Source organism: Mytilus californianus, unplaced genomic scaffold (genome assembly GCF_021869535.1).
Source record: "Mytilus californianus isolate M0D057914Y unplaced genomic scaffold, xbMytCali1.0.p SCAF_8, whole genome shotgun sequence".
NCBI classification, from domain to species: domain Eukaryota; kingdom Metazoa; phylum Mollusca; class Bivalvia; order Mytilida; family Mytilidae; genus Mytilus; species Mytilus californianus.
Window position 1 is genome coordinate 24,073,071 of NW_026262734.1, and position 144,179 is coordinate 24,217,249.

The 144,179-nt window shown below is 31.2% G+C and overlaps 6 protein-coding genes across 9 annotated transcripts in view; 4 read left to right on the plus strand and 2 right to left on the minus strand.

The window, feature by feature from the left end:
* Positions 1-35,178: 35,178 nt before the first annotated feature.
* LOC127712550 (calpain-A-like) lies at positions 35,179-54,894 on the minus strand. Its single transcript, XM_052219049.1, has 12 exons — positions 54,548-54,894; positions 52,064-52,201; positions 51,566-51,706; positions 51,075-51,268; positions 50,212-50,380; positions 49,683-49,763; positions 48,545-48,633; positions 47,111-47,283; positions 46,008-46,124; positions 43,467-43,603; positions 42,823-43,034; positions 35,179-39,774 (listed from the first exon to the last, which is right to left on the minus strand). The coding sequence occupies exons 1-12, from the start codon at positions 54,770-54,772 to the stop codon at positions 39,732-39,734; spliced, it is 1,719 nt and encodes a 572-aa protein (XP_052075009.1). The 5' UTR covers positions 54,773-54,894; the 3' UTR covers positions 35,179-39,731.
* A 2,520-nt stretch (positions 54,895-57,414) lies between these two features.
* LOC127712548 (putative RNA-binding protein EEED8.10) lies at positions 57,415-93,064 on the plus strand. The gene is made up of 20 exons (XM_052219047.1): positions 57,415-57,458; positions 62,431-62,530; positions 64,013-64,107; positions 65,103-65,186; positions 66,681-66,759; positions 67,225-67,480; positions 68,477-68,590; positions 69,341-69,438; positions 70,397-70,437; positions 72,066-72,141; positions 73,092-73,148; positions 74,502-74,612; positions 75,217-75,265; positions 85,719-85,762; positions 86,299-86,378; positions 87,138-87,243; positions 88,963-89,050; positions 89,772-89,915; positions 91,118-91,234; positions 92,479-93,064. Exons 2-20 carry the CDS (start codon positions 62,435-62,437, stop codon positions 92,673-92,675), a joined length of 1,932 nt encoding a protein of 643 aa, XP_052075007.1. The 5' UTR covers positions 57,415-57,458; positions 62,431-62,434; the 3' UTR covers positions 92,676-93,064.
* A 623-nt stretch (positions 93,065-93,687) lies between these two features.
* Positions 93,688-101,518, minus strand: LOC127712563 (uncharacterized). The gene is made up of 4 exons (XM_052219072.1): positions 101,290-101,518; positions 100,946-101,003; positions 97,476-97,581; positions 93,688-96,167 (listed from the first exon to the last, which is right to left on the minus strand). Exons 1-4 carry the CDS (start codon positions 101,340-101,342, stop codon positions 95,896-95,898), a joined length of 489 nt encoding a protein of 162 aa, XP_052075032.1. The 5' UTR covers positions 101,343-101,518; the 3' UTR covers positions 93,688-95,895.
* Positions 101,519-101,743: 225 nt separating this feature from the next.
* On the plus strand, positions 101,744-107,152 carry LOC127712561 (uncharacterized). The gene is made up of 3 exons (XM_052219070.1): positions 101,744-101,926; positions 104,879-104,930; positions 105,970-107,152. Exons 1-3 carry the CDS (start codon positions 101,817-101,819, stop codon positions 106,363-106,365), a joined length of 558 nt encoding a protein of 185 aa, XP_052075030.1. The 5' UTR covers positions 101,744-101,816; the 3' UTR covers positions 106,366-107,152.
* A 2,150-nt stretch (positions 107,153-109,302) lies between these two features.
* On the plus strand, positions 109,303-118,850 carry LOC127711953 (uncharacterized). The gene is made up of 4 exons (XM_052218108.1): positions 109,303-109,310; positions 109,637-109,717; positions 114,871-114,922; positions 118,254-118,850. Exons 1-4 carry the CDS (start codon positions 109,303-109,305, stop codon positions 118,647-118,649), a joined length of 537 nt encoding a protein of 178 aa, XP_052074068.1. The 3' UTR covers positions 118,650-118,850.
* A 2,861-nt stretch (positions 118,851-121,711) lies between these two features.
* The window catches only part of LOC127712547 (A-kinase anchor protein 10, mitochondrial-like), a 24,933-nt gene continuing 2,465 nt past the window's right edge, over positions 121,712-144,179 (plus strand). Inside the window, exons 1-14 of one of the 4 annotated variants that reach the window (XM_052219042.1) lie at positions 121,712-121,856; positions 124,406-124,498; positions 125,766-125,810; positions 126,929-127,582; positions 128,511-128,609; positions 129,738-129,822; positions 131,395-131,518; positions 132,166-132,302; positions 132,954-133,098; positions 133,852-133,960; positions 134,932-135,118; positions 138,937-139,022; positions 140,581-140,618; positions 143,014-144,179. The exon at positions 143,014-144,179 is cut by the window's right edge and continues 2,465 nt beyond it. In XM_052219042.1, coding sequence (XP_052075002.1) covers positions 121,832-121,856; positions 124,406-124,498; positions 125,766-125,810; positions 126,929-127,582; positions 128,511-128,609; positions 129,738-129,822; positions 131,395-131,518; positions 132,166-132,302; positions 132,954-133,098; positions 133,852-133,960; positions 134,932-135,118; positions 138,937-139,022; positions 140,581-140,618; positions 143,014-143,130 — 1,944 coding nt within the window. In that variant the 5' untranslated portion in view covers positions 121,712-121,831 and the 3' untranslated portion in view covers positions 143,131-144,179. Of the gene's footprint in view, positions 121,857-124,405; positions 124,499-125,765; positions 125,811-126,928; positions 127,583-128,510; positions 128,610-129,737; positions 129,823-131,394; positions 131,519-132,165; positions 132,303-132,953; positions 133,099-133,851; positions 133,961-134,931; positions 135,119-138,936; positions 139,023-140,580; positions 140,619-142,653; positions 142,718-142,797; positions 142,897-142,941 lie in introns of those variants that run through there. The other 3 variants (XM_052219045.1, XM_052219044.1, XM_052219046.1) reach the window with 3 other exon arrangements.

Consider the following 144,179-nt stretch of genomic DNA (forward strand, 5'->3'; position numbering starts at 1 on the left):
TTATCATGTTCAACGATGCATTAATAAATCTAAGTTCACAATTAATTGGTTATAGAAATACAAATATAACATAACACGTCTCTCTTTGTATTATCAGGCATCTGAATATCATCCGTAATTTACAAAATTAGACATATTCGAACCTATTTCTAAGTATATATAATAAGTAATAATTATGCTTCTTGCTAAAAATTTCAGTAGCATACTGTATGCTACTGAAATTTTTAGCAAGAAGCATAATTCTAGGCACATCACGATTTACTCGCATAGAGATTTGCGAAAGAAAAAAAACATTTGTAAAGATGTGTAGTAAAACAGATAAAAGCATACTATATTTATAAAACAAAAATGAACAAATTGAATGTAATCATTTTCTTTTCAAATAATCATGTGAAATAGCCTATGATAATCCACAAATAAACAGGAAACCCCTCTATAATTATAAAAATATCTACAATAACATACAAAATAAGAAAAACGGAAAAACTAAAGAATAGGGACAACAAAGAGAATACCGGGATTCCAACCTAAACCGACAAGTTTCTACCTTTAACTTAACTCATTGATCTTAACCATGATAACCTGCCGGCAACCAACTTATACTATAATATTGTCTATTATGTATACATAAAGGTACAAGCCCTAAGTGTCCGTTGTATCGATATGTATCATATGTTCGTTTATATATATAAAATAGACATTTAAATTGCAACCCATTGGTAACCGAGAGGTTTTGTCGATGTGTTGATATCAGTCACACATTAAAAGTGGTTAGACACTGGAAATTTATTTCTAGAATATTTCTAAGTTTTATTGTGTGTTCGACATTCCCGCCAAAATGTTACAGAACAAAAGAAAGCATGCAGAACAAAGAAACTCAAGGTAAGATGATCTGGTAGGGGTGATCCGACTCAGATCACCCCTGTTAAAACAAAGGAGTTGGGATGTAAAGAAAAAGAATCCACGGTAAATGAATAAGCTGACGTCACGACAATGGTTTAATTACATTGAATGTACTTGACCAAATAATTACCATGGGCAATAACTAAATCAATAGTGGGAGTATTTATCAAAATCTCAGATAAATAGAGTTTCAATTATCTGAAACTGTTTCTTTATAGCTAAAAGTATTCTTTGGTACGATACAAATATTGTATAAACAAATTATTTTTCCTGTGAGTGGATTTTAATTATCCATAATTAAGGCATCATATGCCTTTGGATTGAAAATTAGTCAAAGGCATCTTTGGGAGAAGGAGTGTTTATATGTAGAATGGAATACATGTATTCAATAATGACTCATATAATAATAAATAAGAAGCTTTAGTATGAGTGCCAACTCTCCATCCAAGTCACAATGTATAAAAAGTTCACAATTATAGGTACTAACATGATTTAACAAACTTTTCTAAAATTGTCCGTTTTTAAATTTTGAAATTATTAAGAAACTAAGGTTTCAACTCCCTCAGGCAAAGTTGACTTTAAATGAATTTGGCTATTAATTTTAGGTATTTTTGTCATATAGCTCTTCAACGGTTTCGGTACTTATACATCCACGGATTTCAAATGGTTGGCTTTGAGCGTTCCTGATGAAGGTAAATCCAGAAAAGCGCTTCGGACGCATGAAATTATTAAACGTGTTGTTTTCAATTTTTTTCAAAGTACGGCCTTCAACACGGAGCCTTGGCTCACACCGAACAGCAAGCTAAAATAAATCTTGTTTAAGGTTTGTTTCGGTGCAATAGCTAACTCGATATAAGAGCTACCTACTTATTTAACATACTGTGTAACAGTTACCAATAGAACTATATAGCAGACTTACTTTCCTGACAGCTGTTATGGTAAAAATGTGTAAATATTATTGTATGGTATGAGAGACGAAAATATAACACTGAGCTTGAGTGTTCCATTGATTCACTTTTACATCATGGTGTGCATGCGCATACATTGCATACAGAATGCACGCTAAACAATTTGAAGATCTAGTCATCTGAAAAGTTAACGTTCTTCTTAATTCAGCTTTAAACCAACTGCAATTTCAGTAAAATATTTTTTTTTAAACTATTATCGCAGATTTTTTCCTTTCCTGCTAACATTCGAAGTGTATGTCTTAACTTCACTGGATAAATAATTTTATCAATATTTATAAACATTAAATTGACACCTTCTCGGTAAGCAATCTAGTTTTTTTTAAATTATACAACTGAAATCTTCTCCAACATACAGCCGCCAATATTGGAGTGTAGCACCTTATGCATTGCATATCAGCAGATTCAATGTTTTGAGTTGGCTAATATTAACTGAAAATCATTCATTAATATGGTATTATTCAGCATTGTATTTTATTGAACCTTTGATTGTGTTGTCTGTGGTACTGGTATTATAAAGACATGTGGTATTTGATTTTTTTTATGCAGGTATGTCTCTGTACCTGTTCTTGTACTATAGATCGAGGTTATATTTGGGAGGATAAAACACGGATATCAACAGAATTTTTATAATGTTTTCAATAGGTCTTATCCGAGAAAAGTTATCTAATGATGTACTATAACAAATGTCTCCGTATTTTGACCAGCTAATGACCTAAACTGTATAATCTATACCTCTTTCCGTTACAACGATATGGACATTTGAAAATACCAAGAATATGGAAATATTGGACTTTGTACATGGGTTAGCACAACTATTTATTTGCCTGTATCATGTCATCAACAGTAGGTATATTTAAATTCGTGTAATTACTTATAAAATTATAGCAATTTAGACATATTGTTAAAGCATCTGTAATATACTTACGCATCATTGTTACTAGTGACAGATACATAAGGATTCTCAGTGAAAGACAAGTTATTTGTACAAAAATATTAAATTCAACATAATAGTCGTAATTATCTAGCTTTATGTTTTGTCTTTAAATACTGAGAAAACAATATTCAGGCAAAGGAGATATAAGTGATGGAGATATAAAAAAAACAAATTATACAACATAATACAGTAGCTGACAATTTTTTCAAATATCGTTTTAGTCTCCTGTATTTCAAAGTTTTTGTCATTTCCTTTCTGAAAAAAAAATGGGAAAGATAAGTAGAGACTGACAGAATAATAAAGTGGCATTTGCAAAATGAAAAAAATTCCAACATTCAAACAATATATCTTTAGCAATGCAAACCAAACCTCTAAAAAAAATAGAATTGTTATCAAGTCTTCGGAACGGGTAAGCATGTCCTTTGCTCTAGGTGGTACCCCGGTATTCGTTGCCATGAACTGTTGTTTAAGTCAGTAACATACTAAGAGAATAACTAATCTACGAATTCGAATACCGAAAAAAAATCAACCAGTGGCTGAACCGTACATCAATTGATGAATGCTCGTGAATTGTCAGTATTAATGGGTCACGATTAAAATATTTTTCGATATTTGAATTCCTACATGTTTTTATTAATTTTATTACATTGACCTTCAGTGTGAATAAATTAGAAAATGCAATGAACAATATATTCCACCCATTGTTTCTTCGTTCTAATGCAAATTCCGGATATCAATGCACATACTTAAGCGTGATATAGACATCCATCTAACAGAGATTTCCTAGGGAGCTTTCTTGAACTTGTAGTGACATGTGAGCTTTTTTCTCCATATTGAAGACTTAACTGGGACCTTGAGATGAAAGAGAACAATATAAGCGTTTTTACTTTGCCTTGGTGTTTCCGAAAAAAAAAGTTAGATAATAGAAATACCGAACTCCAAGGAAAATTCAAAACGGAAAGTCCCCTATCAAATGGCAAAATCAAAAGCTCGAACACAACAAACGAGTGGAAAACAACTGTCATATTCTTGACTTGGTACAGGCATTTCCTTATGTACAAACTGGTGGATTAAACCTGGTTTTATAGCTAGCTAAACCCCTCACTTGTACAGTCGCATAAAATTCCATTATATTGGCAATAATGTGTAAGCAAAAAGACATAAAAGGTAAAAATGTCAAAAATTGGGATACAGCAGTCAACATTGTGTTATAATCTTAATCACTATAAAAACAAAAAATTATGCCAACAAAGAAAACAAAATGGCATGTAGACACTCTATAGACATCGCACATAAGCAAAAATGAAATACAAGAATACAAAAAATGATCATATCACAATAACACAATGGCGGGATGTATAAATACCGAGCCATGTTAAAAGGATATTACCAAAAATGGACTAGACAGTAAAGGTTTAAAATGTACAAAAACAAATAAAAAGAACACTATAAAACGTAATTAAGATATCAAACAACGTTAGTACCTAGAATCTATACGTCAAGACAATCATGTATTATCTGTGAAGTTGATACGGAATATTTATCAACAAGGTCATGGTATCTTCCGATGAACTTTTTTAGATACAGGACGAGAGTTCTATGACATAACCCTGGTTCATAAACTTTCTGCTTAGACACTGGTGAAGTTTTATAAAGTCTGAGTAGCAACTGCAAGCCCTTGAATACCGAATGAGTTGGGGAAAGGTATATCCCATATGCAGGTGAAGTTGGTATATATATATTGATGCTAAGGTGGGAGGAATTTATTATTTCAAAATTAAAATCGTCTCGTTTGTCATATATTCTGGTACCGAGATGATCACTTATGACAAATTCTAGGTATAAGTCTAAAAATGAGGTGGAGGAAGCCGTGTCTGTTGTGTCTTTAATTTCTACTTCTGGAGGATATACTAAGGATTGTTATTGGAAAGAACATAATTCATATATGCTTAAATCTGAATCAGGAAAGTTTTAAACATAAATATTACACAATAGAAATCCCCTTAAGTGTGTTCTAGAAAAGGAGACAACATCGCCTCAAATAGGTTTCATTGCCAGCATATATTCATTAATATCCGGTGTTCATCAGGCACGAGGAAAGGTGTACAGGATTTCACAAATGACAAAACCAAAACGGAATGTAGTCATCTGGACACAAAATTCTGCAACCGTCAACCAGGTCATGACTCCGGCTGTTAAACGTTTACTTCTATGGCTTCAAACTCCAACCTGACTTAATAAAAATCTTGACTAACAAGCTAATGTCAACTAATTCATGTATTGTCAAGAATGACATCAGTAATTTCGCTTTGCTGATAACAGTAAGCGAGTCAAGATAGAACAGAATATTATTCAGATTGTGTTAAGAATTAATACGACAAAAGTTCACCTGCAAAGAACAATCATATATCAAATGGTACCACCAAAAAACATATTTAAATACAATTTATATTGTGAAACGCTAAATTCTTGATTCTGAACTAACATGATAAATCTTGATAGGGTCATAAGTTGTTCATAGAATGTAAAAATCATTCAAAACACTTAGGTTTTTCTACCCCCGTGCATAAATGGCACGAGACAGATTTTCTCAACATTTTTTAACCCTTTGTATTTAGTTCTCTTAAATTTGTAATTGATTTTGACTTCCAACTAATTTGATTTGATCACACCATGTGTACGCGAGTCTGGCATAATAAAGTAAAAGCCTGCTATCTTTGAACAACTTTTTTTGTTATGACTGCAGATATTTATAATTATGACCAGGATACAACAAATCAATATTTTCTTTGAATTGTTGGTATACTGGAATCGAAATTACTTGTATTCAAAACTTTGTACTACCCCTTTAATTTGAAATGAATGTTTGAAAATCTTTTAAAATTTTACGTCAAGTATTTTTCTTTAAACTTACAAAATGCCTTTTGAAGAAATAAAATATACCGTCATGTCATATATTATACATATTTAATAGATTTATCTCAATACTGTTATTGATTATTTAGTAAATTGATCTTCTATCGTAAAACACATCAAAGATACCAGTCTTAACATTTGTTACGCCATGTGCACGTTTAAGGTATCTACGGGGAACGAAAAAGATGTTGGATAGTATTTAGTCACTGCACAAATAAGCCCGTGCAAGTTTTCAAGAAACGGTATGAAACGATGCTTTATCTGGACCATGAAATTGAAAAACACTAAAGTTGCAGCTTTAACGAAAAGATATGTTACCACATTCAAGTACTTCTATATAATATCTTGTATGATATGAGTTCAGTTTAGCAATGACAAAATTCAGATACCACAGAGTGAAAGAGTTGTCTCCCGTCAAATTAGTAACGAGATCGAAAGTGTGCTCAACGTAAGTGTAAACTAAATGTGACAGTAAAGAAATACTGTCTACGTAAATCTAGCCAAAGGATGCCAAAAATCAATTGATGCAATAAACAGATTCCAGAAACATATGTTTGAGGAATTTTCGGCACGGAGAAGAACATTGAGTTGATAAAGAAAGTCACATAGGATCATGAACAACTCATACAGGTTGCTTGTTCTCGTCTGCAAACCTAAACACACAAACCTAATGTGGAATTATGTAGAGCTCCAGTACAACCGAAGCTTGTTTTACACCTACAAGAGACCACAGAAACAGTATAACCCGTCTTCGCTTTTACTCCAAACGTCGAGTGATAACTGGAGAAGCAGCAAATGTCAATTATTTATGTATTTTGTAAGACCGGACTGGGTATCACGCATCCTGCATTCGAGGCCAGCACGCTACCATTTAGACCGTACGCGGCTTTTACACAAAGAAAGATTTTATGTATTTGAAATGAAACCGCATATCTTGGTCAATGTATATAGGTTGCCATTTATGGACCTCACAATTGCATCTACTGAAACGTAGAATGGGTGACAAACGTTCGGTTTGTTGAAAAAGTACTGTGGTATGCATCGGTTATAACCATTCTCAATTAGTCCTGTGCAATTCCATGTCATCTGATGAAAAAGTTTGACAAAAACACATAGAATGACGAGTTGGTATCGAAATTTCAAATTATTAAGCACTGTCTTTTCAGTTTTAAATCTTGACTCCAACTTTACTTTCCTGGAAAATTGTCCTGGCTGAATCATTTCGTTTTTCTGAGATTATTCTACATCAATTATCAAATGTAAAAAAAAAAACCACGATCCATACAAAATGCAAACATTTATAATATATCTTTATTTCCTGAAGCACTACTTAAAGACACACAAAAATATCCCTTTTTCCACCAATCAGAAGGAAGTGTATATTAACTGACGGATAAAAGAAACTCGATTGCATTTTATTCGAGATCTTTCTATAACTTAGATATAATAGTGAACAGATATACTCCGTTTAAAGAGTAAATAGTCACCTTGCCTTCGGATTAATGAGTACAACCTTTATGAATGGAAAAGCAATACCAATTGCAGACTTGATAGTTGTCTCATTGGCAATCATACCATATCTCCTTATTTTTATATTGAATTTTGTTTCAATACTTCAGTTCAAACATGACAATACAATACAATAAAATCTATTTATTTACGTTTCATCTTTTACAAGTAAATTATATAACACATGTTTGGAAAATACATTTCAATTCAACTTTGACAATAGAGATCATTACCTTCCGAAGCTCATCACTGAGGATTACTGACATGGACACTTGAACATCATTATGGAAAGTATAATGTTATGCTTTAGAGTATGCTACAATCGTGTATGTCCACCACAGGATGACAAAATTAATTGTGTCTATGTGTGTTAGAACTTATTTCTGTTCTCAGTTATAGTCCTATATATATGAGGTCTGGACGGGGTTTCTTTCAATATTTCATTATTCTTCAAAAGTTATATCATTGTTTTCTATTCTTTCTCTTTTTTTGTCCATTATTTTCTATTCTTTATATATTAGCACCCCATTGTTCTCTACTCTTACTGACTATTTTCTCAGTTCTTTATTTTATTTTGCCCTTTTCTGCATTTGTGTCCATTATGCTCTATTCTGTAAACCCCATCCAAACCTTCATATTTACACCATTATCTTTTTCAACAAATTTATTAGAATTCTTCTTTTTATCAGTAATATCATGATCATTAAGAATGCTAATGCTGAATTCAATTTTACAATGTAATTTAAATGTAATCAAGTCTGCAATTCCTCAAAGTAATTTGAAAATATTGTCAATAACATATTTTTCAATGGCACCAATATATTTATTTGACAACAATCAATTACAATAACAAACTTTAATCAGATCACAGCTTAAGTTTGGTTATATATATTCAGATTCAATAGTTTTCTAGTATTAAACTCTCACAACATATAACAACAAAATTGAACAAAATACCGTTATACAGAAATCATGTTCAAAGCAAACAAAATATATGTATTTGTCATTCTAAAAGGAATTATGAAAGATTATGTGAATATACATTTACACAAAAAAAAAATTCATATAACACATGTAAAGAGCAGGTAATGATATGTAATAATATTTCTCCTTGTAAAATGTAATTGTAGATTTTGGCAACACTATAGCAAATATTTTATCATATATATATTTATAAATATACTTCTTTATCAAACAAGTTTAAAAACAAATCATTAAAATAAAGTATGTCAATAAACATGAATTGTCATGTCTTATATTAACCTGACAGATCTCATAAATTTGTGTGATTTAAAAAGAATTAAAAACAAGCGAGTGTGTTCACCGGAATGAAATTTAAAACATTACTTTGTTTTTCGTATACATTGAATATATATATTTTAAGTTTTGAGAGAAATCGGTCAGGAATCTCTAGCAGAAAGGAGAACATGATGACAATTTCAAATGCTTTATAACAAAAAACCCAACCAAGCTTCCAATTGTAATCTTAGTTTAGTTGTGAACACAACACATCTTAGTTTTTATTGCTTTGTGTAGATTGTCACTTTCAAAGAGTATTGTTTTGTATACCACTTAGTAGGTTATATTAAAAAGAGAGTGCACACTCAGTTTGAAATAAAGTTAGCATCCCAGCAAAGCTATTTGATCGAGAGAAAAAGGAAAAAATATACAGAAACCGACACGCTAATTACCCATTTGAGACAACCGTCTGTCTAATGACTGGTTCATCATGTTACAGGTGTCTTATCGTAACTATACAGTTTACAGATAAGTATGCTGTATTATAATGTTCAACGCTAATATAACTCCGTGATACCATCAACTAATAGACGATGGAACTATAATGATTTGTCGTTTCAAAACGCAGTGCATTTACAAGTTGTTCAACAGTCAATCAAAAGGCTAAATAGTTTGAATAATGTCGTAAAAAGTATTTATATTATATCGAACTCCAAGGTTAATTCAAAAAGGATGAAGTCAATAAAACTTGTAATTTAGTACTATTTATAGACTTGATTTCTTTTTAGGGTCAACACTACTGACCCTTATTGTCATTGTGGGTGTAATCAACTCCTTTTACCGATATTTATACAATTTAAATAGAAATTTTGTGAGTTCATATGAATACATAGTTAATTTACTTTTTTCATTAAAATAGATATGGACTCTTATTAGAAGAACATTGAATGTGCATTTGTTATAGGGAAATACCACACTTACATAATGAAACGATATATCTATAATATATACTTCATAGCATTTTAAAACATAATTTTGGAAATTGGTTATATGGATAGTTACCTCATTGGCAATAATATTCATTTAACACATTTAATACAAAGTCTATTTGTATCATTTTGGAAAGATAAAACATTTTGAATACATTATAAATGAACCTAGTAAATTAGTTAATGAATAGTTTACTTGCTTATTAGATCAGTATTTTCATTTGTAATATGTTTTCTGTGATTTTTAATGGATTATTTCAGGCATGAAAATCCATTTTTTCCGGTAAGATTATGCAAAATTTCCTTTTTGGAAGATATTTGTTCATCATCTGAGTTACCACTTTTATTTCCATTAGGAAGGCCTTGACTTGCTACATCCTGTCCATCATAATTACCACTTTTATTTCCATTAGGAAGGCCTTGACTTGCTACATCCTGTCCATCATAATTACCACTTTTATTTCCATTAGGAAGGCCTTGACTTGCTACATCCTGTCCATCATAATTACCACTTTCCGATCTACAACGACAAACAAGCATATTATAGGCTTTGCAGTTCAGTGTTTCTGTTGTTCCGTTGTTTTCCTCTTATAGTTGATGTGTTTCCCTCGGTTTCAGTTTGTAACCCGGATTTGTTTTCTCTTAATCTATATAAGAATTGAATGCTTCTTTTTGTAATTTTAAACAGTTGCAAAAAAGCATCAATTCTAAAATAAAAATTTCAGTTCAGTATAAAGGCAACAGTAGTATAAAGTAAAATCACAAAAATACTGAACTCCAAGGAAAATTCAAAAAGAAAAGTCCCTAATCAAATTGCAAAATCAAAAGCTCAAACACATCAAACGAATGGACAACAACTGTCATATTCCTGACTTGGTACAGGCATTTTCAAGTGTAGAAAATGGTGGATTGAATATAGTTTTATAGCGCTAAACCTCTCACTTGTATGACAGTCGCATCAAATTCCATTATATTTACAACGACTAGAACACACCCGCGAAATCGCGGGCATTTACAGCTTGTAAACTGTTGTAGGATGGATTTTTTTTTGTAAAAGATTTTATGTCTGTAGAATTTCAGAAAAGGTATCAAAAGCCCTCTCCCTTTTTTCCAAAGTCCATTATTTGTTTCCTTTCTGTTAAATTCCATTATTTTCGTGTTTATGGCCTCAGACCACAATTATTCTTCCCCTTTGCTACAATGCATTTTTTTGGTAAAAGTCAAAATAAATTAAAAAATTTGCACCGCTTCAAACATGAAATAAATGTAACTGCTTATAGACCATTATTATTCTAATAAAATATGCTTTTAGGACAATCCATCAGTGCTTTTTCTTTTGAGAGCCCTATTAACATGTCAATGGTAGGATTTGAATCTTGAATAAATGACTAAGGCTAATTTCGACCCTACTTTTATTTTGGCCAAATCACTACTTTCACTTTCAACAATAATTGTTTTCCACATGTTTTACTTATTTCAATATATAGAAGAAGAAGAACATATTTTATTTCCAATTATATATATGCAACTGATATGACCCCTTAAATAGTAAACATTTCAAAGAAAACAGTAGACAGAATATTTAGGAAGCATGACCCTATATAATAGTTGGGAACTATATTCCAAGACCACGAATAAAGGGAATAAATTGTGGTCTGAAGCCTTCTGTATACTATGAACATACGTATATTATAAAAAAAGTGTATTTGCTATTAGCTACCAATCCTAGTTTCTTCTCCACGGCGATCACTGCTATAATTATATAGTCTCTATATATTATAGTAGTATAATCATAGTAAACATGTAGATAAAAGCGAAAATATTTGTTCTCTCTCCGAGTACTTATGAAAATCATGTGCAAGTTTAAAACCGGAAGTCTTATCTATGACTTAAAAGTCGGTCTGATGACGGAAACAATATCCGGACGCCTTTTTTTTCGTTTTTCTCCCAAAATAACTCAATCTGAATAATCATAAGAATGGATAACAAATTCGACAATTCATGGTACATATAAGACACAGAGGCATGATGATTAATTTATTGTGGAAGGAAGAGAAGCGACTCACAAAATGAGGTCTTCTCGTTTAATAGTGTAGATTCGTATACCGCTGTTCAATAGTCATAAATCGATTCAATTGAAACAAATCCTGGTCACGAACCAAAACCGAGGGAAGCACATCAACTATAAGAGGAAAACAACGGAACAACATAAACACTGAACTGCTACAAAAACAAACGCTAACATACATAGAAACGGATGGTGGGTTGAACCTGGTTGTATGGCTTTTATGTATTTTCTAACCATTACAAGAATATTAATATAGAATTGTGTTAGTAATGGTGCAATTATTTGTATTTTCTAACCGGTTTTCTTCTAAATCAAAACTGTAAAAACAAATAAATACTGTGCATATAGTAGTTTTAAACTAAAAATCATATAAATGAACTAGCTGATTAATTATCTTAACTTTTACATACATGTAGAAAATAAAAATAGAATTCAAACCACAAACGATAAGACAGTATATTACGTATTTTCCAGCATTTTCTTTATAAGAAAATGCTCAATTCTCTCTATTACCAAGTGGTGTAGAGAATTTATATTTGATCTGGTCAAAATTGAAATGCATAAGAAAATGATACTCTCAGAATGCTTTACACAATTAGTTTTTGGTTAGACCAAAACGTAATAAGCCTTCACATTAATAACGGCGCACAGTATCCATAAAAAAGTTTACCCTTTACTCAAAATGTCGTCCGCTTCCTGTGTTCTTGTTAGATAAAAATGATCTGAAATATATCAAAACAACAAAGAGATAATTGTATCATGTGAATACTACACAGAAGTTTTCAAAATGAAATTATAAATTATTCTTCATTTAAGGATATGCGCTCCATAGAGAGTCAATTGTAAACAATCAGATCATTACCCATCGCAGCTTCAAGTCTCTTTTTTGGACAGTGGAAGGTCACTACTATGTATTGAATAAAAGCATTCATTTTTTGAATTTTGTAATAGAATATGATAACAATGGCATTAATTACTTTTGAAACATATAAATTTAGATATGACCCATTATGAACTTAAAGATCATTTGAATTAAATTATTCTTACTGGTTCACACTGTCGAAAGATCTTTGAACATTAAGCATAAATAAATAGCTATCGCTATACAGTAATAAACACACATACATCCTGTTAATACTAATAGTTTGCCATTGCACGAGTTCATGCTTTTCTCAAATTGTTTATAAAGTCATTTAGTGTTTCCCAAAAGCATGTTTAGCATGGATAGACGCCGTGCCCATTTTAAATGACGCCATGCCCTTTTTTCACTTCTTTGAGTGACGCCATTGTCTTAAAAAATGAACTCTCTTCCTGTCAAGTTTATGACCTTCATCTAATTAACATTTACAACAGGTGTTATAAAGTTATGATTACAGTTAATCCGCTTATCGCCATCGGATGGGTCACTAATCCATTCATTATTAATTAACCTTATAATTGACCACCATAATAATTTTCCCCAGTAAAATCAGTCAGTTCGCATTTTAATTTCAATATTTTTCAAGGCCAACGACCACGATTTACAGTTCGTTTGTCGTAGTTTCGTCATTTGAACAAAATTGTTTCCCCCGGACAGTTCGCTTTTTAATTTCAATATTTCTAAAACGATCACAATTTGCAGTTCGTTTGTCATAGTTTCGTCAAATGATCGTATTTACGTGATCTTTGGTGTAAAACGTTCAATTTCAATTAAAAAGATAGAACTTTATTCAAAACGTTCAGAAAAGTTTTCACGAGTCAAACAAGTGCTTCCTTTACTGTCTACGATATACTGCGCATGCGTGAAAGTATTCCTATGAATTTATAGACTCTCAAACGTTAAATACGAAATAAATTTAGTTTAAAATAAATAGGAGAGACAAATATAGTTCTTACTAAGCAAATCATATAAAAAAAAGGATAATTTACTGCCTTTTTTTAAAAACGAACCAATCCGTAGATGAATGCGGATTCATTCTGAATTTATTATCTACTTGTCACTTCCCGTTTACATTTCATTTGTAAATCGAAAGTAAACTTGATCAATTCTCGATTAATTTACAAATTACAGTTATTAGAATCGTTCCAAAAAGAATTTGTACAAATCCTTGGTTCCAACTTTATAGAAATGAATTCTAAATATCGATCTAAACGTTTTATAAGGATAATGAGTGTAATAGTCTTACAAAGTTCTACAAGTTCATTTATACTGTGAATCCTGGTTTAAAAAAAGTGGCCCAACTTTTGTTGATCAGAACTGTTCCCTGAAACTAATTGAAGTGAAATTTTGAACTAGATTTTCAGATCTTATATCCTAATCTTCATATTTAAGTGCCACATCAGTCAAATCATTTAATTAATGCCTAGTAAATTTATGCCTTAGTCCTTCAAAGTCTGACAAAGATGTATAGCTAGTAATATACATGCATTCTTGGTCCCTTGCTGTTACCCGGAATAATGTTGATTTTCATCTTTATTTAAAGCTTCATATACAATATTATTTTGAAACAATGCACTTGCTATCTTGAGTTCTAATTCCATCAACAACTGCCAGTCCATACTTTACCAATGCAATATGACAATTTATTGCCTTTCTTGTTTTCAGCATACTGTAGGTGCCATTTTGTTAATTTTCCATACACTGTAGGTGCCCTTTTTATAAATTTTTGCGCGCTCTAGATGTCCTTTTTCAATTAAGTTACCATGCCCTTTTTGTGTGATAGGGGAAACACTATCATTAGTTCTAATCGCTGGGTGTGTATTGATTGGTATTTTTTTTTCTGGAAACCCTTAACTATCCTTTTTTTGAAATTTGCTTTAACAAGCTTTAAGTAACTGTGAATACTCTTATATCGGTACTATTTGTTTCTTTCCTCATTCTTTGGATAGTCTCATTTACCATCATACAAACATCTCCTTTTTCAAAGCAAATATTACAGTCTTCATCTTTAATAAAAGGAGATGAGGAATATACGTCAATACGGTAAGGACGCAAAAAAAAACCTCTACAGCTCAACATACAGTCTTCATAAAAAGACAAATGTCTGTACAATATGTCAAGTTCTATATCGTCCTAGACGAACCAGTTAGCAAAAAAAATTAAACGAGACTATTAAAGATCTGCCATCAACACAAAATTCTCAAAATGTTTAACAACTTGAAATATGACAAAAGACAATCAATAATGACATTTTAATCGACATGGCTTGTTTATATGAATAAAGCAAACCAAATATCAAGGTGGGAGGATATGTGAAGGGACAATACATTTTAAAGTGGACTGACAGTATCGATATTCCGAATTTAAGTTTTCAATCTTTATTTTGATACGATATTTCATTCGCACAATTGCGCCAATGTGTTGTTGTGCTGTGGTCATTTTTTGTTTTCTTGTTTTTCATTTTTACTTATGTGCTTTGTCCATATGCCATTTTGTTTTTCTTTGTTGACATATTTGTTTGTTTTTATAGGGATTAAGATTAAAACACAACGTTGACTTCTGTACCCCTATTTTGACATTTTTACCTATTTTGTCTGCTTGTTTTGTGCACACATTGTGGTCATTATAATGGAATTTTATGCAACTGTCGTACAAGTGACAGGTTTAGCGAGCTATAAAACCAGGTTTAATCCACCCTTTTCTACATAAGAAAATGCCTGTACCAAGTCAGGAATATGACAGTTTTTTTTCCATTCGTTTGATATGTTTGATATGTTTGAGCTTTTGAGTTTGCCATTTGATAAGAGACTTTCCGATTTGAATTTTCCTTGGAGTTCGGTAGTTTTGTTATTTTACTTTTGGTTCGTGTTTATTTGTTATGTGACCTGTTGAAGTCTCTTTGCAATGAAATTGTCTGTCTTTCTTCGATTGATGTTGCATGATTGTGCTTTGGGATTTTTCTGTAAAAGTATATTTTTGTTTTTTCTTTCATGTTTTTGTTCTGGTCCTTGTATTTTTCTATCCTTTTTTTACTTCAATTTTCAACCTCTTGGTATATTCTTATTTTTGATTAGCTATTGCTAACAGATTTGCAAGGATGTTTTATCTACTAACAGATTTGCAAGGATTTTTTTTCATCTACTAACAGCTTTGCCAGAAAAAGCAAAAACAATGTTGCTTTACATCGAATATCTCAATTTAAATGTTTACATGTTACGAACATGATTTATTCCAGTTAAGAACGTTCTCTATTTAATTGACGCTTTGCTATGTGGGGTTGCTAAATAAATAATTTACGTACCTGTACCATTCTTACAAACTTGGAAAGTAAATTCTTTATCGGCATCGTTTGGAGCAATTTCATGTTTGCCTAAAATATTACACATGAAATTCGGACAATATTTTCATTGATAATATTTCAAATGATGAAAAGAAAAATTGTTGTAATTCGACATCAACAAAACAAATTCTGGGACATATTAAGATAAATAGAAAATTGCTAAAATTTTAAGATTCTTTAAGATTTTTGATACAAAAAAATAACAATTCTATACAGAATAAGATGCTCTGGAACGTTTCGACCTTAAAAAATAATTGACGAGTTGTACGCACGCACTCAAAAGGATGAGCTCTTCAAACGGAGGTATCAACTTCTAAGAAGATCATTTTAAAAAGAATGGCGAACGTAGATACAAGTATCTTGTCTTGGGGAGGGATAAATCCTACTTTGTAAAGAATCAATCTGATTCAAACTAAAAATTCTCTGAAACTGACATTATCAAGATGCTTGATTTCTTGATTGACAACATATTTGTTAAGTTTGGAGGACGTGTTTTTCAACAGACTGTCGGAATTCCAATGGGAACCAATTGTGCCCCTCTTCTTGCCGACTTGTGTTTTTATTATTATGAGGCTGACTTCATACAGGAACTTCTTAGGAAGAAAGATAAGAAGTTAGCAATATCCCTTAACTCTACGTTCCGCTATGTAGATGATGTTCTCTCACTAAATAATACAAAATTTGGTGACTATGTTGAACGAATCTATCCCATCGAACTAGAGATAAAGGATACTACAGATACAGTTAAGTCTGCCTCATATCTTGACTTACATCTAGAAATTGACAATGAGGGTCGGTTGAAAACAAAACTTTACGACAAAAGAAATGATTTCAGCTTCCCAATTGTGAACTTTCCATTTCTATGTAGCAATATTCCAGCAGCGCCTGCATACGGAGTATATATCTCCCAATTGATACGATATTCCCGGGCTTGTGTTTCCTATCATGACTTCCTTGATAGAGGATTGCTGCTCACAGGGAAGCTATTAAGCCAAGAGTTCCAAATGGTGAAGTTGAAATCATCCCTTCGTAAGTTTTACGGACGCCATCACGATTTGGTTGACCGTTATGGAATAACCGTTTCACAGATGATATCGGATATGTTCCTTATGTCGTAACTACAATACCCTTCCCTTTTCACGAATGTGACTTACCGAATTAGAATATTTACCGGATTTGTAATAACATAAGCAACACGACGGGTGCCGCATGTGGAGCAGGATCTGCTTACCCTTCCGAAGCACCTGAGATCACCCCCAGTTTTTGGTGGGGTTCGTGTTGCTTAGTCTTTAGTTTTCTATGTTGTGTCATCTGTACTATTATTTGTCTGTTTGTCTTTTTATTTTTGGCCATGGCATTGTCAGTTTGTTTTCGATCTATGAGTTTGACTGTCCCTCTGGTATCTTTCGTCCCCCTTTCTGAAGATTTATAATGTAATGACATATTACGTTCGCATACAAAATGGAATGCATGTAGTTCAGCTGAAAGTATTATGTGGTATGGGGTAGGCCCGGTACGAAAACAATATAATGATAGTAAACGAAACAATCATTAACATTTCGTAACATTTCTAAATGTAAGATGATACAAGGTATCTTTTGTTACTCATCAGAAGTACATGTTCGTTTGGTACATATCAAATTAAGGAAAATGTTATCATTTTTATTTTCTACAAAGATTATAAATCAGAATGTCTTATCTAGCGTATACGAAATAGCTGAAGATCTAGTTAGGAAATAGTTGAAATGTATGTATATATAGACATAATCTAAAGACATTGTTCTTCTTGAGGTTTCACACTTTCGTTGTGAACAATGAAATTGAATAGCAAATGAGATATTGACATTATCTTAAACTTTAAAAAAATTATTATATGATCTAATATCAAGATTTAAATTACACATGCAAACTTATATTTTAGACTTGTACATGAAACTAGTTTCATGGCTTGATGTTGTAAAATATATAGCAAATGGCACATACTATGTTCCTCTATGTGATCTGAAAATTGTAAACCTTCGAGATTTTTTTTATCAATTGATATTCGTTAACAATATCTTTTATTTTAAATCTGTATTTATCAGAAAAATTTTTTGATTGAACAAATTCATGTAACTTCGAAAAGAAAATTGTATGTAACTTAACAAAACACTTCTATCGATTAATCTACTATTGTGTAATCTTACCCCCGTGTGTTTCACATGGCGAAAAGTTTAAAACCACCCTTGAGCTGCAGGACAAAACATTAGCGAAGGCAAATACCATTTCTCCTTTAAGTAAAATGTATTGAAGGAAGTATTTTGCTCTTTCTACCCTTGGCAGCTCCCCTTTTGTTGCTATACATTTTTCAAGGACTGCTTTTGGAATGGTTTTCCCTTTAAACGTCTCCTCCATAAGATCAGTATCAATTTCATCGACAATATTTTTTAAATCGTTGATGATAGTCGTTCTGTAACATTCTAGAAAATATTTTAGTAGACGATTAAGAGGAAGAAAATACCTTACCATCTATGTGTGTAGAAGTATAATTGGAAATGTATTTAAATGAGAGAATATCATATTTGTTTTTTTTTTAATTATTGGGAAATTGGTATGAATTGCAAATGTATTATCAGAAGGCAACTGCATTAGTAAAATTTATATAAGAAATTCCTTTCTGACCCATCTTTTTGATTCAACCACAATAAAAATCATGTGTGAACACCTTTGCGTATATCAAACAAGAAAACTAAAAGCCCGTACGTTTCTGTATTCTGCCTAAAGTACTTCACAAAGTTAATAATCCGGTTAGACCAATACTTTCTACTGCAGTAATTCGACAGTAAAAATACCAGAATATATCAACTTCCTTTTAAGATTACACGTAATAAACCTAGCATCCTACATAAAGGAATGAAAAAGACAATATGTTACCGGTGACACTTGCATAAAAAGGTATCAAATAGTATATATATATATCTTTATTCTGTCAAACCTTTGCAATTACAATGGTATACAGACACTTTACGTGAAGGAAAGTGTGTTTCAAGAAATATTTCAAGACGTATATGATTGTTAAAGCCATTCCGTAAGATGATGTTCCCAGCAGTGGCAAATATACACCTCCTCCGGAATAACAGTATCTTTATATAGTATATTATCCTCTGTACAAAAATCTTTGAGAATTCACCACATTCGTACTTAACTCTTCTCTAACTATTATCCATGTTCATTTAACAATTTCAAGAGGCAAATCAATCCTCTCATTATGGTTGCTAATTCAACAGGCTTGTTCAAATAATTTCGGATATCGCTGACTACTGTATATTCAAAGCCGTGATAACGACTCCATATATAATGAAAAATTAGTTTGTTTTGGTAGAATTTACAAATAGGGATTTGGAGTGCTATCAATATTATCCCCATTTTGCACCATGAATTTGTACAGAAACAAATATTTGGTCACTTCATAGATAGCACTCCCATGCCATTTTTTTTTACACCAAACATATTGCATCAAATAATTTTAATCATTTAACCTAAAGAATGCAAAATCCAAACATCCGATTTCCCTTGTTCACAATCTCCATTCAAATCAAGTCTCGCTTTCAATGTTATTCCAGAGATCTTGACATCGTGAACAAAGATAAACGAAGGGAGTTTTACGTCCAAGGCCAATAACATCAAATTATCAAGTTCATCAACTAGCGATAATTGTAGATTAATATGGATGTTTTTTAATGGAGCAGAATAGACAATGATATGCATTCATACATCGCTCAAATCCACACTAAGGTGAGAAATAGATATATTCTATCGTTCAACCAATGCGTGATGGTAAACTTATCGTATCGGTCATTAAATTTCCTTCAATAACCGGTGTAACCAGTAACTAACGCTTATGTCTTGTACGATTGTTTGTTTTAAATTTAAAGCACACCATGCAGTTATTTGATATGGAGGTGTTATCGTAAGCATTACGAATGACAGGCTGATATACTTTGTGTTGCGTATTATTAATTTATACATTAATGACATTTATGAGGCACAAGTAACCAAGCAGAATATATTTCAATGAATAAACGGGTCGTAGAGCACAATTCATTTAACATATTTGCTTTTTTACTATGCTTTTTTCATACCTGCACAAATCATTTTTTCAAGTCGATTTGCCATTGTATCGTTTCCAAATTCTTGCAGCAAAGATATAAAGGTAGCCCATACTTTGTCGGTTTCATCTTTTATAAGATCCAATAGGATATCAGTTGGTTGACGATCTTTCATTTCAAATACTTCAGTTTCTGGAACCATTTTTTGAAAAATTTGGGCAGCATTTTTCAATTCTCCGTTAATGAAATATCTGTTGATTTGTAAAACTTGTGTTTTACCGAATTCAAACTTTTTTCCTGAAAAGATTTTGGTAAATATATATATTTCTGCAAAATGAGCTAATATATTGGGTTTTTTTTCCCTGTGTTTTGGCAGGCTACTTGGAGAACTTAAAGAACTTGAACAAAACAGAAAAGCCTGTACTGAAGTTTATAGCGAACAATTTTATTATAGTATTTTCATACTTTTTTTTCAAGTTTTTATGTTTGTTTTCCATCTGTGTACACGAATAGTAAAACACAACAACAGGAAACGTGCCATTTATGAAAAAGTTTGTTTCCATCTGTGTTCACGAATAGAAAAATACTACACCAGGAAAAGTGTCAGTAATTAAAAATGGACGGAAAATACGGATATGATTTTATAGAAATTTCTGTTATAATCATTAGAAACCATTATCATGAATCTCTCTCATATGAATATGACAGTGGTTATCTATTCTTTTGATGTGTTTGAGCTTTTGATTTTGCCATTTGATTAGGGACTTTCTTTTTTGAATTTTCCTCGGAGTTCAGTATTTTTGTGATTTTGCTTTTTTATACATAGATCTGATGTCTTGTCCGGGTTTTTGTTTTACTTTTGGTCCTTGGAACTAATTGTTCACATGCGCATCTGGTGCAGCAAAATTTGGAACCGTTATTGTTGTAATTAAGAATGATGCAAATAGATATTTTGTAATTTAACTTTATGTTTATCTTATTTCAAATAAATAGTTGTCATTGTAAATGCGACTTTTCTTTACATATTAACATGTGTAGACTCGATGGGATGTAGCGCTTTACATATAGTATAGACACTTCAATGTTCAATACTGATATTGACTTTTAAATGTTTTATCTTTTAATTGTTCATGTTGTTGTGTGTGTTTGTTTATTGCTTTATTGATAATTAGCACAGTAACACATATACTAATGATAAAACAAGTTAGGGTTTCAACACCATATTATCATAATTTATATAAGTACAACTACAATGTATATTAATTCAAAATGAAAATGAATATAGCGGGTATGTTTTAACTAAACTTAGATACTTTCACAATAGTATACTCTGACTTTTCGAATAATTATTAGAGAAACCAGTTTATAAAATTAAGAAGATGTGGTATGATTGCCCTTGAGAAGACAAAATGACATATAAGTTAACAGCTATAGGTCACCGTACAGCCTTCTTCATTGAGCAAAATCCATAACCCATAGTCAGCTATAAGGCCCCGAAATGACAAATATAAAACAATTCAAAAGAGAAAACGAACGGTCTGATTTATGTACAAAGCAATGAACGAAAAACAAATATGATATACAGCAAAAAACGAACGTTATCAAGATTCGAAAGTTAAATTTTAAAATTTTAAAATCGTCGGCCAGCCAATCATTTTTAAGCATGAAAATCTAATGTGGATAAATGTTATTATAATCGTAGTATCGAGATATAACTGTAACAGAAAGTGCAGATTAGTGTTTCATGTTTAATACATTGTCCCTTCGCCATTCCGTTGTTAAATGCATGGTATTGTAATGTTAAATACTAGTACCTTTTCCATCTTTGAGAGGTAAACTGTATGCATTCTTCCTAATTACTACTCTTATGATCTGTCCATGTTTTAATGTCTCTTTCACGTTTTCCAAGGCCAAACACTTTTTAACATAAAGCAGACAGTTTTCTGCATCACAAAGTTCTTGGTAAAACGGTTTCTTGGAATGGAGAAAGATGTGTATGCATCCTTGCTGAGTATCAAAAACGTCGAATTCGAATTTACTTTCACTTAATTTAACACTTAATACGTCTTCTGAGTTCTCATTCATTTGGTTAGTTGACTCCTCTACGTTACTGTTTATTGTGAATGAATGCATATGATCGGAAATGTCGGAAGGTTCTGTGTGTCCAAGGTTGAAATCTTAAATAAAACATATTTAAAGTTTTATTTGAAAAACAATACTAGAAAACGAGATTTTCCAATAGGTAGTCGAGCTGCGTAGCAATTTACCAAATATGTTACTGTAGTAATTGAAAGGACGAAGTAAACTGCATTGCATTTAGATATTCTTTCATAAGTTACGAAAGATTGTAAGCGTTTGAACCCCCAAATAACATAATACAAATATAACGTTATAGACAGCAACTTCACAAATAACCAAAAGAAACAGAATGGCAATTTAAAAGAATCTTTAGAATGAAAATAGCACATTATAAATTTCGAACGTCCGAAGCGCTATTCTGGGTTTACGTACACCGGGAACGCTCAAACTCAAAGCCAGGGATGAATAGTAAGTAAAAACGTTACGAAATATATGACATAATTGCTTACATCCACTTCATTTGAACTTTTGTGGATAGTTGTCTCATTGGCAATCATACCACATCTCCTTATTTTCATATAAAAAGAAAAGTAAAATTTATGTAAGGTCAAAATCAGAGAGGATCATAAGTGAATTGTTGCAAGTCAATTTTTCTCGACTGAATTGTTTTACATTTGTCATTTCGGGGTCTTTTAAAGCTATCTTTACGGTATGGGTGTTGCTCATTGTTGAAGCTATACGGTGACTTATAGTTGTTAACTTCTATGTCATTGGGTCTCATACCACATGACATAGAAGTATTTTCAACTTAAAATTTACCTACTAACAATTGCTCAAAAGTCAACCAATCAGGGCGATCTAACTTGTTTTGTTTATTCTAATTTGACAATTTGGCATGAGTATTCTTACCACTGTCATGCTTACCTGCAGTCTTCATTTGCTCAATAGTTTTAAAGGTGTGCTCCTGAAGAACCTTGTTTAATATTGGCATCATTTCGTCTGTCACGTTTTGTAGTAAAATGTTGCGACATGTTCTTGCTTTATCTTTCGGGGTTGTTTGTTGTATCATCCGAGCTTTTTGGGCATCGCTGATTAGGTTTGCTTTATGAAGTGACATGACAAACCTTCTGGTCACGTCTAGAAAGTATTTGAAGTACTTGTTAACACCTGGATGCTGCAATGGTGATTTGTTGCCTGTAAAGACATTCATGACATAACAAAAATTCTGAAATATACAATACACATTTGATTAGATTTTTAGTGGTTCATCTGAAGGCTATTCATTGATTTATTATCTTTAATTTCTAAATTTCTTATTTCTAAGAAAATCCGCTTTCAATGAAAAGTTATACAATACTTGTCAATGAAATAACAATTATTAGATCGAGTGAGTCTGAAGCGCTTTACTGAATTTACCTTTATCAGGAACACTCAAATCTAAACATTTGAACACTCGCAATGCATAAATACGTAGAAACTTTAGGAGCTACATGACCAAAAGGGACCAAAACAAATCTGAATAATATACACCTGGACTTTCACAACCTAAATGCATCTGATGAATTATCAGACCTTAAACTATAAAATTTTCATTCTTTGAGCAAACTTATTACCATATCTGCTTTATCTGTTCTTTTCAACAGCAAAGAAAGGCTATTTTGTGATAATTGGCGGAACTTTCATATTGTTCAATAAAGTACACAACACATTTTGCAAATTTAAAAAATTTACTTGTGGCCGATATTGTTGTTTTGTAAATAAAAATCATCATCATACAAAACCTTCTAAATGCATAGTTCAAATGTTTGATACTTAGATTTAAAACCATATATATATGTTTTCGCTGAAGTCATTTTTTGTGTATCCTTCTATGCAAACAATTATGTATACGGATTTTGATAGACGGCATATTAAACCATAAATTCCACAGAAAACTATTTAAACTGTTTTTTTTAGTATGAAATTATGTTTATATGTTAGGTACCTGAACTTATGATATTTCAACTGGCTTCCATAAAGATAGGCAAATGTGTGTACTTTTGAAGTAAGTTGCTGAGACTATTTAAAAACAGATAATATACTTGCCTTCCGCCATCTTGCAATAAATATGTCTTTTGTATTGATATTGCACAGAAAATGTAAAACACTTCAAATCAGGTACCGCAGCACATCTGGTAAAATCTAAAGAAGACCGTGACATCAATATAAAATGTGTCCATTTAAGATAATTTCGGTTTTGATATTTTGAGTGTTATTAATTGAATCAAAATCGTGGTCAAAATACAATCGGCTATAATTGCAATCGTTATACTAAAGTATCACACACAATATCGTTCAATACTAAAAATAACAGATTTTGAATAATATATAAAAATGCTTATCTCATACCTCTTCAATAAATACAAATTTAGGTACTATTAATAAAAGTGCATACATATTGAGAAATACTTTGATTTTGTTCAAACTCATGATAACAAAGGTCATCTATTCCTAGCTTTAGGTATGACATAAAATATCCATGATACGTTCTTTTTCTATAACTAATCTGTTCATAAAATTTTAAACTACTCGAAACAGTTAGATTTTTTCTATCCCAGCACAAATGGTCTAAGCCATAATTAATACATCTTGGGTATTTTGATTTCAATACTCGTATGTAGACGAAAATCGAGACTGGCTAAATAAATTACAAGCATCTTATATTTGATGAGTTTTTACAACCACTCTGTCAATGGCGCTGCTGGTGGACGTTTCACTCCCGTGGATATCACCAGCCTAGCAGTCACCACTTCTGTGTTGACATTGAAAAAATCAATGAGAAGTTCATATTTTGTAAATTAGCTGTTTATATAATTTTGATTTAATCGAAACATTAAGGTCTTGTTTACCCATAGGCATATATGGCTTTATCTGTATTTGTCGCAACTGTTCGGAAATTTTGGTTTTCAGTGCTATTAAAAAAAAAATGAAAATAATACTGAATAAATTGTATGCGTCCGAAACGCTTTTCTTTTTCCTTACCTTCATCAGGAACGCTCAAAACCAAAAATTTAAAAGCAAAGGATGTATAAGAACCGAAACATATGAAGAGCCACATGCCCAAAAGGAACATAAAACTAATAGCCAGCTCCACCTAAGGTCAGCTTGGAGTTTGAACTTTAGTTTCTTAATTATTTATAAATTTATAAACGAACAGTTAACGAAAAGATTGTCTATTATTCGTATTAGATTTGGCATTCAAACTGTTCTGATTCTAGCGACACTATGCGCATGAAGACGAAACGCGTTTCTGGATAAGTATTGTATCTTTGGTTAGTTTTAGCACTGAATTATCTTATATACAAGGCATATGTTTTTACATGTTATGGATTTCAGCATATTCAAACATCGCTATCTACTGTTGATACAAAATATAGTCTCACCAAGGCTAAGTTTACAACTGAAAGTAAAAAGATGAAATGTTCGATTAAATGTTTAACCTTAAATATTTTTTTTCATTTTATCTATCAACAAAATATCATGCAAACTTTGATCGACCTTTTTAATCACAAATACTCTATTTTGATAAACTGTGTATTGTTTTAAATAGTGGGTAATTTTATCAGCAAAATGGTAGTGTAAACACACTTTCAGTGTTCATAATGTACGTTTAGTAACGAATATAGATTTTTTCAAATTATAAAAATTAACGATCCGAAAATAAAACTTCGGGTATAAATTCTGCCATCAAATTATTGAATAGTATTGTTCAAATGTTCTTTGTATCTTACTAGTAAAATCTCCTAAAGTGTTAGTAATAAGAGGTTTTATTTACCTCCAATTTTCTATTATCACATATGCATAAAAGAAATAGTTTAAGAAAAAGGTACAGCCAATTCCCCCTGTAATCTATTCCCTTACAGAGTAAAAAAAGGTTAAAAATTAAATTATAAAGTGTTTATAAAATATATTTACACATACTTTGACAACTTTACATGTTTTAATAAAATCAAAAGGCTATTAAGCGGTTCATACTACTGTTTAGACAATTTAAAGCATAATGTAATTAATAAATGTTTTTCTATAATTTTGTACTAAAGGGGAAAAAATTATTTGATTTGTATCTGAAAAGCAATGTCTTTTTTCATAATGTTGGTGAGGGTTAAGAATATTAAATGTAGTCAAGTGTCGGGGTTAGAAATTATACATGACAGATTGATTACGAATTTGGTGATGTCTTAAATTTGGATAAGAGTCAATTAATATTCGACCAATGCGTGATGCTTAATCACTTGATATATAACTTATCAACGTATTTCATATGAATAACACGATGGTGTCACATGTGGAGCAGGATCTGCTAGCCTTTTTTGATATTGATGAAACCTTATTTAGTCGAAAAATGCTTGCTGAGGATATGTATAAAAGAATATTACCTCAGTCCTAGGAGATATATTCGAATTTTGTGTTCGTTTTCAGTTTTAAGTTTCCTATATTGTATCATGTATACTGTTGTTTGTTTTTTGTTATCTTTTTTTGTTTTTTGCCATGGCGTTGTCAGTTTGTCATCGACGTATGTGTTTGAATATCCCTTTGGTATCTTCCGTCTCTCCTTTAGACATGTGTTTAAAGATGAGTCATATTATTGTTAGAACCCAAAAGTGCACACCAGAAGCTGTTAAATTTTGAACTTTAGTAAAGTGTTGAAGGCTTTTTGAAAATGGCTCTAGTTTGAAGTATATTCAGGCTAAATATTTCGTACTCTCTCCTGAAATATAGATCACATTTCAATGTAATGTTTGTTACATATAACTTGTTCGTTACTAACCTTTAAGGGAGCATCTGACTGAAATGATTCACGTTGGGTAGTTCATGAGGAAGTGATAATTTTGATTAAACTATTTGTATTAAAAATGAGTTTAAATGACGTAATCATTAGTAAATAGAAAGAACAAATAATTAATTGAAAATGATAACATGATATCATGATTTTAGATAAAGGTCTGAATGACATATATGAAAATACTTTTATAGATTATTTGCAAATATTAACAAACTATTATATATAGATGTGTACATCCGATTCTTTTCTTTACGTTCGAATAATTTGGTTTACATAATCATCTGGAAACCGTTACTTTATCAGTAAATGCTACAGATGTTCATTGACAAGGGTAACATATCAGTAAAAAGTGATGTGGTGTTTATTTTAATGACAAGGCATTCCACCGATGCAGTAAAAAAAGTCTTCAAAAAATAAATACTCTAAATTTCCTCTATTCTGAACTTGATTCTGTTAATAATCTTCCACCTCAGTAGTCAGCACTTTCGGTACTGACATGATTTATAACAAAAGTTTCTAAAATTGTCCGTTTATAAATTTTGAAATTATAAAGAAACTTAGATTTCAACTCCCTCAGGCGAAGCTGACCTTAGATAGATTTGGCTATTTTTTGGGGGGATGGGGCGTTATATAGTTCTTCAACTGTGTCGGTTCTTATAATCCTTGGCTTTAAAATATTCGGCTTTGAGTGTTCCTGGTGAAGGTAACTCTAGAAAAGCGCTTCGGACGCATGAAATTTATATTGTGTTCTTTTCATTTTTTCCAACAATGTGAAAATTCAAAAAAGTGTTCAGCAACAAATAACAAGCGCTCTTACACTCGTTAAAGAACTTAGTATCAAATATTTTGACAAACTTATATTGATAGAAGTTTTACTCATATCTGGAAATTCTTTTAAAGTCTTGGGAAGGCTTTGTCAATTTGACTCTTTTCACGGTAATGAGTGTTACTACTATTCATATTATACTTCTACATAATCTTATCAAGGAGTAATACCACCAAATCATAGTAGGTCACATCCGGTTTCATACGCAAGTATTTCTTTAAGAAATATACAGTAATAAGTAAATGAAATGTTTTTGAAGCAGTAACAACAAATTATTTACTGAAGGGGAACAGTTTTATGTCCTTCTTTGGAACGCGGCGTTAATTTAAGTTTTAGGAAAGGACTTATTGAAACCTCCACGGAGTCAGTAAACTTTTATATAACTAGTTCATTCAGCTTGAACACTTCAATTACTCATCTATTATCACATTTCTAACATAAATATGTGAAAGTTACCCAAAAAATTTTGATTTATTAGCCTAAAAAGTAAGCATTTTGAGGGAATGAGAGGTTAAAATGGACCATAAAGGACCTTATGATCAAGACACAGAGGTACATTAGTAGTTTTCATCATCGTAGAGTCATGTTGTGCATCATATTCAACTGTTTTTATGCAGATGAGATATATACTTGATCATTTATTGGTGATATTATTGATCCACACTATATTCTATCATGATGCGGCGTGATTTGGATTTTTCGAAGAAATTTTGCTCAAATCGCTGCAGATATCATCTTGCGATATATTAAATTTCTCTCAAACTATTGAATTGATATGACAAAACTTGACGGTAATGCTTGAAATTAACAGTATTTCACAGAGAATTAATCACATTTAGTTTATTCAACAAAAATATCTTCTTTCAAACAAACGAAAATGTACATGTGATAAAACACCTTAGTTTTCAATAAATCTGAGTACAACATTATCTGTTGTAGTCATTATAATTCATTTTTGATTATTACATCTTACAACATACACTAAATGCAAAGGCAAACAAATTATAAAAGCTATTGGTTTTATTTTCATATATCATTTATGTTCATTTAGGACAAAAGTATAAAGTCAGGTGATTGGTATTACGATGGAGACAAACTTATCACCTCTTATCACATATTTTTTTAATGTTTAACAAGGAGTTACAGGTTTTTGCTAAACTTCATACAGACCCAACACGTGATGCATTTTTCCACAATACCTGCAGATATTTGGACGTTACAAACTCAAAAAGTTAAGAGTTTTTTTATAATACACAAATGATTTTTTTCCACCATAACTTACTCTGGATAACTACAACATTGATGGTAATCATTGTCATTGTTTAGACCTGATATCAAAATGTGTCATGTTAATCTCAATACAAAAATTAATAACAAAAGGGATGCTTTCTTTTTTCCTATTGTATTTTGTTTTCTTGGTGATAGTGTTTTGTTTACTTCTTCTTAGTTAATGATATATGTAGAGACATTTCAGGCTTCAATGAACATAATGTTACAGGAATCTATTTCGTTTTGTTCAAAAGACTTATTTACAAGGGTTGGCATTTTATTGTTGTTTTATTGTGTTCTCCTGTTCGTTTATGACGGTTGTTGTATGAAATCTACACCATAAATTATTCGCCAATTTTCCCGTGCACAGCGAAGGATTCCGTATCAGAACTTTGAGGTTTCTTTCAGGAGAAGAGACTGTCATACAAGTGAGAGGTTTAGCTAGCTATAAAACCAGGTTTAATCCACCATTTTCTACATAAGGAAATGCCTGTATCAAGTCAGGAATATGACAGTTGTTTTCCATTCGTTTTATGTGTTTGAGCTTTTGATTTTGCCATTTGATAAGGGACTTTCCGATTTGAATTTTCCTTGGAGTTCGGTATTTTTGTTATTTTACTTTTTAATTGTGTAATTGTTTATTATTATTTTGTTTGTACTTATGGTTTCGCTATGTAGTATATATCATTATTGAAGAGTTAAGAACTTTTTTTTAGTATATGTTCTTTTATATACATATGTGTCTTTTGTTCTTACACTAATCGATAATGAAATATGGAGGATTGCGGTCTTAAAATCTACTCTAACCCCAACAAAGGTTCACCGAACCGAGCACCTCGTTTTTGTGTAACGTTAAATGTTAATATTATTGTTGTTTAAGAAATTTGTTGTTGGGGACGTTGAATTATTTTTCATCTTGTCTAGTCTCGGGATGATTGAACCTAGACATATTTTATAGACACTTTATATAGCTGTTTGTTATAGATCTTTTGGTAACCACTCTATCAGTATGTGTCAATTTTTTTGTGTCGATTGGTATCTGGTTTGTTGACATACGCCGTTCATGTCTTTCTATTCATAGAAAAATATGTACTGCTGTTCTGTTGGCTGTTATGTATATATAGTATACCTTTTTCTTGTTTACAAATTAATATTATTTATCACCAATCAATTTTGGTTATGAAGATGTCCGTCTTTCGCAGTCTTGGGCTTTTTTTAACTTTTCTCTTATTCTTTTTATTGCTAATTAGTCTTTGCACGACCTTTTCAATGGATAAATTCCGGTTTTCAGCAATTGGAGTAAAATCTCCCCCGAAATGTCAGGGATATTTGCAATCGTTGGTTTCAGAGCAACTTTTCACTATCATTTGAATGAGCAATTTGGCACTATAAAAGTTTAAGCATCTTTTTTTAATATATGTTTCAAATCAGAAATCTGTTCTACAGTTGGTTTTAAGTTCTAGAATCAAAAAAGTAATGTGCCTTAAAACTACTCTTTGTGAACTTTTTATTACACTGAGGATCGGAAATAAAGCCGACAGACATATAAGTAAGAGATTTGAAGTCTAAAACATGTACAACTACGTTATCTCCCCTCGGAATACCTGCACCAAATAAACCATGAAAAATCGGTCTCATATTGTTCTTGTAGTTGTTGTTTATTTGTTTTACCCTTGTGAATACTATTCTTCAAAAAATGTTGGACTGCGGTAATAACATAATGTCTTCTTCGTATTCCTTTAGTCTCGACATATCTACAATAAATTGCTATTGTATTTGGGTCATTTTCTCTTTCAATACTAACATTAAGAATAATCGGGCTGTATTATATAAATATTCCGCATTTTAGTTTTATGTATGAGATTACAGTTATGATGTGAAATCTAATCGTCATGCATTTACAGATAAAATAACACAAACACTTTCAAATTTGATAAAAATTTGATGACAATAAAGACAGGCTTTGATGTGTGGCACATGTGACATTTTGTAGTTGTTACTGCGTAATGTTATATATATAAATTACAGATAATGTAATAATCTTATCTGGAATATGTCAGCACTGAATACCGTACATAAACATAATGATTCAAATCCAAATTCTTTATTACCTTGAACTTTACAATTCATTGATGTCAAAATAGAATTTCAAATTAAACAAGTAATCAGACAAAACAAAAATTTCAGGTTATAATAATAATTATCAACATATACGTTATTTTTTTGTTACTTTCCTTATATTAATTTACATCTGATTTTATCTACGGTTCTTTTTTCAAAACTGTTTTTTTTTAATTAATGTTTAAGACCAATAATATTTGAACGATAGAATCATTCTTTTTTCATATGCAATATTACCCGACCAACAAAAAAGGGTTCGGACGATACAACATATTCAAGAATATCAGTATGTTTTTGAATAAAATCACTTGTATCATCAACAGCTTCCATGTATACATATTCATTGCTGTATTTTTTTCTAACAGTAGTTTACTACAGAGTCCAGTGCTCTTACAAATACACTGCAGATTAGAAATACAAGTTCTATTTAATGAAAAATTTTCAAACTTTAAACAATGCTAAATAATGCGAATGTTTATAACTTATATATACTGAAAGATTTCCTTAATACGGAAACTTACACACCGAAGGGCAATAAATATTTGCAAAATATGGATTTTCTAGCTTTGCTGTCTTCCAAAACACAAACAATAGATGCATCTAACAATGTTTTTTTCTTATTTATTTTAAACGGAAATGTATAGTGTACAACCAAACAAGCCAAAAAATTGATAGTGTATAAGAAATCTAGACTTATTGTCAAAAGATTTGTAACTCCAAGTTGAATATGTTCTATAGTCTCCGAAGTTCGTGTTGTCCACAGTGAAATAATTTATCAGATATACTTTTGTATGTCCAGTTTCTAAATTAAATGTACGCGTCTATACTAGTCGTTTAATTACTTAAACTCATATTACTCAAAGAATTCAATTTGGCAAACAAACAAAAATATACAAGTGACCGGCTAATATTTGTTTTGAATGTCAAGAATCATCCGTTTGACTATATGATATTTAGTAAATATGAACATCATACAAAATGCACAGTATAACGGTAAAAATAGACAGCAGTAGTTTACAGATATTAAAATCTCGTAAATCCAGTTTGTTTTTAATGAAATGATTCAGCATGATTTAAAGACATCTTTGAAAATTGATAGCGTGCTGTTTTCATTGTTGACATCACACAGCTTCATGATTTACCATACGTTGATGAATCTCCAAACGAAGCAGGTGTTTCGACAGGAAAACATCTCCTGTAAACATCTCCTGTATCGATTTCACTATCGGCAATGCGCATCCAGACTCAGAAAAATGTTTCACAATATTAAGCCATCTGTTGAGCGAGATGTCCTTAAACTATACATCAAGCCATTTAAGGTTGATATGTTTAACCATATTGTCTATCTACTTACAACATGACATAAAGTTATCAAGAGTTATTCAGAACATTTTTTCATATTCAACATTCGATAAAAAATAATAAAATGTCATGCATTTCAGATTGAAATCGACCGTATGTATCTTTGCGACTGATCTTGATAAGATAGAAATTGATTAAGTTGTAATAATTAACGTAGCATTTACAATACCTTTAAACTCTTCATTACTATTAGTCATTTCTTCATTTAATATTGAATATCGCTTACTAATCTAGAAGAGTAATTAACAGTAGTATCGTCGTCATACAAATCAGGCATAGAATTTTCAGTCATTTGTATATCATTTCTGTATAAAAGCAATAACAAAGGATAAAAAATACTTCCCTGTAGCATATCTAAATAATAATAAAGTCTTGTAGATGATTCCATAATGTTTTTTTTTTAAATCTTTTGGAGATCACTCATTTCAATAAGACGTAACCCATTTTACTGATAAGGAATCAAATTGTAAGATTTTAGTTTAGTTTTCAAAATGTAATGATCAACTAGATTAAATGTTTTAATCCAGTACAGTTTTCATTATCGATTTCTTTCCATATCCCATCCACATTTCTTTAAGTAAGAGCTGCCAAACACGATTTTTTAGATCAAAAGGCAACCGAATGTCTTATATTTTTTTCTCAAGAGCAAGACCGTATTCTGCGGAGCAGTTTTAGCAATATTTTCATAGCAAGTTAATTCTCCTCTGTTTTTATTGTTTGTTGTTTGTGGTGCTAGTATATTTCTGTTTCACCTTGCAATTGCTGGCCCAGAATTGTCATATTTATGTTTGATATATTCAATTATTTCTGATTTTATCAGATGGAAAGGTTTTAGGATTAGGATTTTCTGCAAATAAAAGGGATTATTGGATTATTTTCATTATTCGCTTTGTCACCACATTTATAATTATTGCAATTATTAGTAAAAGCTAAATGTAAATGGTTTTCGTCGAAAACAGTTAAATTTTGTTCCGTTTGATATAGATGCAACCATTGCTTGTTTCCTCGCGTCTCGATTTTCTTCTGGTCCTGTTCCATTGGTGTTTCGACAGTTGTGTAAATGTTTCTTCTTCGTGATTACCTGTTTATAGCATGGTCGTTCATTCGGTGTCATTTTCGAATTCAAGTCCTTAAAAAAGTGGTCTTACCATAACTTTTCTCTTTATTCTTCAGATTTAAGAAAAGACAAATCATGAATAAGCAACACAATACTCCAGCTGAACAAGTTTTGTTGGGAAATTAAGTTCTCATTCAACAAAGATATGTTCCAGTCCTCCTCTTTATTTTGCATGTTGCAGATTATCAATAGATGTACGAAAACGTTCATGCAATGAACGCTGTCAATATCCCATTTTCTGTATAGTCTCATAGTAAAAGTTTCGACACATAAAGGATACTAGTATAATTCAGTGTCTTGTATTTTAAAACTTTTAGTATAAATAAAGTATACTTGTATCATATATAGAATACTAGTCATGAATATTTTCACTCTCAGATAAAAGGGTTATCTTTTTCAATATTTTAGAAGGGTTGTGGTAATATTTTGATTAAATTTTACATACTCGGAGACTTCATTTTTGAAATGAGATTGCTTTCAAGCCAACTAATGACCTATACTACTGGTATAATTTTCAAGGCTCACGCTGCAACCGGTTTATGCTTTAGAATGTTACAAATGATTTGATTAAGGCGATATAGTTAACCGATGTTCAAATCTGTAAATATATAAGGAAGAGACATTTAAAGGTAAAAAAACTTAGGGAATCGCTTGAACTCCAAATGGAGCAAAATTTGGTGAGTCGACAGGATCAGCATCTTATGGTTTGCATTCATCACCAGCCATGCGAATTGACACTCAATCAAAATATCACAACCTGGATTATGACAGAAAGTATCTCTCTTTAAGAACTCATAATTCTTATTTAATTTTTGTTTATTTCACTAACAGCCAATTATAAAGAAATTGACAAAAAATAATTAACAAAAATACCGAACTCCAAGGAAAATTCAAATCGGAAAGTCCCTTATCAAATGGCAAAATCAAAAGCTCAAACACATCAAACGAATGGAAAACAACTGTCATATTCCTGACTTGGTACAGGCATTTCCTGATGTAGAAAATTGTGGATTAAACCTGGTTTTATAACTAGCTAAACCTCTCACTTGTATGACAGACGCATAAAATTCCAAAAGGGAATAAATTAACGTCTCTCACTCCATTTGAAATAGTATTATGAAAATTGGTATGTAATTATCACTATCAGTGATTTCTGTGCCAAAGGTTAAAGAATTTTGATATTTTAACAGAAACCAAGTACGTATACTTGTATTTCAAGTTATGACGTAACCAGTGAGGTATTGTAAATTATTTGGTGTAAGAAGCTGATACTTGAATCATTGCTTACGTACATGGAATGTACAACATTTTAACAGATGGTGTTGAATTTTTATATGGCCCCTGAGGCATAGTATTTCAAATTGTAAAAGTTTAAAAGATTATGCCTCAGGGGCCATACAAAAATTCAACATCATAACTCTCTGCATAACACTTTCCACTTAACATTAAAATCAAAATAGCTTTTTCGAAAGAATCATAAGTTAGTGCCAGCTATCAAAAATATATGGAATATCTTTTTTTCTGAAATGAGAAACCTAAGTGCAGTTCAATTTTGGATCAAAAGTACTGACATTACAGAAAACAATGGTAATCTTTTCCCCTAGAGTTACCAAGATTTTTGATAAAATTGTATATGAAATCTTGTAATTTCATAAAACATTCCCAATTCTGATGCCACTTTCAATGGACTGTAAAAAGATAATAACTAATGATATAAGATGTCTTTAATAAATATATATATGTATAAAATCCATGTAGTAAAACATGAAGCAGGAATGTAAAAAACAATAAATAACATGTACAAAACATTATCATTTACTATCAAGAATTTTAGGACGGAAAAAAACATACAATAATGTAGATATATAATATACATTTAGAAATTAAAGCATGTGTTTACTGTTGACATCTGGAAATATAGAATACAAGAATGCAGAAAGGAGTTATTTAAAATTAGTCACTTAAATGGTTTTACTAGTACAAAACATATCATGTTATGCAATTTTTGGATTAATAAAAAAACTACAATAATTCTTTTATCTACAATATGCACTTTCCATTTTAACTAAAAAAGGGCATTTTCAGACAAACCCAGTACCTACAAATCCATGAAAAATAGTATTGTAGAAAAATTGTGTATTTGTCAGATACAAAATACTATATGCAAATGTGAAAACAAATACTTGAAAGCATACCATAAACAAAAAATAAAAATTCCCCTTCAAAAAAGTTATTGCCTAAAATTTCAAATTCTTCTGGAATGGTTAAAACTATCAGTTTTCATCCTTATGAAGTGCATTATTTTCTACTTATGAATATATTAGAGATTTCTTTATTTTCCTATTGTAGAGGAATTCTACTTTTTTATACAAATTAGTGTATTATTCTGTATGAAATATGTATATATTACTGTTTTATAAGTACACAAAAGAGCTATTCCAAAACTATTTCAAAAGTCTCAGTAACTCTGTAAAAAGACAAAATCTTAAAGACCAAAGGGTCTTCAAATAACCTCGCATTTTTGTTTCGTAAAAGCAGTTATAATTTTTGTAGATATGAATAAAAATGCATGGGATATAATACAGCAAACTTCAACGGCACAAAAAACCAAATGACAACTAGAGGTCAAAATATGGTCTTAATCATTAGATAGTTGTCCTTATAATATAAAGATTTAACCGAAAGTAGTTACAGATATTCAAATCTAGTCATTTAATTATGAAGAGACAAATCAAGGTAACAAACAGACACTGAGGGAAATGCATGAACTCCATAAGGAGAGAGACCAGGTGCCTCAGTAGGGTAACTGTCATATGCTATGCATAGTTATAAATTGCTAAAAGTCTCAAAAAAGTGTGAATATATCAAAGTGAGTAATTGATTTTTTCAGGAATATCAGATTAATATTAACCTACTTAACCTAAAAGCATATTCTCCAAAATATCATTTCCTTTGTGTATTCATCTTCTATAGAAATTGTTATCATAGATATTTTCTCAATTGAATTATCTCCAGTTGTTTCAAAATAAAAGGTTTAATGAAATGCTTTAAAAGTAACAAACTTTAAAAGTACACCTATTCTAAATCAAATTAGCTAGCATCCTTTCTCCAGTTGTTTAAAAAGAAATGGTTTAATACAATGCTTTTATAGCAACAAACTTTAAAGTACACCTACTCCAAATAAAATTAGCTAGCATCCATTCTAAATGTAAATTAAAATTTTAATTAATGGCATTTTCTACGGGCGCTTAGTTTTATTTCAGCTATATATATAAATTACATAAATATGGAGTTTATCTCCTTTACAGACACAAATTCTCATATAAAAACATAAAAATTTATCAATATGATATTTCACAGATTCTTCATCAAGCAAACACAGAATATTATATTCCATACACAGATTGTCTTTCAATGAGAACAACATGATAACTGTTTAACTTAATATAATCTAAAATATAATTTATTCTAAACTAATATTATCTAAAATATAATTTATACAATTATACAAGTACACAATACTCTTAAAATTCAATTAATCACTAACTCTAGATCTCTTATATAAAGATATTGCACGAAAGCCTTCAATTTAAAGGCACTTTAAGACAGTCAATCAAATAAGAATAAAACAATTTCCACTGATAAAGACTGAAATATTTATACAGTGATCAGCTGAAGTGAACCAACACCATACTTTCATAACATTTTGTAGAGAGGGAAAATAATAATTTTCAAGATTTACATTCAGCAGGAAATCATTGACTACATTAGACTAACTGTAATTTAGCAACAAAAAAAGACAAAAAAAATCCCATACTTCAATAATAGACATAGAGATTTATTGTCAAAAGGCAAAATTGAAAAAATAGTTTTCTGAACAAAAGCATGAATTTGATTTTATGGGACAATGAATAAAAATATGGAAAAACTATATGTATTTACTAGAAAAATTTCTATACATTGTCTGGTATAATTAAGTTTGAGCATATTTTTTTTAGTACTGAATATCTACTTGCATTATTTTCTATCTGCAATAAATAATAATTAAGGCACAATTACACACATTAATTATTACATTGCTTCATTTCTTTACAACGAAAATAACACTTAATACATTTTGTGTGTACAAAGAGCTTTTCTGGATATACCTTCATTAGGAAAATTGAAACCAAAAAATATACAAATGTTTCTTTAAAGCTGATAATAGAAGCTCATTTTTTAAGTATTGAAAGTGATATAGAGTTGAATCTCGTTGTGTCTAACTTGGTTGTGTCAAAAAACTATGATGAGCAGAGGTTATTTGTCAGTCTCAAAAGAGTTCCAGTTTGTTCAATGAATTTCTAACTCTGATGAGTCGAACTCTGTTGATTCAAAATCTCCGTTAACTCTAAGTGTATTTAGGGGTCCCTTTGAAGAAGAATAAAAGAACAAAGTTCCAATGGGTATTTTTTTTTTTTTTTCATCTTTAAAACAATTTATAAATAAAAAGCATGCAGGGGACAAAACAGTTTTTTTTATTGTATACTAAATATTTCAAACAGCCCTTCAAGGGCATTACTTATAGTATACTATAAAAGTTATATAAAAAATTGTACCCTTGAGAGCGCTAACAAGGCCATTTTCCATAAATTTAATATTTCCAAGGGTCATAACTCTTTTAAAAAAAGTCGATCATCCAACATTATACAACTTGTCTGAAATATTGCTGATATTAACCTATAGTATAAGTTTTATAAAAATCTGGCAAGAATTGTACCCCTGAGAGCACTAACGAGGCCATTTTCCATAAATTTAATATTTCCAAGGGTCATAATTCTTTTAAAAAAGGTCGATCAGCCACCATTATAGAACTTGTCCAAGATATTGCTGATATTAACCTATTGTATAAGTTTTATCAAAATCAGGCAAGACTTGTACCTGTGAGAGCGCTAACAAGACCGGACAGACGGACTCCCGGTATTTCCATGTCCCCCGCAACACGTTACGCAGGGGAAAATAAACATAAATTTACAACGATGAGTCAAAATTCGAAGTAGAAAGAAAAAGAATTTCAGTTCGAAATATTGTATGTTTTTATTGTGCATCAAATAAGTTTCCTTGTCAGTTCTAGGTCAATCAATTTGTTTGCATAACAATCAGATTGGTATGTTACACTTATTGTTTGCCAACATATTTTGATTAACATAGGAACTATATGCAAGTGCACTTTATAGATATGAATGGATTGCTTTCACTTCAAAACTAGTTTATTTTTTCATTTAAGCACAAATCACATGAGAAATGTTGGTGATATAATGATGATTCCTACTTTCTACAAGTCATTTACACACTTCCTATGGTTTTATTATATGCCTTTCATCAAGAAGTCTGTCCAATCATATAAAATCTGGAGTAGTGACATAGTGTCAGATTGACTTGGTTTAAAAAATTGAAAACAACACGTTTAATAATTTTATGCGTCCAAAGCGCTTTTCTGGATTTACGTTCATCAGGAACGCTCAATGCCAAAATTGTTAAGGGTCATTTTTATCATATTTCCATTAAATTATTATTAATTTAATGTCAAAATCTATAATAAGTACTGGCTACAGAATTGAACAAAAAACAATAATTCATCCAAGACAGTAACCCAACAACACAAAACAAAAGGCATCTAGAGGTCAGCATATGATCTTCAACAATAGACAAACAAGGAATCAGAGCTTTGCATGTGGGAGTCATATTACTTAATTTGAAATAACTTCCCAAATTTTGTAACAGCAAATTTTAACAGTAAAGAGATATACCTAAACATACAAAAATTTAAGTCAAAAATGAAGATTTGTTTACAATAAAAACAAGAAGTTCAGACCCATTGGTTTTCAATAATATTTTTGATATTAATAATATATATTTTAACATGGTGCTTTTGGTAAAACCAGAGCAGGTAACAGGGCATTCAAAAACTACATAATGTAAATGCAGAATTATTGCTAGGTTTTTATTAATGCCTATAATGCAACTGGGTGAGTATCGCAATAATAAGAACTTGTATTCTGATATCTGACAGATATATCTGTATGCAGCTTTCCCCAAATTACAATAATTAATCTTACATTTTCGTCTATCCTTCAAAAGTCATAATAATAAATGTATCCAATAATTTCTGTATTTTCAGTAAGTCAGTAGCATATTTAGCATGAGACAGTATTGAGTAAGTATATTAGTAACAGGTAAATGCTACTAAAGCTATAAAATTTTTGATATCTAAAGCATGTTATCTTCAACTGTTGATGCTGTTCTCTATAACTGCATCTGGTAATGGCCTGAGTAAAAAAATATATGCATATTATAGTTTATATAATAAAATATTCTACAAGTATGATTACATTTTATAAGATAAGCCATGCAAACACTAAGATGTTAGATAAACACACTTCTGATTGGTCAAAGTTATATGTCAAATTAACCCTGGCAGATGGACAGGTTCAATTTAATCATTGAGGCATTGAGTACCTTAAAGGAAACTTAATACTGACTTAAGTAAGTCATTGAGTCATGAAAATAAGGCCAATGATGCCTGACATATGCCAGAGAGAAAATTCAGTTCAGAAGGGATTGTCTAGCTCTTCTGTCTTCCATCAGGCTAACCTTTATATAATCGATTAAAGCTATCAGTTGCTGCCAACTTTCCCAGACTATCATACCAATGTCTCGAAACCTGTGCAATCTGCCACAAGGAAGACAAAAAAAAGAAAAGATTCTTGATTGTAGAAAAACCAACAAAACCTGGAGGACCTTAAAGGAAAAGGAAAAACCTTGTCTGAAGGAGTAGGTCAAAACTGTACTGATATTTTGCCATTGCACAAGGTCATGTGTTTCTCAGACTGTTTAGATATCTTTACACTAAATCTGTTGGATGTGTACTGATTGATACTTTTGTCTGGAGAACATAATTTATTTATAAATTGTAATTTGCTTTGAACCAGGGCTTCCAAAAATTTTTTGAGCGAGCCGGACATTTTAGGTCATATCCCAATTTTAATCCCTTAAGACTTAGTATCAAAAGTCAACTATAGTAATCAGTTGGCCATCATATAACCAATGATTGACATTAAAAGGATATTAAACTTTACTTTGATATAAATTCGATGTTCTGACGTAAACTGTTAAATTGGCAGTGCATCATTCGAGTGTGGAACATCAGCATACTAATATCTGCCTTAGACTCTTTATTTGTGCAAAATAACGTTGTCAAAAACTTTACTTTCGTTTTTAAAAAGCACATTTTCCTAATACAGGATGTTGACTTGACAATGGTAAAACACAGGCCAGAGACAGATACGTAAAATCCGTGTAAGTTTACAAAGCACGATTGAGTTTAAGTAGCTCTTTCCACGTTATTTCTTCAAGAAAATACTGGAAATGAACGTTAGATAAAGGTATCAATAATAATTTTAGCATTTTTGAAGAATAAGGATGCATAATTAAATTTCCCACATACTCACACATGTACTAGTTCAAACAACATGGTTCTGACAATTTTCGTTTAAAACCTTTTTAAAATTTTCATCAAATCATATTTATAAACATATTTCTGATAATTTCAATCTTTTTGGCTAAATTAATTAGATGCAAACCACTGAAATGTAAGAATATAACTTTGAATAGACCGATCAATGTCCCGTACAAAATAGTTTACCTGTCGCCTGAACAGGTAAATTTCAGCTGTCCGACAACTAATTAACCTTGATTAAAATGAGAAGGTATTGAAGTAGGGTTTGTTTTGATAGTACTTATTCATCATGTCACTTTTATGACCTGAAATGTGTGGCTGTTTAAGGCAAAAGGTCATGTCAAAAAGATCGCATAAACTTCCATTTTTTTTTTAATTATGTTAAAATGACCATCTCTTAAGAAAGCCTTGAACTCTAAAGGTAGATGTCCGTTTCATGCTTTTCCAAGTCGGACAATGTCCGGTAAATTTATAAATGTTCGGAATATATGACAGTTTTGGAAGCCATGTTTTTGAACTAGCTTTCAGCTTACTGTGAGCACTCTTATTTTGGTGCTTTCTTTCTATTGTTTTTATGTTAGTTGTTTTTGTTCCTCATTTTGATCTTTTGAGTTAAGCCAATTGCGACTGATTTTTACAGTTTGTTCTTATGTTGTGCTGCTGCACCACTGTCCCAGGTTAGGTGGAGGGTTGAGCACTCACAAACATGTTTAACCCTCCACATTCTTTGTGTGCCTGTCCCAGGTCAGAAGCCTGTGGTTCAGTGGTTGTCGTTAGTTCATGTCTGTCATGTTTGTTTTTTTTTAAATTGTTTTGTTATATATTGGGCGGTTGGTTTTTTTGTTTCACATTTTTCATGTTAGGTTTTTCTGTGGCCGACTGTACCCCGGTATGTTATGGATTTTTATCATTGTTGCAGGCCATACGATTGCCTATAGTTGCTTACACCCTCTTCATTTGAACTCTGGTGGATAGTTGTCTCATTGGCAATCATACCACATCTCCTCATTTTTATAGGAAACCTTAATTTAAAGTGGACCAGTAATGATGCTACAGTTTTATCAACAGAATTAATTGGACACTGATATCCTTAACAATGACACATTACTTTCATTGCATTTATTGTGAGATTTTACCATGTAAATAAAAGAACAGAGTTCCAATGTCCCCAGCGTTGCACATATTTTATATTTCCAAGGGGCATTACTCTTTTAAAAAAAGTCGATTGTCCACCATTATAGAACTTGTCTGAGATATTGCTGATATTGATCTATAGTATAAGTTTTATAAAAATCTGGCAAGAATTGTACCTGTGAGAGAGCTAACAAGACCGGACGAGCGCACACACGGACAGAAGGATTCCCGGTATTTCCATGTCCCCTGCAGCGCGATACGCGAGGGACAAACATTTTAATGTAAAACAACAAAAGACAGTTCACAAAACACAACATAAAAAACTATAGACTGAGCAACATGAACCACACCAAAAAAAAGGTGGACAACTCAGGTGCTCCGGAAGGGTAAGCACCATTCAAGTTGTTTATGTAAGTACCAATTTGTTGTTTAGTTTCATTGGAGGAATGTGGTCACGACAGTTGGAACATATCTGTTATTATATGTATTTTATTTCTAGTTTTAGTGTAATATTTTCACATATCACTGAGTAATATTAATGTACTCAGGTAGAACAAGATATAATATGAAGAATTATTTCAGTAAGGAGTGTGCAAAAATAATAGATTTTATTGTACTTTTTTCCCATGTAATTACAAGTTATCTTAGCACTCTGATATTACCTCACATTACAATACCTTGCAGAAGCACTAAAAATTATTGTGCACCATGGCCTATAACTTACCCTTTCAATGTGAACTTTTTCTCACCAAAAACCCGTAACATAAAGCAGGCAGTTTCGTTTGATATGTATGTGGAAGGTATAATAACATAGTGTCCAGGTTCTAGTTGAAACCTCTGACTAACTTCTCTATAGTTTATATACACACCAGACCTTCCACAGTCATGGTGATATCGAAAATGTCTTGTATCAAGTCTTCTCTTTGGATTGTCTGTCTACAATGGTAAATATTGTATAATATTGTTATAACTTAAATATTTGAAATACATATTTATAAACAGATTGTAACAAATAACATTTTTAAGGAAATTTAATAAACTTGTCCAAAGGATTTACTATGAATTCCTTATTTTTCATGAGGGCACTTATTTTCATTGATTTCACGTGTAAAGGTTAACCCAAAAGTTCAGTGTTCAATATAATACAATTTATCTATAGGCTTGTATGCTGAATTTTAATAACCACAATCAAGTACATGCATCTACAAGAATACAATTTTCCCTCAATTCAAAAACATTTGTAAACCAGAAATAAATGAATCAACAGTTTTCATATTCAAGCTGTGATGCTAAAAATGAGTTTAACTTGATCAATTCATTTCAAGGAACTGACTTATTAAAGCATTTTATTTTTTATAGTACCAATACCTTATATAAGACAAAGCCAATCTGCAGACTCTTGACTTTAACATTTCTGTTTGAGCGACGATGTTCCTGCATTAAGGCTATGACTACACTACATGTGCCCTCGGAATCAGGATCATCTTTTTGTGGGTTAAAATTATCTATAAAACATAAAATTTCTTAATTCTAAACTAAAAATTAAACTAAGAAACGATATAATTGAGATACACAACAAAATCTTATGAAAAATAAACTGGTAAAGCTGAAGTTCTTTGATGTAGATTTCCTTGTTTTTTATTCAAAGTTATTTCCTTTGTATACCAAGAGTTGCTAGAAAGCAGATACTTTTTGATTACATTGTTTGAACAAAGAATCAATTTTTAAATGGCCTTATATGATATTAAAGTTTGTATAAATGATGTAAACATCTGCAAATCTGCTATAAAATTTAAATAAAAATACCTGCATAACTTCAAGTTGTTTTGTAGTTTTTTAGGAGAGATTGTAGTTGTTTTAATTTTTTTTTTTTTTAAATCATTTTATTTTGTTTCTGGTATGTTTTTGTTTTAGGAGTAATACAACCTTTTTTTCCCCTATAAGTCTTTGTTAAATTGGCACTTTTCAAAAAAATGTGCAGAATTTATCTTTGTTTCAAATAAAGAAATACTTGGCATGAGTAAAGTTTTATCCTGTCCAGAACTACAGACAAAATTTCACATAACATTTCATTGCATATAAGATAATAACCATCACTGCAAGTTAACCAATCAAATTTCACCCCTTTTTTTCCTGTTTACAAGCTTTTAGTTACCATGTAACCTCAAGTTTCCAAATTTATCTTATAGGAACACAAAATAAAACAAGCATTCTGAGAGTATTGCATTGCAATACATAGTCCCCTACCGGTTAAAAATTCATTGTACTGGAACAAAATGCTATCCTGATGTATAACTTGTCATGGTGTAAACTATATACCAATTATCAAATCAATATCTTCAAGCATGACGAAAAAAAAGGGTGAAAAACTGATTATATGAGTGAATTTTCTAAGTCCAAGGACCATAACTCTGCACAAAATCATCAGACCGAAACAAAATTCGAACTTGATCTGTAACTTGTCATGATTAAACAATACACCAAATATCAAATCAATATCTTCAAGCATGAAGAAAAAAAGTGTGGAAAACTGATTTGCCGGACTGACGGATAGACAGATGGACAGAGTGCAAACCTAAAGCCCCCTTTGAATTGTCGGTAGGGAACTAAAAAGAATGGTGCTTTGAAAAACTCAAGATATATGTTTATGACTCAGATTTTTTTTACTGCAATGAAATGTATGATTAATTTCATACAACTGTCAAATTCAAGGGAATATTTTTTTCAACCCTTTTTCTTATCATACAGGATGTGATCTACTATGATTTCGTGGTATTACACCTTTAGTTTAACTTGGATTTTCACTTATTAGTTGAGTTTTTGTTTGTTTATGCTTGCTTATGGCTATGGTTTCTTATGCATGTTTATGCTTTTGTTGTAGATGAAGGGTTGGTTTTTGTCTTTATATATCTTGCTGGAAAAAAATATTGAATTTATGATATTACACAAGAGAATAACTTTTATGATTGGATGAATGCCCTTGTAAAATTGTAGGGTAGAAACTTGGTCACTGGTGGATATTTGTCCCACTGGCAATCATACCTCATTTCCTTATTTTTACTGTTGAATTTATGATATTACATATGGATGAGTGCCCTTGTAAAATTGTAGGGTAGAAAGAATACTATACATTGGGAAGGACATATTCTTTCAATAATACATCCTTTGTACATGAAAACAGTAAATAAACATTATAATAAAACTGGGTTTTACTCATTGTTGAAGTCCACAGAGAACTATAGTTGTTAATTTTTGTGTCATTTGCTCTCTTGTGGAGAATTGTCTCATTTGCAACTATACCACATCTTCTTATTTTTATTTTAAGTGAATATGAAACTTTTTTTTTAAAACAATGACTTTGCAGTGAACCACTGACCATGAACATAACCTGAAACCTTTGCTCCCTACTGAAAACTACAATGTTTACAAAAGCATTCACCAATAATTGTGCATGTACAGACTATTGATATTTTAAAATTTGAATTGAAAAAGAAAAAGGTTAATGTAAAATAAGTGGCTTAGAAAAGTTAGAACATTCTACCCTACAATTTTACAAGGGCACTCATCCAATCATAAAAGTTATTTTCTTGTGTAATATCATAAATTCAACAGTAAAAATAAGGAAATGAGGTATGATTGCCAGTGGGACAAATATCCACCATAGACCAAACGACGTCGATGTAAGCAACTATAGGTCACAGTACCACCTTCAACAATAATCAAAACCCATATCGTAAACTAATACAGTTCCAACCTGACAAAATGTGAAACAACTCAAATGAGAAAACCAACGTCCTGGCCTGATAAGCTTTTTCTAACTGATGCATGCCTTGTCTACTTCTTTATTGTCGATATGACTTTACATCTTGATCCTTATTTAAGTTGAAACAAGCAAATAAATATTTTTACCTGGTTCATGTAGTGTAAGAACAAATTGTGGATTAGTAGCAAAATCAAAAAGGTTATTCCGTGAACCTCCAGCACTTTTACCAGCAAGCCAGTCTCCCTTCACTACTTCTACATGACCTACAATAGAAATAGTATATTCTGACATAGCATGAATAAAAAGAGATACCTGTATGAATTGACTTGTTACTGAAAACTTGAAATAACTTATCAGGAAAATTGTTTACTATGGTGATAATTTACTTACACTGAATGTACTTGACCTAATAATTACCATGGCTCATAACTAATTCAATAGTGGGAGTATTATCTGAAACTCTTTCTAGAGCTAAAATTACAATGTATGCCTTAGAATGATAGTAATATTGAATCAACAAATTATCTTTCCCTCGTGTTGAGCTTACCTATATTTATTTAAGGAGACATATGCCTTGGGATTGAAAACTTTTCAGAGGCACTGATTGGAGAAGGAGTGTTTATATGTGGAATGTAATACATGTATTCAATATGGACTCATGTAAAAATCTCAAGTCTATTTTTAATGATTGTTTCCATGGCAATAACTTGATATAAGTCAAATCAGATAAAGTAATTTGTTTAACATTGATGTAAATAAATACCTACTATCACAACTGAGCCCTGGTTTATTGTCATAATTATCACTGATTGATTGTTGGTTACTATATGTCTAGTGGCAAATGCTAAGAATGTTACATTAAAGTAACAACCTCAAGTAAGATTAGTAAAACCTAATTGGGTTAGCCTCTTTAAATAAAGGATATCATCATTATCATTAATATCTGAAATATACTATAAATTCATTATTATTCGAGGGTACAGTTGAACCATGAATTTTAAATGTAAAACTAATTACAAATTTTCTATAAGCTTATATGCACATTTTGGCAAAATCAAGAAATCAAACATCCACGAAAATTCAAGTTTTCATCAATCCATGAAAATAAATGAATCCACAGTATTTTATATAATTGGATAATCCTTAAACTCAATTCAGACCTATTTCTTATCTACAAATCACAATGATACGTAGATCCCTAATATTCCATAGGACACATTGATAAATATAAATGACAATTGTAATTTACCAGCAGAATCAACTTCCTCATCATCCTCAAAATCCGGACCAGTGAGACATATCGTTACTTCCTGGAACTGTTTACAGAAATCTCTGTATGACATCCAGAATTCACCATCGTCCTTTGATTGAAGGCCAATCTCTTGTTTAATATCCTCATTCACTAAATTCCAGTTTATATCACTAAAAAATCAACAAAAAAGATATCATAAATTAATATCAAATATCATCCCCTTTTTACGAATAAATGAAATTACTGTGAAAGTGCTTTTATTCATGGGTATCAATTTTTCATGGATTGAGCAAAAGTTACATATTCATGGCGACGTAAATTCAGGGATTCTAGTTTTCTGAAAAAAAACTTTGGGTGAGGAATTTTAACCCATCAGAAATGAAGATTCTTGAAAATAATCATATGGTTTTCATTTTTACTTACTTGTTCGTCATTCATTTCTGACAACATTAATTAATTTTTTAATAAAATAATTGCTTTCAGAAATAAGCTGATTCATCTCTGAAAACAAATTGTCTCGATTCAAGGAAATTGCAAAGTAAACATTTTAATTGTTGCACATATGTAATCAGAAGTGGTGACACTATAATTAACCATCGAATGATCAACAGATTATAAATGATCATTAAAGGTGTTAATTGGGCCAAAAACATGTCATTTAACAAAAGGTTGCATAAAAAATGCTACAAATATACTTTGAATTAATAATTAAAAAGCAAGCCCAATATGAAATTATTGTTTTTTTTTCGTGAGAGAGTTATGAGGAGATAAAATGAACACTTCATCATCATATATCATCACCGGAAGTTTGACTTTCATCTTTCAAAACTAATTTTTCATGAGAATTAAAAGATTAAAAGTCGTACAACTAAATAACATGTCTGAAGTTGTACATGCTACACTGGTATAACGCCACTGCATATAGTTCATAGTGCGTTTGCTGAATATTTTCTCTAGGTTATATGCCTGTATCCATGTTGTCAAACCAACAGGGGATCTTTTCATGTCTTGATTTGGAAAACAGTTGTTATATTTCCTTGGACACTTAAATTTGTGGATAAAGCCATTCATGAAAACCAAGAAAATTGGTACATCACGAATAAAAGTACTTTCACAATATGTAAATTGCAATCTCCTTACACAAGGCGTCAAATCTGTGTCTTTATTCTAACCACACTGTGTGGCACGTGACTGCATACTTATACATCCCATATGCCAAATTAATGCACTCTCAGCATGGGTCTTATTTTTGGATGAAAGAATTTCTTACTTCTTTATCCCAGTCATCCTTACCCTAAAAGCAGATGGTGTGAAACCAAGCATACCCTATTATTTTCTATACTTGAAATTGTTTATTTTTCACTCAAGTAAAAAATAAAAAAATAGTGAAATTGAATAGATTTGTTTTCTTTCAAATGAAAAGATTCATACTTATCACTCCACGATCCTTTCCACTCGTTATTATCTCCCCATGGATTACGTATCCTCACCATTTTCTCTTCCCCTCGTTGGTGTTTGATCTAACGAAATAAAATCATACAAAGCTATCAAATCAATCACTGATTCTATAACATTATTACAAAGTCATTAAATAAATGTGAAGAAAGTGTTTTGCCTTATCAGATCAAATTTATAATGTTGTTTCTGATTGTTTTGTTTTCATAAATGGTAATATCCCTACCAACAGCTGTGGCTACCTTCCTGCAAAAATATAAAATACTTAACTCCAAGGAAATTTCAAAACAGAAAGTCCCTTATCAAATGGCAAAATCAAAAGCTCAAACACATCAAACGAATGGAAAACAACTGTCATATTCCTGACTTGGAACAGGCATTTCCTTATGTAGAAAATGGTGGATTAAACCTGGTTATATAGCTAGCTAATCATGCCAATAGTTGACTGCTTTCAAATAATGGTGGATACTTAACTTCCTTGTTTAAGTTATTGGTTATCCTGTTGGTTTCTGGACTGTGTAGGTGTTTTTTCTATTGTGTTTCAGTTTGATGACATATAGTCAAATAGGCAAAAGGGGAGGTTCCTGGTCACTGTGATTTTTGATAGTGTGCTGAATTTTTTGCAATTCATGTTATCCCTTTTTATGAATTTAGCAATCAAAATTTATCATTCTAAAAAAGACAACAGGTCAATTTAAGAAATAAATATCTAACTTTCTATCTAATCTTAGTTATTTGAAACCTTTAAGTTTTTAATAAACTCTCTGAATATTAAGATGACGAAATGCATTTCTAAAATCATAACTTTAGTATACTGTAATCCATTTAAATGATCTTTTTTATGTTACAATTCAACTTAACAAAAACATGCTTTCATTCTTCCATGTGTATTATTTATGTACTTATTGTGTATCATTATTGCATTGTTTTAATGTAATAAAAAATTTCTTCCAGTAAAACTACAATATATAAAAATTGGCATATCAGTTAAAAAGACTCTAGTATGGTAATTTGAATGCATTTGTGCAAAAAGTATCAAATGAATAAAAAACAAGTATGAAACTGTTTAACATACTGTGTAGCAGTCACCATTAGAACTATACAGAAGACTTACTTTTCTGACAGCTGTTATGGTATATGCATGTCCAGACACTAGTCCATTAGGATCAGCTTTATTACTAAATCTCCAGTCTCCCTGAAATAGTTCAATCAATAAAGTTAATTGCATTAACACAGAAGCAAGTAAAAATATGTGTATATAGGACACAATGCCAGGTGCCAACTGTCACATGTTGCACTGCTTTTGCTTTCAATTAATATGGACTGGGCCATACTTAGCTTTCTAAACAACTTCAATGCGTTTTTTTAATATATGATTGAGAGGGAAAAGGCAATGAGTAGAGATTAACTTTGTATAGATTGTCAGTCTGCATTAAGTTTATACAGCTACTTTTTTATTTAAACATAACTTCTTGCCAATGAAAACAGACAATTTATTTATTTATCAATATCAATATATACAATAATATGCACTGCTAGCTGTTATAAAACTGAAACCTACGTATAAATTGCTCAGTAAGCTTTACAGTGGTAATGTATATATTTAAATCAAATGACCCTACACAACTTCAACAATTACTCACCTTTCTTGAGCAGGTAATAAAAGCACCAGATGACCTTGCCCTTTCTATCAGTCTATAAAGCTGAGGGTCTTTATTTTGTATAATGTGTCTCTCTGCCAAACCTCCTGTTAAATCAACCAGAGCATCCATTGTCTGACCCCCTTCTATAGCCTCATAAGATCCATGTAACCTGTAAAAGAATGATAAAAGTTTACAGTTCATTTACAGATTGTAAAATCAGGGGCCAGTGCAAGTATATCAACCCCAAACCCCCAAAAAAATAAATAATCAAAATTATGAGATAAAACAAAGATTTTTTCATCAATTTGTGCTTGAAAACAACAAAGCTAGATAATATCATAGTATCAATTTCCCTCTCCCTTAAAAACAGTCCTGGACTGGATTGGACAAACATTCTTAAATTTAAGTGTCATTCAAATATACGCTAAACCTCAATTAAAATTTATTAACCATAATTTTGTTGCACAAAGCTTTGTCAAAGTTAAGAAACACTAAAAGGTAACTTAAATTTAAAAGTGGCAAAAGGGTAATTTCAAATATTCAAATAGTGATCAAATATGGAAGATATGCTGCTTTGGGCAATCTTGCTGATAATAGAAGGCCACCAAGAAGGAACAAAGAAAGGTTATTTACCTTAAATGATTAACTTATTAGTACATTTATCTATTTAAATAATGTTAAATGTAAATGACTTTGTGCAACTAAGTCCTGGACCCAAATATTTTTTTCCCTCCCAAACTGCAAATGGACATTAAAAAGCATATCAAGTGTTTGTCTGATATATATGCCTGTATTCCAGCATTACAATTTCTGCTATACATTTTACCATTGTAGGATATAATCTTGCCTTCATTACTACTCACTTTGCATATGCCTTTTCTACAAAGGCTACCCAGAATTCACAAGGATCTGTACACTTGCCATAGATCAGTTTACCGTCAGCAGTGGGTAACAAATCATCTATGTAGACGTCTTCCCACTGTCCAAACCTCCAAAATCTAAAATTAAGGCTTCCTTTGTAACCCTCACCAGATAATGACTGGTCACTTGGCACAATCTAAACAAAAACAATTATATTCTAATATAGTGTCTTCCATTATTTCATAATCTTCAAATCTTGATTTATAAGAACAACTCTCTGAAAGAAAACCCAGAGATGACAAAAATAGCACATATAAAAAAAAAAGTTAAAAGCTTGAACCATTTTATTGTCACTAAAAACGTTAAACAAATCAGCATTTTCTGTTCAAATGTAACTGCAGTTACTTGTCTATAAATATAATCCCAATCTTTCCAAAACAAAAATGAATATTGTAATTTGCAGAAATAGGAACAGGTTAAAATTAATAATTACTTTTTTCATAAAACATTCTCTCTGAGACACAGCAGCACAAGCTGACAGGAACCAACAATCTCCCAAAATTCCCTGTTTTATATCATCCCTAGTAGCACCATCTGAAATAAGTTGTGGTGACTGCCACTCTTCAACAAGATCCTATAGGAAATAAAGACATTAAGTTAAATATATTTATAGCACAGGAAAAGTTCTTTACTTTACAATCATGATAATACTGGTATAACATATTAACAAAAACCCAAGAAAAAAGTACAATACTAATGGTTGTTGTAAGTATCAGTGATTCCCTTCAGTATTTTTCAATTGATCATAGAGGGATCTATATCACTAAAGAATAATGCACAACTTACTTGTAAAATACTAATGATTGTTGTGAGAATCAACGATTACCTTCGGTATTTTCCATGTGATCATAGAGGGATCTTTATCAATAAAGAATAATTTACTACTAGTACTAGTACAATACTAATGATTGTTGTGAGTATCAGTGGGTACCTTTGGTCTTTTCCATGTGATCATAGAGGAATCTTTATCACTAAAGAATAATGCTGCAGCGTCTGCTGGGAAGTCTGTGTCAGTAAAAAGTTTCTCATCTTCAAGTGATCCAAGAATTTTCTTTATTTTCTCTTGAGTCTAAAATCAAAATAGTTTAGATAAATAATCAGGAAAGTAATGCATCTCATTTTGTCATGCCTGTTCACTGTGTAGCATCACCATTGGATATAGGTACCTCCGAAGTGGTGGAAAAAACAAAATGTGAAGTCAGGTAAGGTCAAATTGTTTTTATTTTTATTATATTCTACATTTTGCTGACAAGTAAAGTTTTGTGATAGTGATTCCTAATAATGTAGCTACTATTTAGGACTGATTATGATCCTTTATTGGCTTTCTCTCTCTTCAAATTGTCAGAATCGGATAGGTAGGTTCAACAAAGCATGTGAAGAGTTCATACTAGATAAAAACACATTTATCCTTCAACTATTCATTTGACGTTTTCGTAGAACAAAGGTATATCACAATTAAGCTTGAACAACACTGTTTTTCCAAACAAACTATTTTTTACACATAGAAATTCGTGTAAATAAAGCGAATATACTGTACAGTCAATTGTTGTTTACTGTATGGTGATTAGAATAGGTACTTTTTACTATTATTGTTTCTTTGCTTGGGGGTACCTATTTCCGTTGGTGATGCTACACTGTGCTGTTGGGGAAATTTAAATGAAAACCTTTTGGTGTGCATCAGAAAAACCCATCTGATTTTATACAAAAAATTCTAAAGGGTTTCAGGTTCCATAAAACCCTTTGTCTTGCCTGTGATGCGTGCTGCCAGTGTTAAAGTGAAATTTTGTTTGCCAAAAATTTCCATTAATCAGTAAAATACGGAAAATAAAACAAATTGAAATTTTTTCATCAGAAGCTATTTCTTGATCCTGAAGTCTATCTATCAGTAAAATACTGAAAAAGAGTGAAATAAAAATATTTTCAAAAGTTTGCTTCACACAATTTCTCTTAATCATAAAAAAAGCTTCTGTCAAAATTTCATTAAATTCTAAAAAAAAAAAAAGACAAAGTTATTAGTGTCCAAAAAAATGTAACCCTAGACTTTATAGATCATTCTAGATGTTAACAGCCAAAAAGCATCATATAAAAAAAAGAAGATGTGGTATGATTTCTCTGGAGACCAAATGACACAGAAGTTAGCAACTAATAATAGGTAAGTTCCTTTTTAAGTTAAATGAAAAAAATGTATATTTTCAAACCTTTTCAACTAGTCAATCAACATAAATAATAAATAATTATACTATATACTGCATAATTATCCTTACTCATACACCTTATATTATCATTATTTATATATCCCATTCTGGAAAAAATACAGTCACTTAGACAACTTCCTGTGTGTGTCAAGTGTCCCATAAACAAAGGTCATCAGTAAAGATCGAGGGAGAAAAAAGTTTTCAAAGTGAACATTTAAAATTTTAAAAGGTGATGATCCAACTTTTTGAAACACAAAATAAAGTCATAAAAATGCTTAGTTTGAAGTGCTTACAATGGTTTAAATATGTCTCTTTGTAAAGTTTTATGCATAATACATTGTTAAAAGAGGGCTTCAAACATGTCAGATAGCTTAAACGGTTTTGTGACTGACATATTGAAAAAGTTGTGTAATTTCAGAACTAACAATATAAATTTTACATTAAATAAAAAAATATTATATTTCGATATGAAATCTAAATCTAAATATTTAAAATATCAAAAACAATATTTTAATGTCTCCTATAATCAAATGAAAATTATATATTTGAATATATGCATCAAAGACACAATTTTTGATAATCCACATTTGCTATTGTTCATATAATTCATTAATATTTATGAATTACATGTCAAATATACATACATCATTTGTACATAAATATTTTTTTTAATTAGGGCCAGATCAACTTTAAATGTGGCCTGAATCGATTTGAGCCCAAACGACTTTAGATACATCCACTTGGGGCCAGATAGACATGTAGACACAAACTTTATATTGGATCCTAGTAGTTTTATTTGTGCTTGTGGTTGCAAGTGTAAATGTACTGATGCTTGCTACACTATAGAATACATAACCAGGAAGCTATGCTTTGCTCTACACAGACTAGAAACTCGTATTTATAATCAAAGGCCTTCCGCCTGACAAACAAAAGGGTCTTTAATAGTAACCAACACTAATCCCACGAGGCGTACTTAGTATGTCTTTTTAGGTTTTAAACATTTTTATTCAACATTGTGCGAAGTGCTCCTTTGAAGGAGGGATTTTCTATAACAGAACAGAAAACATGAAAGCATCACTTTTATCCCTTATAAGTATTTGACATATAGGGCCAAATTGACTTTAAATATTGGTCTTGGGACGGATCGAATGGGGGCAGAACAAGTTAGGCCGGATCATCTTAATGACATGAAACCCGTCTCATTAGCCTACAGCATTTACCGTGATACCAAGTCGTCCATCTCTGTACTCTTCTTCAGGAAATTCAATATATGGCGACTCGTCTGATTTTTTAGTCAACAGTGAGGAGTCATTGGGCTCTATTCCCAGACTGTTGATTCCAGTAGCTGCTCGTCTTACTGGAACGTGTCCATTTGCTCTTATGCTTATCTGTGGTGCAGAGAGGGACCTTTTAGGCTTTGTATGTTTACTTGGACTTGATCCCATGTTATCGATTTCATTTCAACTTAGTTTAGACTTTGGATTGTTTAAAAACTATCATAGGATCATTTGCATCACATTGTTTACATCTGTGAAGTTGTTTCCACAATAATTAAATGTTGCGGTTAACCGAAGTTTCTCCTGAATTGTTCCGTCGAGGATTTTTTTTTAGATATCACTATAACCATTTAAAAACTAAAATATCAAAGCACCACAACGGATTAATAAAAATATAAGTAGGTAAGTAAGTAAAACTTTATTTGGATTCGGCGTATTTAACAAACACATTAAACATAAGCTATAATGAGCTTTTCACCGAATATTTCATTCATCATAAAAATTTTATATTTTATCAAAAAAACAAACATCTTTTTATTTTAAATGAAAACATTCTTTTGGTATTAACCATGTTTATTTTGTAAATATATTGTTATACAAGAATACTGGTACAATACTGGAATATAATATTGGAACAAAATTTTTATTCCGGCATTGTCGACAATACTGGTATTCCCGGCAGTATTGTGGTCGCCAAGTTCAAGTGATCACTTGAACTTGGCGACCACAATACTGGAATAAACACAAACAACATTTTCCAAAAGACCAAAACAGTGAAAAAGTATATTTTAACAAAACGCATTTGACTAGCAGGTCGAACAACAAATGTTCTTAAACCCTGCTGACTGCCATTGGCGATTGCCAAATAAACGGATCACCGATGTAATAAATTGATCTTAATTATAAATTTAATACTAAACAGAAAACAATAAACTTGCGGAAAAGATGGTATACCGCAAACAAAAGGTGTAAAGTTTTTCAAGTGTACACCATATCCGGATTTCGACAATTAATGTCTCTTCAGTGATGTTAGGAATCGAAACGGTATTTGGAAGGTCATATAATTTACCTCAATTTAGGATAGACTCTTGAAATTTGAGTCGAAATAGGATGAACGGATCATATAAATCCGAAGGAAATTTAATACAAGCCCGAACGAAAAAAATATAAACATGTCTAAATTGAAAACAACGTTCAAACATATATATATACTCTATAGATATTTTGACAATAACGGTAGCAATTAAAACTAGCACCATTAAATCATATTTCAACCTTTCATTTATTTTGGTTTGAATCAGACAGATACTATTAAAACACATGTGTTATAGTAGTCTAAGATTAAGAGTAGAGATTGACTATTTGGGTCGGTTGATGCAAAGATTTAAAACATGGATGATTTCAGCTTCCCAATTGTTACCTTCCCTTGTCTATGTACCAACATTCAAGCAGCGCTTGCATCTATGGAGTATATATATCTCCCAGTTGATATATTTTCCAGAGCTTGAATTACCAATATGATTTCCTCGATAAAGGGTGGGTGCTCACAAGGATGCTATCTAACCAAGGGTTCAAAGTGGTATTTTAAGTAATCCCTTTGAAAGTTTTACGGACACCATCTCAAGTTGATTGACCGTCATGGAATACATGATCTTCCAATTGGTACTTTGACGCCACAAAACAAATATCTTAACGTCAAAATATCATATGACGCATTTCCCCTTAAATGACGACAGGTCAATCCGCGGGTAGTGCATTTACAAAAATCGAAATTGGAATCTCTTGTATATCTTTGTCGAGGGTGGTAAAGGGTTATTTTCGTGCAACGTGTTTTGCCATTTTTTTTTCACGTGCAGCCGTGAAAAAGGTTCGTTATTCACCGTGTTTCGTGAAATCGGTAAAAAGATCAACGTGCAAGAATTTTTTTTTATTGTTCGTTCATCGTGAAATGGCAATTTTATTTCGCATTCTTCCGTGCAGATACCCCCTTTACGCCCCTCTTTGTCATAGAGAACGAATATGTTCCAATTGTCATGAGTAACAACAATTCCGTTAGTAAGTGGGTAATTAGTAATTTCTTTATTTTCCAGAGGTTAACACAGTTAGCATAAAACTAATTCTGTGACCCTCTGACAAATTATAAAAAGATAAATACAATATACACATTCACATATAACAATAGAAAATATAAAACACATTGTATATACTATTTTCTCGTTTTATCCTTTTCCTGACATTATTTGACGGATGCAACTAGCCTGAGAAGTAGGATCTGCCTACTTCTATGGGCACATGAAATAACACACAGTTTTAAAAGTTGGCCAGTTAGTACGGGTTGCACAGTCTTTAGTCTTTCCATTATGATGTAATGTTTTGTGGACTTGTCTGTCTTTTTATCGTCTTTTCATTTTTTTCCATGACGTTGTCAGTTCTCATCGATTTGTGAGCTTTGGTATCAGCCACCTCCTTTAATCTGTTAATAGTGTTATTACTTTATATTCTGACAGTTGAGAGCATAGCCATTCTGTTTTCCATGCTTTTATTAAGTCATCTATGGCTTTATTTTCATATTATCTCTATTTCAAGCAGCTACCATAATTAAGATAAGCAATATGATATTTTTTGTATGTTTTATTTATCTATTTGTTTTGAAATGGTAAAACCAGTTGTAAAGTTGTTGTAGATTGTTGTCTGTTGCGCAGATATATTTTTTTTTAATCTTGGGAATTTTTTTATAATTCTACAGAGCTATATTCTGTTCAGAACGTACGGTTATCCGTTGTTGGGTTGGTTTTTATTTTGAAGCGACAGCTTCCGGTATATAGCAGACGAATTTCCTGGAACGTCGCCGCAGGTTTGTAGCCGTCTTTGTCCTGTTATGACTTTTCCACAAATGTCCTGCAACTGGAAACAAGAACACAAGTGTTCGCTAACTTCATAGGTGACATATTTCTCAATGCACTTATCTTTAAATCGGACATTCTGGTCTAAAAAGTCTGCCACTATTTGAAATTGTGTTCTACTGTAGTCTCCTCGCTGTTAACGTTTATGACCCCTTCTGTAGGCCTGTGTATTACAAAATTCCAAATTGCAAATTATATTATCAAAGAAGCAAAAATACTGAATAGAATATATGTGCCATTTTGTACATAAATCAAATGAAAACGTCGTTCACAGCCATCATATTGATCATGTTGATTGTTTCATTGCATTTAAAGAAAATGGGGATTTAGTGGCAAATAAAGTCAAGATTTTACAGAAGATTTACAGACTTTATTACAGAGATTTTTCTAATAAAATTTTAAACATATACATAACTAACTTGTTTTTCAATGCTGTGCTAGCTAGTGTTTATTGTTTGCAAAAAGTCATAAACAACCTTTACAATCTAAAAAATCTTGTGTTGAGTTTGTAACAGGAGGGGTCAGTGTTGCCACCTCCCAGGAAGTGTAGTGGCCACTACTTTGTCCCTATTCGATCATCGGGATACCTGATATCAGATTTTGGCTGAACAGAGACATAAATCATTTTAAATCAAATAGAACTCAACAATTTATTTACAAATGTACAACATTCAATTTAAATAAAACATAGTGTTAGTCATCATGGTCATGTTAGTCAAATGAAATAAACTAAGAATAGTATTTCAAAAGTTAAGTTCAAAAATGAAACTTAGGTTGATAGTAATAGTTCACAAACGAAATGAAAAAGAAACCTATTTCAAGTAAAATGAAATCAAACAAGTTATGTACAAAAAGTAAATGCAATTGTATATAATTACATTACATGTATGTGTTATTTTGATTGGCTAACAGTAATTTCGCATCATTCTGAAATTAACCTTCATTTCAAAATGAAATGTAACATTCATGATGACACGAGTTTCCACAATAAAGTGCACAGGTAAATAAAAGAATAACTTGATAGAAATCGTGTTTTCATGATCCTTAAGCAATAAAATATAATTATAAGTATTGAATGTTTCTTTTAGTAATTTTATAGGGTTGTAAAAGCGTTGATAGTGCGCACATTTTAGAAATGAAGCGCTTCTGTGCTTCATACAAAATGTACTTCCTTCAACACTTTTACACCCCAATAAATTTACGAAAAGAAGCATTCAATTCTTAATTGAAATTCAGATTTTGAATTTGTTGGGGTTGTTTAGGAAGTTGTCTGATTCCTTGAAATGTGTCCTTAATGAATACTGTTAATTACCTAAATCTTAAATATTTGATATATATAATAATAAAAAAAATATCCACTAATAATTTATTGTTAATTTTTTATCTTTATGTTTATAAGTTATAGTAATTGCAGAAAAATGTACAAAGACATGTGCTTCCCTTCATTTGTCCCCAACTCTCTGTACATAATATATTCCCTGTCCATTTCACAGAGATAAATGGAAAACAGATGGCACATTACATAATTTCTATCACTGGCTCAGCTTTCTAATTGATGAGGAAGAGACTGCACATGGAAATAGTTTTTGTGTATACCTAATTAGATAAAGATACTTGATATTAAACAAAATTTAACTGCAACAAATGAGGCAAATCTAAAATTAAAATATTGTCTTAAATACTGAAAGTGAATTATGTATTTACATCTAGGCACTTTATATATATATTAACATGATTAATATATATATATATATATTAGTCCATATAAATAGCAACACATAACATGCAAATCTATTTAAATGTGGATTAATCAGTAAAAAGATTAATTAAATTACACAATTTAAATTATAAATTGCCTAACAACAGTCAGGGGTACTACTTGTACAAGTAATTTTTATTAATGAAGAAGTAAATATTAATATACTTATATAAGTAAATTTGTAGGATACTTATACAAGTGTATTTTATTTACTTGTATAGGTAAAATAAAATTGGGCTTAGTCATGTTAGTTATGTCCCTTAGACATTCAGATTTGTTTTACTTGTATAAGTAAAAAAGTCATCCTATCTTCTTTTCTTGAATTCTTAGGACTTCTTTGCACTAAAAGAATTTTTAATTGTCTGTCCTTTGCAGATGTCTTTACTAATCATTTAAGTGTAATTTCATGGACAATGAAAATCTCATTTGTCTGTTATCTTCAGAACACTGCTCATTTACAAGCCCCCAAGGAGCAATTTTTGAAGGCCTTGCGCAAATACCTGAGATCTTTGTGCAATCAGTTTCTTTGTTGAATAAATGAGATGAAACATTGGACTCTAATAAAAAATTATGAGCTAACACGAGAAAAATTGTTAAAGGAATGTTTTTACATCTCAAAACTTGAGAATTTTTGTGGGATTGTAAAAAAAAATTACTTATACAAGTAAATTTTTGAGAAAATTAAGGGGAGACTATTCAAACATTATAATTAACTTATATAAGTATATTTTATTTACTTCTTCAAGTAAATAAAGATTACTTGTACAAGTAGTACTCCTGACTGAACAATGCTATTACTTAACACACTATTTAGTATGTAAATATTAAAAAGTAACCATTGCAGGGATTATAATTGGTTATATTTTTTTTTAAATTCATGATTGAATATATATGCATCTCTGTTGAATAATGTTGGAATTTATGGTGGAATAAATACTGGTTTTATTGCCCAGATTATCACCACCCTCCCATCACTTGATTAAAGAATACTTCAATAATGATATATTTTTCATTTGAAACAAAAAGAAATTTTTTTTTAAGAACAATTTCTGCTTCATAAATTTGAACAAAATTTTCTAAGTTCAATTTCCTCCTAAGAAACTTGAACAAAATCTAAATTCATCTCTAGAGTAACAGAAATCCTGTTAACTCAACAGGAAAATAGTAAACATTTCGCCTATGGTTTATGATACTTAAGACAGATTTTTTTCTACATTCCATGTCGCCTTAATTCTGTCTGAAAGTCTTTATTTTTAAGTGGATATTGCGCCTCTATCCTGCTAATTTTAAGCGGCATCCTCATAATATTTTCAGTTAATGATACTTAAGACAGATTTTTTTCCATATTCCATGTCGCCTTAATTCTGTTTGAAAGTCTTAATTTTTAAGTGGATTGTGCCTCTATCCTGCTAATTTTAAGCGGAATCCACCTAATATTTTCATATGGGATACTTCACATTGTGTTTTAGAATTTAGTAAATCGTACCAAAGGCAAAATAAAGCCAATATAGTTGCGGTTAAATAACTCGAGTGGAATCAAAGTCACTAAGGTTCATGTGGTCCCTTTGGCTAAAATGGCTGCGTTTTCACCCCAATATTTACTCTGAGCACAGACTAACCTGTGCATCTGGAAAAGTTTCAAGGCATAGCAATAGATAAATAGATAAATAAAATTCAAATGCATTTTATGTTTTAGAAAATTTAAAACTTAACTGGATTTTGCTGTGGACTTTTTTTTCGTCCATGCAGAAGATGATTAAATTAACAAACAGTTGAGTTTCACTTGATACATGTAGGTACACAGTTTAAATCACTAATTATTGTCAGGTATCTATTGTCCTTCTATTGTTCATGTCAATCAATACAGTTCACTTCAATTATTACCTGTGGGGAAGTTCTCAAACCTCTTTCCCAACTTTGTTTATTTTGGCATCTTCTGGAGGAATGAAAAAAAGTGCACTGCAAAATCTGGTTAAGTTTTTAATTTTCTAAAAGAGAAAATATGTTTGAATTTTATTTATCTAGAGCATGCTATGCCTTAAAATTTTTCCAGATACTCAGGTTTGTCTGTACTCAGAATAATTTCTGAGGTGAAAATGCAGCCATTTTAGCTAAAGGGTCCACATGAACCTTAAGGTTTCCTGCAAGCTGTAGTCTAATTTAAACTTAGTTTAAAGTGTATTAGAGAAGGATGGCAATGTTACACTGACGTCTCATATATACACGTGGAGAGTGAACATCTCCTCACCAGAGCAACTCCTGATCATTAGTTTTGATTAATTTGAATAAAAACTTATTACTTCCAAAGATGTATGTAATGAAATGGTATTGAAGAAAATTTGAATGCATAAATAATCATAAAATATATATAAAGGGAGTTGAAATCTGAATTTGTTTATAGTTACATTAATAAAGCTACTTTGTATTTTAGCATGTCTAGATCAATTAAGTAAACATTAAATAAACATTTAATTAATGAAATACTAATTTGGAACTATTAAAGCGAGACCATCAAAAGCCAATTCATTACAAGTCACTAAAGTCGAGTGCACCCTTGAAGGTGTACTTGAATACGTCCATATTTGTACTAGTTTTAACTAATATCTTCATTCAAAAACTTGTTTTAGGGAAATCATTGCTAGCACTGCATGCAGTAATACCCTATCTGTTAAGTACAGAATTGTCAAACATAAGAGTGCAAGGGGTAATACTGTCGATTTTTTTTTTATAAAATTCCCATATGTTTAGCATTGAAGCAACAAAAGGGTACATTATCCTTAAGGGAGCAAAAATTTTGTCCTGCTTTTTTTTTTAATTGTAATTTCTGTCTTGCCTTTTTATTTTTTACTCTATTCAGTCCTGCCTTTTTTTTTACTAGTTTATCCTGCCTTTTTTTACACAAATTGTCATCCTGCCTTTTTTTTTACCAAGTTGCTCATCCTGCCTTTTTTTTTACTCAAAACTCCTGTCCTGCCTATTTTTTTCAAATTTCTTCCTACCCCCCCCCCCCCTCCCCCCCCCCCCCTCCCCATAAAAATCAAATGGTAGCTCCCTAAGGTGATAAACCTTAAAGTCCCATTATGAACTATAAATGACAAAATGTATGATTTGGATAAATCATTTATATTAACATATTTTATTTATTGTGTTTTATTTTTCTTTAGAGCTATGCAAGAAGAAGACAATAATGTTGACAAAGAGGACCAGGTTGATGACAGATTTAATTTAAGTAGAAAGATATTTGTTGGAAACATAAGTTACAGGGTTAGTTATATTTATTTATAAATGTGTATCACTTACACTAGACATGCTAGATATTGAAGGAAATGGTATTTTCTAAAAAGATTTATCTTCTATGGTTAGGATTAATCTTTAGGATCCAGCTGATTGATCATCAGTAGGCCGATACTTTCAGTAATGAGCTTATTCCTGCATCCATTCCTGTGTGGGTATGTTTGTTAATCACCCCCGTGAATGCAACTCCTCTGAAACTGTTTGACAGAAATCTCTAACATTTGGTAGGGTTGTCTGCCATCATGTGTACATGGACACATAGATTCCGCCTTTGGCAAAACCATGAAATAAAATATCCATGAAAATGCAAGTTTCCCTCAATCCAGGAAAATTGGCACCTACAAAAACAAATGAATCTAATGTAAGTAAGAACAACTGATCTTCACACCAAAAATACTGACAAACACCAGTTTCTCTGAAGAGTTGTCACCCAAATACTGCTCCATGAGTATTCTTTACAGTCAAGCCATCCTCCCGTACTTGATAAATCTGCTCCTCAGAATCCAAATGTATCTACTGTTTGGTACAACCAAGAAAGCAACTAAAATCAAGAGAATGCAAAAACAAAAAAATTACAGATGCATTTTCATAGAAAGAAAACGACTGAAAGAACCTCCTAGTGTACAAAGATATAAAGTTCCAAAAATAATTACTGGTATGAATATAATCATGTAATATACAATAGAGAATGGAAAAGGGGAATGTGTGAAAGAAAGAGGCAGCAATCCGACTAAAGAGCAGAAAACAGTATATATGATCGAAACTGTACAAACTAGCTTTCGGCTAGGCAATGAAACGTTTTCTAGAAATAGTTTATTTTAACTTTATGCCAAAGTAAAAGAAGATAATTATCATATTTTTACAGGATGTTTAAATTCATAACAAAACTTTATCCTTATTATCTAAAATTTCCCTATCATCTTTTTGTGTTATTATTATTTTCTATCTCATGCTATTGATCTGAGTTAGATGTTTTTTTGGCAGTTGATAGAAAGAGGATGTCATAATGTCAAGAGTTAGATGGGTTTTTGGCAGTCGATAGATAGAGGATGTCATAATGTCAAGAGTTAGATGGGTTTTTGGCAGTCAATAGAAAGAGGATGTCATAATGTCAAGAGTTAGATGGGTTTTTGGCAGTCAATAGAAAGATGATGTCATAATGTCAAGAGTTAGATGGATATTTGGCAGTCAATAGAAAGAGGATGTCATAATGTCAAGAGTTAGATGGGTTTTTGGCAGTCAATAGAAAGAGGATGTCATAATGTCAAGAGCCATTCATCATTGGTATTACCTGGGATAAAAGAAATAAAACAATTATTTCTGTTTTATTAAACTTGTTAGCCTTTCTAGAGAGAATGATGAGAAAATGTATCTCATTTAAACCAAGGATGTATATTAGTTATACGTCCTTGTTTAAACAAAAAAATTTTATAATCTATAAATCTGTTACAGGTAACACAAAAGAGATTGACAAAGTTTTTCTCCAAATTTGGTAAAGTGGATTATTGTTACATGGTTAAAGACCATATACGGAAACGACCTAAAGGGTAAGTTGTGAAACAGTGTACTGGAGTATTTGAGATTGCATTGTATTGTACACTTCAGTGTTATCTCTCTTTATACTCTCATTCAAAATACATTTCACAGTGGTTCTTTGAGAAATCAAACTGGACATTTGGTCCAGTAAACCATTCTTCTTAACTGTACCAGACTTTTTTTTTACAGGACATTAACACATATGATTTGGACAAAATTAAAAATTTTACTAGTCATTTCGTCCAGTTATGCATATATCACTTAACTGGACCAAGCCAATTTTTACTGGTCTTTGTCCCATGTCTGGCGACCTTGGGAATGACTGATTTCATAGAATTTATCGGATAACCAAAGGCTACATGTATGTCCAAAATCACATGAGCACAATAACCTTCAGTATTTTAACCAAAACTTGTTATTTCTATGCTTCACTTACTGCATAGGGTGGTACTAGAAGTAAAATAAATGCAAGATTTTATATTTATCACTATTTTCTGAAGTTTTGCTTTGAACTTTCTGTATGATAATTATTCTTCTCCATCAACTGAGAATGAATTTTCTTATGTGAATAGAGTTAGAATTAATTTTCTTATGTGAGTAGAGTGAGAATGAATTTTCTCATGTGAGTAGAGTGAGAATGAATTGTCTCGTGTGAATAGAGTGAGAACACAATGACGTTATGAGCCAACATCAATGACGTCTCCGAGAAAGAATATGATAAACAAATGATCTATGATCTTTCAACTTCAAAGTTTATCAACTACATCTCATCTGAAGGCTTGGCTCTATTGCCCTACGATGAGATTCCAGCCAAGAAAATCCCTCATATTTTAAAAAAACAATAGACACTTTTTATAAGTATTGTTTCATAGTGATGTAAAGAAAGCATTAGTAAGAATCACATTTGTAATGGTGCTGTCCTTAGTTCATTAAGAATGTTCTGCAGTCTTAATGGTAATTGCTAAATTAAAGAGATACATTAAAATCTGTGTTTATTTAATTACAGAATAGCATTTGTAACATTTAGTTCTACAAAAGATCTTAAGATTGCATTGAATGCCTCAGAAGAGCAGTTAACTTTGGATGGAAGGTAATTTTTGCAGGGATGATATTCATATTAGGATTTATTGCAATGTGGAAATCTTTAAAAATTCCACGGGGGCCTTACATTTTAACATAAACTTCACAAGAAATTGTAATAAATCAGTATTAACACGTGACAAAATTTACCAAACTGCCAAAAACCAATCCCTTTGGGATGTCAAGCAGGCTGGTATTCAAGGAACTATTTTGCAGCACTACAGTAGGCATAAAAGAAATGTTAAATTACAATATTCTTTGATACAGGATTATTATTATTAAGTAATTCTTTCCATGTTGTTTTTTAATGTCTCTAATACTGATATTTAAAACAAAATTAATTGTGTATCCTTCTCTAAACCATTATTTTTAGACTGATTGAATTACATTTATCATGTTTATAATAAGGAGGGGTGTAATAATAACTTAACTAATTAAGCTCTTCCATATGTACATGTGTGTGTCTAGTGTCAATATAACGGTGGTTTTTTAAATATCTTAATGTTATTTGTCCATTAAAAGCATGGTGTTATGAATGGTTAAGTCTCTTTTAAAGGAGAATTGGCCCAAATCCCAAATGTATTTCAAATTATCTCTAGTTTGCAGAATCAAATGTTGAATCTATGTAATTTAATAAAACATTAAATTTTTGGTTTGAAATAGACCCTTTTCAATGTCATACAGCCATAGAATTTACAAAAATTTCAGCAAAATAGCTAAATTACTCAAAATTTTGACTATTTGATTTTCACGTGCTCACAAATACCATAGAGCACAACCTTTGCCTCAAAAGTTAATTACTCAGTAAGTATATTTTGTGCAAATCTATCCACTAACAAACAAACAACTTTTTGGCGACCCTTGTGCTGTTTGTTAATTCAGTCAAAATATTTTTGAAATTAACATAATTTTCCTAAATTAAAAAAAAAAATCCCTTATGACATAACAGACAAATTGTGTTCGCCAAGACTGGGAAATATTCACATTTTCTTGGCCTTTCTTTTGAAGCTTAAAGAATTGGATTAATGTTGAGTTGTATACAAATTTTTATTTTCAGTATAAAATTAACAGGGCTAAACTTGCTATATAAGTCCCAAACATTAATGTATTTCTCCTTTATTCACATCTTGTCTAGACAACAGACTTCAGACAATTTAATGCTTGATGTAAGGTATATATAGACATACGTTATTGAATTATACCCCAATATCTCCTTTTATTTATGCTGCGTTTTTAAAGACAGCATTCATATCATTTTTGGTTTTGTTTTATTGTTTTCTTGCTGTCTCAAAGACTTCTTATACTTCTTGTCTTATATTAGTGAAAAAGGAATAATATGATATATTATGTTCATATTATCAGTATTATTTAACAAGTAAAAACAGCAATCAATAATCAGTTAAAATATCAAACTTTAGTTTTTTGAGAATGCAAAATTAATCACATAAAATTTTTGTTACAGACACATTGATGCATCAAATTGCATGCTATTTTGTATTTGCAGGTTGATGAGAGTGTTGTGTGCTGAAGAGTCCAGCAGAGTAAAACACAGGGAAGGAACTGTCTGGGATAGTCCAAGTCTAGTAAGTTTCTGATTTTTGTTAGGTCAACTTTTCCAAAGGGTCAAGTGAGCTTTTCTCATTAGTCCTTGTTATTTGTTAACTTTTACAAAAATCTTCTCTTCTGAAAGTACTGTTTCAATTGGAACCGAACTTGGTCACAATCATCCTTAGGGTACTTAGTTAAAAAAAAAGTATGTGTGATGATCCCCCCTGCCAACTAACATGGCTGCTAATGGGTAGTCAAAGTCTACTGAAAGTCGTTAAACACCTATGTGTATCTTAAAAAAACTACTTTCCAACATTGTAGACTATAATATAGTTCATGACGAAATTATCTTTTTTAATGATGTTGTATTGCTGATAATTATTTTCTGTTTACAGTTTCTCACTATCTTCTGTTGATTTGTTCTAATTTTTAGCATGGCAGCCACAAAAATGTTGCCAAAACAACAAGTACTGATAAAAATTCATCTGTTTTATTTTCAGGCGGAAAATGTTGAAAAATTGGCCGTCAGTGATGATTTTGCAGATCACAATGACAATAAAGAAACATCAGAATGTCTCTCTGAATGTCATATAAATAAACTTTGTGATGACACTCTGATATTGATCATGTCTATGTTACCATGGAGACAAAGAATGTGTTTAGAAAGAGTATGTAAAAGGTGGCTGATTTTAGCACAGAGGTCCTGGCATAAACAAGGCTCCATACATTTTCAGTCTGTGTTCAAAAGATTTGACGGTAAGCATAATAATGGGGTTTTTTTTCAGAATATATCTATATTTTCCCTTTAACTGAAAAAATTATTTGGTTGTTTTAGGTTTATGGTTGTAAAAACAAATTTTGTTGTTTATCTTAGGTGTTTTTTTTGGAATGCAAAGTTTACCATTATTAGATTGAAATATAAATAAAAACAGATAGATGTGGGGCAAACATCAATGAGACAGTTATCCAACAACACAAACAATTCATAAGATGTGTTTAATTTTTATACCCCAGCCATCCAGTAGCCAGGGCAGTTGTTGTTAACTATGTACATCCTTCTGTCATTGTGAATCCATCTATTGTCCAGATATATTTTAGTTTTATTGAAACCAGTTGCTTGATTTTTTTAAACAGAGAACAAAAGTGTTGACATTTGTGTTCATGTATTTCAGCAAAAAACATAAGAACAAAATAACAAAAAACATAAGAACAAAATAACAAAAAACATAAGAACAAACAAGGCAATAATGAAATATTCCGTAGTAGAAAGATGTGGTTTATTTTTTTAATTTTAGGTTCGACAGATACCAAGTTGTGTTCTGTAGTATTCACTATTCAGATGTGGTTTCTTTATGTTTAACAGATTCCAAGTTTTGTTCAGCATGTTCAGTTCTAGTGTTTTACCATACCATGTCAAGACAACATCCGGTATTAGAAAAATGTGGTTTTTAAAAACAAAAGTAAAGTTTCTGATTGCGTGATTTTGTATTATTAATTCTAAAACAGATTTGAGTATGCTGATGTTGCACAGTGTGAATTGTGCACTGTCAATGTAACAGTTTACATCAGAACATCAAATTTATATCAAAAGTTTGAAGTTTAATATTGTTTTTGTGTCAATCATTGTTATGATTTCCAAATTATTGAATTTTTCTACTAATTAGTCTTACAGGATTACATTCGAAATAAAAAAATGTATTGCTGGCTCAAATATTTTCAGGAAGCACTGAGTTAGATGTGGTTTATTTTTAGGTTTAACAGATACCAAGCTGTGTTCAGTCCTTGTAAGATGTGGAGTATATTTAAGAACACTGGATATGTCAGCATCACCAAGACTTCTCACAGACATGTCCATGGACATTATAGGTGAAACACTATATCTATACAACATTTGTTTGTGCATACCTTGCAAACAAAGCTATTAATGTCAAACTTGTTATTATAAATTATGTCAGTGTTGTTAATGTAATTTGAGTCAATAATAAGAGATATGATAAGCCTATGGCTATACTTTAGCTTTCAATATTATTTGATATTAAAATTAGAAATTTCCAAACTTTTGCAAAGAATTTCATAAGATTGCACAAAAGCCTTCTATAAATATTTTAATAGCAAAAAAGAGCAAAACTATGAATAGAAAATATTCAAAATTTTGATGAGAAAATTGATTAACCTGTATTTATTTCTAACCGTAAGAAGTAAAAGGCAAATTTTTCAAAATAGAGCAGACTATTAAAATGAACATATTTTTTTCATTCATTTTCGTCAGCTGAATAGACAAAAGCAAATATTTATAATGGAATATACATGAATGGCCAATTAAATTTCCTTAATTTCCCTACACTCAAATAATGTACCAATTCTTTTGGTATGTAATATATAAAATATTATGGTCTTATTTTTATAGATGAAAAATGTCATTATATCTTTTTTTACATTTTTGAAACCATTTGATGGTATCTAGTTTTATGACATCTTCAACAACATCAAAAATAATGTAATTATATTCCCTGTTATATTGTGACATATAAATTTGGAATCTATAAATGAAGTGATAAATGAGTAGAAATTTAAAGAATTTAACATATTTGTATGTTTTCTTTTTATGCAATACAGCTGAACATTGTCCTAATCTGGAGGTCGTAGATTTATCTGGTATGGCTGTTACTGATATATCCCTAAGATCACTGGCACACAAGTGTATAAAGTTAAAGGTAAGATTGTGTAAACAAACTAATAAGTAGTGATTTATTTACATGATGGTTGTGAGTAGATAAATAACATAAATATAAATCGTTGTGGATGTGTCAAAACTGTATCTTCTCTTTTTAAAGTGCATCAAGAAAGTTAGCAAATCACTTAAGTAAATCAACACTTAGTCACTAAAGCAATACTTTTATCGCCGGAGGACATTTTAGCGCAAGATTTTTAACCCACTTTTGCGAAAAGTGAACTCAACAATGTGAACCGATTAATCCTCCTCTAAAATGGGCTATCGAGCATACATGTGAACAGATAAATCCTCCTCTAAAATGGGCTAGCGAGCATACATGTGAACAGATAAATCCTCCTCTAAAATGGGCTATCGAGCATACATGTGAACAGATAAATCCTCCTCTAAAATGGGCTATTGAGCATACATGTGAACAGATAAATCCTCCTCTAAAATGGGCTATTGAACATACATGTGAATGGATTATTCCTCCTCTAAAATGGGCTATTGAACATACATGTGAATGGATTATTCCTCCTCTAAAATGGGCTATTGAACATACATGTGAACGGATTAATCCTCCTCTAAAATGGGCTATCATGTCTGAGCTAACATGTTCCCTAGTAGTTCAAAATTTTTCGCTAAAATGTCCTGTGGCCACTTGTATACCTGGAAGCTTTATTGTTATTAGTCAGAGAGTAAAATATCTAAGTTGGCTGGCAATCTAAAAATCATAATATCAGAAATTTATTTAAAGCAAAAGATTTTTGGGTATATAACAAATCTGTTATCATATTAGCAATTATATAAAGTCATGTCTTTAGCTTTTACGAAAAAGTCTAACTGAAAAAAATATAAAATAAAAAATCATCATTAAAAATACTTCATACCAAATACAATATTCCACTATAGAACTTTTAGCAATTAACAATTACTTTTTCTTTTCTTTTTATTTATAGTCTGTTTGCCTACAGAGATGTTTTCATGTCAGTGATAAAGGGTGAGTACGATAAATATGTCAATACAGTTACAAAACAAGGTCAAGGATTGTTGACAGAAATTCTTAAATGGTTTTGTAAACGTTTTAATAGGGCATACAGTGTACTAAAATATAAATCTTTTGTTCAATTAAAACATATAAGCCCATTTTTTCATAATATAGATGATAACATTACTAATATATTAGAATTATTTGTAGTTTCTGTGTTCTTATAAAGGCTAATTCAGACATTGATTATAGATGCATTGAAAATGTTATAAATGTAAAATACAGGGCTTCCAAAATTATTTTTAGCCAGCCGGACATTTTATATATTATCCCGATTTTAATCCCTTAAGACTAAATAAATAAAAGGCAATTATGGTACTCAGTTGCCGAGTTGGCCATCCCAATGATTGACATTAAAAAAAAAAACGATATTAAACTTTCTTTGATTCAAATTCGAAGTTCTTACGTAAACTATTTAATTGGCAGTGCATCATTCGAAGTGTGCAACATCAGCGTACTTATATCTGCTTAGACTCTTTATTTGTGCAAAATAACGTTGTCAAAAACTTTACTTTCGTTTTTTAAATCTAAACCGGATGTTATCTTGACAATGGTAAAACATGGACCAGAGACGGATACGTAAATTCCATGTACGTTTGCAAAGCATGAATGAGTGTAAGTAGCTCATTCTATGTTATTTCTTCAAGAAAATATTCGAAATAAACGTGAGATAAAGGTATCAATGACAATTTAAGCATTTTTTGAAGAAATTAGGATGCATAATTAAATTTCACACCTGCGCACATGCGCACACGTGTACTAGTTCAAACAGAGACATGTCTCTGGTTCAAACAACGTGGTTATGACGATTTTTCATTTTCACCTTTTTAATTTTTTCATCAAATCATATTTGTAAACGTATTTCTGATAATTTAAATCTTTTTAACTAAATTAATTAGATGCAAACCGCTGAAATGTAAGAAAATAACTTTGAATAGACCGATCAATGTCCGGTTCAAAATAGTTTACCTGTCACCTGAACAGGTAAATTTCAGCTGTTCGACAACTAATTAGCCTTGATTAAAATGAGAAGGTATTAAAGTAGGGGTTGTTTTGATAGTACTTAATGATCATGTCACTTTTATGACCGGAAATGTGGCTGTTAAAGGCAAAAGGTTGGGTCAAAAAGATCGCGAATTATGTTAAAATGACCGTCTCTTAAGACTTAAGCCTTGAAAACTAAAAAGTAGATGTCCGTTTCATGCTTTGCCCAGCCGGACTTTTACCGGACATTATACAAATGTCCGGAATATATGACCGTTTTGGAAGCCTTGGTAAAATACCTTGTTTTATTTTCAGTTCAAAATTTAGAAAATTAGTTAATGTAGTGCATACATTTATCACAAAGATATTTTGACAATAGATCTGACTGTTATGTATTAGAAAAAAGAGGAGAATGAAAAACAGACAACACCCTTGGCCAAAAGATTAAAGACTAACAGACACACAAAAGTCTATAAAACACTGCAGAATAAATTAGATAATGAACAGCACAAACTCCACCAAAAACCTACTAAATAAACGTGCTCCAGAAGGGTCAAAATTAATAGGAAAATAAAATGCTTGATATCTTGTTTCAGTCTACAGTGGTTGTTTGAAAATTGTAAGCAGATAGAAAATGTCAATTTGCAAGGCAACAATAATATCTCTGGTAATGTAAGTAATACATAACAACTCTGGTATGTATTGTAGTACAAGTAATACTGTAAAAGTAAATATTTTTAGCCGGCTATCATTATTCGCAATTTCAATTCATTAACCTTTCGACTTTGGGTTAAATCCAAGAAATGGCATCCTTAGCATAAAAATTGTTGATTTGTACAAGAAATTTGCCAGGGGGTGTATTTTCCTGCATTTTACATGATAGCAAAATGAGCGAAATGAATCCCTGCACATAAATTATTACGTTTTCTGTTCTTATAGTGTTTTGCTTTGGAAACAACAGCCTACTAAAATTCTATATACCCCGGTATACATAAATATTTAGGGCAGAATTGCAAGTCCGAAGTAAATTTTTATCTTAAATCACTTTTGAGATTTCAATGGTATGCCATAAAGGACAAGGATGCTGTACTTATTATCAACAATAACTATTTCTGTCAGTTTAACTCTACAAACAGAATGCAATGCCAATGAATCAAAGAATGATAATGAAACAAAACAGGTAACTACAACAAATAATAAAATGTCGATAAAGTGAATGGAAGTCTACCCTGGGAAGGATAGTTTTCAACTTATCTTACATGGGCTAAACAGCTACATACACAGCACGCTTATCTTCCTTTTAAAATTACTGTATTTGTCCTATTAGAATCAAAATATTTCATGCAAGCTATAGGTTTCTTGTCATTTTCTCATGGCCATGTTTGTGCTCTAATCAGTAAGCTTCAAATATTTGTATACCTCAGGTCAGTTTGTTTATTCACAACATATTCAGACTGTGGGCCATTTAAAGTCTGTTATTCAATGTTAGTGTTCCTATCTTTGCAGACCAGATGACCTCTGTAGGACATTTTTTGCTGAACTTGTGTTGTTGGTTTACTGTCTCATTGCTAGTTTCCTTACAGTTTCTGTTAATGACATGACTTTCCTAATTTTGATTACAGTGTTTTCAGAAGATTGGTGATGAATGTAAAGTGTTAAACCTAGCAGACTGCAGCAAGGTAATCATGCATGACACTTAAGGTATTCAACTTTGTTATCAGAATTTTCCATAAATAATAATTAATCTGACAGAATTTTAGGGTTTGGCTCCAAACATTTCAATATTCACAAAATAATTGAATTACTATTTCACTTTAAAAATTTCAGGAATATTTCACAGTATTTCATTCAACCTTTAACATTGTCCTTAGTTCTTCTGGAAATTAAAAAAAGTCAACTTTGCTACCTATCCTTGTAGTTCTAAAGAATACTTTGTGTGATTCTTTTTTTTGCTCCTGACATCAGATGTTATTGCATTAGAATTCATGATATTGATTTCATGTTTATGTAAAATACATTTAAAATTGGGAAGTCATTCAGTGATTTCATAAGAAAATACATAACCCCAAATCAGCATTTCTTTTTCCACAATTTTTTTATTAAGTTTCTTTCTATGGTCTTCTTTTCCGCAATAATAATGATTATGCTCAATAGTCATGATAGTAATTTATAACAATTGCTGTACTTTTCAACAATTTTTGACCTCATCTGCACATGTAAGCCAGGTAAATGTTGTATTGTACATATATTGAAAAAAATAAAGTACATTTCTACTAAAATATATGCAGGCTAATTATTGGTTAAGAAATCATTTGTATATAATACACAACAAAGTTTATAAAATTCTTGGAAACATCTAAACACCAAAATATTGAATTTTCAACAAATTTCAGTAGACTTTTTCAAGCACACATACCTAGAATCCAATGAAATGAATTTAGATAAAATGCAAATGTAACGGTGATCTGCAGTAGTTAAAAATCCTTCCCCTTTGGTCTGGTGGATAGTTCTATCATTGGTGATCACACCACATCTGCTTATTTAATATTTACTAAATTTTTTGAAGGATCAGATAACCACTATATATGTACATTCATGATATGTATAATTATAAATTATGTACATGTATATCTTTCCTCAATGAAAACGATTAGTAATTGACCAGGTGAACTGCAGGAAAAAAGTATGTACTTCTTTTTAGATACGTAATAAACTTTTTTGCGGAAAGATGAAACTGCAAGTTTACAAAATACGGACTCCAGCCATTAATTCAACGAAGGGATATAAGGGAACATAATATAAAAATAAGAAGCTGTGGTAAAATTGCCAATGAGACAACTTTCCACAAGAAACCAAATGACACAGAAATTAACAACTATAGGTCACCGTACAGCCTTCAACAATGAGCAAAACCCATTTGCGTATCAAATCTTAGGATCAATTGAATATATCAACTTGTTCTGTGTAGTCTTACAAAATTAAAAGTCAAAAGAAGAACTTTGATCCATTGTGATAATGTTATTTTGTTTTAGTTGACAGACACTGGAGTTATGAAAATATGTCGCCATTGTAAACAGCTGAGAGAATTGTCAATCAGTAATTGTCAATTACTCACCAATAAAAGTTTGGAGAAAATTTCTGAGGTAAGATCTGTAATATATAGAACTAGTTTAGAAAGAAGTATATATTAGTAAGTGTAAGAACAGATAAAAAGAAGATTTTGCCCCAAAAAAATCTTGTTAATATTACAAACATGAAATTAAGTAGGATTTGTCAATCAGATTTACATTTACAACTTTTCAATTTGATGAGAAGATAGCTTTTATTTATCAGTTTTATGTAAATACATACCGGTAAAAGATTAAACATAATTGTCATATTTGGAATCTTGTCCTGAATATGCATGAAATATTTGCCACTGGACATAAAGCAACCAAAAATCAATTTATAAGGAATCAGCTTGAAGTTAATTTCTCTGAATGTATTTTTTCTCTTCTGAGTTTAGACTGGCACTAAAACATGTGTAGGGACTGAATTTGTCTTTGTAGCACTCAACCCTCCCCCTTTTAATCTTGAACAAAAAAATAAAAAAAGTCTTTTCATCTTGAAAAGTCAGTATAGTAGAAAAAAGACCATATAAATATGTAAATGTTCAATAATTTCATTTCAATGAAATTGTTTTTTAGCTAAATGAAAAGAATTCCTGTCAAAATGCTCTTAGTATAATCACAATTATTTTTATTACAGAGTTTGACAAATATAGCCACCATCTACATAGAAAAGACATTTGCCAATGGTATGTATATATATAAATGAAGTGATTGAAAAATCTTGCAACAATATGATTCCCCCAGCATTTGTTGTTTTCACTATTAACGTATGGTTTTTCAAAATGAAGAAAGTATTTCTGACCAATTTTGTCACTTAGATTTGTAAAATAAAAGAAACCATACAAAAATGATTAGCAAGACAAGATCAACAAAAAAGAGATCTTAGACATGACTTAATGCCTTTGATGTTATAAATGCACACATAAATGACACAGGCTCTGTAGAGACTCTAGTTCATATCAATATCTGTTGTTTTTAATGTACAAATAAATCATAACTTAAATACAAATTGAATTGCATATATGTTTATTCAATATGTTTGAAATTGTTAGATTTTGAAACCAGTGAAAGTAGACCAATCTCCAACGTACATATCTTTTTCCATCCCATGAGTTTTTATGTAGACTTTATCATTTGCTGCTAATTGTAATACAACACTTTGTGTTGTAGCAATCTTCTCTGTAGTCACTCCTCTAGCTCCCGTATGATTGTTTGCAATTGTTTTACCATTGTGCTGGATGACAGTAAAGAAGTAACTGTTTGCTAGAGTAAGTGTTGTCCACGAAAAGAAGTAAAGACCTTCATAAGGGGCGACAAAGTGTCCTTTAGAAGGATTATATCCACTGCCAGTATTAGTGACAACTATATCATAGACCACTATTCCCTTTAAATTTTGTATGTTCTTGGAATTTTTAGCTAGAAATCCAACCATTTCATGACTGCCTAAAAAATGAAAAAGATTCAATGTTAAACAATCTATAAAATTCATTGCTTAATCATACTGGTATGTAAGTTCCCATGTCCATAACGGGGTACGCTCGACAATCTGATGCCCCTTTAGTCCGACAGTTCAATAGTCTTGATGTTCGATAGTCTGACAGTTCAATAGTCCGACAGTTCTATAGACCGACAGTTCGATAATCTGACAGGGTGCCACATTATTATACAAGTCGAGGGCATAAATATTCCTGTATTCATCCATCCGTCACACTTAGGGTGTTAATTCTGTTCTTTAAACCCATCTAAATTTCTCTCGGCTATTTATCTTCTCATTCGCCACTATGATCTACTAAGCATAAAATATACCAACAATAAGCAGGTGTCAATGTGCTCAACCAAACATAAAGTATACATTTTTACTTGAACTTCTGCAATCTTTAAAACTATTTGTACCTTCAAAGAAAAGGACTGGGCCAATTTTCCCCGTATTTTGTTCATAAACATACTAATGGAGTTCGATAATTGAGATAGACATTCGAAAGTTGATCAAACATGTAATGTATTGTTTTTTTAATTATTAAACAGTGTTTTTTAAATAAAAATAGAACCAAATGCTGATACTTTAAATTACCATAAACTGCATACAATCACAAAAAAACTGTCAACAATACATTTATAAATATTGATCACACCAACTCGGAACCTATACTGAAAACCTCTCATCTTTTTGTTATGGCTACGTTGTCTTAACGAACTCAGCTGAGCGTAATAAACCTAAAATTACGAATAATTTTCTGCATTAAATCTTCATAAAGGTTTCATTGTTTCCCTATGACTTTCCCACCTAACTAAGCAAAATACATACACTATTTGTGATGTATTCTCCTTTTATTCAGAACTTCAAAATCCAAACAATACTTCTTCATGGTTGTAAAAATTCTTCATGTTGAAGAATTGGTCATTTAAGGGAATTTTAAATTTGTCATTTGAATTTACTTGTAGTCAGAATACCAGGGGAAATGGTCTTTATGTATTTTCACAAAAACAAAAGTTCTTAAATTCTTTCAGTTTTTTTTTTTTTTTTAAATATATAATATTAGACATTCGTCAGTTTTGAAACCTCATAGCTGACAAAATTGCTGACGTCAGTATAGTGATTTGACAATATAAACAGACGGACAGAGATTAAACAAAATGCATGAATTTCACACTTTTCACGTGTGTAATGAAACCAGGAATCTGACGGTTAGGTTTGTCATTTATTGTAATATATAGGTATTGTTGCTTCATTTATTTTCATGGACACCAAGGGGCCTCGGTGGCCGAGTGGTCTAAGTAGTTACTACTGTAATCACTAGCCAGTCAACACTGAGGTTGTGAGTTCGAACCCCGCTCGTGCGGGTGCACTCGACTCCAATCTTAATTGATTAGGATTGTCTGTTTTCCTATAGAAGGTCGGTGGTTTTCTCCGAGCACTCCGGCTTCCTTCACCAATAAAAACTGGCCGCCACGAAATAGCCCAATAGCGGTTCTAAAAAGTGGCGTTAAAACACCAAAAATCAAAAATCAAATCATGGACACCAATTTTTATAGATGAATGACATTAACCATAAAATTTCATTTTTAATGCACCCACCTAACATACGGCTAAATCATATACCATTCGAAAGCATATCATCTGTACTATCTTTTTTGCCCGGTCGTCAAATATTTGTATGGTGCAGCTTCCGTCAAATCACGATGAAAGGTCAAAGACAGGCAATTTCTAATTTTACATGAATCAGCGTTTTTGCATATTCTGTCTTCTGAATTATAATATTTTGTATGGAATTGTGAAAATCTGTTAGAACAGATGTTAATAGCCTCTTATAAAAAGCATTTTGAAATATTAATGTCGGATTTTTAATAAATAGCGCCGTTTCCAGAATTTCCAGTGAAAATGATAAGAATGCGTGAAAACCAAAATTTGTGTCTGTGATTCAATTGTTGTTCACCATAAAACCAAATAACATATTTTATTTAGTGTGTTTAGAATGTTTTGGACATCATCAAATTACTGCAATTACGCTTCTTGTTAATTAAACGGCCAATTATAACAACCAATGCAGTTGCCCAAAATACCACCATCTGCAAAAAGCTGTTCTATGTTAAACCTTTTTAGCTGTTCTATGTTAAACAAATTGTATGTAGTCAATATTAGGTTGAAAAACACAAATCTTAAAAGTGCAAAAAGGTTTAAGGATATAATACAAAAGAAATTCATGCTTTTAGGGGAAAGTTTAGGAGCGAAACTTTGATATTTCAATATTTATATGTTTTCTTGGTTGTGTATACTGCGTCTTGCATTGACTAAAAAAGTGAAAGCTATTATAAGCTAGCCATTAAAAATGTTCTTCATACCTGGCCGAAGTATTTAATCCTATCAAACTACGTAATTTCTTGTATATCAATTGAGACATGTTGCAATTATATTCACTTACATTACACTTCCTGAATAGTTAACATATTAGTTCATTGTAATATAAAGATGATTGATTGATTGTTGGTGTTTAACGCAATTTTCAGCACATTTGGCTACTAAAGTATTTTGCGGCGATCAGTTTCATTGATGGGGCCCACGGAGTGCCCAAGGAACCACCAACCTTTGGCAGGAAAACTGGCAATCCCCGTCATAATAAATACATTTAATTTAGTTATCTTTATTCGTATCAAGGACGAAATTACTGTGTAGGTGTCACAACAAAAAATCTACCAATCAGCATCAATAGTCTTTTGTAAAAGTAGGCAACCTCTTACAAAACCAAGCAGTTTTGATATTACCGGTAATGTTTACTTCAGCTACATGTTACTACTAAATTTGCTTAATAGAAACTGATATATAAATGCATTTGAACCATTTTCATTACAAATTTAATTGGCCATGGTTTTGCATTAAAATTTCAATGTAGATGTGCCACATAATATTTTCTTTTAAGGCATTCAGAAAAAACAGAATGCTATTTTAGTAGATCATCTGTCAAGCATTGATTGAACATTGGCATATTAAAGATAGTACATGTACATTAAGAATATAAATGGTGAAAATGAAGTTATTTTATTCTAAAATATTTATAAAATTGTGAGAAATGAAAATTGTGGTTGAATTTATCCAGTTTTTAACTGGTTTTATGTCATCTAAACTCAAATTTCTTTTGTGCATATTTATTTTCCACTAAGCCCTCTGTTGTTGATCTGACATCAACTTTTGGTGATGTTCTCACTTTATTTTTATATTTTTTTCGTTTGGGTTTCTAATGGTGCTTAGATTTCACAACAATAATAAGTGATATGAGTTGACATGGATAAAAAAAAAACGTACAAAATGGTATGTACAAGTGTAAAAAACATGGTTAAAACAATCTGACTTAAATTCAGATCAATCACGACTCGCCTACTAATGTATCATATGAGGATAACAAAATAAGAGATCTACATTTTAATTAGATGGGGGTTAATTTTATGAGATAGCTTAAAAGCAGGTATGTTATGGTAAATTTGAAGTGCTCTATTTAATTTTTTTTTTTTTTAACTCTATTTGAATATTTGTATTATGAAAAAAAATCCCTTTATGTACAGTTGTTTTACTGTTTTCTTATATCTTGCACCAATATCTGAGTTTTAAGTTCTGTTGTCTTTTATTCGCTCAGCTTTGAACTATCTGATTGTCTTTTCTTTGGTTGAAAGATGGAAGAAAATAACAAGGAGGCAGTCTCAAACCACAGTCGAAGAAAAACAGATGACAGCATGACCAAGGCGAAAAAGTAGACAAACACAGACATACACCACTCCTTAAAACACTTCATCGAAATGTACGAACACTTCCTAAACCCGGTGGTGATCGCAGTCGCTTAGTAATGGTATTCAATCTTCCACAATATTAATTTTCATTCATATTTGATAAAACAACTAATAATGTTTTTAATAATGGGCTAACATTAAAAGGAATTTACCGGATTTGTTATTGAAAAGCGCATAGTACAAACAGTTTTCATTCAAATATTGAACGAGAATAAACTTCGTCACATGTCTTTGGACATCAGAAAACTAATTTTTACTAAATATACCTTTTTTGTTCCTTAAAGTTTTTCCATTACCCTTTTTTCAAATATGGTTAATCATTTTCTGCCGATATTGACAATATTATCTAGCCAAAAAAAAGCAAAATGATTCCTATTTACAGAATGTGTTTGTTTAGGGAAACAGCAAAAGTTTCATTAGAAGGCTGCATCCTGACCTATATCATATTAATTGCAGTTTAAAATGATGAAAAAATTCCCTTCGCCTATAAACGATAAATCTATTCTATTTTTGACATATTAATATGCAAACCTCAGGAAATATTCAGCTTTTATTGCAATTTTATCATTTTTGGAAGTTTTTTTCAAGAAATGCAATTTTCTGTAAATTTTGCGCAATCAACATTTTAGTTTGCATTTGATTTTGAATTATGGTATTTTGTTTTATGAGGTTCAGATAATTTTTAGAAAAAAAATATCGTACTAGTACCAGAAAAGGGCATTTTGTTTAATTCTAGCAAAATTTAGGAATGCTCAGTTTTGACCTTTGACCTTGATTTAGCTAAAATTGCACTGTACGAATTATTGAAACAGAAAGTACAGTTAATAAGCTTTCGAATGATATATTATATAGCCATATGTTAGATGGGTGCATTAAAGTCGTTAACTAAGTGTCTTTTTGAAACCTGTCACTCGCTTATTATGGAGCGAGGAAAAAATTTCATTTTTATATGCCCGTTTACGGGACTTATTATAGTATACCATTGACCGTCCGTCCGTCCGTCGTCAACATGTCGGACATTAACTCAAAAAAGCTTTAACCAATATGCATGAAACTTTGGTGAATTGTTTATATCTATTGACATGAGCTCCCTTTCGTTTTTTATAAATTTCAGATTTACCGTTTCCGAGTTTTGGGGTTTTATTCATAAAAAAAGGGGGGATTTTCCAGTTTTTTGACAATAACTCAAGAATGCTTTCACCAACTTGCAAGAAATTTTGATGAATTGTTTATATCTATTGACATGAGCTCCCTTTTGGATTTTTATAAATTTTAGATTTTACGTTTCCAAGTAACAGGTTTTTATTCATAAAAAAAGGGGGATTTTCCAGTTTTCGGACAATAACTAAAAAATGCTTTCAGCAGTTCTCATGAAACCTTGGTGAATTGTTTATATCTGTTGATGTAAATTCCCTTTAGAATTTTATAAATTTTAGATTTTACATTTCTGAGTTATGGGGTTTTATTCATTAAAAAAGGGGGGATTTCCAGTTTTTGGACAATAACTCAAAAATGCTTTCAGCAGTTCTCATGAAACTTTGGTGAATTATTTATAGCTATTGATGTAATCTCCCTATGATTTTCATAAATTTCAAATTTGACATTGAGAAGAAATTGAACTTTATTTGTTCATAGTCTGACAACAGATTTACTAAGTAGTGCACAACAGCACAGTGTATTGGACAACAGCAAGAAATCTTTAATTGAATATAAATTCAATTCATATAACCAATTTCAAGTTCTTTGACAACATTTATTCAGAAACCTATAGTATGTCAAATATTTAATTACAATCCAAATTCAGACCTGTATCAAGCTTGAATATTGTGTCCATTTTTGCCCCAACTGTTCAGGGTTGGATCTCTGCGGGCGTATCCAGCTGCACTCAGCAAAGCACTTAATTGTGGATACTTGGATTTTGTGTTTTGAACCAATTCTCAGACATCTTACAAACTAAAGGAAATTGTATTTATTTTTATAACTTGGATTCATGGTAACCACCTTTAACCACAAAAATTAATAGCCATAAATAATAATGAATGCTTATGCAGTATCCAGAACCATATTCAAAATGAAAATCAAATATTTGTAATGATTGAAGAAATAATTGGAGCCATTAGTTATTAAGTTTATTTTTGACAAAATTTCAATGATCTGAAGTAAGTAAATCAAAAGACTCCTTTTGATATTTTCCAAAGAAATTTTTAAAGTTTGATTTTCTAAATAATCATGTTGTCAATTATAGTCTGGATGCCTTGAGTTGTTTGTGTTGGCATTAAGTATCATTTTGGTATTTTGCTATAACATAGATTTTCACTCAATAGTTTTAACCATTTTTATAAATTTTAATTTGAGGCAAATGTTACTCGTGACAGCAGACAAATTAAAGCCCAAATAAGTTGCTTTTTAAAATAGTAGCACTTGTATTTAGATATAATAACATTACATGTATGTTTCATTATAATACATTATTTTGATTGGCTAACAGCAATCTCGCGTCATTCTGAAATTAACCTTCATTTCAAAATGAAATGTAACATTCATGATGACACGAGCTTCCACAATAAAGTGCACAGGTAAATAAAAGAAAAACTTGATAGAAATCGTGTTTTCGTGATCTTGGCAAAAAAATGTAATTATAAGTATTGAATACTTCTTTTAGTAATTTCATAGGGTTTTAAAAGTGTTGACCATGTGAACATTTTTAGAATGAAGCGCATCCGCGCTTCATACAAAATGTACTTCGGTCAACTCTTTTACACCCCAATAAATTTATAAAAACAAGCATTCAATTCTTAAATAAAACTACTTACTCTTATCTTTCGATCCACATTCACATCTTCCGTCGGAACTCTCAACCAACTTTAGTTGATATTGAATACTTTTCCAAAGATTGGTATTTTTAGAACATTGCTTGTGAGCAGTGACTATTGTGAGTAAGGCTATCCAAGTGATTATTTTGAACTGACTGAAAACAAAAAATATATATTGTTTTTTCTTTCTAAAGATGACATGTCAGCTTGATCTATCATGATCTATATGAAATATTGTACAATGATTTTTGAAATGTTATCTAATTTAGAGGTAATTTTATGTAGACAGGGACCTGAAAAAAATTACCCTTACTCAAAAAGTATAGCATTTTCCTGTTAAATGTATAATTTATTTTTTAAAGTGTCTGAGTGCTTTAAACAGTCAGTTAATTACTAAAAACCTGTAACATGTAGTGAAAGATTATCCTAAAAGTATAGTTGTTTTAGGGCAGTGTATAATAATTGATTTAGTTGTTCCCTCTAAACAAAGTTTACTACCCACCAAATACAATTTTTTCTTTTCTAAAGTTCAAATGTTTTAAACTTAAAAACAACAAATTAAAATCCTCAAAAACCTGCAATGTTTTGGCAAACCACATATTAAATTGATTTCAACAATAAAATTACTTCAACAGTATATGTATATAAAGTACATAATTATTTATGGTAAATGTAGGGCAAACATGTAGGAAATTGTGACAGCAATAGTTTTACTATCTGATTAGAAATGATTAGAAAAAGAAATTCACGTCATACCAGAAATGAAAAAAATCTACATTGCTGACTATTTCCTATAAGTATTTTCAACAATTTATAATGATAAATGTTCTTACCTCATGGATACTTTTAGGTTATGTTAATGGTTGAATACAGGTTTTGAAACTGTTTTGTCAATTCTGACCTTTTCATATAATTTTTATATGTTGCCATGTAATATGAAACCTCTGTTGATACATGCCAAATTTGCATTAGTGATATTCAATACTTTTATGGAGTTCCCTTGTCCAATTCTTGGAAATTGTCATATTTTTCAGATTTTGGAAAAACCTGTTTTATTATTACTGGATTATGAGCTCTTACTCATGAGAAATGCTAATAAGTGAAATAATGGGGGTAAACTATAAGTTATATGGTTCGCTACTGACCCCCTACGGATCCATAGAGGGTTAGTAAAATGCATAGGGGTGAGGCCGAAGGCGGAATCCCCTGTGGATTTTATTCACCCTCTATGGTCTGTAGGGGGTCAGTAGTGAACCGTATAACGAATTTATCGCACGCGAGACTTTTTCTGCAGCGTTTTGTAGAAAAATAAACAATGAAATACAACAACATCAATAGATGATGTCACCATTAACAGTAGACGTGATGTCATGAACCCACTATGAAATTTACTAACCCCCTACGGATCCATAGGGGTCACCACGTGACGGCGTTAAACCAATCACAACGTAATAATTTACCTGTGGTGCGATAAATGTTCATAAGAGCTGAACTGCCTCCCTATCATAATTAAATATATGACATAGTGGTACTACAACAAATCAATGTATCAAACTGCTTCAAATTTCAAATAGAATGGACTCAACTTGTCAGAGATAAACATAAGACAATAAATCCAAGAAATAACAAGAGACAAAAAGTAATTACCTACAATGTAAGTGTGCTCACAGATACTAAAAGCTAATTCAGACTGATAAATAGTGTTTGCCTGTACAAGGATATTGTTGAGTTTAGCTTCAAATGGATCAATTGTAACAAAACAAGGTAAGGCGTGACCTTGTGTTATACCAAAATCTTACTATAGCGTTACATCCAGGTGGCGACTACATTAACATGTTGTGTAAATGCTAAATACTTTAGAAGGTTTAAAACGTAAACCTTATCCTTAAATGCTTCATGGTCTGGACTGACACATGTCAGCTGACCATGACCTCATTTTTATGGTTCAATGACTTTGTAAAATTTGCATCCAGTTTTCGTGATTAGGTCAGTTTTTCAGGAACAAGATTAACTGGGCCATGATATTTGGTCTATAGATACTTCTTTGAAGGGTGATGTTTGTCTGACTTATGTTGCTTATCCTTGAACTCATTTTACCAGGAATAACTTTGAAAAGTCTGGTTAATGTCCTTGATTACATATAAGTTAGTTGCTTAGTAACTGTAAGTTATAGCTCACCTATATTTGTTCTAACTTTCCTCTGTACATAGATGTCTGACAAATGTTGCATAACCTTGACCTCATTTGATTCATGTTCAGTTTTCATGATTAGGTCTGTTCTCTGTAACTATAAGTGATACCTCAACTATATTTGGTCTGTATATTCCAGTGTACATGAGTGTCAGACATATTTAATTAAGATTGGAGTTGAACCTACCTGTAATGTGTGGGGTTCAATCTCACAACCTCATGAGTGTTGACAGGCTAGTGATACTGAGATGAATTACGTACTTAAACCACTTGGTTATCCAGGCCCAAAGATCCAGTTTAGCGACAGCATATCTTTAGAGCCTAATGTTAAAGTGAAATATTTTTAATCTGAAACATTGTAATTTATATATTAAAAGTTGATAATAGTTTTGATTGAAAACTTTTAATTCATCTCAATCTAGTTGTTCATATTTAGTTTTCAAAATAAGGTTATTTTGGAGCAGTGTGTTCATGTATAAACAAGGCCAACTCACACACAAAATGAAAAAAAGTCCTTCTGACTATATGTTTAGTCGTTCCTTAAAATGGTAGATCATGAATAGTAGAATATAGTATGCTAAGAATGTAGTATACTATACGGTTTGGGTTTATCTCATTGTTAAAGGCCATACAGTGACCTAAATAATTGCTTCCACGTCATTGGGCTCTGATGGATAGTTGTTCATTGGGCATCGTTCCTCCTTATTTTTTAGAAGTTTTTTCCCACAGAAGACAATCTTTCATGTACGTATAATTCAAGTTGTCATTTCCACAGTACATAATGCACATTTGAAGCAGGTAATGGTTCCAGGCATGTGATTTTCTTTGGTTGAATGATAATTAACATTTGTTCTTTCAGTATCAAAGGATGGACTGATGAAGATTGCCAAACTTTCTAAATTGGTAGGTATAGTCTAGAAATAGAAATTCATTTCTAATTTTACTTTTATTGTAAAACTTCATGGTAGTATTTTTGTGTGATGGCTTTGACATGGTTTCAGCAGTTTAGAAGAAATTTGTATTCATTAATGACATTGATAAAGCACCTTATCCCTTATTTTCATAAGACAGACTCTTCAATCTAATTCCAACCTTTTTAAAGGCACTTAATATCATTCTTAATTGTATTTATCATTTGTAAGACATTAAATGTACAAGTTTATGTGAAGAACTGATTTCTTTTTTTCTGACACCTGTTTATAAAAAACCAGCCATACTGTGCAATAACCACGGTGAAAACCAAATGATACCATTTTGGTAGGCACACCTCATGTTTCTGGAATAGCCTTTATCAGGAAAACTAAAGTGTGGAGAGCCAAAAATATTTGAAATATTAATACCAAATTGTCCTAATCAGAACAGCGGTCTAAAATTAAAAAAAATGATGCCTGGAAAATTAACAAATTTCCAGTAGTGAATTGTATTTTATTTTATTACAGAGAGATGTACACATGTCACAGAATTTAACAGTCAATGATGACTTACTATCAGCCATAGCCATCGGATGTCCATTTCTAGAGTAAGTTTGGGAAATACAATAATCATCATGAAGGGCACTTAAAAACATATAAATTAGAAGCCATTTGAAATTATTAAGGAACAGAATGTCTCACTTGTATCTTGTGGTACCATTTTTTTCCATATTTTAATATACTGTGGATTCATTTATATTCCTGGGTATCAGTTTTCGTGGAATGAGGTACACTTGCGTTTTCGTGGATATTTAATTTCGTGGTTTTGGCAATTACTGCATACATTGCCTATAGAAAATTTGTAATTTGTTGAACATTTGAATTCATGGTTCACCTGTACCCACGAAACCCACAAAAATTGGTATCCCACGAATAATAATGAATCTACAGTAGGTTTCAGGAGATTATATTTCTAGTAAACAAACAGATTACCGGTATATTTTTTCTGCAAAAAAGGAAATAGATGTGGAGCAGGTAATTAAAATTCCTAAGTTAAAGGGAAACATTTATTTCAGTATGTTAGATATCAGATAAAGATACTAAATTGAGTTATTTACTTTATATTTCGGAACATCATTGAATACCAGTTGCTGCAACAGAGATCATATGAAAGTTTTAATATTTTGCACTAAATTCAACATTGGAGTATAAGATTGTGCAATAGAGATGTGACAAGCTTGGGGGTATAAGACTTTTGGATTCTTTCTAAATCTAAGTTTAGGTTAAAACATTGAATGTTAATAGCTGTTTGCATTGCAGTTGTGTGAATGTTTTGTTATTTTTTTCTCATCTCACATTTATTTAAGAACATTGGATATCAGCTGTTGTCATAGAGATGTAACTGGAGTAGGCATGAAGGCTTTGGGGTTCTGTTCTAATCTTACATCATTAGACATTAGTTATCTTTACAAGGTAAGTATATCATATATATACCAAATTTTGTCACTGTATATGTCACATGAAGTTTTTTTATCATGGCTGACCAAGATTTATCATCAGTTACTGTAAACCAACTTATTTTCGTGAGCTATTTATTTTTCGCGTCTTACGCGAGTAGAAAATAACGTGAATATAAATCGTCACAAAGGACAAGGTACGATAAGCCACCGTTTTGGCCCCCACCCCTATTTTCTTATTTTTCAAATTTTTTTTTGGAAAGCTACTTATCATGTCAAAATATTCCCTGAGGTTTGAAGTTTGTTTGGATGAACTTCAAAACCATTAATTTCAGCAACTGGGTGAGGTGAGGGGGTAAACTTTCCGTTATTATTCAGATACTGTAATTATTATTCACTTAGGAGGTGTTCCGTACAACGATTTTTTAGTATTTAAATGCCTGCGCCAACGTCACCCAGGAATTTTTTTATTACAATGTCATTATGACTGTTTTTGCTGTCTAGATTGCCATAATTTTCTCCGGGTCATGTAGGTGCACGCTATTAAATTTTTAGAAACACAGGCCAAAAATCGTAATTTTTCCTACTTTTGGTGTTTTTGATGCCCTTTCACCCCCCTCACCTCACCTAGTTGCTGAAATTAATGGTTTTGAAGTTCATCCAAACAAACTTCAAACCTAAGGAAATATTTCCACATAATAAGTAGCTTTCCAAAACAAAATTTGAAAAATGAGAAAATAGGGGGTCCAAAACGGGGGCTTATCGTACCTTGTCCTTTGTAAAACTTGGATCTTTCCTCATTTAACTACATCAAGCAAATTTGAAAATCACAAATTAAAATCGCCGCAAAATGGGATAGTAAGGGCCAAACGCGAAATAATGTATCCGCAAAAATAAGTTGGTTAACAGTATTGTTTGATATGATATATATATATATATATAACTCACTGTTGTACAGACTGAGGGTAATGTGTTTAATGTACATTAAGATTTGATTAACGAATATAGTTAGATATAGGTTTTATGATGAAAGTTGATTAAAATAAGAGAGTTAACGTTGCATGTACTAATTTGAACATAAGGAGATTCAACAACTAAAATAGTCTTTTATTCAAAAGCAATACAGCTTTTAGAACTTATTTTACAAATATAATTAGAAATACCTTAAAAGGATCACTGGAGTTACCAAAAATATTGGTCAGTACTTCAGACCACATCAACACCGGACTCCTTTTAAAAAATAAGAAATACAACAAAAAATTACAAACAACAATGAACAATTTGGTCTCTTGCGGAGAGTTGTCTCATTGGTAATCATACCACATCTTCTTTTTTTTATAACACATGGTCCAGATAGTTTGACTTTGTACTATTTTCCAGTATGTTCATTTTGACCAGGCCCAGTTTGATGGTTTTACATCTTACAAAGTTTATTCAAATTATTTTGTAAAGGATTCCACTCAAACTGGTGCTAGGGACAGTCTTAAACTTGCAGTGAAATGAGAGTATTTTTGCTCCTTGTTGAAGGCCTCTCTGTGACTTTGAGATGAAAAACAGCAATAAAAGTGCTGTTCTTTTGATTTTTGTGTGCTTTTTGCTGTGCATGTACTGATTTTGTGTCATGGATGTATACCCCATATCCTTTGTTTTTCTATTAAACTAAGTCTTCAATACTTTTAATTTCCATCAATATCTAAATTTCTCTTCATGATAAATATTACTGTTTGTCTTGTAGGTAGATGATGAAAGTATACAAGTTTTATCTAGAAATGGTAGACTGAAATCTCTGACTGCCCGTGCCTGTTCTGGGCTGACAGACAGTGGTAAGTATCGAAGTTATGCAACAATAAAGTATTTGAATTTAAATTTGAATGGTAATTTCATTGATGTTTTATTAAAGATTTCTGAGATATGGAATGAAACACAAAAAAAAACAATAATTAGAAGTATCGAAATATTATTGATATTTCTAGTTTTGACCTGCATTCACCTACATATTTGTTTTGGTCTTTTGTTAAAAAGTTGTTATAATCAAACCACATCTCTTTATTTTTAATGCTGATAAACCAAATGTAAACACTGTGCATGGTATAGATTGATGGATGAAGAAGGGTAAACTAATATGACCTTGCCACATTCCAGGCAAAGCATCAATTGAATGGAATGTTTTATTTCACTCGTCATTCAATTGAAACACTGCGTATAATGGAGGAATACCATTATTCTTGGTAATTGATTACTATTGAAATATTCACAAAAAAAATAGCTCAGGCAGACGCAATTATTGCTGTTGATTTGTTGTATTGAGAGTCTAAACCAATACATTACATAGTATAATATGATTAAATGCCATTGTATAATTACACACTTGCTTGGCAGAATAAATTAACATCTCACAAACTATGGTATTGGTTTTTCTCCTTGTTGAAGGTCGTACGATGCACTATAATTGTGTACTACCACTTCATTTTAGCTCTGGTGGATAGTTGTCTCATTGGCAATCATACCAATTCCTCTCAGTTTTATGTGTGTTATATTTTTCAGCATTTGAAGATCTTGCATGCCTTTGTCCTAACTTGGAGTCCTTGGATGTTAGTGGGTGTCTGGACATAACTAATCATACAGTCACTTCTTTTCTCCAGTCACCAGTTTCTGATCAGGAGAGGAAATTAATGCTTTGTATTGGAGGTAAGTCCAATTCAATAGATAATGTGAAACTTGAATGAATTTAAACGATGATCAGGAAATGATAAAGAATGCAAACCTTCATCATCATGCTTCAATTCAACTGTTTGTATATCCTGAAACACTTATCCTGTATAAAAATAAGAAGATTTGGTACGATTGCCAATGAGACAAGTTTATTTATGCAATAAATCCTTGTATTTGGAATATTATTTGAATGTTTATCTTAAAGGGGCATTAGCTAGGATTTAGACAAAAATTTAAAATATAATTTGTTTTTGTTTCAAGTATTAGTGATAGCGGAATTTTGAAATAATATTTCGTTATAGGCAGTCAGTTTGGTCCAAATTTATCAAATTAAGCTAAAAAAGATTGCTGATGTATTATTGACTTCCAAGACAATAATTTGACCTCTTTGAATCTGTATTCATGTAATGTTCAATTTAACCCCTTAGCTGGAGATGGGTTACCCATGTTCTAGGCGTGTTCAGCTATTTAAAGGAAAAGCATATCAACATCAAAAGTGAAACAAGGATCACTTCATTTGAACTTTGGTGGATAGTTGTCTCATTGGCAATCATACCACATCTCCTTATTTTTATATGAACCATTTGGTTGACTGATTCGATCCAAGAAAAATTATTCTTATGCAGATAAAAATGATGATTAACTTGTTTTTCAACCTTTAACGTGAAATCAAACAGATTTAGAAAAATCCAATTGCATGTTCTCACCATCTATTTATATTCCTATTTATGTTTATATCGGGTTATATGACCGTCTGAGGTCATCTCGATGGTTAATTAGATGATGTCTAGATAAAATTACACACAAAATGCTGATACATATTATGGTCCATGCATTGTTTATTGTTTATTTTAGACTTTTTTGTAATTTGGATATACGTTTTAGTATGTTATAAATCAAATATAAGAATTTAAGTCAAATTGTGAAAATGAATTTGACAGCTAATGCCCCTTAAAGGATAATCTGAAAGAGAGGGAAAGATACCAAAGGGATATTCAAACTCACTCGAAAACAAACTGACAATTTCATGGCAAAAAACAAAAAAAAACCAAAAGACAAACAGCAGTATACAAAACACAACATAGAAAACAAAAGACTGAGCAACACAAATCCTACCAAAAACCCAGGGAAAGTTTATATTTAAAGCAAACATACTAATAATTATCATCTATTTGTAGGTACAAGTGTTGTAGAAGAGGATCTTGATTTGAATCATTCATATATAACATTCTGTGTTCATGACTTATCTCAGAACTACCTCAGAGCTGATACAGGAATTATTCTTCCTGATCCAGGTAAGGATTGTTTTTCTACATGACTTATCCTGGAAGAACCTCTCAGCTTATAGAGGAATATTTTTTTTCTGAAGTAGGTAAAACTTGTATTTCTTCTTGTTATATAAATGAATAATCTCTGAACTGATAGAGGAAATATTAGTCCCCTACCGACGAAGTCGAAGGGGACTTTAGGTTTACACTCCGTCCGTCTGTCTGTCTGTCTGTCCATTCGTCAGTCCGGCAAATCAGTTTTCCAAACTTTTTTTCTTCGTGCTTGAAGATATTGATTTGATATTTGGTGTATTGTTTTATCATGACAAGTTACAGATCAAGTTCGAATTTTGTTACGGCCTGATGATTTTGTGCAGAGTTATGGTCCTTGGACTTAGAAAATTCACTCAAATAATCAGTTTTCCTCACTTTTTTTCGTCATGCTTGAAGATATTGATTTGATAATTGGTATATAGTTTTATCATGACAAGTTACATATATATCAAGTTCGAATTTTGTTTTGGTCTGATGATTTTGTGCAGAGTAATGGTCCTTGGACTTAGAAAATTCACTTAAATAATCAGTTTTCCACACTTTTTTCATCATGCTTGAAGATATTGACTTGATATTTGTTATACAGTTTACACCATGACAAGTTATAGATCAAATTAGCATTTTGTTCCAGTACAATGAATTTTTAACTGGTAGGGGACTATGTATTGCCATGCAATACTCTCAGAATGCTTCTTTCTGAAGAAGGTAAGACTTGAATTTCTTTATGATCTATCTTGGAATAACCTCTATGCTGGTAAAGAAATTATTCTTTCTGAACAAGGTAAGGCTTGTATTTCTCCATTAGTCAATACCTATCTAGGAATCTCCTAAGATGCTAGAGCTGATAGAGAAATTACCAATATTCTTCCTAAACAAGGTTAGACTTGTATTTTCCCATGATCTATCCAGGAATAACCTCACAGCTGATAAAGGAATTATTTTTCTTGAACAAGGTTAGATTTGTACTTCTCAATGATCTATCCAGGAATTAACCTCACAGCTGAAAGAGGAATTATCCTTCCTTTACCATGTAACACTTGAATGTGTTGTCCGTGCACATTTTATTTATCTTTGTGTTTAAAGGTGCTGTCTTTTGTCTCCTCACTCTTATATTTTACTGTATGCAGATTTGTATTCTATTTCATTTTGTAGAAGTAGGGAAAGTATTTAGATTAGAATTGGTTACACAAAATGATTTTTTAAACTTTATTTCACAGAGCCAGATACAGACTCAGAAGATGATGACAACAGTGAAACTAAACCAGTATCTGTATCAGTGGTTGCTGCTGGTGCTGAAATGGGCAATGATATGGACAATGGATGGGAGGAGTCAGAATATAACATGTACTATAATGATGATGATCTTCTGTATGGAGATGATCCCTTAGAAATGGAACGGTTTGAGTTTTCATGAATGGAGATGAAATGGTTCGAGATTTCATGAATGGAGTTTGTGGCCAAAAAACACAAATGGAATAATTGCATCCAGACAAGATGCTAGAATGGACTCCAAAAGATTAAGTGAAAATTGAAGACAGTATATTTCTTAAATCAAAATTTAATGCAGTTTCTGTAGATATTTCATCTGTAATTGAAATTTGAAATCAATTTATGTAAGACAGTATGTAGAAACCAGTGAGTTCGACAGATAGTAAAATCATGTATGTACCATATAGTCACAACTACTGGTGAAGAATTCAGAGCTATTTAAAATATTATCAAAATGACTGCAGCACTGGTTAAAATTCCACAACAGGGAAACTGTGTCATCATCAATACATAATCATTAAACCTTGAAAATGAGAGAGTTGTAGTTAATATCTGAAGATCTTTTGAATCTCTTCAAATAAATATGCAGACAAGTTAGCTGAAATTTCAAGTCTCATGTCCAAGTCTGAAGAGTACCAATGTCTGTGCATGTTAAAGAACCGTTGCAACAACTGAGATTGATGGAAACTCATTCAAAGCCAAATTTATTATCAGACCTAACATGTCCTCATCCTTTTACTGCACTTCAAATTTCCCTTTCTTCAAGCTTTTATTCTCCTTTATAGAACATTTATTGTATAATTATTTAAGATTCCAATAGTCCATTAAATACTGGTCATTGGACATTATGCATCATGCACAGTCATTTGCTTGCCAACCTTTACAAAACACAAAGCCTAGTAAAAAATTTAATTATTTGATCAAAACCGATTTGCTTTGTTTTAACTATATAACTGGAAAATGAAAGAGGTCATGGTCATTTGAAAATTGTTCACAAATTCACATTATTCTGTGAATGTCATAGCTGATCAGATGTTGGAAATACTGGAATTCAGAAATAAATTTGATGTGTGAGCCAAGGATGAACGTCCCAACCATTAAACCAATTAATGGTCCAACTGCAACAGATTTAGGGACAAGAAAAAATAAAAACTAGATTTTCTAAACTGGTTTATTTCAGGATTAAAATTGTACAAAGAATCAAAAATGATTTAACAAATAAATATAAATATGTAACAAAAGCTTCTAAAGTTAAATCTAATCAACTTATATTCCCCATCCCCTCAAACTCATGGTTGCTATTGTGACCATATTAAATTAACCTTTTTTAAGTTTTAATTGGAATTATTTCAATAGCTTAGAATGTTTTGACACTTGCAATAGTGTTGAGCTATCGAAAAATAAAACTTCTGGCATGATATTCTATGATCCATCAATTAATAATCAATTAACATAAAAATAGTTCTAATTTCTGTTTCAAGATGTATGCCTCTCTTTAAAATCTTTTAAGTAGTACATGTATACAGACTTTTCTTACTAACTAGCTAGTACGTCCTTATACAACTAAGGCATTGATATCTAGATTCCCCCAAAAAAGTCAAAAATTAATTTAATTTGGTCCAAATAAGTTTTATCACATTCATTCTCCTATCACCAGGACAAAGACAAAAGAAAGACATAAAAAATAAAGACATAGTTAATATAAAAAGCAAAGTTTTATATAGATAGAGGTATACAAAATAGCATGTTTCAATTATTCAAGGACACTTGCAGGGGGTATTCATGTTGTAAATATTTTGCAAGTACTTTTTTAATTGGCCTTTAATAATTAAGAAATTTGTTAATATTCTACACCATGGTTTTATAACAGTAACTTCTCTTTAATGTACAATACTTGCTACAAGTCATGCTGGCTGTTATATTTAAGAATTTTGCAACAAATTCTTCCAACATCTGCCAAAATAACTTGATTTTTAAAAGAAATAAACAGAAAATATTAAGAGGTTTGTGTTATTGTTGCAAAATACCAGAAAATACATATTCTTTGTTTTCCTTGATATAAGCAATCAAATTTTTAGCATAGCTTGCATCACTCAATTTGTATAGGTTTGGATAAAATATCTTGTTTAACATTAAAAATAAAGGAGAATTTAAGAGTGAAAAAAAGTAATATTTATTTGTTTATAAAAATGGCACTACAAAATATGAAACTTTTTAAAGCTTTTTGAGACGAAAAATAAAATGTTTCGAAAAATGTAAAGATAATGAGGACATTGTTCCATGTAATTATGTGATATACTTAATATCGAAAATCACAATTATCAAACAATAAAAACTCCAGGTGAGTTTGTCCCCAGATTTTATCTCTACCTTTGTACAATAAATATCATAAAGCAATGAAACTGTTCACTGAGAGGGTGTACACTCTCAAAATTTATCTCTTGTGTATTATAAATATAAACTGTGAAGATCTAACACTCACTAAGTGATTCCAAACTGTGAAAAGACTGTGACATTACACTTCTCTTCAATGTCAAGTAAATTATGCATGAACAAACGAAGGTTACATAAGAATAAATAAAAAATATAATCTACAAGCCAGCTGGATGCCTTCACAGAAATTGAGGCTACATGCACAATATATAATGCACATACAGGGTTAATAGATACATGGTTAAAAGTTGTACAAAGTAGAACTCATTATAAAATAAAGATGTATGTGAAGAAAACAAAAACTGTTGTATATAAAAATATATGCTTGTATTTTATTTCCTTATTTCTATATAAAGTCAAACCTAAGTATCTGTAATGTTAAAGTTGTTTAAGTTACTTAAATGTATGAACAAAAAATCTTAGATATGAGTGTGATCACAACTCTGGTCATGACCATGTTTTAACATAAAACATTGTCAAATATTTCATCATTCCTGTTCTCAAATTATTTTTTTTCACATGCAGAAAATCTAAAAAGAAGAAAAAATTACAAAAATTTGAACTTTTTTGTATATGAGGTTTTTTTTTGTTATAAGTGCATTTACCCTCCATAGTTTCAAAACTTGGCAAATTTTAATACAGATGTATGGTGGCAGTAAGCTGCAGAACCTTAAGACTTATGGTTCTTAACAGTTTTTTGACAATTTTGTGGATCTAGGGTCCGCAAATTGTCAAAAAAATCACAAGGTTCATAAGAGCTATGGTTCTGCAGCTATGTTGCAGAATGAAACAGCACTTAACGATAATAATGTCTTAAAACTTGCACAGCAATTTTCAAAAGGTAATATCTCAACTATAGTAACAGAATAATATACTTTGCATTACATGTAGTAAATTTGCTAGTTTCTAATTTCTATAGGCAGTTATTATTGCTAATAGCCATTATATCTTAGAGGTGGAAAATGGTCAAATCTTGCTGGCTCCTCGTAGTTAGGTGGGTTGTATAAGCCCCATTTTGGTGGTGGTATTTCCATTGGGAATGGTCGAGGATAAGAGAATGTTCCCATATAGGCTTTATTGTGTGGCATTGGTCTCTGTACATCTTTGTGCATAACTTCATTATTGTTAGGGATAAAGTCATCATGTACTCGGCTAGTTGGTTTTGATGGTCTCTCGTAATGCCAGTTTATGTTCTTGTAATCCACTAAAAAAAATAATGAAGAAAATTATATGTGTATGTCGTAGTGATTAATATTTTTATGAATCAAAAGTTAAAAACATGTACATATCATTTTATAGATTGTCATTGTACCTGTAATTGAATTATTCTTACAATACTTTTACTAGAGCTTAAAGCTGTACCTTTGTCTGTCACTCAATCTGCACTTTATTTTAATCTGCATACAATATTAGTGGGGCATTAAGTTTTCCACACTGTGTGTCCATATGTCCCATATTGGGTTCAAGTTTTTGGTCAATGTAGTTAACAATGAAGTTGTGGTCAGGTCACATCAACTTGAAACTTTGTACACATGTTCATTGTGAAAGTGTGTCTCAGGTTAAAAAAAATGTGTTCAAAGTACTATGAAGTTATGGTCACAACAACTGGAAACTTTGTAAAAATTGTGATGTTGACTTTTGAAAATATATGCCACTTGATGGTTTTGACCCAGATTTTGCAGTTTACTGAACATGGAAATGTGGTAATGAGGGTTGGGTCTGATGGCGTCAGATGGATACATGTTCTGTCCAGCCTGCATAAAATTGATTTCTTTATGTTGTAAAATTATCACTTGCAAACCAAGTTTCTGCTATGCTTCTGTTTACTAGTACCTTTTTTTGATAGGAAATAAAATGGCCTTTGGACTTGAAAATTTTTTGTTGAGAAATTAAATAACAGTTTTCCCACTTTTAAAGACCTTGACTTGATTTTTGCTATATGATCTAAATCCTGTAAAGGGAATTTGAAGATTAAGTCCATACTTGACTGACTGTACTTGGTAGGTCAAGATTTGTAATTTTATAACCAGTGGTTATTAATTGAGTTTGGACTTTGTTCCAGTTGATTTACTTCTATGTATTTAAAATTTCAAGACAATGGTACTTTTGCAAATTTGTTTGTGCTTCTTTCTTGTTGACCTACTGCTTTTGGATAAACCACATGGTTTCCAAAACATTTATATTTCCCTTTATTAACTTTGTTTAAAAAAAAGTCTGCCTAGAACAACACTGCTTTAAGAATTTGCACAGTATTCATTTAAAAATAAAATCATGGTTTAAATGGTGTTTTAGGCTAACTGTTTTCTTAAACACATACAAACTATGTTTTATTTATGTATACATTAATTCTCCTTTTAATTTATTGGTATCTGCCATCAATTAACTGTCTGATTTAAACAGCAGCTAAATCTATGGTTGTTGTACCACAGTTGAACATCATGAGGATCACAAAGTCAAAATGTAACAAATCTTTTCATTAGTAGCCTTTATAATAGCACATTTTAGCTTATACCTCTTCTGGTGGTATTAGTTTGTCTGTTGTACCAATCAGGGTGTCGTGAAGTGGATCGTCTGGCATACCAGTCTGGATGTTCTCCACTCCATTTCCTCCAACCAGCCTAAAAGTTGTTAAGTTATTTTTACATAGAACTGAATACAATTATTGTCAGTTTTTAGATAGCAAACCAGTTTAAAAAGGATTTAAGTTTATCCCACTGTTTTGATATTTTTCATTATTCTAAAACATCGGTACAACACTTATATGAAGTAAAAAAAAAAAAAATTGAGATACTTATGTGTCATCAAGTTCATTTTCAAGATAAATGGTAGATATAACATAATGAATTTTGTATGGGTTTTTCTCATTGTTTAAGGTCGTACGGTTGCCTATAATTGCTTACATCCAATTCATTTAGACTTTGGTGGATAGTTGTCTCATTGGCAATCAAACCACATCTTATTTTGATATTAAAAGTTCTCCTCTGTGGAACGAAAGAAATCTAATGTTGACCTAAACAGCAAGGTCACAATGCTACATTGAATATCATTAATTTAATAAATTAAGGTCGCAATATTCTTCATCATAATTGTATTTTTGATTTATTTGAAATTGGGTAATTAAGAGCTTGGCATATTAAGAAACGCATGTCTATTATTGACGACCACTAATTTATGGTGACCTATAGGGGTTAACTTCTATGTCATTTGGTCTCTTGTGGAGAGTTGTCTCATTGGCAATAACACCACATCTTCTTATTTTATATTCCAGATCTATGTCTTTGGATATTGCATCTTTATTAAACATCTCTTTTTAATCATATTTTTTGTCATTTTTACTATAACTGATTTCTCAAGTGTTTAAATTATCAAATAAAATTTCACCACTTTTAAGGTACAATTACTTTAAATACTCCTACACTTGAATACCTGATTTACACATGTGATTTATTATCCAAAACAAATATTTCTTAATGATGAAAAATCATTTACAATGTCAATACCTTAAAAAATATGACAAAAAATAATATTTAAGTTATAATATAACTTGAAACTAGTGCAGCAATATAGAACACTTAAAACATGCAAAGACTATCGCTACATGTTGAATTATCCCCCCTTCCTGCTAATTATACTAAGCTTTCCCTTACTTTAATGAATTAGATATATACAAACAGCATACTGTAAAAATTTTGTGATTTATGATGCTGACATGACATGTATCATGAGCAGTGAAAATACATTTTTTTTACATGCAATGAATATATTGAACATTCAAGCAGCTTTACTCTGTCATTATTAAACCTTAACTTCATGCTTGTCAATAAATTTTTACCGAAAAGCAGCCATGTCAATAGTACATACCAATACTTTCTTCACTGTAAAATAACTAATTCTTAAAATAGATGTGTCACATTAACATGGAAAGTGGGGGACACACAATGCATGGATCCTTTTTTATTCCGTTTCACATTTCATAAGAAACATTTTCTAACAATTTAAAGTCATATATGTACGAGTTTCTGGTGATTATTATGTAAAGGAAAATGTTGAACCAATGTATGCATATATACTAAACTGAGTCCTCTGTGCACAATTTTTTACATTTATTACGAATCCATAACCCGTGAACCATATAATTGACAAAGAGTATATATAATTCTTTGATAAAGTTGGCTGCTAGTTAATTTTAGTGTTATGTGGCAAAGTTTACTGATCGTGAAAATAAGTGAGATGTTAGAAGAATACTTGTTTGTTTGATTTGTTTTTTTAATTTTCCAGGCGCTCCCATTTGTTAATAAAACGTAATAACAGTTGTTAAATGATTTGGTGTATTACAATTGTTCTTTCAGAAAAGGTTAATATAATCTTCCTTCCATGTTTGTTTACTTTTTCTACCATCACAGGTTTAGCCTTCGCACTTGATTAAGATCACTGCACATGGAAAAGCTGTTGGAGAATTATAGTACAGGAAGACAATAATTCAATAGCAGTACATTTCTGAAGATTTTGATAATATAAAGGATTTTCTTCAAGGAAGTCTATGTACACTTATTTTATAGTAAAACTTAGCCATTCAACTATTTAAAAAATATTTGTCTTTTTTGTTAAATTTAAGTGATCAAATTCATGACTCTTAAGTAAATATCAGAAAAAATTAAAGCAATAAAATACACCTCCCTTCAATAATTTTAGTAGATATCCCAAAGGAATTGGTGAATCTAAAAAGTAAATGTTTATAAGGCCTTATACTACTGTAAAACAACTAAATTTCACAAGTGATTTATTTTTCATGACTTTCGCATGTAGAAAATAACGTGAACATATAAATCTTTACAAATGAGTCAATTTCAATCTTCACTTATATAAATACATCAGATAGATTACTATGGATACCCTATGTTTATGTTATTTGATTACAAAAAAATAAAGACCTTGTGTATAATTTGGAGTTTAGTATGACGTCCATTATCACTGAACTAGTATACATATTTGTTTAGGGGCCAGCTGAAGGACGCCTCCGGGTGCGGAAGTTTCTCGCTGCATTGAAGACCCATTGGTGGCCTTCGGCTGTTGTCTGCTCTATGATCGGGTTGTTGTCTATTGGATAAATATCCCCATTTCCATTCTCAATTTTATTAACCTTTCACTAAAATTTGCTTAGGTTATCTTTAGTATGCTTGCATTGAGTGTGGGAGATGTTGGATTTGATTCCTGCCTGGACCAAATCAGAAACTTGGTATTTGTTAATTGCTCTTCTACCAATCAGTAAGCTTTAGCAGTATGAGTAGAGTCAGAATGCTCCAGTTGAAAATTTATTGGGAGTCAGAATACTCAGAGGGTCACAAGACTTCCAAATGACTGTAACCATGTGAGCTAGATATTAAAAATATGACTTTACTGGACAATAAGCAACCATCAATGAATCTTTACTAAAAAATACATGTACTTATGAAGAGGAAATTTGTTGTTTGAATACATTTATTTTTCATTTTTAAGTGACCTCTCAAAAACGGCTAAATATATATACAATGCCTGAACTAAAATGACATAATACAGGGGTAGACATATCTCCCTGTCACCTCATACATTTCTTCTGCTGCCACTTTTATTATCAAACGATCCTGAGGGTTCCTCAGTATTTTTAAGACTTACATGTACACCATCTTAAAGAAGAGTAATAGTGGCATTCATCTAGTTTGTATGTTTTATGCCCAAATAAACCAGCATTATACTGATTATGAACTTGAGCTGTAGAGAAATTAAAATCTACAAAATGTATACTTGTAGAAACAAAGAAGTCAGGTCAAACTACTTACTGCAGAAATAACCAATCAAAATAATCACTCCCATGACAGAAAAAATATTGGGAACACGTGTGAGAATGATTTTGACCTGTAATACCACATAAAACTAACTTGATGCTGGGAACAATATATGTCAATATATAGGTTCCTGCTTGATGTCATTTATAATCTTTCATACCTGAGCATAATCTGGATGACTACTATGGTACACTGACCATTCATGTAACTTTGGTTGCCTGGAATTAGACAAGAAAATAATAGTTTTATAAAAATAGATTTTTTTATCATTGAATGCGTTGTTGTAAACTTAAGATCCTTAAATTTTTTAACAATTAAATATCCTTAATTGTAGTGAATGGTACGTGTATTAACTATGGGGGTATATAATATTTACCCCTATACTTTGATATAAAACGAAGTCATAAACATGATAAAGTACTGAAAGTCTGACACCTTTTACTATGTGCCGTTCCTCGTACCTTAATTTTTGTCATAAGATACCGTGAATCTCTTTATGCTTACCATTGCTTAGGGAGTTTGGCAGGCGTTGATAAAAACTGCTGTGCTGCTGCCATTGTTTTTTATCTGTCCCTTGTGTGACCGAAAAAATGTTATGCCCTTTCTCTTTTTTCGAGTTAAGAATAAAATAGATTCGTAGAGATATTTCAGTGTTTTAATAATAAGTTGTAGCCCCCCACCCTGATAAGTACGTTCAACGTTTCAGAAATCTGTGCCTTGAATGTCGTAAGCGATAGTAGCGATCACTTGGCAACGTTTGTAAATAGTTTGCTTGGTAACCGTTTCTCTGTCGCTTATACCCTAAAGAAAATACTACAAGTTTTTATGTCAAATTTAAAATGTGCTATTTTATTATAAACTATTTGATTCACGAATCACTTGAAATATTTATAGTAATCTAAATATATGTAATTAAAGTTGCTAAATACATACCCGTAACGGGTACCTATTTATTGTGTGTGATATAAGCAACAATATTAGAATTGGTATTATTTTGGAACCTTGTATCGGGGCCTTATATACTCTCCAAAATGGCAATGGCAGATACTTTATTCTTTAATGGAAAACAGGAAAAATACCCGTACCATGTCAACTATCCTCCGAACGTTCCTAAATATCCAAGTTCTCAAGAAATGTTCCGGTAAGTTGAACCTCTAGTATTTTGTTTCTTTAGAATTCATTAGTAGACATTACATGTACAAAATTTATTGTCTTCTCTTTTCCACCGTGACAATAGACATTATATCTGCTATTTTAAAATAATTATTTGATGGTCACTTTTTATAATGTTTTGGTTCTATCAACACTCGTAACATTTATTAAAGTTTATTATTAATTAAAAAGGTTGAAAAGATTGTCAACTGCATCAATGAGTGTAAACATAATAATTTGTAATTCTTAACAGAAGTTAAGCATTCTTAAACATAGACATCATGCCCAAAACCTAACTGTTGGTGTCTGTCGTAAATGACAAGTTATGATAGCTCCATTTAAACCATGGACCAAATTTCAAATGATTCTTACTCAGAAATATAAAAGTTGTAGCATTCAACAATCTGCCCATTTAACACAATCAAGTTAAATTTATTTTAGGAAATATCAAGCAATTATGGTAAGGTACAAATTTGCATGACGATCATCAGTACACATGTATCATTTTTTCTAGTCACAGTGGTGTTAGTTTATAGTGCATGGTACTCATGGCAACATGGCTGTAATGTCATAGACAAAAGCGATTATCTGGTTCTAAACTAATGATTATTAATTAATTATTAAATATTATTGTTGTACTAATCATTTGCATGATGATACAAAAAGTTTAATCGGTTGCATCTGGGAAAAGTATACTGACAAAATATTATTTTCGAGGCTGCATTTTCTGTTGATACATTGTGATAAGGACGGAAAGGTGTCTTTTGCTTCAACAATATTAGATGATCATCAACTTGGCGGTTTAAATCATCTTTGTTCTGCTCACACATTGTAAATTCATTGTTGTTCTTCCGTAATTATACTCTAAATGCATTTGGGTACCTTAAAATCATTAATCTGTAAAAAGCCCTAGTCAATCATCTAAACGATCAATTTTTCCTGACTATCTTCTTTTGAAATAACGATTGTTGTAAAACGACTTCGATTTTTATCATCCCCAGCGCCAAGTTGAATCTATAGAGAATAAAGAATATAGAAGTATACAGTGAATGCAAGTTGAACTTGGAAAATCAATTGTTGGTGCCTAATTCAAAACGGCTTCATAAGTTGTATCTATATTCCCCATGCGTTGATTATCTAATTCAGATTCTCTTGCAATATCTGAAATTGCCGTTTTCTTCAGATTGTGAAAATCCAGAATGCGGATGGTATTAATGGGAAGACCTGTTGATATACATGTAATTAATTGTATCCTTAACTAAACGGAAATGGAAAATACATAAGAATCACCGTAAGGTCCAAACATTTTTCATGGTCTGAATATCAGAAATGTTTGCAGGTAGAATTTTAAGATGCTTTGGATGCCTTCGGCATACTGAAAGCTACAACTTATTAATGTCGGATACTTTAAAAAAAAAACCTGTTGACGTGCATATTCATCATTACAACCAAACAACCACTGAAATTCAGAGGCACATACATGTATCGTATGCGACTGAATCGTCTGAATCAAACAATTCAATTCAATAATTTATTTAAGTCTCATCTCTCAATAATATATAACACTGTATAATATACAATCTGATTCAAATTCAGATCCATTGGAACTCGCTTACTCGTGTAAGCATAACGAAATCAGATCTATAATTTTATAATAATAAGATTGTGTATGATATAGATGAAATAGAGAACCATTCCATGCAGAATTATAAGACACTAAAACATTGAAACATTACATATATACAACATATTTAAAACATGATTTTTATTATTTCTTCCTCGCCAAACCCCGGGCTAAATAGTGTAGTATCAACAAACTGTAATAGGCAACTGAAGCAGAATTAATTAACCTCGATCATCAGATCTATTCGAAACATTTGAAGAAAGGACATTAGAATACAAGGAACGAAGAACCACCATCCTAATAGTGGCTGAACTTGCGGCAAATACAGTGTAAGGGTATGCAACCGAATTACGTGCATGCACAATTCACGTGTTCCTGGTATGATACCAAGTACGCTCGGTGAAGAAAGTTACCTAAACCAGAGGCGGATTTAGGGGGGAGGGGCAGCGTGCCCGGGCCCCTTTTGTGGGAACAAGTTGGTTGATTATATAGGGAATCACTGAAGCATGACTAAGTGGGCCCCCTCTTATGGCAGTCAGTGCCCCCCCCCCCCCCCTTATGAAAATTTCTGGACCCGCCACTGTAAACATGCTAAATGTATAAGAACACCAAAGCAAAAACTAGAGTAAATGACAAAAAAGAACTGATGTAAACACTTTGAAGTGTTCGAACACTTTTATTGTATAAAGTCATAAACTACCTAATATAAGTTTGATCTTGAACATGTACGTTATGACAGATTTAAGGTACAGATTGTAAGCAGAATATAGTCAACAAGACGGAGTAATAAACAGCTACGGTAAGAGCAGGCGATAATCGTGACTTCTCGGTGAATTTTCAAAATTAACTAGTTGCTGTATTGTATATTTCTAACTATACCAAATCGGATATGTCTTTGTCTTTCTGAAATCCAACATTTAGTAAAATTTCATACTGAAGATCCAAGAAGGCAAAACTTGATTCATAACAAGATCACTTGCTGGATGTGCGGATAGAGGGAGGACGAGCATATAAAAAAAAATTTCAGTGTTTCTTAAAACGGCTTCATAAATTTTCACTGCAGCATACATATTATTGCATGATATGCTTGTCACTCAAATCAATATATATTAGAATACAGCAAATATATTACCAAAAAGTAAAGGTATTGAATCAGTCTTGAAAGACGTACTAGTTGTTATTAAGATCACCACCAATTTGTCTTAATATAACATACATAAAATATTTACAAATGTATGTCGAAATGCATGCAACAGTGCAATACAGCTTCAATGCACGTTTAGTGTTAAGGATATTTATTTTGTTTTGTTTTTACAGACGTGAAGTTCCTGAAAAATACACCAGGATAATTGGAAGACAGTCGACACAGGTAAAATTGAATGACAAGACAACAATTCACTATATATATATCAACGTTGTTTCAATAACGTCCAATGGCCAATATTACATAACTGAGAGTCTGGATTTCTTTACGGGGGAAGGGGAGGGGGGGGGGGGGTAAAAAGTGAAGATTATGTATTAGTCTAATTTGTAAGTTTTTAATACATCGATATACACTATGTCAAACTTTTATAATCAAAAGACAATATCAAAAGCAAATTTTTGCGTATTCTGCTGACTGGTGGACTTCGTTTTATTTTGCAGTTTATATACAGTCTAAGCTAATATACAGTCTAAGCTTTGTGAAACCTTCATGGAATTTTACAAAGGAAATATGAGCTGATGCTTCTTCATTGAAGAATCGAAGCTCGTGTCAAAAAAAGTTTCCAGAGCAAAATTTCGAAATTTTGAAATTTTATTTGTCTTTATATAATACAGACAAATGGACTTAGTTTAATTTTACAGTTAACATAATTCGGATACAGTCTGGGGTTAAAGTTTTTTTTAGACAACAATTACTTTGTCAATCCTTCATATAATATTATGAGCTGTTGAAAGAAGCTTTGTTATTATTTTTCAGCATTAACTGATAGACGGACTTAGTTTTTACTCACAGTCTGGGATTAATTTTTATTTAGACAACAATAACTTTGTTTAACCTTCATGGAATGTAATGAAACTTGAACAGAAGCTTTGTCGGGACATGAAATAGCATCTAAAGAAAACATTTTTTTTTTTTTTTGACGTATTTTACTGATAAATGGTTAGTCTTTGGAAATCACAATTATATATGATATACTAACAGTAGGAATCGCATGCGAGACACATGCAGGGTTCCGCGGAATAGGCTTGATACGAATTTTGGTCGCTCACATAGTATCTGTCTTGTTTTTTTGGGGAACATTTTTTATTGACTAGGAAGATATAATAAATGTAGTTCAAAGCTATTCAAATTGGTGTCTTCTTATTAAGTTAAATATATATCTGTTAGTAAAATAATTCTGTTTCATAATTCATTGACTTTTCAGCACTGGACTGACAAATGGTACGATTCTGGATATCCAACTCTTAGAAGGGAAGAATTACCAAAGCTAGCAGATCGACATGAACCTTGCAACCAACCCTGGCAATACCAACTAGGAGTGTCAGCCGTGCCAAAGTGGACAAAAGACGGGAAGGATTGGCCCGTCTCTTCCAGCTACCTTAAACAAGGTCGACCACCAACAGAAACCACACGTGCTCGTGGCATCAATCGTCTGTCCCTTCCAAAAGAGGAGAATTTCTATCCTTTCTCTAATTATATGACATCGACATACCGGAAGCCAGTTTATTCCATATTTGGGCCTCTACAGAAACGACCGGTATACGGTGTTACACATCAGCACAACAGACATGGTTTCATGTCCTTTGAAGACTATTATTAAATGCATTCGTTTACAATACTTACTATAAACGTTTAAATGATCGCATTTTTATCACACAGATGCATTTGTGTTCATTTTGCAATATATATTTCCATCGAATATGTATAATTTTGAAGAAAAATGTTTTTTAAGTTTAATGTGATAATACTTTGTCTTAAAACCAGGAATATCCCCACTGTTCTGCTATTAAGCAAAATATATTGATTACGTAGTAATAATGTTTATCATTGTAAAAAAAAAATAATATATTGTCGGCAATGCTTTTTGTGATGACCTTGTGGTTGATATTCATTGTAACTTTTAATGGTAAAGTTTTACTCTTGTTAGGCAAGTGATATTTTGTTAAGACACGCAACCTTTGCGCGGGAAATTGGGTGTATGTATTTATTTTTGTGACGTTTTATAAAGCTATTGACGAGGTACTCTTACCTTTACTTTGTGATTTTATTCTATTTTCGAATTATTTTGTCATGCCTCCCCAAATCTTCTGGCGGGCATTTGCGTCTTCTTTGCTTTTTAGTATGAAGCTAGCTTTGTTTATTAATAAAAAAAATTGATCAAAACGCATCAACTTCACGTTTTTTGTGCCATGCTTCCTTGATAGATTGAGTGTTCCATGTTTAATGATTTGAACATTTACAAATAGCTTTTATATATCTATGTAGCTTTATGTTACATTTCTAGAAATAAACAGACATTCTTCTTTTTTTAAGTTAAGCATGTTAAGTTTATTCTGCTTGTTACTGTTGAAATATATTTATGTAGTGAATAAAAGTATGCTCACTAATCATTTTGTTCTCTTTATGTGAGGTGCATGGGCGACAACTTAATACCACAACAGTTGCACAAACAATAATACATGCTCTATATGACAAGAATAAATAAAATTCAGTAGTTGTCGTTTGTTGATGTTGTTCATAAGTGTTTCTCGTTTCTCGTTTTTTTATATAGATTAGACCGTTGGTTTTCCCGTTTGAATGGTTTTACACTAGTAATTTTTGGGGCCCTTTATAGCTTGCTGTTCGGTGAATATTGTTTTTATTGGTATAAATATTGATTTTGTTATCAGTAAATTAAAACCACACATATCACATGTACTTTCACGGTACAACAATCTGTCGATACCTATAAGTTGGCATTGCACAAGGTCATGTTTTTCTCTGACTGTTAATGACGTCTTTACACTAAATCCATTGGATATTGGATGTGTACTGATTGATACTTTAGTCTTAGATACATGATTTTTTTCATTGGCTGTCAGTAACTGCGAGTACTCTCAGATCTGTACTGAGTGTGTTTTTGTTTTTGGGATATATAAGTACCCGTCCACGTCCACTCTGTGTTTTTGTTAGATGTATTTCTATTTGTATCCATCTGATGAGTTAAACCTTTTTCAACTGATTTTTATAGTTTGTTTGTATGTTGTACTGTTACACCACAGTCCCAGGTTAGGGGAGGGTTGAACGCTCACAAACATGTTTAACCCAGCCACATTCTTTATGTGCCTGTCCCAAGTCAGGAGCCTGTAGATCAGTGGTGGTCGTTGGTTCACGTCAGTCATATTTGTTTTTCGTAAATCGTTATGTTATAAATTAGGCCGTTAGTTTTCTCAATTGAATTATTTCATATTTTTCATGTCGGGGGCCTTTAATAGCCGACCATACGGTATGGGTTTTCTTATTGTTGAAGGCCTTACGGTTGCCTATAATTGCTTACATCCACTTCATTTGAACTTCGGTGGATAGTTGTCTCATTGGCAATCATACCACATCTCCTTATTTTTAACAATACAATACAATACAATACAATACAATACAATACAATACAATACAATACAATACAATACAATACAATACAATACAATACAATACAATACAATACAATACAATACAATACAATACAATACAATACAATACAATACAATACAATACAATACAATACAATACAATACAATACAATACAATACAATACAATACAATACAATACAATACAATACAATACAATACAATACAATACAGAATGCTACAATACAATATAATATACAATACAAACAAAACAATTGAAATACAATACAAACTAAACAATTGAAATACAATACAAATACAATTACAAATACAATACAAGTACAATACAAATTCAAATACAATACAATACAGTATAGTATGCTACAATACAATACAATACAAATAAAACAATTGAAATACAATACAAATACAATTACAAATACAATACAAATTCCAATACAATACCAATACAATACAATACAATAACAATACACATACAATACAAATACAATATAATTTTAAATTACAAGAATATTTAAAAAATTCAAAATAATTTAGCCAACTGCCTCCTGTGAATGTTTTATAACGTATCAGACTGTCAGACATTAGGATCTGGATTGGTGTAGGGGGTCTTCATTTCTTTATTGTTGAAGTTTTTTTTACAATTTTTCTCTGTTTTTATTTTTTTGTCCTTTATTCTGCACTTTTTGTCTATCATTAAATAAAATTGAGAATGGAAATGGGGAATGTGTCAAAGAGACAACAACCCGACCATAGAGCAGACAACAGCCGAAGGCCACCAATGGGTCTTCAATGCAGCGAGAAACTCCCGCACACGGAGGCGTCCTTCAGCTGGCCCCTAAACAAATATGTATATTAGTTCAGTGATAATGGACGTCATACTAAACTCCAAATTATACACAAGAAACTAAAATTAAAAATGATACAAGACTAACAAACCAATTAAGACCCCCAGACATAAGTAATAATTAATATTATTAACTTTTGTTTTTTACATATGTTTGCATTATAGGGTTTCAAACTTCTTGCATTTATTTTAAAACTGCAAAAACTGACACAATAGCCTTATTTTGAAATTTTTTCGTTAAGATTTATTGATATAATCCAAGGCTTTAGGGGTGACCATTTGAAAATGGAGGGGTAGGGGCAGGAGTTTTTGATTGTATATCGAATATTCATTTTCATCTAGCTGTTGGTGTGCATGCTTAATTTTATGCTGCGCAAAAATATATCTTCACTTTTGTAAACAATTGTTTCCTTAATTTTTGAATTTCATGTTGCAGAATATTTATTTTATACCCTGTTTTGTGCAAGATTATTTATTTTCAGCTCTTGTGAGGCCAGGATATTCATTTTCAAATCCCCCTTCCGAAAATCAAATGGTAGTCCCTTTACCTTAAATATTTGGATAAAGGCCTTGGCTCATATCTATTCAAACCAAACATTATGTGTTTATGACGTCATAGTGATAAATACCCGTACCATGTCAACATGGCCAACTATCCACCGAACGTTCCTAAATTTCCAAGTTCTCAAGAAATGTTCCGGTAAGTTGAACCTCTAGTTTTTATACGCCCGTTTACGGGACGTATTATGGTATACCATTGTCCGTCTGTCCGTCCGTCCGTCCGTCGTCAACATGTCGGACAATAACTCAAAAACGCTTTTACCAATTTGCATGAAACTTTGGTGAATTGTTTATATCTATTAACGTGAGATCCCTTTCGTTTTTTATAAATTTTAGATTTTACGTTTCCGAGTTATGGGGTTTTATTCGTTAAAAAGTGGGGATTTTCCAGTTTTGGGTCAATAACTCAAAAACACTTTCACCAATTTCCAAGAAACTTTGCTGAATTGTTTATATCTATTGACACGAGCTCCCTTTCATGTTTTAAAATTTTGAGATTTTACGTTTCCAAGTTATGGGATTTTATTCATTAAAAAAAGGGAGATTTTCTTGTTTTCCGACAATAACTCAAAAATGCTTCAGCAGTTTTCATTAAACTTTGGTGAATTCTTTATATCTATTGACGTAAGCCCTCTTTCGATTTTTATAAATTTTAGGTTTTACGTTTCCGAGTTTTGGGGTTTTATTCATTAAAAAAAGGTGGATTTCCAGTTTTCGGACAATTATAACTCAAAACTGCTTTCTGCCGTTTTCATGAAACTTTGGTGAATTGTTTAAATCTATTGACATAAGCTCCCTTTGCATTTTTATAAATTTTAGATTTTACGTTTCCAAGTTATGGGATTTTATTCATTAAAAAAAGGGAGATTTTCTTGTATTCCGACAATAACTCAAAAATGCTTTCAGCAGTTTTCATAAAACTTTGGTGAATTCTTTATATCTATTGACGTAAGCCCTCTTTCGATTTTTATTAATTTTAGGTTTTACGTTTCCGAGTTTTGGGGTTTTATTCATTAAAAAAAGGTGGATTTCCAGTTTTCGGACAATTATAACTCAAAAATGCTTTCTGCCGTTTTCATGAAACTTTGGTGAATTGTTTATATCTATTGGCATAAGCTCCCTTTCGATTTTTATAAATTTTAGATTTTACGTTTCCAAGTTATGGGATTTTATTCATAAAAAAGGTGTCATTTTCCAGTTTTCGGACAATATCTTTAAAGTGCTTTGAGCAGTTTTTATGAAACTTTGGTGACTGGTTTATATCTATTAAGATAACATCCCTTTAGTTTTTCATAAATTTCTGAAATGACATTGAGAAGTTATTGAAGTTTATTCTTTGAAAACGCGACGGGCGTATCATGCGCTCATGGCGCAGCTGTTTATTTAGTATTCATTACATGTACACAATTTACCGACGTTCGTTCTCTTTTCCACATTTTCACACTATAGACAATATATCTGCTATGTTAAAATAATTATTTAAACGTCATCTTTTCAAAATTTGCACGACGAACAACAGAACAAATGTAGCATTCTACTAGTCACAGTGGAGATAGTTTATAGCGCATGGTTTTGTAATCATGACAATAGGACTGTAATGTCAGAGACAAAAATGGAATTATTATATGACATTAACAGTAAATTAATTAATTTGTTGATAACTATATGTGTCTGTAAACTAATAATAAATTAATTGCATATTAAATATTATTGTTGTACTAACCATATGCATGGTGATACAAAATGTGTAATCAGCTGCATTAAAGAAGTCCATTATTAGGGTAAGGGACTTCTGATGATAAAGATGGAAAATGCGTCCCTTGAACAGTAATATATGATGATCAACTTGTAGGCTTAGATCATACTTGTTCTGCTAAAATAATGTAAATTCATTGTCGTTCTGCAGTAAATATACTCTAAACTGATGTTCATTAAGCAGATTCTTGAGTATCTTTTGAAATTATGATTGTTGTGACCTTTTACATTCAAAACGAATTCCCGTTTTAGCTCACCTGGCCAAAAGGGCTAAGCGAGCAAACATGTTTAACCCCGCCACATTCTGAATTTGCCTGTCCAAGTGAGGATCCTGTAATTCAGTGGTTGTCGTTTGTTGCTGTATATCATATATGTATTTCGTTTGTTGTTTTTTTTACATAAATCAGGCCATTAGTTTATCGTTTTAATTGTTTTACATTTGTCATTTCGGGGCCTTTTATAGCTGACTATGCGGTATGGGTTTGCTCATTGTTGGAGGCCGTACGGTGACCAATATTTGTTAACTTGTATTTCTTATAGTCTCTGTTGGAGAGTTGTCTCATTGGCAATCATACCACATCTTCTTATTTTTATATTTTGTATCATTTGTCGTCCGTTAACTTTTACAAAAATCTTCTCTAAAACTGCAGGGCCAAGTTTAGTTTTCATCTTTGGGGTATCTAGTTTTAGAAATATTTCCAATGACCCCGTCTGCTAACCAACATGGCCAATATGGCTGAAAATAGAAATTTTGTCAATAATCGTGAAAACCGCTAAAAATAGAGAAAATCTTACAGCAGCAGGAATGTTCAGAATGTTGAGAGCTACCTACTACTAGTATCCGTTAACATCAAAACTGTCAGACGACTTTTTATACGAGTATTTGCCCTTAAAAGACGAATGTAACCAAAATTTTGTCATTTTGCCTATTATCTTATAAATTATAATAGCTAGAGAGGACTCTCAAGAGCAAACATTATCACCAAGACATGATCTACAAATGAGTGCAATGGCCAAAATCGTCAATTGACTCCTTATTGGAGTTGTTGCCTTTTAATGAACGATTTCTACCATTTTCACCTTAAATAGCGGTTATTTTGCCTTTTTTGTGGTTTTGGCAAAAACCTAAGATAGAGAGAAATTGTAAACAGAAAAAATTATCAGCAATACAAGATCAACAAAAAGAGAGATTTTTTCGTGAACTATATTAAAGTTTACAATTTTAGAGAGTGTCCACTGTTAAAGAGACACAGGCTCTTTGTAGCCTCTTGTTCATCATCCCCAGTTCGGTTTCGCTTTCATAGTAATGCAAGTTGAATCTATAGAGAATAATTCTTTGATCTGAGGGTAAACTGCAGCTTCCCATAATATTTTTCTAGTGAGCAGTTCAGTGAATGCAAGTTGAATTTAGAAAACCAATTGTAGGTGCCTTATTGAAAACGGCTTCGTTAGTAGAAACTATATTCCATATGCGTAGATTATCTAATTCAGATTTTCCTGCAATTATTTTTTTTTAAATTACCGTAATATTATAAAAATTTCAAAACATTTCAGAGCAGCTTTCATATTAATGCATGGTATGCTTGTCAGTCAATTATATACACTTTAGAATACAGCAAATACATTATCAAAAGGTAAAGTTATAGAATTTATATAAATTACGTAATATTTGTTTGAATTAGTAAGTTCACCACCAATTAGTCTTTATCATATTTATGTATAACATGCATAAAACTTGTGCAAATGTATGTCGAAATTAATGCAATACAGCTTCAATTCATTTTTGTCATCAGTTGGCGTCCGTCGTCATCGTAAACTTTTTCAAATATCTTCTCCTCTTAAACTACTGAAATTTTAAACAGCAAAAATGTTCATCAAAGTAAGATCTACCATTGGGTATGGGTATGAGGACCGAATTCATTAATTGATCCCTTATGGGAGTTATTAAGTGTTTTTTTCATAAACTATAAAAGATAGACAGAAATTTTGAAAAAAAATTGATATAGAGAAATTTTAAATGGCAAAAATGTTCAACAAAATAAGACCTACAAATAAGTTAACATAACCGAAATTGTCAATTAAACCCTCATTGGAGTTATTATGCTTGAAAGACATTTTTTTTCATTTTTTTTTTCAGTTTTGTTTGCAGAAACTAATATAGAGAGAAACTCCAAACAGCAAAAATGTTCAACAAAGTAAGACCAACAAATTAGTCAAACATGACTTAAATAGTCAATTAATCCCTTATTGGAGGATATATTATTTTTACCATTTCTTTTGTTTGGTCGGAAACTATGAAAGATAATGACGATTTTTACCAAATTTTGCGTTTTTGACTTTTATCTTAAAAATTATAATAGATAGATAGAAACTTAAATAAACAAAAATGATTATCACCAAGACTGGATCCACAAATAAGTCAAATGAACAAAATCGCCTGATGACTCCTTATTGAACTTGTAGCTCTTTGATAACGATATTTACCCATTTTTTTGTCTGGTTTTTGACTATTGTCTTGAAAATTGTTATAGAATGAATGAAGGAAATAGACGCATTAAATAGCAAAATTGATAGACAAGACAAGATCTACAAATATGTCAACATTGGCGTCCGACGACTCCTTGTTGGAGTGATTGCTCTTTAATGACTATTTTTACCATTTTTTTGTGTGTTTTTGCCTCATATCTTAAAAACTTTATAGATAGATACAAACTTAAATAAGCAAAAATGATCAGCAAGACCAGATTTACGAATTAGAACAATGGCCGAAATCGTGAGTCGACTCCGTATTGGAGTTATTGCTCTTTAATGACGATTTTTTACCCATTTTTAGTGTATTTGCCTTTTATCTTGAAAAATATTATAGATAATTTGACACTATAGATAGCAAAAATGATCAGCAAATTTAGATTTACAAATAAGTCAACATGGCAGAAATCGTCAGTCGATTACTTATGGGCATGAAAATTTTTATATTTTTTTTTACGTTTTTACCTAAGTTATCTTGAAAATTATAAAAGAATATTAACATTTTTTAAAAAGTAAAAATGATCAGCAAGACATTATCTTCAAATAAAGCAAGTTTTGCCGAAATCGTTAGTAGTCACTTAAAAGGAGTGATTGCCCTTAAATGATGATTTTTTTACCCTTGTTTGTGTTTTGGGTAAAAACTAAAAGAAGATAGAGAGAAACTGTAAAAAATTATCAGCAATACGAGATCAACAAAAAAAGGGAGTTTTGTCATGAATTCTATTCTAGTCCACAATCATGGAGATTGTCCTTGCTGAAGATACACACAGACCAAGGGGAGCGACACAGGCTCTTTTTTACCATTTTGTTGTTTGTTTTTTGCAGAAGCTATGATAGAAAGACAGAAACTTCAAATGAAATGGTTAAACACGCATTAATACACAGTAAACAGTAAAATAGTCATTGATGCAATATCTACATAAAAAAAAACAACAACAGATGAGCAATTCAGGCTCTTAGGATCCCCTTGTTAGTGTTCAGGATATATATTTGTTTTGTTTTTTGCAGACGTGAAGTTCCTGAAAAATACACTAGGATTATTGGAAGAAAGTCGACACAGGTAAAATTGAATGACTTGTGCGGTTGCTTATGTGCTTTACTGATTTGATATACTTCAAGTCAACAATTCATGTTATCAGAGAAACCGTCCAATGGCAAATATTACATATATGAGGGTCTGGATTGGGGATCTCGATTTCTGTATTCGTTGATTTTTACAACATTTTCTATATATAAAGTTTCTGATTTTTTAAATATTATAAATGTTGCTGCTTCAAAGGCAAATATTTTTCACAATAAATCATCTAAAAAAGAAGACCTAATTGTAAATGGTTTGATTCTGATTTAGTTGTAAAGAGGAAAACTCTAGTATCAAAAGGTGAATTATTGTCAAAATTTCCGTTTGATCCCATCATCAGAGGTTCATATTATAAATGCTACATAGATTATAATAAATTGCGTAAATATAAAATGCGCACATTTAAACAGTCTATATTCTAAGTAGTCTTGATAATTTAAGAGATTCTGATCCAAAACAATACTGGAAACTTATTAATTCTTTGAAGGAGTCTACAGATGATAGTAAAGAAAAATCAGTAGAACCAGAAACCTGGTTTAATCATTTTTCAGATTTGAATAAATCTCCTTCAATCATTGAGACAAGAATTAAAGAAATTAATTCTAAAATAGAAAATATGGAAAAAAATAAAACTTTCTGTGAATTAGATTATAGATTCTCTACTAAAGAAATATTTGAATCAATATCTAAACTCAAAAGTGGAAAAGCCTCAGGTCTGGATGGTATACCTAATGAGATGCTAAAGGCAGGAAGTTAAGTTATAAATCCTTTAATTCAGAAACTTTTTAACCATGTATTTTCATCCGGTATATATCCTATGCAGTGGTCATCAGTTTATTTATCTGCTGTTTTTAAGTCTGGTGATCCAAGTAAAACAGATAATTATCGTGACATTGCCATTAATTCTTGTGTTGGTAAATTATTTAACTCTGTTTTGAATAACAGACTAGATCATTTTTTGATAAAAGAATCATTGATTAATCCATGTCAAATAGGATTTTCAAAAAAATGTAGACCATCTGATCATGTTTTTGTTTTAAAAACCATTATTGATAAATATATTAGTAAAAAGGGGGGTAAACTATTTGCCTGTGTTGTAGATTTTAAACAGGCTTTTGATAAAGTGATTAATGAAGGTATCAGATATAAGCTATTAACAAATAATATGACTGGAAAGTTTTATTCTATCATTAAAGATATGTATAATAAAAGTGACCTCTGTGTTAAAATTAATAATGAAATGACCCTATGTTTTAAATTATTTACAGGGGTTAGACAAGGTGATATTTAAAGCCCAAATATTTTCAAAATATTTATTAATGATCTACCTGACAAGTTTTTATCATGTCCTGATCCGGTAAACATTAATAATCGTAGAGTAGATTGTCTTATGTATGCTGATGATGTAGTAATTTTTTTCAGAAACACAGGAAGGCTTGCAAAAGAGAATTAATATGTTACATGAATATTGTTCAGAATGGTGTTTTGGTGTTAATCTAAAAAAGACAAAAAGTATAATTTTTAACAAACCAGGAAAGTTTTTAAAATGCTGTTTACATTTTGGAGGTAAAGAGATTGAATGTCTAAAATTATATAGATATCTTGGAATCACATTTACATCTAGTGGTATATTCAAGCAGTGTAAAGATGAATTATACAACAAATCTTTAAAAGCATGTTTTAAGTTACAGAGATGCTTGTCATCATCTAACCCTAGTATTGCCACATGTTTACATCTTTATGGTCATTCAATTAAACCCATACTATTATATGGCAGTGAAATATGGGGAATGTTTCGTACTGATTCAGCTGCATGTAAAAAAGATAATGATTATATATTAGAAAAAGTTTTTGGTCAGGATTCTTCTGAAAAGCTCATAATAGATTTACGAAATATATTCTTGGTGTAAACAGAAAGTCCAGTAACATAGCTGTGATGTCAGAGCTTGGTAGATTTCCTATTTATTTTACTATAACTTCATCAATGTTAAAATATTGTCATAGACTGGAAGGTTTGAAAGAAGGATTATTATTTGATGCATTCATATGTTGTAAACAATTACATATTTCTAATGTTAATACATGGTACTCTAGTATAGATTATATTCAGAGAGAGATTAAATTACCAATTTTAACCAATCAATTGGTTTTTTTATGTAAGTATGTTAAAAATAAACTATGTGAAAGTTATTTAACATTTTGGAATAGACTGAAGTATCAAACAATTAACTCAGAAAAAGGGAAGCTTGGTACTTATTTTTCTACAAAAGATTGTTTTAAAAAAGAAAAATATTTAGAACTACATGATTTTAAAAAAAGACAGTCAATTTGTAAATTAAGAATAAGTGCTCACTCTTTAAAAAATGAGACAGACAGCTATTCAAAAAAACATATAGATAGATCTGAGCGTCTTTGTTTAAATTGCTCACTTGGTAAAGTTGAGCATGAGCTTCATTTTTTGTTAGAATGCCCACTTTATGATATTCAAAGGGAAGATTTTTTTCAATACATTTCTAACATTTGTTATAATTTTAAAAACTTAAATAAATCTTCCAAATTTTTATGGCTCTTGACCCAAGAAAATGTATCTCTTATGGAAAAAATGGGCTGTTACAGTCCAGTAAATAATTTGAGAATGAATGCATATAATGTAATTTTATTCTTTTATTCACAATATATATATTGTTGATGGCTCTGATTCTGACCAATGTTAATATACTAAATATATATTTACATGTACACTGTGATGTTTATTGTTGTAATTACCAATTATGTCAATCAATTGTATCTGATATTATGCCCTTTATGGGCCTTGTAATTTGGGAAATAAAAATATTCTATTCTATTCTATTCTACTCTATTAGATTCTATTCGTTTTATGCTGTTGTTCATAATTCTGTAAACCCCATCCAGACCCACATACATTTGTATATTTAAGTCAGGAACAAATTATAAATTATAATAATTCATTATACATCAGCCAAATCACAGTTAAACGTAGAAACGGGGAATCGCAATTTTGACTTAATACAATTTTTTTAAAAGGTACAGTTTGAAATGATATACATGGTAAATTTATCGCCTATGCAAACACTGAGAATGAAGCTCTTCAATGTTTGGCGAGTTCTCCTCGTGGGTATAGTATCTTACTTGTATTTTTTGGGGAAATTTTTTATTGACTAAGAAGATTTAATAAACGAAGATCAAACAATCGCAATCGGTCTGAATTCTAGCGCTAGCATCTAATTTAGTAAAATATATATATCTCTTAAAGTAAAAAAAAATTATGTTTCATAATTCATTGATTTTTCAGCGCTGGACTGACAAATGGTACGATTCTGGATACCCAACTCTTAGAAGGGAAGAATTACCCAAGCTAGCTGATCGACAAGAACCTTGCAACCAACCCTGGCAATACCAACTAGGCGTGTCAGCCATGCCAAAATGGACTAAAGACGGGAAGGATTGGCCCGTCTCTTCCAGCTACCTAAAACAAGGTCGACCACCAGCAGAAACCACACGCGCTCGTGGCATCAATCGTCTGTTCCTTCCAAAAGAGGAGAATTTCTATCCTTTCTCTAATTATATGACATCGACATACCGGAAGCCAGTTTATTCCATGTTAGGGCCTCTACAGAAACGACCGGTATACGGTGTTACACATCAGCACAACAGACATGGTTTCATGTCCTTTGAAGACTATTATTAGATGCATTGGTTTACAATAATTACTATAAACGTTTAAATGATCGCATTTTTATCACACAGTTGCAATTGTGTTCATGTTTTTGTACCATGTTTCCTTAACAGATTCGACCATATGAGTGTTGTAGGTTTAATGATTTGAACATTTACAAACAGCTTTTATATCATGTATATATTTATGTAGCTACATGTTATATTTCTAGAAATAGGCATTCTCTTTTTTATAAATTAAGTTTGTTCTGCTTGTTACTGTTGAATATATTTATATGGAATAAAAGTATGTTCTTTAATATTTTTTTAATCATTCTAACTAAAAGTTATCTAGAGATTCTCGAATTACCAGACACGCAGAAACGAAAGACGTACCAGTTCTAACTCGGGATGAGGGTAACTTCACAATAGGATGGTTAGGTCGGCGGTTTTTTTCGACCATGTTTTGAAATTCTTCAAAATTTCCCTATTCTTACAAAGACAGGCACTTAAGTGCAGATATATCTTTTTATATCTGTATTTAATATTTCTGTATCTTGATATTAAACTGTCTTTACGATAAAATAATATGCGATTAAGATTAACTAAGAAAGCAAACTATGTATATACTGCTTAAATAAGATGGGTAACGCTTCTGTTTACACAACCAAATTGCATTTAAAATAATTCTGGTTGTTTGACATTTAAAATTCTCGATTCTGTATCTTTAACTGGTCCGATTGCGTATTTCAAGTTTAATCGGAAGGAGAACTGACAAGTTACTCCAATTAAGATACTATAATTTTAGATAAGAAAATTTTAATGGCACTGGCTACGGTTACATTGAATGTAACAATAATAAAGATGGTATTGTTACATTGGAGACTATAATTGCCGGAATGCAGGGTCGGGTAAGAAACCGATTAATTACGAATGTAACAATAATATTTGTGTCTACGGTTACGTTGTGTTATTGTTACGTTAATGCACTTCAATGTATGTTGGGAGTAGTAATATGTATTAAAATAAAACTTCAAAACTTTTATTCGAATTTTACAATATTGCATACAATTTTTAGAATTTTTATTTACAAAGGCAGTTTCTTCAGATCCAGTATTTGACTTTGGGAACATGTTTCAGTCCGACGCATTTTTGGTGAAACCACTGTAGGCAGCCATCACAAACGAGTGATGCAGCAATGTGCACGTCGGTTTTGCAGACTACAATTCCACTCTGCAATATCCCTTTTTGAAGGTATAGAAACTTTCTGCCATGTCTTCAGGTGAAAAATATTTTTTACTCTTGCGATGTTTATATTTTCGTCCAATATTTTTGTTGGAAACATATGAGGTTGTTTCATGTTGTCTTTTAATATAATTTCAGTGCCGTCCATTACTGATGTTATGTTCAGCTCCGATTTTTAGTTCACTGCTAGCAAACTTTGCTTTTGACGTATCAATTTTTTCTAGAACTGCGTTAAACTTTGTATAACTGTATAAAATTTGAGTCTTGATATTGTTTAGTTTCGATTCAAACGCATCCCAAGTTTTAAATTTTTCACCAAAACAAATTTTGTAATAGGAATCACCTCATTCATTGTTCAAAGTATTATGACAGTAATAAGGGTAGGTGTGTAGTTAAATACATAGAAGTGAACACTTTTCTTCTTAACATCAAACCATTGCACTATATTGTTCGCCTTTGGCACAACTAAACTGTAGTAGTATCTTGAAGAACATTAAAACAGTTAATACTTAAACTATTTAAACACTATTTGTTGAATAATAATAAATAAATAACAATAATAATATTTATTATTATTATAAGTACTATTATTATCAAGTACATATCGAAGAATTAAGCGACAAAACTATAGAAGATCAAATATAATGTAACAATAACACAACGTAACCGTAGACACGAATATTATTGTTACATTGTAATTAATTAGTTCCTTACCCAACCTTGCATTCCGGCAATTAGTCTCCAATGTAACAAAAACTTTTTTTTATTGTTACATTTCAATGTAACCGTAGCCAGTGCCAACTTTAATTTGATCCGGAATGTATATATAACAATAAAACACAATCTCATTGAGCACTTGTCTGAATATATAAAACACATAACTATCAATACACCAAAACCACATGCATGAAAGCATATTTCACTAAAATTAATATTACTATAAGTATTAATCAGATAATTTCAAAATTTGGCATCAAAAATATTGCATAGCAACTATACCATTATAGACATGCGTGAAACACAAGAGGAATGAAAAATGAAATGCATCACGAACATATTATAAATGAAAAAAAATACAAGGTAAAAATTAGATAAGTGTGAACTTTGTTTGGGTTGGGTTGGACTGAGTTACTGGACTTGCTGATGTTTGTATATGTAATGTGGGTGACCGTGTTATACTTGTATGACTTTGTGCTGGAACTGCACTGAACTGGAACTTAGAATACTGGAAGAAGAACAAGCTTGTATAAAAATAGATGTTTATTGTTTGCTGGTCACGAATGCAAGTGTATAATAATAATTTACCATAACTTGAGGTTTTAACTTGAGGCACCTCCAATATACTTGAAAAGGCATATAAAGAATTTTTAATATCGGTGATTGTACAATGCATACCGAATAATTTGAAACATACAGAAGCTACTATGTTATTTTTTTTTATCTTGTCAATGAATGTTTCTAGTGCCATATTTCGTATTATTTTGATCTACAAAGACGGTACTTTAGTTATATTCAGAAGACCCTCATTTCAACTGGTAAATTCATCGTAGACAAACGAAGTGCTCTTTCGTGTACTTTTTCTAAATTTTTTTAATTTGTCATTACAAAAAGCCATGCCAAAGGGCAAACATTAAAAAAATCAACTTACTGAGCCTATTCAGATAAGGATTCAAACGTTTTTAAAATATACACGTATTTTAATAGTTTATCCGCTTTTTTATTCAACTACATTTTATTTCATGCGATTTTGACCGATATTCGTTTCTTCTCTAATAGTCTATAAAATCATTGACCTAAAAAAAATCATTCGTTTCTTTTACATTATTCTGCAATTTGCTATGACTTTGTCTACAAATATGGCTGCCTCCAGTCGAAATGGAATAGAAATCTTGACGATATGAGATTTTCTATTTCCAAATTTATTCAAAGCTACATTGAAGTTAACTGACAATGTTTGAATAGCTTATTAAAATGCCCTTATTTAGAAGGAAAACAGGTACTGTCATTACAAGAAACAAATGAACATTTCAAATAAGATATGTCCTGTTGGAGGCGTTTCCTGCAAAAAGTATTGTTAGTAGACTATTTTGCCTGGCCTTTAAGTAACAGTGACAAGTTATAGATTTTCACACGAGTATTGCACATGTGATATTCAATTAGATTTCATTATCAATAACTTGACATGTAACTTTCACTTTGAATTTTATGTCCATCTACATCAACTGGTTGGTCCTGTATACATGTATAATATTGGCAATTTGCTCTTAGTCTTACATTTGATGGTCTTTTTGATACTTGCTTGGGTAGTAGCACATCAGAGCACAGTCAATATAGAAATCATATAAATTGCCAACCCAGACATGGAACAGTAAATTTCTGTCTCGAAATCATATACTGTAGGATCCATTATTAATCGGTCTCACTAATTAGCGACAAGAAGAATAAATTTAGCGTCAAGAAGCGACAAGAAAACTTAAAAAAAGTATTAATAAAATAAATATATTTAAAATATATGTCTAAAATATAATAAACTGACTGCATGCAAAATGCATTATTCGTGAATCAATGTCCAGAAAAGAAAATGTTATTAAAACGTGAATATTTTGTTTTGTGTATTGACTCATTAAACGATATTTATCATGTGTATGCATAGTTTAAAGTTGATTGAAGATTAAAGGTAATTAAAGACAATGTTGAGTTTTCAACAGGTGTTCACTATTTACAATGATTGTATATTCAGATGGCGCGTGTAATTGTATAGTCTGACGCGTGTCGATGTTATATAGGTGTTAATTGGATGTTATTGTAGCAATACAAAATGGGACACACGTCCTTTACTCCAACCATGATTCTAATTTGTTCATCCTTAAGCGTCATTATGCTTCTATGAAAAGAAGTATAATTCTTACAAGAAAAGAATCAGTTGGTTATAAAAAATTCCGGGCCAATCTCTTGAAACCATGAATAAAGCAATAACAGAATACATAGGTACCTATACTATTAAAATAGTTAACAAGCATGGTAATGCTAAAATAACTAAATCACAAGTTAGACCAGAGATAGAAGCTGATAAATCAGTCAATTTTTTTGTTGTTGATAACTTTGACACTGAACATCAGCCACGTGACTCAAAATATGTTTAGCATGTAAAGTATCATATAAATAATAAAAAAAATCCAAGGTTCCATATCACAAAGGGAAAGCTGGAATTGAGTTTGGGGGTAATTGCCCAAAACGTTTAGGAATAAGGGGCCAAAAATAAGCATTTTTCTAGTTTCCAGACAATAACGTGTGTTTAAGTGTATAGATCTTTATGAAATTGTACTATATGGTTCCATATCACAAAGGGAATGCTGGGATTGATTTTGGGGGTAATTGCCTCCAAATTTTAGGAATTAGGGGCCAAAAAAGGGGTAAAAAACAAGCATTTTTCTAGTTTCATGACAATAACTTGTGTTCAAGAGTATGGATCTCTCTGAAATTGTACTACAAGGTTCCATATCACAAAGGGAAAGCTGGGTTTGAGTTTAGGGGTAATTGCCCTAAACGTTTAGGAATTTGGGGCCAAAAGGGGGCAAAAAAAACAAGCATTTTTCTAGTTTCCAGACAATAACTTGTGTATGGATCTCTGAAATTGTTCTGGAAGGTACCATACCATAAAGGGAAGGCTTAGATTGAGTTTGGGGTGATGAATCATAAGGGGGTTCAAAAAATTTGGGGGAGGGATTTTTTTTTCCTTTTTTTTTTTTTTAAATTTTCCATTTTAAATTGGTTATTTCTGATTTATATGTAAAAGCAAATAATAATGATATGGTTGAAATAGGTAAATTAATAATTTATAAGTTCTTAGACCACATTCATTCTGTGTCAGAAACCTATGCTGTGTCAAATATTTAATCACAATCCAAATTCAGTGTGTATCAAGCTTGAATGTTGTGTCCATACTTGCCCCAACTGTTCAGGGTTCGACCTCTGCGGTCGTATCAAGCTGCGCCCAGCGGAGCATTTTATTTCATTCATCAAAGAATTTGACATGAAATCTAAGTTAGTAGAGAATAAGATAATTATCTTAATTGGAATATTTTCTTTATTACATTGATCATGAATTCATGTTGATCATGACTAACTTTAAAAGTGATAAATGATAAAATTGATATATTTCTATGGGTCAGTCTGGGTCAGTGATACTTGTTCAAGATTTTTTTTGTACAGGTAAAATAGAGGTAAACATACATTGTATAAGAAAAATGTCCGAATATTGGTCTTTGGACTTCTTATTGGAAAAGATTTTAGTTTCAGAAATTTATGTTTGCATTAATTATTGGGATTGTTGTGCATTGGAAAAATATGCAAGACTAATTACTACTATTTCATATAATAATGCTATAAAGATTTACATATGCCTTCACAATTTTTGCAATAATAAAAACAGCAAAAATTTCTGAATTTACAAAAGTAACACATGAAAGCAAGTTTAAGGTGATTTTGTCATACCAACGGACAACATGAACATTTTTGCCATATATGATTTGGTTATTTTAATAGATAAAAGTAAAGTACCTCCAGAAGTAAAACAGTCAGGCAGTTTAAAGAGGACTCCATCAAACAGAAGTAGAGACTTGTCTAATGGCACTGTTTGTAAGTTAATCTTTACTCATTAGTTAACAAATACATGTATGGCTAACATTATCAGTAACAGTGATAACCAAAAAGCAGTGTTTTCCATATACTGTGGATTCATTATTATTCGTGGGATACCAATTTGATTGTATTTCATTGGTATAGGTTATGTTGGTAAACCACAAATTTAAATGTTCAACAAAGAATAAATTTTCTTTAGGTTTGTAAGCAACTATTTGCAGCTCCAAGAAAATACAATTGTTCCTCAGTCCACGTAAATTGGTACCCATGAAAATAAATAAATTCACAATAGTCTTCAACTTTAAGATTTAGACTTTTCTTCTGTGAATTTTGAATATTGTTAAATACTTTGCTTGACCATGTTGACTGAAGCTTCATGTTATATGAAAAAAAGATGTATTCATCTGTTTTGCAATAATTTTGTATTGCCATTTTTCTGATATTTATATGAACTAGCTTTCAAAATGTTCAATATGTATTTTGAATTAGAAAGTATATTTCTTTTAAAAAATCCCCCAAAAATGTGCAGACAATGTAATTTCCCAAATTTGGACCTCATATATTCACAGAAATAACACTTTACAACATATAAAATTTCAAAGATCTCTCCTACAAAATTTTGCATGGTGTGTAAATATTGCACAATGACTCGAGACAAATGACAAATGTTTTTTTTTTCTTATTCGTTTGAAAATGATAAAATCATTCTTTCTTAACTTATCTGAATGTCCATATTTTTTTCCCTACATTAACATTAATCACCTAACTTATTTGATTAATGAGGTCAATAATTTGTTCTATGATCATGATGATAATTTTCCAATTTGACTCCTGTGATGAATATTAAGATGTCACTGAAAATATTTGAGCATTGAAAGTTTATCTTTATGTTTAGTTTCCCCCCTGAACCACAAGTCCCCATAAAACTTGAATAACTTCATTAAATTATAAATTTAGATAATAGAATCTTCAAATATTTCTTTCAATCTACATTTGACGTCAAGCAAGCAATCAAACAATCGATCATCAATCTTTCAATCTGATTCACTATTTCAGAATCTAATGCATTATGGGTAATGTATTCAAAAGTGTACACCAAAACATTGTGATTGGTTAAAAAACATCCTAAACAATCATGACAATGGCAAGTCAACCAATGACAGGAAGTTATATTCATTTACGGGTACAAACTATAAAATTACCCATAGTCCTTTAGATTCTTAAAAGGCCAATTGTTTTCATATGATATTTGATAATTTTGTAGCACTAGGCCAGATTCTTCCAGATGATGAACTGTCCAAAGATGAAAGTAAGTGTAATAACAATTATATCTGTATGTATGTAACTGAATGGTAATGTTCCATTTATGTGGATAAAAATCAGCATCAATAGATGAATATAATTATAGCTAATATTTGGCATGTATTACCTGGTAAAGAGGACAAAGAGTATTGCCATCATTCTTTTTGGGAAAAAAAAAGTAATATTTTGTTCAAACATTTGTTATTGAAAAACCAATTTAAAAGGACTTTATTTGGACTATCCTACAACAATGATACCTTTAGAACACATCTCTTTGAGACCTTTTGATAGAAAGCTCAACAACTGGGTACAAGTGCTTACCATTATGTGTAATTGACCATATAATTCTGTTATTTTGATGTGTCCATTTTACTGGAGTAATGACCACTTTTGTGGGTATAGGTGAACTACGAATGTAAATGATTAACGAAATGAAAATTTATAGCAAACCATGCAAACATAGGCAAAACCACGAAATCAAATATCCATAAAAATACAATTTTCCCTCAAACCACGAACAATTTGTACCTGCGAATAAAAGAATCCACAGTATATGTAGTCGACCATATTATACCATCATTATTATTCCGCCATTTAATGACTATTTTTTCAACTATTGACCACAATGACACTATGTTTTGTCTATTGATTGATTGATTGATTGATGGGTGTTTCATGCCACTTTCAGCACTACTGTGCTATTTTGTGGTGGTCAATTTTTATTGGTGGAGGAAGCTGGAGTCCCTAGAGAACCACCGACCTTCTGTAGGAAAACTGACAATCCTAGTCAAATAAGATTGAAGTCGAGTGCACCTGCCACATGCGGTATTCTAACTCAACGTCAGTGTTGACAGGTTAATGACACAGTGGTTCAACTACTTAGACCACTCGGCCACCGAGGCCCCTTCTGCCTTCTGAATAGCAAGATCAAATACAAAAGCTTGAAATACACTTTACAATTTAATCTATGATCCTGTTCTACAATTCTATACAGTACACACTATTCTATACAGTACACACAATTCTATACTGTACACACAATTTTATTCCTCATTTACACAGCAATGGGGAACTTTTCACTATGTCGTAGCAATCTTGTTAATATTCATTTGTATAATTTTACAGATTTTGAGTCGTTACACAAAAAATCTTCACAACTCTGTAAAACACTTCAAGAAATTCTCCACGACAAAAATTCCTTGGGACACTTCATACAGTTTCTTGAGGACAGAAAAGCCAGCAAGTTTCTTAGATTTTGGTTAGATGCTCAGAGTTTTAAGGCTTCCACATGGAGTCGTATAAGAAGCCTTGCATTCAAAAAGAAGCAACAAAGTTCAAGTGAAAAAGAAAAATGTGATTCAGTGTGCAATCAAGAAGAATCTACACAAAAATGTCAGCTTTCTGGTCTGTCTGATGACCAACGAATAGATGGATATTCTGAATGTGATACTACAACCTCTGAAAATGTTCAGAGTAATGATGACAACATATCTGTGATAAAACCCAGTGCCAAAGATTTAAAAGGGGAAGTAACTGAAAATATTTCACCTTCAGGAGAGTCATTAACAAATACTGAAGGGGAGGTAATTCAGAATGTGCCACCTTCTTGCCAGACTTTACTTAAATCAAAACCTATAACCGATAGTGCTTGTGTAGATAGTCAAAAATGTCCAGAATCTCCTAATTCTGATGTTTTTGAACCAATTGTCAAAGACTCAGCAATAAAAAGTCATTCTACTAAATATTCCAGTCCAAGTTTGACAGATAAATTAAAAAAGAGTAAGTTGTCTACATGTATATATTGTCAAATAGCCTTATTATTCAATTTTATCAGTAAAGGATTCGCTGGAGCCTTGTTATTCAACTTTATTATATTTTTGAATCCAGGACTCACTGGAGCCTTGTTATTAAACTTTATGAGTCCAGGACTTGCTGTAGCCTTGTTATTCAGCTCTATTATATTTTTGAGTCAAGGACTCGCCAGAGCCTTGTTATTCAACTTTATGAGTCCAGGACTCACTTGAGCCTTGTTATTTAACTTTATGAGTCCAGGACTTGTTGTAGCCTTTTTTTTCAGCTTTATTATGTTTTTGAGTCCAGGACTCAACAGAGCCTTGTTCTTCAACTTTATAAGTCCAGGACTCAAATACTATAAATAGTGCATTAAAATAATGTTATAACACACCAAAAATTTGTAGAAAGGTCCACTAGGCCAACCTTATTTAATTGTAAAAGTTTCTCAATATTTTTGATATGTAACAATAAAATAAATCACACTATATTACATCAATTGATGACAGTGCCTACATATGTACACATACACATATTTACATGTTGTTTAGTCTCAAAATAGCTTGATAATTTTTGGTAAATCATGTCTTATATACTCTATTTTGTATTACTTACTTTAAAGATTGCTGCAGTAGTTAACATATGCCATGTATGCATTGTAGTTTTATATTATTATTCATTTTAGTTTTCTTTAAAGATGTGGTGATGATGGATAACCTGTTTCAATAATTATGATAATCAGATAATGGAAAGCTCTTGTTCAAACACAAAAAAGTTGTCATGTTTGAAGCATATGGATTATAAACATGATATAAGATGTAACGCATAGTAGCATAATGGATCAATCATTATGTTTATCATGCAAATTAAAATACATAGGAATAGATAATATAATACTTCACAATATTTATTTTAGGTATAGAAAATGATGCAGTTCAAATTTTTTCCAAATATTTATCCAAAGATGCCACAGACCCTATAGGAGTTGATGATGTACTTAGACAGGAATGTATTAGTAAGTTACAATATAGATATTTATACTGCAACTAGTTGTGTTTATTTCCTAAATATAGTAACACAGCTATATTTCGTGCTATGTCAATTTCACCGTGGAACACTTTCTCCACAAACAGGGGTTCATTAAGGGATGAAAATAAGTCTGACATTTGTGTTACAATTTAAATAGCTATCAATGTAATAATTTAAGTTGCAGTATAAAAACAATATTAGGTCAATGTCATAAAAATATAAACTTTTTGTATTTGGCACAAAACTGTGGATGGGCTCGGTAAAACCTCGCCCTTCCCCAGTTTCTCAGCCTCATACAAAAAAGTTTATATTTTTCTGACATTGACCTAATATTGTATATATATACAAATTGTAATAGATATAAATTAACATTGACCAAAGCATAAAATAACTGAACAATATTAGCAGAAGCGCTTCATATTAAAAATGTGTGCACAAACAATGCTTTTATAACTCTATGAAATTACAAAAAGAAGCATTCAATTCTTATAATTACATTTTATACTACAACCATAAAATTACAAGTTATAGCACATTTTGTGTTTGTTTTCATATGCATTGTTGTCATGAGAAGCATGTGCTGTCATTGAGAAATACAATTTAATATTGGAATGCCTTGCGATTGATTTAAACCAATCAAAAGTCTGGATTTTGATTTAACATACTTAAAATGTAATTATATATATATAGAGAGAGAGACAAATGTCCAGAGTAAAAATAAACTGTACAATATAAAAATAAAAGGATGTGATATGATTGCAAATGAGACAAATCTCCACCAGAGACCAAATGACATAGAAGTTAACAACTATAGGTCACTGTAAGGCTTTCAACAATGAGCAAAACCCATACTGCATAGTAAGCTATAAAAGGCCCTGAAATTACAAATGTAAAACGATTCAAACAAGAATACTAATGACCTGATTTATGTACAAAACAATAATAAAAAACAAATATGTCGTAAGTTATGAGAGATAATTGAAAATTTGATTTTTCATGATATTCCTAATGTGATTGATCTCCTTCTCTTCTAGTGATGTTAAAAGTATAAAATAACTTTTGTTTGTGTAATTTGAATAAAAAACTTATATATGACATTACTTGTATTTTGCAGGTAAAATTTGTCGAGAAGATGGAGAGGTTGATCCTGATTGTTTTGTTGATTGTCAGGAATTTTCAGTTTCCAAAATAGAATCAGAGTAAGATATTTATTAAACTGGGTGTAGGAATTTTCAGTTTCCAAAATAGAATCGGAGTAAGTTATTTATAAACCTGGGAGTAGGAATTTTCAGTTTCTAAAATAGAATCGGAGTAAGTTATTTATCAACCTGGGAGTAGGAATTTTCAGTTTCTAAAATAGAATCGGAGTAAGTTATTTATTAACCTGGGAGTAGGAATTTTCAGATTCCAAAATAGAATCGGAGTAAGTTATTTATTAACCTTGTAGTAGGAATTTTCAGAAGCCAAAATAGAATCGGAGTAAGTTATTTTAAATAATATTAACCTGGGAGTAGGAATTTTCAGTTTCCAAAATAGAATCGGAGTAAGTTATTTATTTACCTGAGAGAAGGAATTTTCAGTTTCCAAAATAGAATCAGAGTAAGTTATTTATTAACCTTGGAGTAGGAATTGAATAAGTAATTTATTAACCTTGGAGTTGGGAGTAGATAGGATTTCTGGCTAATGCTGATAGTTAGATCTTATTTAGGTAGCAGAGTATAAAATTTAGTTCTTTAAGAGGTATAGGAGTATAAATGAGTTCTTTATGAGGTATAGGACATTTATATTATTTTGTTTTACGGTATCTGCTTTCCATACAAATATGACAAATATAGAAAAATGTATTTAAAAATGTTATTTTATAGCAACAAAGAAGAGTATTTGAAAAATACATAGAAAATGGCTAGATGTCAATTTTAAAATTAATTCTTTCCAAATTTTATTGTATCATTCTAGAACCAAAAGAAATCCTTTTTAAGAAATTGTTCTTTTCTTAAACATGTTAAAGAATGAATATTGCAGAATATTTTTTTTTTTTTCACAGATAATAAGGAATAATTCACTTTGGATTCCTTAACCATGTGTACAGTTTTTACACTTCATTTTTTACTGGTACTGGAGTTGTCATACTAAGTTGTTAAAAATAAATCAAATCATTTTTAATTGAGGAGGTTTAAGACCTTTAAAGTTGTTGTTTTCTATGATATTTTACTTAATTTCTGCAATGTTGTTATTCTTTTAAAAATTGTTTAATCTGTGTTAAAATGAATCAGTTATTCTTGAGTGTACATTTATCAAATGAAGCAACTTTTCATTACTTTGATGGTTTTTATTAATGTTTAAGTTAATTTTTTGGTACTACAACTTCTCATGATCAGGACATTGTTTTGATTTTTGAAAATTTTTAAGACTCCAACAAATTTGTGTAATGTAATTTGGCATGAGACAGTATCATGAAACTATTTTAAATTAGCTCGACATAGTTTGAAAAAATGTATATTCTATTCTTTTATCTGCTTATGGCTCAGAACTTTATGACGTACAGTCTATAAAAGAAGAATATAGAGGATGTTCATGTGAAATGCCTTTTTTGTACATGTTGTATATAAAATTCATTTACCGGCAAAGCAAAGTTTGTATACAAAAAACCTCAAAATTTTCAAGACCAAATTTAGAAATAATGAATCTAAAATATTTTTATTTTTTAATCTGTTCAAAATATTTTCAAAGTGTTTTTCTTTAAAATAAACAAATATGTACATTCATTGCAGACACTTTCCTAGCTACAATGGAAGTGAATTTCACTTGAGGTACCAGATTGATCTGGTAACCAGTGGTCATATATACCTCTCTGATTTCCTGTATTATGATCCTGCTTTCTTCTATTTCATGGAGGTAAGTAGCAGAAAGATCTGGTAACCAGTTGTCTTATATGCTGGTTGAATTTCCTATATTATAGATGATCATGCAATTTTCTATTTCATGGATATAAGGAGCACATTATGTCTTATAACCATTACTTCTTTGTTCTATGTGTTTGAACTCATGTTTTATTCTATTTCATGTAGATAAATACCAAATTGGTCTGAAAATAAGATATCTGATTTTCCCTCTGATCAAAATTTTCATCCTGTTTTCTATTACAGAAAGGAAAACATGTTTAAACTGAAGACAAAATAGTAAGATCATGTCATGTTGCCTTAACTGTGATATTAATCATGCAAGCTGTCTTGTAAAGAGAATTGTTCAAATAAATTATTTATGTTTAGCATTTTATTTGTTCATGCAATTAAGCTTGAATGATGTGTAAGATTGATTGATAGATTGCTGCATGCTTAACATTCAATGTGTAAGATACATGTTTGTAATTTAGGGTTATAGAATGGTTCATTTCACTGTAATTAGAATTTTAAGCCAGATTTCAAAAGAATTTCTTTGAGTAATTGTATGACTTGGTTTTGCATGAAATTAGGCTATTAATAGAAACTAATAATGTTCTAAAATTTATATATCATAATCATATCATTTTTGTTGTTGTATAGTACATGGAACAAGAAGGAGGAAGTAATATATTACAGTTCTGGATAGCTGTAGAAAATTTTGAGAAACATTTGAGGTCACATGAATCAGGTTATGACGGCATGCAGGCTCAAGCTGATGCAATGGTTCTTTATGATAAGTAAGTTTTTATGAGCTCACTGGACAAAGTTCCTTTTTTTTAGTTGCTAGTAATCTTTCTATTGGTATTGACATTATTAACAAATATGGTGGGTTCTCACTTGGTCTACACCCAAATGTATTTGGCAAAACAATTCGGAATTAATTTTGGGTTCTCAATGGCCTTCAACTTCATACTTTATTTGGCCTTTTTAACTTTTCTGATTCAAGCGTCACTGATGAGTCTTTTGTAGAAGAAACATGCATATGGCATACAAAATTTTAATCTTGGTATCTATGATGAGTTTATAAAGAATAACAGGAGTTAGACTACTTTCAAATTAGTGCACTTTCCTGTACATTTTCTATGTCACAATGCTTTTGTTATTATGTTACAATAAGAACTGATGTGTTCAATGTCAGTTATGCTGATTGACCTCGGGTCAACTGGTGTAAAAAGTAAAATAACTTATTCATAAAAAACAACTTGAGATTGGTCTATTAAATGATCTTTTTTCAAAACGGGGATTGGAACCACATGTTTAAGAATAACTCTTACTTCTTTATATAAAATATTACTATTTTAGATGTGAACAGAAAATGATCAAACAGCTATGTGACTATTGTATGTAAAAATATTTGACCAAAATGACAGACCTGTATTTTTTTTCAGATATTTTTCACTACAAGCAACCCATCCTTTAGGATTTGATGATAAATGTAGATTTGATGTTGAATGTAATATATGTCGAGAAGAAGGGCCTTTACCTGATTGTTTCTCTAAGCCAAGAGAAATGGTCTTAAAAACTATAGAGAAGGTAATTGAAAATGCAACATTTATTTGACAGTTACTGTAGATCTGTTTTAGTCCAATCCGAGAAAAAACAGTCACTTAGACTACTTTCTGTTTGTTTGAAGTGTTGCAAAAACGAAGGTCATCAGTAATAAGCAGAGGGATGAAAAAGTTTAGAAAGCGTTATTCAAAAATTTAATAGATTATGTACAAATTGTTTGCAACACAAATTAAAGTAATAAAAATGCTTAGTTTGAAGTATGTCCGATAGTTTAACCATGTCTCTTTGAAAAGTTTTATACAAAACTGGGCCCAAGATAGCTTCAACTGGTTTGTGATGTATTGAAGTTGTGTTATTTCAGAACTTATCTTGATTGGAATAAGCAGTGATAAGGTGTATTCAATCCTATAAAATAACACATCATGAGAACATTCTCATAGACAGTTAAACTTCAAACATCTAGCTTACTGTATAATGTGGCATTTCACTTAAACATCATGTGCAATAACGAAAGGCAGTTCATTAAACTAACAAATGACATTCTCATGTGCAGTTAAACAAAAAAGTCCAACAAAATAAATAACATTACTACTACTAAAACATTTTCATGTGTATTAAAACAGCAATAGTTCACACATCTAAATGACACATTATGAAAAGTTTTCAACCAACCATATAACATGACACATCTTTAAAATATTTACATGTTCAGTAGAACTAAAATATTAAGTAATTTTGGATCTACGCATGCATGAATATATTTATATATATTTGCAGGTTTACTTTTCTGATTTCCGTCGAAGTGAAATATTTTATAAATTTTTGTCTGAATTGGTTGGTACTGTACATTCCACAAGAGAGTTACCAAGGCAACGAAAACGTACTGGTTAGTACTAACTGTTACCCATTACTATTGATAATAATATACATTATCTTAATTTTCTTTTGAACTTTTTTGTATGAAAATTACAGATTTCAGGTAGATAGATATCTTTTAAGTTGTATAATCATCTTTTCTTTGTCAAATTTGAAGAAAATAATTTTTAGAAGGATTACGGTAACCATCTTATGCACAATCTAAGGGGAAGGCAAAGATTTGACAACAACACTGAATATCATTGATTGATTGTTGGTTGCTTAATATCCAGTTGCAAATATTTCATGTATGTTTTGGACGAGAACAAAATAAAAATAAATACAATTAGTAGGTCCTGTAATAGAGGCAGTACGGGAGGAAGGTTAGAAAATTTGGACTGTCACTGGAAAATGAGAATACCAAAGTGACCATATTTCTATTCCCCAGTCACCCTTGGGGTCTGAAAAATGAGATAAACATTACTTTTGAGATATTAGTATTGGAACTCATTTAGCCTGATCATCCTGAACATGCATGAAATATTTGCCAGTGAACGTTAAGCAACCAACAATCAATCATTTAACCCAATTACATCAAACACTTTTACTTTAAAACCAAAATGAAAAGCCAAGAGTCTCTTACCCTTTTTTTTAGTATTGTTCAGTTTAAACATTTTTTATTTGCAAAAAACAGCAAAAGGGATAAGACACAAGTTTACAAACCTATTTAAAAATAAGGAGATACCAAATAGTTTGAATGTAAGCAACTTTAGGTCAATGTGCAACCTATAACAATGAGCAAAACCTGTACCGTATAGTAAACTAGAAAACCAAAAGTCTACAGCCTGATTTATGATAAATCCAATAAATGACAAAAAGATTTTACCGACAGAATGTCAATATATTACCATATATTTTCATACATACAAATATTTTCCTACATCTTAAACATTTTAAAATTGAAAGCAAATGAGTTCTTACAGTAATATTTTAACATTATAGATAGTGATGCTTCACAAGACAGTAGTACAAACAGTGGAGAGAGTGTACGGAGTACCACACGTAATACATTACTTGCATCAGGTACTAGTCTTCCGCTGGGACGTGCAATGAGAAAGTTTGAAAATGATATGAACATTGATCCTGGTCTCCTGAATCCTGATTTATTATGGAAACGGGACAATCCTAAGTGAGTTGTTTAACTGTATGGCATGTAGATTAACTGATAATAATTGTATAATTGATGTTGTAAAAGAGGATAAAATGCACATGTTTGTACCCTCTTTTGTAATGACTTATCTAATAATTGGCTCTATTTGGTTGTCGGAGTTTTCTTAATGAAAAGTTAATCTAGGATTAACGTACTTAAAAAACAGCCAAACAAAATTTCTTCCATCTGTGAGCTTGCCCTTTATCATAGCTACTTGAAACGTGTATAAAACGGAAAAAAATAAATATGGTTTGTTTAACATTGGTCTGTACAGTAAAATTGAAGAACATAATATAAGTAATATGGTTTGCTACTGACCCCCTACGGATCGATAGAGGGTTAGTAAAATCCATAGGGGTGAAGCTGAAGGCCGAATCCCCTATGAATTTTACTTACCATTTGATCCGTAGGGGTTCAGTAATGAACTGTATAATAAATTTATCACACACAGGACATTTCCTGACAAGTTTTGTATAAAAATAAACAATGAAATACAATAACATTAAAAAGTGATGTCATCATTAATAGTAGACGTGACGTCATGATACCCGTATGAAATCTACTGACCCCGTACAGATCCAAAGGGGGTCACCACTTGATGTTGTTAAAACCAATCACAAGGTTACTAATTTACGTGAGGTGCGATAACAACAGATAGGTAGTTGATAATTTTAAGAATGAATAAAAGGAGATATAGGTCATTTATCAATGAGACAGCAACCCAACAATACAAGGAAAAAGACATCTGGAGGTCAACATACTGTCTTCAACAGCAGACACAATATGTATATAGACTAATATGAACGAAAAACTGAGGTCACTGCTTGATTCGATTAGGTCAAATATTTTTATACATATGATCATATATTTTCATGTGCAGGTCAAATGTTATAAAGGAGTCATTATGAATTCACTATAGAGCCATATGAAACAATAGGAGTGCAATACTTTGTCTTAATTTTAGGAATGAATAATTGAATTACATGTATGTTTCACAAAAATCAAATAGACAGTTATCAACCAATAATAAATTTTGGTTATTATATGGGTGCATACGGATTAAAAATAAAGATACTTTTATCTTTTTATTGTGAAATTATATATTAATTGTACATAACGTAGGCGGAACAGAAGAAGTCATTTTTATAAATATATTATTGTGTAGTGGATTGGACATATTCTTAACTTATAATATTGTGTGGTGAAGGACACTATTTTATTCTGCTTTATTGGAGGTGTGCCCACATTGGGAGAATCTTTACAGATACAGAATAATCTTAATGGGTAATTTTGATTTGCAGACAACAATCGCCAGGCATTCAAATTTAGATTATATTTCCCAATATAATGCAAAATTTATGGAGGCATGTGCTTCCCGTGAAAACTTCATGCACATCAGTGCATAGGAAAGCAAAGGAAACATTTGATATAACTGTTAATTTTATGATTGTAGCATAAAAATGTGATTATAAGAATTTAATGCTTCTTTTTGTAATTTTATAGGTTTGTTAAATCGTTGATCATGCACACAGTTTTAGTATGAAACACTTTTGAGCTTCATGCAAAATGTGCTTTGGTCAACCCTTTAACACCCCAATAAAATTACAAAAAGAAGCATTAAATTCTTATATATAGTCTTTGCACATATATAATACTGATGAATATGATAGCAATGTCTCTAATGCAAAAAGCATTTAAATTGGTTTTGTCCAATTAGATAATATTTTTGATAAAACCGCATGTTGATAAAATTGTTGGCAAGAATTTTCCTGCTAAATCTAATAGGATAGATACTTTGATTTTTTAGCTCACCTAGCCCGTCGTCGTCGTCCGGCGTAGTCTGTTAACTTTTACAAAAATCTTCTCCTCTGAAACTACTTGGCCAAATTAAACCAAACGTGGCCACAATCATCATTGGGGTATCTAGTTTAAAAAATGTGTCCGGTGACCCAGCCAACCAACCAAGATGGCCGCCATGGCTAAAAATAGAACATAGGGGTAAAATGTATATTTTGGCTTATATCTCTGAAACCAAAGCATTTAGAGCAAATCTGACATGGGGTAAAATTGTTTATCAGGTCAAGATCTATCTGCCCTGAAATTTTCAGATGAATCTGACAACCAGTTGTTGGGTTGCTGCCCCTGAATTGGTAATTTTAAGGAAATTTTGCCGTTTTTGGTTATTATCTTGAATATTATTATAGATAGAGATAAACTGTAGACAGCAATAATGTTCAGCAAAGTAAGATCTACAATTAAGTCCACTTGACCAAAATGGTCAGTTGACCCCTTAAGGAGTTATTGCCCTTTATAGTCAATTTTTAACCATTTTTGTAAATTTTTGTAATCTTTTACAAAAATCTTCTCCTCTGAAACTATTTAGACAAATTTAACCAAACTTGTCCACAATCATCATTAGGGTATCTAGTTTAAAAAATGTGTCCGATGACCCCGCCTGCAAACCAAGATGGCCGACATGGCTAAAAAATAGTACATAGGATAAAATGCAGTTTTTGGCTCATATCTCTGAAACCAAAGCATTTAGAGCAAATCTGACATGGGGTAAAATTGTTTATTAAGTCAAGATCTATCTGCCCTGAAATTTTCAGACCAATCAGGCAACACGTTGTTGGGTTGCTGCCCCTGAATTGGTAATTTTAAGGAAATTTTGCCGTTTTTGGTTATTATCTTGAATATTATTATAGATAGAGATAAACTGTAAACAGCAATAATGTTCAGCAAAGTAAGATCTACAATTAAGTCAACATGACCAAAATGGTCAGTTAACCCCTTAAGGAGTTATTGCCCTTTATAGTCAATTTTTAACCATTTTTCGTAAATTTTTGTAATCTTTTACAAAAATCTTCTCCTCTGAAACTACTAAGACAAATTTAACCAAACTTGTCCACAATCATCATTGGGTATTTAGTTTTAAAAATGTGTCCGATGACCCCGCCCGTGAACCAAGATGGCCGACATGGCTAAAAAATAGTACATAGGGTAAAATGCAGTTTTTGTCTCATATCTCTGAAACCAAAGCATTTAGAGCAAATCTGACAGGATCAAATTGTTCATTAGGTCAAGATCTATCTGCCCTGAAATTTTTAGACCAATCAGGCAACACGTTGTTGGGTTGCTGCCCCTGAATTGGTAATTTTAAGAAAATTTTGCAGCTTTTCTATTATTATCTTGAATATTATTATAGATAGAGATAAACTGTAACCAGCAATAATGTACAGCAAAGTAAGATCTACAAATAAGTCAACATGACCAAAATTGTCAATTGACCCCTTAAGGAGTTATTGCCCTTTATAGTCAATTTTTTACAATTTTCATAAATTTTGTAAATTTTTGTAAATTTTTACAAAATATTTTCCACTGTAACTACTGGGCCAAGTTCATTATAGATAGAGATAATTGTAAGCAGCAAGAATGTTCAGTAAAGTAAGATCTACAAACACATCACCATCACCAAAACACAATTTTGTCATGAATCCATCTGTGTCCTTTGTTTAATATGCACATATACCAAGGTGAGCGACAAAGGCTCTTTAGAGCCTCTAGTTTCATTAAATCATAAGAGAAACAGATTTTCCAATGTTAGGCCATTGATTAACTTATTCATTCACTCAATAAATTTTCAATTTAAAAAAATTCTTGTCAGGCCTGAAATTCTACATTTTTGAAAGTCTACTATTTCAAAGTGAGGAATATAATGAACAAGGTAAAACATCTATTCATTCTAAAACATTGTAACTCATCTCTATTACATGACCATGTCTTATTTATGTTTACAGAATGGTAATGGGGACTGTAGACGGGTTTGGACAGTTTAAATCAGAATTTGATCCTCATCCAGATAAAGATAAAGAAAAACCTAAAGGTAAAACTAGGAAATAGAATCTAAATCTGATAATTATTGATTATCGATGGTATTTTAAAAAGTTTTTCAGCTAAAATCTCGTTTACGGGCAACATCAATGTCAATGACGTAGGCTCATGATGTCATCAATGATGTAGGCTCATGATGTCATACATTCTCTTCTCTACTCGACTGAGAAATACCCATATCATGTGAGTAGCATGATATAACATGAAAAATAATCACAAAAAAAGATCAAATCAGAATTTATGAAAATAGTCATATAAGTAACCAAACCTTTAAACAGACTTATTCAGAAGGGATATAGTTACGATACTGTTGTCAGGTCATTAAAGATGGCATATTTTGGTATTATTATCGATTCACTCATTGGGTATTTGCATTGGAAAATAAACACATTTATTCTAAAACCAATTGTTGGCATGATACGGGTTATGTTCTTCTCATATATTTTATGATGGTATGATACTAAACCCCTAACGGAAGGGATTGTGCTTGATTTTCATATGATGAAGACATAATCTTTCAATCAGTTTGATTGAGGTCTGGAGCTGGCATGTCAGTAACTGCTAGTAGTCCTTTGTTGATTTATGTATCATTGTCATTTTGCTTAGTTTCTTTTGTTACCTATTCTGTCATCGGACTCAGACTTCTTTTAAACTGAGTTTTACTGTGCGTATTGCTGTGTGTTTGTTTATTCTTCATTGGCTAGAGGTAAAGGGGGAGGGTTGAGATCTCACAAAACATGTTAAACCCCACAGCATTTATGCGCCTGTCCCAAGTCAGGAGCTTCTGGCCTTTATTAATCTTGTATGTTTTTTAATTTTAGTTCATTTATATGTTTTGGAGTTTAGTGTGACATCTATTTTCATTGAACTACCGGGTAGTACACATTTTTGTTTAGGGGCCAGCTGAAGCCGGCCTCCGGGTGCGGAATTTTCTCGCTGTGTTGAAGACCCATTGGTGGCCTTCAGCTGTTTTCTGCTCTTTGGTCGGGTTATTGTCTCTATGACACATTCCCCATTTCCATTCTCAATTTTATATTTATTGAAAAATACCTATGTTATACCTTTTATATTTGGCACACTCTTACAGAGGTATTCATGTGTATCAATCAAATCATACAAATAAACCATCTTTCTTGACCATCCATATATTAGTTCTACTTTTTTCACAAAGCTTAATTTTCAAAATCTTATTTTTTTTCTCACTTCATTGAAATATTGAAAAAGTAGTTATTCTTTACTGAAAAATAAGATTGATAACGGTAGCATCTTTAATTGAAGTTACATGTTGAAAGTTTCCTTGTAGGTACATGTAAACATAATGTTTTACCAAAGGGAAGAACTGTTACTACAAAAAGTATTCCAAGAGATGTTAAGTAAAAAAAAAGTCTTAAAGAATTAAAATTTTATTGTAGTATAACAACAAACAATTTGCAATCCATAAACAACATATGCATTTCTTCATCAACCTAGTAACAAATAAATAGGTGTGTATTAATTGATGGACAAATGCTTTTCAATATTAATGTTTTGTTGTTACTTTATAATTTTAGGCACAGGGTTTTTCAGAAAAAGCAAAGAAAAAGAAAAGGTTGGTTTAATTGTTATCTAAAAGGAATATAAATATAAATAATTTTTTGACTTAATATGTATAGTAAACTATGGTTAAATTTGATTGGATAGTAGATAATGTATGACAACTTTGTATTTAATATTTTTGTGAATGAGAAATGAAATGAAAAAAAAAGATATTTATTTACTGTTTTAGTGTTTTTCTCATCTACTGTGAAAGTACTTTTATTCGTGGGTATCAATTTTCGTGGTTTGAGCAAACGTTACATGTTTGCGGGTTCTTAAATTCATGGATTTTAGGTTTCTGAAGAAAAAAAATTGAGTGAAGAATTTGAAGACATCAGAAACATGATTTGTGGAACATTGCAAAATGAGATGTTCATTTCCATTATTTGTTCGTCTTTCATTACTGACAATATTCATCAAATTTTTAATAAAATAATGCTTTCGGAAATAAGCTGCTTCATCTGTGACTACAAGTTGTCTTGATTAAAGGAAATTGGAAAGTAAACATTTTAATTGTGTTGCACGCGTGGACTCTAATTAACCCGAGATCAAAGGATCAACAGATTAACGATCATCAAAGATGTTAATTGGGCCATAAACATGTCACATGAAGAAAACGATTACATGAAGAAATGCTTGTAACAGATGTACTTTGAATTGTAGAATTAATTCATATGAAATAAAAAAACAAGCCCTATTTGAAGTGACTATTTTTTTGTTTGGGAATTATGAGGAGGTAAAATGAACACATCATCAATGCATATCATCAACGGAAGTCTGACTTTTATCGATCAAAACTATTTTTGCATGAGCATTAAAAGGTTAAAAGTCATGTAAGTTTTTTAAAAGATTAAATGGGTAAAATCATGTCTGAAGTTGTATATATAGTTCATAAATAGTTTGATGATATTCGATGTACTCTCTAGATTATATGCCTGTATCCATATAGTCAAACCTATATGGGGATCTTGCCATGTCCTAATTTGGACAAACAGTTGTTATATTTCGTTGGGTACTTAAATTCGTGGATTAAGCCATACACAAAAATCACGAAAATTGGCACCCCACGAATAAAAGTACTTTCACAGTATTTGAAAATTAAAATTTTCTCATAAAAAGAGGTAGAAAAGACTAAGGGAACTCAGAACCCAAAAGTCAAAAATAAGCTGACAATACCATGGAAAAAAGAACGTTAGACAGAAAAGTCCACAAAACATTACATAGAAAACTAAAGATTGAGTACCATGAACCCCACTAAAAACTCATGGTGATCTCAGGTGCTCTGGAAGGTTAAGTAGATCCTGCTCCACTATTTATACTACCTGTAATTTTTTCCTTTCCAATGCAACAGTCATCAGGATATTGAAAAATTAAATAAGATTGATTGAAATGCTGTATCTGATTGTTTGATGACTGTTTAATGTACAACAGCAAATATTACATACATAGTCTGGACATGTTAATGTAATTTGAAGATACCTTGCTTTGTACTAGTCTAAAACACTTATTCAGATATCTTATATGCTAACTCGCAGGGAAATAGTCAACAGGAAGACATGTTATGGTAACTGGACACATTATTCTGACTCCTAGCCAATAGAAGTTTGACCTGGCTTGGGAAAGAACCCACAACATCTTACCCAGGAAAGCATGCTTACTTTTGGAGACCACCAAATGTCATTTGTATAGGATCTGTTGAGATTATCTTAAATTAAAAAATCATTAAAGACATTCAATTTTAACTCACAAAAGATTATAACTAATAAATAAAACTTCATTTACACATCTTATTACATACATCTGTTCTACAGTGCATACTTTTAAAAACTATTTATTTTCATTCACTTCATTTTTTGTCATTACTATTTCATAATATTGTATACAATAAGATAGTTGTTAATTGATATTAAGAAGAGATGGCTATTTAGATAGTTCTATATATATTGTATACAATGAAATAATTCTATATTTGATAGGAAGAAGAGGAGATGGGGATTAAGATAGCTCTAGATATATTGTATACAATGAAATAATTCTATATTTGATAGGAAGAAGAGGAGATGGGGATTAAGATAGCTCTATATATATTGTATACAATGAAATAATTGTATATTTGATAGGAAGAAGAGGAGATGGGGATTAAGATAGCTCTAGATATATTGTATACAATGAAATAATTCTATATTTGATAGGAAGAAGAGGAGATGGGGATTAAGATAGCTCTATATATATTGTATACAATGAAATAATTCTATATTTGATAGGAAGAAGAGGAGATGGGGATTAAGATAGCTCTAGATATATTGTATACAATGAAATAATTCTATATTTGATAGGAAGAAGAGGAGATGGGGATTAAGATAGCTCTATATATATTGTATACAATGAAATAATTCTATATTTGATAGGAAGAAGAGGAGATGGCGATTAAGATAGCTCAGATGATAATCAGTGATGTTACATCTGTCACACAAACTATTGGTGCAATGAAGTCACAGTCTTTCAGCGACAAACCAGAGTCATAGCATTATGTTTATTGTTATATTATATAATTTTGTATTGTTGATTTAGATTTTTGAGAGCATTTAATCAGATTGAGCATGTTTGGTTAAATTTTATACACCAGTATGTTTGAATACGCAAACTGCATGTAACCATAAAGAATTCATGTGTGACCTTGGCATTAAAGGCATATATATCAATATACTGCAAAGTGCTTCATTTTCATGGAATTTATGTTTTAGGATTTTCAAGGCAAAACCTGTTTGCAAAATTATATTTTTCTTTTTTCTTGTCTTCATTTATGATCTGCCTTATAGATCAAATTTATGTTTGGAATAATTTTGCAATTTTGTCTGAATTGCAAAATTAGCAAAAATAAAGCCCTTGCAAAAATTTTCTCTTGACAGTTTAATAGAAGTATAGAAACATCATTGAGACTAAAATCACATTGTTAATCACCAACAAATAAAAGTTTGCATGCTTGTGAAATATTCAAAATTTTGAATTGTTGGTTCTTACATATTTTTAAAAAAAGAATTACTTTAAATTCAGAAATTATTGCGTGCATTGATTATTGCGATTTTTGAAGAATGGACAAATGTGCGAGATTAATTATTGCAACTCAGGAAAAATCTGCATTGATTTATATGTTTCAGATATTAGAATACAAGTTCTTATTGTTGCGTTAATCACCAAGTCACATTATTCGCATTAAGAAAACCCTCAAAATGATTTCTGAATTTACAGTAACTCAATTAGATGGGTTCATTCAAACATATCTGTTACACAAAATATGTTGCATTATGAACATATCAGCTACTCAAAATATGATTTATATGGTCTTGTATTCTGTATTTAGTAGATATTTTAAATTAATCTATGCTAGATGCATAATGGTATATTTTCTATAAATCTGTGTGTTGATAAGGTGTGTGATAACTCAGGTTTACGTAGACTGAATATTCTGAAATATTTACCAAATTTTATCAAAGGATCATTCCTTGACAAATCTATCACTGGATTGAAGGCTTGATGAAATATGTTTCCTAAAGATGATTTTAACACAATCCAG

Coding starts and splice junctions, on each gene's coding strand:
- LOC127712550 (XM_052219049.1), bottom strand. CDS start 54,772: ATGGGATCAAGTCCAAGTAAACATACAAAGCCTAAAAGGTCCCTCTCT. Junction 50,381..51,074: donor GTAGAAAAGGCATATGCAAA/GTGAGTAGTAAT, acceptor ATTCTTTTACAG/GTTACATGGATCTTATGAGG. Junction 43,604..46,007: donor TCTTACACTACATGAACCAG/GTAAAAATATTT, acceptor TATGTTTTATAG/ATAATTTTAACCCACAAAAA.
- LOC127712548 (XM_052219047.1), top strand. CDS start 62,435: ATGCAAGAAGAAGACAATAATGTTGACAAAGAGGACCAGGTTGATGAC. Junction 73,149..74,501: donor ACCTAGCAGACTGCAGCAAG/GTAATCATGCAT, acceptor ATTTTGTTTTAG/TTGACAGACACTGGAGTTAT. Junction 91,235..92,478: donor AATTATTCTTCCTGATCCAG/GTAAGGATTGTT, acceptor TTTATTTCACAG/AGCCAGATACAGACTCAGAA.
- LOC127712563 (XM_052219072.1), bottom strand. CDS start 101,342: ATGGCAGCAGCACAGCAGTTTTTATCAACGCCTGCCAAACTCCCTAAG. Junction 101,004..101,289: donor GCCAAACTCCCTAAGCAATG/GTAAGCATAAAG, acceptor GTCTAATTCCAG/GCAACCAAAGTTACATGAAT. Junction 96,168..97,475: donor AACTAATACCACCAGAAGAG/GTATAAGCTAAA, acceptor TATTTTTTTTAG/TGGATTACAAGAACATAAAC.
- LOC127712561 (XM_052219070.1), top strand. CDS start 101,817: ATGGCAATGGCAGATACTTTATTCTTTAATGGAAAACAGGAAAAATAC. Junction 101,927..104,878: donor AGTTCTCAAGAAATGTTCCG/GTAAGTTGAACC, acceptor TTGTTTTTACAG/ACGTGAAGTTCCTGAAAAAT. Junction 104,931..105,969: donor TTGGAAGACAGTCGACACAG/GTAAAATTGAAT, acceptor TTGACTTTTCAG/CACTGGACTGACAAATGGTA.
- LOC127711953 (XM_052218108.1), top strand. Junction 109,718..114,870: donor AGTTCTCAAGAAATGTTCCG/GTAAGTTGAACC, acceptor TGTTTTTTGCAG/ACGTGAAGTTCCTGAAAAAT. Junction 114,923..118,253: donor TTGGAAGAAAGTCGACACAG/GTAAAATTGAAT, acceptor TTGATTTTTCAG/CGCTGGACTGACAAATGGTA.